Source organism: Hibiscus syriacus, unplaced genomic scaffold, assembly GCF_006381635.1.
Source record: "Hibiscus syriacus cultivar Baekdansim isolate YM2019G1 unplaced genomic scaffold, ASM638163v2 tig00110833_pilon, whole genome shotgun sequence".
NCBI lineage: Eukaryota > Viridiplantae > Streptophyta > Magnoliopsida > Malvales > Malvaceae > Hibiscus > Hibiscus syriacus.
In genome coordinates, this window is record NW_024062884.1 from 1,373,677 (window position 1) to 1,517,855 (window position 144,179).

Consider the following 144,179-nt stretch of genomic DNA (forward strand, 5'->3'; position numbering starts at 1 on the left):
TTGAATAGTCTAGGATGATTAAAGATAATATCCGTTCATAATTTTTCTTAACTATTGACAACACACACACATCATACAGATACAACTGCTTGAACTCAAGACCTCAAGAAAGAAAGAATATTACTTTCTTTAACCAAACTTAATCAGTATTTTAATACATATTTTTGGGTAAATTACGCATTTAACACATAAACTATCAGTTTTTGTTCGTTTTAGTATTTAAGCTTTTAAATTTTTAAAATCATACCTAAAGTTTATTTTTTATTTCATTTTAGTATCCGCTATTAAAAACTTTAGTTTTTGTTTCATTTTAATATCCGTTCAAGACTTAACGTTAAGTTTTGAAAAAATTAAAAGTTTAGGTACTAAAACGAACCAAAACTGATAGTTTAGGTACTAAACACGTTAAGTTTCTAATTGTCGGATACTAAAATGAAACGAAAACTAAAAGTTAGGTATGATTTTGAAAAAAAATGAAAGTTTAGGTACTAAAATGGACCAAAACTGATAGCTTAGGTACTAAATACGTGATTTACCCTATTTGTTTTGGGAAAATTATTATTGGGTGAATATAAAATAGAATTAATGGGGCGGGCGAGGGATGGCCATGTTCATTTAATTGCCATTTGCCATGTGTATATGTATGATACATCCTCCACTTGAAAATTCGCCGAAACCAACCACTGCTATTACTGTTCCATCACTCTCCGGCTGCTGCTGATATCAATATCCACCAATTCTCAAATGCTCCATCCCAATGGTCGAGCCGTGGGCGGCACAGAGCTCAACTGGTGCCGCGAGGTGGTCAGCGGCACCGGGATCGCCGTCTTGGCCATCCATTCTTCTCTCGATCCCAACATGCACATAGCACGTCTCAAAAACGCCCTCCATGACCTCCATACCTCCCATCCGATCCTCGGCTCTCGCCTCCATTACAATCCCACTTCCAACACCTACTCATTCGTAACCACACCGTCCCCTTCCGTTCAGATCAACCGCTTCAGCCATGCTGCCACTTCCCGAATCCTCGAATGCGACCGAAAAATCTCCCCCCTCCATCTCGTTCTCGAACACGAGCTCAACCAAAACGCTTGGACTAGTAGTGCCACTTCGACGAAAACCGACGTGGTTTTCGCCAGCGTTTACGCTTTACCCGGTGCGAATGGTTGCGTGTTGGTGCTCTGCCTACACGCCGCCGCTTGCGACCGGACCACAGCGGTGTCGCTGCTGAGAGAGTTGTTGACGCTGATGGCCGTTGAAGAAGAGGGTCGAATTGAGATTACGGTGAATAAAGGAGAGATGAGTTTGGCCATTGAAGATCTTGTTCGTAGAGGGATGGCAAAGAAAACGATTTGGGCACGGGGAGTCGACATGCTTAGCTACTCTGTTAGTTCTTTACGGCTCACCAACTTGAAGTTCATTGATGCAAAATCTCAAAGATCCATGGTTTTCAGAACCGGACCGGTTAGTGAACCGGTCATGCTATCAGTTCACTTGTTCAACCGGTTGAACCGGTCTGACCGGTCGGAAGAACCGGACGACGTCATAATTATTTAAAAAATTAAATTAAAATACCAAAAATATTTAATAAAAAATAATTTTTTATATCACAAATCATATTCAAAGCAAATCATAACATATATAAGTTAAAAACCATAAAATCAAGTGAAACAAAATGATTTAAATTAACTACAACATAATATTTAAGGTAAAACATATTAAATAATAAATATAATTATATAACTATAATTAAAAAATAAATTTGGAGCTAGAAAATCATAACAAAATGATATTGTTTGGTTTAATTTTTTTTTTAAACAATTCCACATAACTAAGAAACATAGAAGATCATCCCAACTAACTTTTATAAATAATAGAGGTAATTTGGCATTCAAAATCATATAGTCTTTTGGTGAGCATTGAGTGAACTATTCTTTCACTTCAATCAAACTCGAATTTTAGGCTTCAATCGAGCTTCTAAATTTTTTTTTGAGTTCAAGCATTTTCGAGTTCAAATTTCAATATTATATTTCGAGTTCGAGTTGAACTTGATAATTTTTAGCTCGTGAGTTTGAGTAGAGTTGAGCTTACTTTTAAAGTTTTCAAGTTCGAGTCAAGCTCAGCAATACTTGAGTTCGACTTGGCTCGTTTAACAAACGACGTCGTTTGGTTTAATTTTTTAAAAAAACAAAATTACCGGTTTTTTCAGTTTTTTCCGGTTTTTAGCCGATCCGATTTGAATGGTTCAGCGGTTTCGATCGGTTCATTAATAGCGGTTCAATAGGTCTAGATTGAACCGGACTAGACAACAATTTCCGGTTGAATCGACCGGTCCGATCCGTTTTTTAAAACACCGGAGAGATCTACTCAAGTTGTGAGGTTGATTATTAACTCTGGTGACACTGACAAGATCTTGAAGGTAAGTAATAATCATTTCTAGCGTGTAACCAGGGACCGGCATGGATCGGGTTGGATTAAATTTTCGGTCAATCCGATCAACTCAAAAGTTATATACTCTCTACCCTACCTAAATGTAACCCGCCCTTTTGAGATAAAATCTGAACCCGACCCAAAATAATATGTTTATAAAAATAATATTTTTATTCAATAAAATATCAAGATTTAATTGATATATATATATATATATATACATATATAGGGGTCTTATTGTAATTATCCCTAAATATATAACGTAAAAGTCTATTTTTCGGGTCGAGTCAAATATTTGTCACCCCAAACTCAAATCCGACCTGACTTGAACATAATCTTTAAAAAGTCCGACCCAACATGATCCAAACCCGATTTTTTTTAAAAATCAGATGTGATAGAATCAGATCGAGTAGAAACCCTCATGCCCATCCCTGCTTGTAATTAGTAAACATGCCTTGAAATTTGTGACTCATGAACTTAACATTTTTAGGGTTGCAAGGCAAGAGGGATTAAGCTGTGTGGAGCGTTGGCTGCGGCTGGGCTGATGGCGACGCACAGTTCTAAAAGCCGTTCAGATCATCAAAAGAAGAAATATGGTGTTGTAACCCTCACTGATTGCCGTTCAATTCTTGAACCTCCTCTCCTCGATCACCATTTCGGTAAATTTACCTGTTCAGAAGTTTTCTTTAACTTATTTACATCACACACACTTTACAGAAGTAATCAGAGATTCAAATTGTGGTTGCGGTCACATTGTGTTCATCACAATTGTAAACATAACGAGTGTTATTGCAGTCAATGTGGTTATTACGACGGTGTAATAACAGTTTTAGATGACACCTTTACTGTTATATAACGGTCGGTTCCAACAGTAAACCTCTATTTAAATTCTTAAAAACATCAATTCGAACTCAAATCTTCTTAACAAATATCTCGTTCATTAATGAATTTGGCCCTGGATTGAAATGCATATTTATGCCAACTACCATATCCGTTTCCTTTTCTTTGATAGAAACCAGTAAGACAATGCTGGCTGGCTGTACGGTGTAACCTCTTTTGTTTGAAGTAGAAAAAGACTCAACGCCCAACCAAACTTCAATGTTTTAAATTTCAAGCCAAATTAGGGCTATAAACAAGTGAAGTCGAGCTCGAGTCGATTCGAAAACTCTGAAATGAAGTTCGATTCGATTCAAAAATTCGTGAGCCTAAAATTTTCAAGCTCGACTTAAACTCGAAATCATAAATTGAAGCTCATAAAAGCTTAAAAAGGCTCGAAATAAAAAAAAATCTTAAACTTAACTCGATTGAAGCCTCAAACTCAAACTTGGACCTGAACCTTAAATACATGAAAATCTTATATTGTATTTTTTAAAATCAACACATAAATATTAATATTATTAATAATTTATTTAAAAAAAATAAAATCTTAATATATAATATTTTCAAGTTGCTCACAAGTTTTTTGAGTCGAGTATCAAGTAGTTCATTTTGACTTGTTAAGAGCTCGAGTCGAGTCCATTCAAATAGAGTATTTATCGAGTTTTGACCTAATTAATCTCCAGTACCTTACGATATGTCTGTTCTCATATACAGTCATATGCCAAATAAGGTAATGCGTTTTATTTGACACTTGTTTTTAGGGTTTTACCACACAGCTATTCTCAACACGCACACCATTAAAGGAGGCGAGAAGCTTTGGGAACTAGCCAAGAAAACGTACACGACGTTCACAAACTACAAGAGCAGCGGCAGGCACTTGTCAGACATGGCAGACCTTAATTTCTTGATGTGCAGGGCCATGGAAAACCCTAGCTTGACTCCATCATCTTCGCTGAGGACATGTTTGTTGTCGGTGTTCGAGGACACGGTGGTGGATGAGTCGAACGACGAGCAAAACCGAGTCGGCATAGAGGACTACATGGGATGTGCTTCCGGTCATGGCATCGGGTCATCGATCGCCGTCTTCGACACCGTGCGCGACGGAAGACTAGATTGCGTATGCGTTTACCCTTCGCCCTTGCATTCAAGGGAACAAATGCAGGAGCTGGTGGATAAGATGAAGTGCATACTAGTGGATGCAGGGAACAATATGGTTGATGAAACTAATATTTAGGCTAAATTACATATTTGATAACTGAATTTTACTCTCTCATATTTCACTTATTGTACTTTAAATCTTCTCAATTTCCTCACTGAACTTAATATACACTTAATATATTGGGTTTTTTTAGTCACTCGGATATTAAATAGTTAACATCGTTAAAAATGAAAAGTTATATAGATGCAAAATGTCATCATTTTGGTGAAAATTTTATTTTTTTTTAAATAGCGTCAATTTGTAACGTTGTTAACTAGTTAAAGACGGAGTGACCAAAATAGAAGATAGAGTAAAATTCAATGCCCAAAAAAACTCAATTTATTAAATCTAATGAGGAAACTGAAAACCTTTAAAGCTCAGTGAGAAAAATAGAAGAGAGACTAAAATTCTGATGAATTTTGTAATTTACCCTAACATTTATTTACTGACTGTTGGCTTATAAATGCTGTGGCCCAATCTCAATAGCTTTCTTAAAGCCGAGAGCATAAGCAGTTTGGTGTCTTAATTGAGACTCGGCTCCCCATTTATGATGTTACCCGAACCTTAAATTCTCTCTACCCTTCCTTTTCCCAAATATAGAAAATCACTAATAAGTACGAGTAACAAAAAGATGGGTAAACTACTCATTTAGTATCTAAACTATCAGTTTTGATATGTTTTAGTATCTAAACTTTCAATTTTTTTCAAAATCATACTGACATTTAGTTTTCATTTCATTTTAGTAACCCACAGTTAAAAACTTAATGCGTTTAGCACCTAAACTATCAATTTTGGTCCGTTTTAGTACATAAACTTTCAAAAAAAATTAAAACTTTAACTTTAAATTTTGAACAGTTGTATTAAAATGAAACAAAAACTAAAGTTTTTAACAACATGTACTAAAATGAAACAAAAACTAAATTTCAGGTATGATTTTGAAAAAATTAAAAGTTTAATTACTAAAATGGGCCAAAAGAGTAATTTACCCTAAAAACATCAATCTATTTTCGATACTTTACCAATTATTTTCCTTAAAAAGTTAAATTCTGGTATTCGACAGAAAAATCCAAGGTTAAGTTTCGATAGAAAAATCCAAGATTAAGTTGCGACGGATTTTAACTTAAACTATTAACTTGTTTATTCTAAAAAATTACATAATTAATAACAATTTCAGATACAATGAAAATTGTTATACTGTGGCAGATTTTAACTTAAATGTTATCATGTCTACTATAAAAAGTTATTCAATTGATAATAATTTTGATTACACAAAAAAATGTTTCATGAGTTTTTTATGGTAACTTTTTAGGTTGTAACCATAATAATTATATAATTTACATAATTTATTACGGAGAATGTAATATTTTTATTTTAATCTAAAATGTTAGTCAATTTAACTTTATAGAGTTAATTACATCATATGTCCTCAATCTATTATCTTTATTATAAATTGGTCCCTAAACTTTTAAACATTTCAATTTCATCCCCAAAGTATGATCTTTATTCTAAATTGGCCCCTAAACTTTCTAAACATTTAAATTCAATCCTAAAATATATGTATATAATAATCATATCCCTTATAAATGAAATTGATAGACCAAGTTATGATATTATATGCCTGGAAAAAAAACTTAGGTTAAACTATGTTTGAAACGAATTACATATTTGGATGAATTTGGGTTAAAATTGAAGATGTAAAAGTTTAGGGACCAATTTAGAATGATACTCATGGTTTAGAGATGAAGTTAGAATGTTCAAAAGTTTAAGGACTAATTTAGAACGCGAGTCATATTTTTGGGATGAAATTGGAACTTTTAAAAGTTTAAGGACTAATTTAAAATGAGTGTCATATTTTAGGGATATATGATGCAATTAACTCAACTTTATATTAACAAGCTGTATTTTAAATTTCAAAAAATAAAATAAAATAAAAGACAAAAACACTTATTAATATATATATATTGATTAAGCTAAGGTGATTATAAAGTAGTATATGTGCTAAAAATGTCGAATAATACTATTGATATTAAAGTCTCCTTTGGAAGTATATTAAAATTGATTTAGATTTATAATTGGTAAGATCGGATAAAGCATTGTAGTAATGAGATTAAAGTTAGCATGCATGTATTTGTTTAATTGCAAATGTAGTTGTAGTGGCAAGATTATAATAAAAGTTATTTAATAAAGATATTAAATTGAATAAAAAATAAAGATAATAAATTAAAATTAATATATCAAGAAAGGTTTAAAAAGTTTTATTTTTTTATATTATTAATATCAAGGATCTTTAAAAATAAAGTATACTAATTAAAGAGAGTATTTTTTCCGTTTTTATAATATATTTCTACTTTGTTTTTATGACACATTTTCCTTTTGAGTTCGTCTTCTTTTGCTGGCTTTGATCTTGGATTTCAACAACTTCACTCTGATCATAACTTTTGATAATTTTTTATGAGATTGTCGTTTAAACACTCTTATAAATGTTATATTCGAACTCGAAATCTCTTTAGATAGCAATTATTTCTCTAATCACTAAGATCTCGTGATTTGTATTTTGGTTTTCTTTCTCGAAGAATGAATGGTAGAAAAAGCAGAATTGCATCATATGATGAATTTTATGTTACCTAAATTCATGTAAGTAAGGACGAATTCAAGAACTGATGAAGGATTTTATGTTAGAAAAACATATATTTAAATTATATAAAAATTTCAACCTTCATGGGATATGGTCCTTCTGAATATTTCAAATCTGTATATATTCTAAGTATTTTATTTATATTTTTTAATGATAATTTATTTTCGTCCTTTAAATTTTTTATAAATCCACCCCTAATATAAAAATTATGTGTTCATCCATATGTTTAGATTGGTTGATATGAAATATTAAAGTTAGGGGATTGAAAATTAAGGATATTCTTCCATTGTGAACCCTAATTTTATGTTTGTCTTCATTGACAATTAAAAAGAAAACATACCAAACCAAAAGCCAAGACAAAATGTGTATGGACAAAGGAGAAAAGTTGGTGGGAGGTGATTTCAAGTTTTGAGGGTCCATTAATTGAGAAAAATCTGATTAAATTAATCTGAGAAATGACAATTAGGAATGACAATTTCTAATCATAGGAATGGATTTGGGATGAGAGATCCTCGTAGTGATCGTACATAATTTATGCAATTAGGTTGTCCTTTTAACCTAGATCTTAGAATCTTCAGTCAACTAGATAGGACTTTCTTTCACATTACGTCTTTAAATTTCATGGACTTTAGTCTCATTCCTTTAGATGTTTTTCTCAACTTGATCTCAATTTAACCCTTTGGTTAGCGGATCCGTGATGTTATCTTTTGATCTTACAAAATCAATAGAGATAATTTCATTCGAGACAAGTTGTATAATGATATTATGTCGATGACGCATATGTCTCGATTTACCATTATACATGAAATTCTGTGTTCTAGCAATTGCTGTTTGGTTGCCACGATATATGCATATTGTGGGCACAAGTTTCAGCCATTTTGGAATATCCTCAAGAAAGTTATGAACCTATTCAGCTTATTCTCCAGATGTGTCTAGAGCTACAGACTCAAATTCCATTGTGGATCTAGTTATAATCATTTGTCTCGGGGATTTCCAAGACACATATTCTCCTCCTAAAGTGAATACATATCCACTGGTACCTTTGGTATCTTAAACAGCAGATATCCAACTGGCATCAAAATATTCTTCTATGACAACAAGATCTTTGGAATAATGCAGTCCATAATCTCACCTATATCTAAGATATCTCAATATCCTAATTATTACTTTTCAGTGGCTTTCCCCTGGATTGCTCGTGAATCTGCTTAGACTGCTCACAGTGAAAGCGATGTTTGGTCTAGTATATCTCATGATATAAATTATGTTGTCTATGAATCTTGCATATTCCACTTGATGAATGCTTTCACCTTGATTTTTAGGTCACTGTGAACAAGTGTCTATTAGAGTTATGACTATACCAAAATCATCATTGTTAAATTTCTTAAATGACATTTTAATTTGGATGCCTAGAATCGTATCGACCAATCTCATATCATTCATGTCAAATCTTGAATTTAATAATGAGTACGTCATCGATGTACAAACATAAAATGATATATCTAATGTTTGTAGTTTTAACATATACATATTTGTCACACTCATTTATCTTGAAGTCATTTGTCATCATGACACTACCGAACTTCTCATATCATTGTTTTGGTGCTTGTTTAAGTCCATACAAAGACTTCATCAATCTACAGACTTTACTTTCTTGAATTATAACTACATAACCCTCAAGTTGTTCCACGTATATTTCTTCGTCAAGGTCCTCATTTAGGAAAGCTACTTTAACATCCATGTACCTCTAGACTTCACAAAGCGAGAATTGCAAGTCTCATTCTTATGTATGTTATTCTTTATACGGAAGAGCATGTATCAAAGTAGTCAAGGTCTTCCTTTTATCGATATCATTTTATTACCAGTCTAGTCTTGTACTTATCAATTGTTTCATCTGCTTTCATTTTCCTTTTGAAAAATACATTTAGAATTTAGTGGTTTAATCCTCAGAGGAAGATTCATTAATTCCCATGTATGGTGATGGAATATATTTCGTTTTTAATGACTTCCTTCCATAACGTGCCTTCGTATAATATCACTATACGTTTGAGGTTCAACCTCCAACATAAAAGTTAAGAAGTCTGGTCCAAAGGATCTTTCTACCCTTGCTTGTTTTCTCCTTATTTGCTTTATCAAAAAGTTGACAAAAGAAAAGAAAAGTTATTAATTTCTCCGTCTCTTCCTATTTTCATAGTTTTATAACATAAAATGACTTTTGAGCAAATCCAATTGCCACACAACTTTGCCAATTAATGACTTTTTAGTCATATAAATACAATTTTTTCAATTACGTGTTTAGTACTTAAATTATCAGTTTTGATCCGTTTTAATACCTAAACTTTCAATTTTTTTCAAAATCATTGCTAAAGTTTAGTTTTTGTTCCATGTTAGTATCCACCGTTAAAAACTTTAGTTTTTGTTTCATTTTAGTACCCCATTCAAAACTTAACGTTAAGTTTAAAAAGATTGAAAGCTTTGGTGCTAAAACGGGCCAAAACTGATAGCCAACAAGGTAATAAAATGAAATGAAAACTAAAGTTAGGCATGATTTTAATTTTTTTTTTTGAAAGTTTAGGTACTAAAATGGATCAAAACTGATAGTTTAGATACTAAAGCGTAGTTTACCCAAAAATAAAACTATACCGAGACAAAAGCTTAAAGAAATAATAATTTATATAAACAAAACTAGTATTGATTAGTAAGTTTTGATTTTGATGATTTTTCACGGCTTCACAAAGGATCAAAGTGACACAAAACCTTTTCTGGTGACTATGCGTTCGGATCCCCAATTCCACCAAAAACCTCTGACCGGTGCACCACTGGTTGTACTGTATTACAACCGTATATACCCTTATATATACTTGGTAGGCAAAATCCCCCGGAATACATGTATATACGTAGCCGAGGCAAGGCGATACATGTCACGTGGCAACACCAGATTCCGACGCATAACTAAGTCTATCCACCTCATCCCATACTAATTTCGATGTTATTTCATCATATTCGGGTACATATTCCTATGAACATCGAAAAATTGCAGTCAAACAGACATGTTATTCTATGTTAGAAGATGAAAATAGACTATCGATGTAAAATATAAAAAATACTTAAATTATTTAAAAATAATAATTTTTAAAGAGACGACTATATCCACCTACTACTCGATTCATCCCTAATAGTCAATGCCTCATGTGAAAGGGGTTTTCTCTTCTTTTTCTATTCAATCACACTAAATGGAGACATCATTACTTGAGAAGATAATGATTAAAGTACATAAAGTTGGTCTCAAGTAATACAACTTGGGTTTATTCAAACCCTTCAAACACGTAATCCTATTGATTTTCTTACATTTTCACTCTGGATAAATTACGTATTTAATATCTAAACTATCAATTTTGATCTATTTTAGTACTTAAACTTTCAATTTTTCAAAATCATATCTAAAGTTTAGTTTTTATTTCATTTTAATACACATCGCTAAAAACTTAACGCGTTTAATACATAAACTATAAGTTTTGGTCCGTTTTACTACCTAAACTTTTAATTTTTTTTTTCAAAACTTAACATTAAATTTTAGGGTAAACTATGCATTTAGTACATAAACTATCAGTTTTGGCCCGTTTTAGTACCTAAACTTTCAATTCTTTAAAATCATACTTAACGTTTGGTTTTTGTTTCATTTTATACCCGCCATTAAAAACTAAACGTGTTTAGTACCTAAACTATCAATTTTGATCTGTTTTAGTATCTAAACTTTCATTTTTAAAACTTAACGTTTAATTTTTGAACATGGGTATTAAAATTAAACAAAAACTAAACTTTAGGTATGGTTTTGAAAAATTGAAAGTTTAGGTACTAAGGCAAATCAAAATTGATAGTTTAGGTATTAAACACACACTTTACCCTAAATTTTAAACGGATACTAAAATAGAAAAAAAACTAAAGTTTTCAATGACATGATATTAAAATTAAACGAAAACTAAACTTTGTGTATAGTTTTGAAAATTTTGAAAGTTTATGTTCTAAAATAGATCAAAACTGATAGTTTATATACTAAACACATAATTTACCCTTTCGTTTTCTACATGTCATTGATTGTTATATTATATGAAGGAAAGAAGAGGTTACCTCTAGTTGTCTGACCAATAGTTTGGCAGTTTGGGCAGACACGATAATGCGACGCGACGTCGGAGAAACGAAGCCTTCATCCACGGCCTTATCGATGAAACACAACAAGGAGTTGTAATATCCATCGACATTCAGCAGACCTACCTGCAACAAAAACAACATTCACTCTTATATTATTTGGACAGAACATTGTTTCGGACAATAAAAATCTTGGTTTGTCTGGTCGACCTCAGACATGATACCAACACCTTCATTTGACCAACATTTATGTAATAAATATAATAACTTTTTCTCTCGTTCAAATGGAGATCTTCCCATCAATTCAGCAAAAAGCATGAAGCAGGAGCATTATCATATCTTATGTTATCTTTCCATGTGAGCTGTATTCAAACGCCACATGCATTGATTCCCAAGCCCCTTCTTCCTCATCCTTGGAGATTTTATATAAGATATTGATTAATCCAAAAGACCCATCAAAGGGGACAAGATAGAAATACACAAGACAAATCCATGCATGTCAGACCATGAATCTAGGTTGCAGGATTAAAATATTTTAGGGTTTGAAATCCATTTGTTTGTTAAGGGGAGGTAATTGACAAAAAAATATCTTTAACGTTTAATTAAATAATCAATTTGGTCCCTAATCTTTTTTCTAATATTTTATTTTAGAACAAAAAGACTTTTCTCACTAAATGAAAATTATTAGTTAACAAACCCTCATCGTTCTAAAATATGATTTTTTTTCCTAAAATAAAACGTTAGAGCCAAAATACTCAAAAGTATGAACTTTTTTATCCTAAAAGGAAACATTGCGAGTCAAAATACAAAAAAAAGGTAATAAAGGTCAAAATGATTATTTAGTCAAATAAAACGGGAAATGATTCTTACAGGTTTACGATGGATCCCGAGCTGAGCCCATGTGATAACTTCAAGTAGTTCTTCCAGGGTGCCATAGCCACCTGAGATTTAATAACACATTGCTTAAATTCCAGGCCAAGAATTTCCAGTAAATTATCATAAAAAAAACGAGCATCCGATTCATTACCAGGGAGCGCAATAAAGGCATCGGCCTGTCTGGCCATTTCGGCTTTTCTTTGATGCATATCAGATACTGTTTTTACTTCTCCCACTGTTTCACCAGTAATCTGCAACGTCACGTAAATATTTATGTTAAAGGATAAACTTATAAAATTTCAAGAATAACGGAAATAAATACTCGTAGAAAATACGAAGAAAATATCTAAAAAATAAACAAGATGGAGATTTTATTCATTGCTACTGAAATATTTTACCTCTCTAGGCATCAAGGTCTTTGGAATAACACTGCGAAATCCAACAACCAATATCAAACAGAAATCAGCATCATTAATTCCAAAAGAACATTATTAATTTAAGGGCAAATTATATATTTAATACTCAAACTATCAGTTTTGGTCCATTTTAGTATTTAATCTTTCAAAATTTTCAAAATTATATGTAACGTTTAGTTTTTGTCTCGTTTTAGTACCTCGACGTTAAAAACTTAAAGGGTGATTTGCACGTGGCACCTTTTTTTATGGGTAAATTGCATCATTCATCGCTCAACTATCTTTTCGCTCCTATTTTGGTCACTAAAGTTTATTTTTTTTAATTTAATTACTTAATTTTTAAATTACTCCTAATTCAATCACTCTAACTTTCAAATTTATTTATTTATTTTTAATTATATATTAATAAAATAATAAAAAAGTGTCATGTCACAAAAATTATTAATAAAATAAAATAGAGTGATTAAATAGGAGCAATTTGAAAGCGAGTAGTTAAATTAAAAAATTTAGAACTTTAATACCAAAATAGGAGTGAAAAGATAATTGAGTGATGAATGATGTAATTTACCCATAGAAAATACAATGTCCTTTTAATGTGAGATACTAAAATAAAACAAAAATAAATGTAAAAAAATGAAAATTTAGATACAAAAATATATCAAAATTGATAGTTTAGATATTAATCGCGTAATTTACCCTTAATTTAATGTGTGTTTACTTCCATATTATCCAGAAACGCCAGGTTCCTTTCAGCAGTCGTGAAATCTTAAAACAAAGTGTTTCCTTTTAAAACAAAGTGGTTCCTTAATTATTATCATGACGGGGAACATCAATTCTTCACAGGATGGCATTTGATCCCATGATGTCTCTTTGTGGAGAAATGAGAAACCCACTGCCTTTGAAAATTTTGCATGGTTCAAGATGGAAAAATTAATTTAAATATAAAATATACTTATTAAAACCCATATCCGAGTCCCCAAAATGATTATTATTTGGGTTTTGAAACATGAAGGAGAGAGAGAGAGAGAGAGAGAGAGAGAGAGAGAGAGAGAGAGAGAGAGAGAGAGAGAGAGAGAGACATACCCTAGAACATGGCGCCCACCATCATGAACTGCCTGAGAAACAAGACCCATCAATCCCACGCTTCCACCTCCATACACCAAATCAATCCTCCTCTCCACCTTAAAAAAATCACTCAATTTTTCATAAAATTACACCAACTTTGCGGTCTCAGTAATTATGAGATTATTGTTATCGAGCACGACATTATTTATAAGAGTGCATGAAGTTTTAGTATTAAATGATTGAGAATATTTGTGCATGTATGTTTATTACCATATGGGTGAAAAATTTTCGAACATATACTACTTTATATTCACCTGTACTAATAAACTTGAGGGTCATAAAAGCAATTTTCTTGGAATCCCACGAGCAAAAAAACATGGAGATATTGGTGAGAAATGCCAAAGGAAACAAGCTCAAAGGAATCATGATATCAAGGCTAGCACGTCTGTTAAGCAAGAAACTATGATTATTGTTGTAAATTATAGTAATTATTTTTAGGTATAATTATTACTGTATTACCATTTCATTAGGGTTTTTAAACATGAAATTAAAAGCAAAAGGATCACGACCGACGACGATTGGTTCAAATGGTAAGTAGTTTGATATCATTTAAGTAAAGTTTTGAGTTCGATTACTTGTGTGTACAGAAAATCTCTATTGGGAGACTCGATCACCGAAGTCGGGCATGCTACGTGAATCTATTCAAATTGGAAAACCTTGGAATAGGGATGGCCAAAAAAAAGTATCATGCAAGAAGGCTGATCAACGGACAGTAAGGTTACAGCTGTATCTCTCTCTCTCTCTCATGCTAAATATGCATATAAACCCTAAACCTTCTCTTCCTGTACAGCTTATCCATCTCTACAACTATAATCATAAGGTTGTTTCAAACCTTCAACAAAAAATAATTCAGTACTAAAAAAAGATTAAGAAAAAAAAAACTCATTTCTGGGATTGGATCCAAAACAAAATCAACCATCGAGAAGACGCTGTGAGTTTATGAAAAATGGAAGATAACTACACCGAGTTAAAAGATTTCATCATCCATTGAATTATATCTTTATTCCCCAGCAAACCAAACAACAATGAAATCTGAGAAATCAAAATAGTTTTTTCAGGAAAAAAGATGGGAAGCAGATTTGAATTACCAGCTCCTTGCCGAGCTCGACGGCGGCTTCTTGATAACTAGCTTTCTTCCCAGAACTGCTTCCGCAAAACACACAAATCCTTTTGAACCTGGACTTCATCTCTTCCATTTCCTTGTTTTCTTCCCCAGATTCTTGCTTTTCGAAACAACAATGGCGTTTGTTGAAGTAGAAGAAGGTTGAGAAATGAGGACAAGGTGAGTCGCGTACTAGCTGGTGAGGTTTAAATACACAGCGAAAATAAGACGAAAATAAAAGAAAATATGGTTCCACACTTCCACCTCCAAAGGGTTTTTTTTAATTTGAAAATGAAAGTTAGAAACAATTTATTCTTATTTTAATCAAAACAAACACGGGAACTACGCATATCTCGTTTTCACACTGTTATCCACTAGTTTCCATCCACGTGGATTGATGTTGATTGTTAGCCTTCCAATTTTGTCATGTTTTGGCATTTGATTTAGGGTAAACTACGTATTTAGTATATAAACTATCAATTTGTGTATGTTTTAGTACTTAAACTTTTATTTTTTTATACCATATCTAACGTTTAATTTTTGTGTCACTTTAGTACATATCGTTAAAAACTTAACGTGTTTTTTTTACTGGCAAAATTCGACTTCTATTAGAAAAATGATCATACAAGATCACCATATGCCTTGTTAAAAAAAAAGTGCAATACGATGATCAAGGTTACACGAGAAACACGTCAAAGACTTTGTCTTACAGCACTAAGCAAAAGCAATAACCCAATACAAACTTCTAAACACCCATAGTAGCCAACCTTACAGATTAGCATAAACCAGAACACGCTATGCAACTTATAAATTCCCTTTGATATACAAAACACCCCTCCAATTAATCAGACTCAACAATAGTTCAACTTGACTCACCTCGCTTCGTTAGTACCTAAACTATCAGTTTTGACCTGTTTTAGTACCTAAACATTCAATTTTTTTCAAAACTCAACATTAAATTTTGAACGGGTACTAAGATGAAACAAAAAGTTAATTTCAGGTATGATTTTGAAGAAATTGAAAGTTTAGGTATTAAAATTGACCAAAACTGATAGTTTAGATACTAAACACAAAATTTACCCTTAATTTTAATAGACGAATGATAATATGAATTATATTTTGTTAATTAAGTATTAACAACCAATTGATTTAATGAAATGATGTATTAAATCTTTAATTAAGAATTTCAATTTTGGAAAATGAAAAAAATTAGATTAAGTGAATAATCTCTTATTAAATTTTTATAACATTTAATTTGAATTAATCGATCAATAAATCAAATACCGATTATTATTAAAAAAAATTAATGTCAATAACCATAAAACAAATGATTAAAAGCTCTAAATTGATACATCTCCTCTCTTTATACGGAAAAAAGACATTGTTGAAAGTTTAATGGAGATTAAAATTAGATTTGAAATGAGATAATATCTTTCCTTTTGTCTTATTAAATAAATATATATTGCGTTTAATAATTATGAAAAATGAAAACAATAATAAAACAAACTATCACAAGAATCATTAGTTGAAAAGTTCTACCGTATGCCAGTTTTAATTACGGTTAAAAAATGGTGTTATCGATTTTGTTATTTTTTTAACAAAACCGGTAAAAACTACCATAAACATTATTATTTCTACCCAAAACATTATTGAGTTCTTTACCGAGCTTGATAATATATCCGGTAAAGCGCTACCCAAAATATTATTTTTTCTATCGGATATATTATCAAACCTGGTAAAGAGCCCAATAATAACAAAACTGGTAGAAATAATAATATTTTCGATAATTTTTTACCGATTTTATTAAAAAAATAATAATAAAACTAATAATGTATTTATTTAACCGTATATTAAGTTGTCGCACGTTAAACTTTCCACACAATCATCATTTGTTTTAGTTGAGAACTTGTACTTCCATTTACTATTGTTTATGTCTTCACACCAATCATGATATTTGAGCATGTATAAATTAATGAGTTATATCTTTGAACCCATTTTGAATGACAACCTTTATTTAACAATAATTTGCAGTGGGCAGTGGCAAATTTTCCCCATGCATCCAATGGGGATATATGGTTTAGCTTCCATAATTTTTTGTCATAAAAAAAAACAGAATTAGAATACATAAATATTGTACCAAAAAGTACGAATCAAGCTACTTCAGTAGTTAAAAGAATGATGGTTATTTTTTGCGGTCTGGAGTTCGAGCACTAGAGATTGCAGGGTATTTAAACGTTTATTATCAAATAGTTGAGAATCTTTAAAACAGATTATACAAGAAATCGTAAGCACCTAAATATTGATTTCCCTCATATTTATAGTTATCAAATTCCTGTCTAAATTGAATATTTGAATTATCAAATGAATTAAAATCTTTGAATAAATACTACTTTATATTTACCTCGTATTTATTAAAAAATATTAACTCATTTTTCATTTTTTTTGGTTACAAAAAGTTTAGGTCAGGGGTGGCTCCTCAGTCTAAGGACAAAACTACTCAATTGGGATTTACAAAGGAATTTACAGATTGTCTACCAAGAATAACAATAGTGAGCTTCGAACTTATCCTTACAAACTCAATATCGGTTTTAACACTCAAACCAACAACTTTATAAATATATTATACCTTATCATTACATTCAACAATTATAAATAAAACCTCCATTAAAGTTAAAGGTTTTCTCTCTCAAAATTAATTTGATTAATTATTAAACATTGTCCTAAAAAATGTTTTTTTATTACAAAGACATGCATCCCACGCGTAAACCCAACAATGTTGAGACAGAGTCTTCCGGAAGGAAATTCCTTAAAGAGTGTTTAATATAATTCATTAATTAACACACATTACTTTGGTAATTCGATAGAAATATAAATATAACTATGACAACTTAGTAAAATATGATTATATTGTTGTTTATTTCTTCTTAAAATTTAATCTAATTGTATTTCATCTCTTGTTGTATTTGACGTAAATTATAATTGATAATTAAGTCAGATTTTATCGTAATTCTAATGGTTGAAAATTACTGAGTAATTAGGTTTATTTAATAAAGTAAATAATTATTTTAGGCAAGAATTTTTATGGAATAAGAATTATTGGTGACCAAGTATTTGTCTTTGTAAATAGATATTATATCTTAACCTTTAGGGTTACGTGAGAGATAATTATTTTGGAGAAATGTAATCTTTTTTATCTCTACAATTTTTTGGGGTTTATGTTGTAGAGATAATTTTGTAGGGATGTTGGATGAGTGTCGTGGGATATACCGGGTTTTGGGATCTATATCGGGTTTTGAAATACATGTGATATCATGTATTTGTACTCTTCATGTTCTCTACATTTATAGTGGATTGTTGTTCATATCGCTCGGGGAGGTAGGCAGGGCCAAACCACATTAAATCTCCTCTCCTTTACATATTTTATTTTATGTTGATATCGGTTTGGGGTTTTTTTTTCTCCTAAGTTCCTAACAAGTGATATCATAGTTATGGTTCGAGCTTATCCCATGTTTGATATATGTTTTTGCACGTTTATGACTTACATAACGACATGTTAATGAAATGAATGCATGTAGTATTGCATAGTTAATTTCATGACATTGAGCTCGTGAGCTCAGCGTATGGAATGTGTTTCCGTGTGCATGTTAGTAGGGGATCGTTAAGGAGCCTATCACATCAGTACATTCCATACTGAACAATTTGCAGAGTATGTCTTGAGTATACTTTGAGGGCATGTATCGTATATGAACTTGTATTATTCGAGTCATAACTCTTTTGGTTCAAACTTAACTAATGTATTTTGTATGTAATTTGGGAGACTCCCGTATGTTTTGTAAATATAAAGTATGATTTCAATTACGATATGATGAATGTTTTAACGTTATGAACGTTTTGAAAAGAAATTTTTTGAGTTGTCCATTTCGTGGTCCCGTGTGGCATCGTAATCCATTTCAAAGAACAACGATAAAACTAATGAAATTGAGCACCTTCCCATAATCAGCTTCCCTAGACCGGACAGTGTTACTTAGATTGATCACCTTCTCTAGTTAGAATTATTTAATGAAATTGATATAATTAACTGAATTTACTAATAAATAAATAAATAAAAACTAATGATACAACTCAAAGTGTGTTGTTTATAATATAATAAATGGAATATAATATATATATATATATATATATATATATATATATATATATTATCTCTTGAGAGTAAAACGAAAACAAAACGTAATACATATTATACACCAATGATAATAAAATAATTAAAGTTTTTCTAATAAAATTTAAAATAAATATGATACGGTAATAACAACATTATTTTATAAAGACAACTTATATTATTAATTGAAACTATTTTATTTAAATGAAAAAAGGTGATTATTGGATGTGAGCATATATCTTTTACAAATGTATGGCATTCTCAAATCTTTTGAATTTATTTCTAGATAATATTTAGGGTAAATTACGTATTTAGTATCTAAACTATCAGTTTTAGTCCATTTTAGTACCTAAATTTTTAATTTTTTAAAATAATACATAACGTTTAGTTTTCATTTCATTTTAGTATCATGCCGTTAAAAACTTAACGCGTTTAGTACCTAAACTTTTAATTTTTTTCCAAAACTTAACATTAAACTTTGAACGAATATACTAAAATGAAGTAAAAACTAAAGTTTTTAACTGTGGAAATATTAAAATGAAATAAAAATTAAACTTTAAGTATTATTTTGAAAAAATTAAAAATTTAGGTACTAAAATATCTTGATAAAGCAATGAAAAAGAACGTTTGTACTTTTCAAAAAAGGAAAAAGAAAAAGAGGGACAACGTTTGTCAAAATGTAAATCTTTTAAGACCAATTTCAAAGAAAACATTCAAAGCATTTTTCAGATGGGATTAGGGTCAAACAACGACGGCCCTGAAATTGAGGAAAAATTTCCGGTCTTATTCACACTCAGGGCCAAACTCATCAAATAATCATAGATAACGGTATAAATTACACGTATAATAATTAAACTATCAGTTTTGATATATTTTAGTACTTAAACTTTTAATCTTTTCAAACCCATATTTGAAATTTAGTTTTTGTTTCATTTTAGTACTTTACCGTTAAAAACTTTAGTTTTTGTTTCATTTTAGTAACCATGTTCAAAATTTAACGTTAAGTTCTGAAAAAATTAAAAGTTTAGGTACTAATATGGGTCAAAACTAATAGTTTAGGTACTAAACGTATTAAGTTTTTAACCAAGGGTACTAAAATGAAATAAAAACTAAACATTAAGTATGATTTTGAAAAAATTAAAAACTTAAGTACTAAAATGAACCAAAACTGATAGTTTAAATATAATAATGTAATTTACCTTAAATAATAAATGGATATTAATCTTTATATATATTCAAAGAAAATCCAAATCCAAATCGAATTTTAACTTTCACAATTTAGTGGTATTTGAATTTAATTTTAATAACAAATAAATTTATATTCTAAAATAATTATATGAACTTGATTTGTTTTTTTTTTGTACATAAAAGTTTAGGTTAGAGGCGACTCCCATAGTCTAGGGTCAAGGATCAAGGTATACCTAAGATCCAATTGGAATTTACATAGGAATTTACATATTGCCCGTCAAGAGTGACGGTAGTAGGATTCGAACTGGATTTATTTTTTAATATTATGAAGTTGAATTTAAATAGAAATAAAGCTAAAAAAATCATAGTGTCTGACTAAATAGTTATTTTGACTCGTATCATTTTTTGAAGTGTTTTAACCCTGACATTTCATTTTAGGAATAAAAATTATATTTTAGAGTATTAAACGTTTGCTAACTAACATAATTAACAGTTTCCATTAACGGAGTGATCTTTTTATCTCAAAAAAAAGTTATTGGGACTAAAATATTCTTTAAAAAATAAAAATATATAGACCCATTCATATTGAATCCAATCCAACGAGAAAAGTGTGGAGGTGTTAAGCAATGTTGTTTGTTGTATGAATATTTAATCGAATATTAAAAGTATATTTTACCATTATATCATATGTCAATATTTCAATAGTATCATTTAAATTATGTCATCCAAATATTATAAAGGGTAAATTACGAATTCAGTTCACAAACTATCAGTTTTAATCTGTTTTAGTATTTGAGTTTTCAATTTTGAAAATCATACCCAACGTTAATTAGTTTCCATTTAGTATTATTACACCGCCTTTAAAAACTTAACGCGTTTAATATATAAACTATCGGTTTGGTATGTTTTAGTACTTAAACTTTCAATCTTTTCAAAAATTGTCGCTAAATTTTCAACGAGGAAACTAAAATGAAGTAAAAAAAATTAAAATTTTTAACGATTAGATACTAAAATGAAATAAAAATTAAATTTTTTATATAATTTTAAAAAAATAAAAGTTTAAATATCAAAAATGATAATTTATCATGTTATAAAACAACAATTATTTAATCCTAACAATCTTAAAATCTGAAATCAAAAAGTAAGCGACAGTTGATGGGAACTTCAGTCAACGATCCGCACGTTATTTCTTTGTCACAAGCTAAAGCTACTGTTTTGGAGATGACTTATTTCTCTTGCTCTTCGTCGCAGTATGAATTCATTTTGCCGACACAAGTTGTCAAATTCGACACAAGTTGTCATTCTACGACTGTGGAATGAGGAGGGTAGTGCAAAGTATTAAAGAGACAAGACAGCAAGTGCTGGTGTAAGAGCAGAGGACCCACGGCGATGAGAAAGATAAGGTGACACACGTGTGGGACAAGCCGCCGGCAAAATAACTGACGCTGTGAAAATGGGGCGGGATGGTTGTTGTCGGAAACTTATCGATGATGACTTTTTTGTGTCAAAATTCTACAATCTGTTTTAAATATTCTCGAGGCTTTCAATGCTTTATCAAACCCTAAGATGGTTGGATTGACAGTTATTATGCAGTTAGTTTCGATCCTTTAAGTAATGTTGGACGTCTATTTTATAAAATATAATAATAAATAATCAAAATAATAACATAATGAAAATGAATAAGATAAAGAGATTTGGAATGATATCGTAATTAGGGTTATAAATAAAATGAGATAGATTGTGATCTATTCGAGATAGACCATGATCTACTAGAGATCAACTTGGTGAAAGCTCAATAAATACCCGACTCGAATGGACTCGACTTGAGCTCGAGTCGAATTCTTAACAAGCCGAAATGAACTACTTGATATTTGACTCAAAAAACTCGTGAGCATATCAAAAATATAATATATATTAAGATTTTAATTTTTTTTAAAAAAATAAATCATTAATAATATTAACATTTATGTGTTATTTTTTAAATGCAATATAAAGTTTTCATGTATTTAAGGTTCAAATTCGAGTTTGAAGCTTTAATCGAGTTAAGTTTAAGATTTTTTTTCTTTTCAAGCTTTTACGAGTTTCTGTTCATGATTTCGAATTCGAATCGAACTTGAAATTTTTAAGCTCATGAATGTTCGAGTTGAGTTGAGTTCAGCAATACTCGAGCTCGACTCGAATCGGTTACTACCTCACTTTCTCAGCGGCCTGCTTTGATTTGGAATGGGAACAAACAAAAGGTGAAAGCAGCTCTAAAACAGATGACTTTAACTATGACGACGACGTTTTATATACGGTGTTCCAACTTCAAGCTAGACACGACAAAGAGGGATTGTCGTTGAATAAAAATTTGATTCTTTTGGCACTAAATAACGATAAAACAAAATCCAATAGAGAATTTTACGTATCTATCACTTAGTTTTCTTGTTTTGTTGTAATTTTGGTTCTAAAGTTTCGTCTTGACTTATTCAGATCAACTCATGTTGCATATTTAATTTTGGTGGGTGAGTTCTCGAGTAGATTTTCTGTATACACAAGAACTAAAACCCGAGACATTGCTTAATCGATATCAAACTGCTTACCGCTTGGACCAACCCCAATCGGCAAAATTATCTAGTATTCTAATTCAGATTCCCTGCGAATTTTCCGGGATTTGAAATCTCTGGGAATGGATGTTGAATTTAAATTCATGAAAGGCCCAGTTGGCTCAATCAATTTCAAAGGATAAAGGTCCGGTAGCCAGTGGGTACTTCTCTTCTCTAACATTGTTTCCAATCATAGGGATGTTTTCAATCTACTGTTGGATTATTACCATTATTTCGAATAATAACTGTGATTATAAAGTAATATATGTTTAACATTTTTTTAATTTATCGACAACACACTTTGCAGTCGCAAATGCTCAAACTCGGGACTTTTAGAGAGAATAACATTTTATTTTACCAGTGAAGCCACTTGATGAGCTTCTACTATTGGATTAAAATCCACAGTTTAATGGTAGAAGAGATTTTTGGAGGTGACGTAACACCCTAATCTAACTCGACCCAAAATCAGAAGATCAAAGTGAACCACGATGTTACCGAAGTAATTAATCATTTAAAAAAATAACTTAACATAAAACATAAATTTCATATCAAAATTGATAAGTATAATTTAGCTTATACAAGATATAGAGCTCCAACATTATAAATCGAATAATAACAAGTATGACAAAATAAAATTACATACTAAAATATAATGCAAGTTTAATGATTATAAATGTTAATTACATATACTAAAAACATACTCTGAATAAATAATGAGCTGGAATTCTAACTCGACGACGGTGATTCTTAAATCCACACTTAAAAATCTACGAACAAAAATATATTTTACGTTAAACTTACACGCTTAATGCCACACAATAATAATTGTACTACACTATATGCATTTCAAAACATAAACATCCCAACAAGTATAAATAGAGAAGTACATGCAATATAAGTTCATACACACATATAAGCATCAAGATGGGGTATATTGTCACATAGCCTTGACGACACACATCCCTCTAGCCTATCATGAGATACTTTGGTCGAGACTTGTTCACTCTAGAATCAAGAACATTTACCCATTGCATGTCTCCACAAATGCCAAGTACATCGAGTGAGGTTCGAGTCACCGTAGCATTAAGAATATGCACCCGAGTAGCCCATTTCACTTGAATATTTAGACGAAGCGTATGTCACACAACGTTAAATCATGCATCCAACTCGCTTATTTTATCTGTCACAACATAACTCTTGAAAGTTCGAATAACTATCACATAAGATAGTAACTAACGCTATAGTTTTCTAATAAAATAGTCACTATACTGTTAACTTCCGTTAACTATGTGACGGAAGTCTGATCTGGAAGTTAAAGAGTTGACTTGGAACATTCAAACTTTGTAACAAAGATTTTTGCATTTGGTTTTACTGAATGTAAAAGGGTCAAAAGGGTCGGGTCAAAGGTTCCAAATCAGCTACTTAACTGTCATAACAGATCTTCCGTCACACAGTTAATGGAGGTTAACGATCGAGTGACCGTTTTGTTAGAAAATAATAACGTTAGTGACTATTTGTAACTTTTTAAAATAGGAAAAATAAAAATTTACTCAAACATCGATCAATATTTTTATAGTTTATCCTCTAAAAATTTCTATGAGTATCGATATCCTTAATCAAGTATCAGTACCAACCCATTACTTTTCAAAATGTTACTTTAGTGGTTATTTTATATATAAAATAATATTACTTTAGTGGTTATAAAATAAGCTTAAATGCACAATTGTCTGTTAATCTGTCTTTTATATCGAAGTGCAAGTTAAAGTAATTTTTTGAGACGTTCTGTCCTTTAAAGTTTAAACAATTATTTAATTTGCCTCAAACAGTTAACTTCGTTAAATAAACAAAGATAAATTATAAATTTAATCACTCAACTATTCTCATGTTTCTCAAAAAAAATTCAAAATCACTACTAAACTTAACTTTTTATTCATTTTGGTCCATGTTTACTTAATCGATTCATAGAATTGGAAAGCTCTACCACCGGCTTAACGGCGATGCTCACAGGCCGATGGGCGACTATCTTTTTTAAAGGGTTCTCAACATTTGGAATGACATCCTCGTACCCATCAACGACATTTGGAATGACATTCTTGTACCTAAATTATCAGTTTTAGTCTATTTTAGTACTTAAACTTTTAATTTTATCAAAACATAACGTTAAATTTTGAAAGAGAATACTAAAATGGAACAAAAACTAAAGTTTCTAACGATGGGTACTAAAATGAAACAAAAATTAAACTTTATGTATCATTTTGAAAAAAATTAAAAGTTTAGTTACTAAAACAGACCTAAACTAATAGTTTAATGATTATAAATGTTAATTACATATACTAAAAACATACTCTAAATAAATAATGAGCTGAAACTCTAACTCGACGACGGTGATTCTTAAATTCACACTTAAAAATCTACGAACAAAAATATAATGTACGTTAAACTTACACGCTCAATACCACATAATAATTGTACTACACTACATGCATTTCAAAACATAAACATCCCAACAAGTATAAATAAAGAAGCAAGACACACATCCCTCTAACCTATCGTAACATGAGATACTTCGGTCGAGACTTGTTCACTCTAGCATCAAGAACATTTACCCATTGCTTGTCTCCACAAATGCCAAGTACATCGAGTGAGGTTCGAGTCACCGTAGCATTAAGAATATGCACCCGAGTAGCCTATTCCACTTGAATATTTAGACAAGCGTATGTCACACAACATTAAATCATGCATCCAACTCGCTTATTTTATCTGTCACAACATAAGTCCTGAAAGTCCGAATAATTATCACATGAGATAGATCATGAAACACAAATAATTCATGTCTCTTTGTTGTTTTCTAAAGTATCAAACAAAAACCTAAATTTTTATACAATGATTCATCATAATACTTCTTATGCTTAGCAATCATATAATATTCTAGTTATTAAAGCTTATTATTTATTCTCGAGAATTTTAAATTACCTACACTCGAGTCATGTTTATTTAAGAATTCAATATTATCCCTCATCGTCGGTATCAGTATTCATACACAAATATTGGTAACAAATTCAAAGGTATCAATATTTAATTTCTTCGATAATCGATATCAAAATTATGATTTAAAAAAGAGTAAAGTATACATATGATCACTAATGTTTGAGTAAGTTTTGTTTTCTTCACTAAAATTTTAAAAGTTACAAAATAATCAATTAATTATCATCATTATTATTTTTTCATGTAACATGACAACGTTAAGATCACAATTGAAAAAAAAATGTTACTTTAATGGTTATTTTATATATAAAATATTACTTTAGTGGTTATAAAATAAGCTTAAATGCACAATTGTCTGTTAATCTGTCTTTTATATCGAAGTGCAAGTTAAAGTAATTTTTTGAGACATTTTGTCCTTTAAAGTTTAAACTATTATTTAATTTGTCCCAAACAGTTAACTTCGTTAAATAAACAAAGATAAATTATAAATTTAATCACCCAATTATTCTCATGATTCTCAAATTATTTTTTCCAAAATCACCATTAAACTTAACTTTTTATTCATTTTGGTCCATGTTTACTTAATCGATTCATAGAATTGGAAAGCTCTACCACCGGCTTAACGGCGATGCTCACAGGCTGATGGGCGACTATCTTTTTAAAGGGTTCTCAACATTTGGAATGACATCCTCGTACCCATCAACGACATTTGGAATGACATCCTCGTATCTAAACTATCAGTTTTAGTCTGTTTTAGTACCTAAACTTTTAATTTTTTCAAAACATAACGTTAAATTTTGAAAGAGAATACTAAAATGAAACAAAAACTAAAGTTTCTAACGAACGGTACTGTTGAGTTAATCGATCGATGGAAATGGCCAAGAGGGGGTGAATTGGCAATAAAAAATTTTGGTGGAAGCTTTTGCAGAAAATTGAAAATATTTGCACAGCGATTTAGAGTGGTTCGACTTTCTCAACCAAAGTCTACGTCCACTACCTTAGCTATCCACACTAAGGATTTTCCAACAAATTCACTAATTTGTTTTTTCTTTTAAGGACAAAGAGTAACCTTACAACTCCCTCAAGAATTATACCCCAAATTCTTGAGCACACTCTTTTTCAAAGAGAAATACATAAATATGCAAACTTACAAGGAAAACCTCACAAGGTAGATTGTTTGCACAATTCTAGAACAAAGAAAGAACACTCAAGGATAAATACAATAGAGCACAAATGGTGTTCTTGAAAGAACAATGAATATTGAATGAAAAATAGGCTTGAAGTGCTCAAACAATGAGTTTGATGCTTTCTCTTTGATTCTCTCTCAACTCTTGATGACTGTTGTTTCTTGTTATTGATCAATGGCTTCTAAGCTTGTTTAAATACACCTTCAATTGATTCTGAACGTTGGGGATTATTAGTGGAGTTATTGGAGCCGTTTAAGTGTGAAAACAATTAATAAAACAGCTTGGAGCGTGGGGGGAATCGATACCCCCTCATGGGGAATCGGTTCCCTAAGTGTAAAATTCAAATATTTCGACCGTCAAACAGGGGGAATCGGTACCCCCTGGGGGGAATCGGTTCCCTCCGAGCATTCTGTTTTTGTCGGAGCCAAACCATTCAGGGGGAATCGGTACCCCCTTGGGGGGAATCAGTTCCTTCTGGACATTCTGGAATTTTTGGCTTTGAAACGGTTCAAAATACTTTGTAAAATTGTTTTGAAATTATTTTAAGATTAAAACTTAATTTTACACTTGAGTAAGGATTAAAATGACATTTGAAAGATTTGGAGTAATATTTTGATATTCGAATAATTATATCGAATATACTTAGAAAATCTTTTGGAAAATCTTAAAATTCATTTATCTTAATTTGTTATATCGAAATATCAAAATGTTTTCAACAATCTCCCCCTTTTTGATATAACAAAACATTTTAGTAATTTTAAGATTTTGAAATTAAGTTTGAAATTAATCCCCCTTACTTTAACACTTCTCCCCTTTAAAACATTAAAACACTTTAACATTTCTCCCCCTCTTTGTTAAATCAAAAAGACCTTTTAAGAGATTTTAAACAAGTTTTTGAGAAACCACTTAGCCAATTGATTATAAATAAATATAACGTAAGCTGCTAAGAGCACAATCAAGAGAAACGTTAGCCATTAGTTTCATAATCAATATTCATAATCAATGTGACATGGTAAATTGGTCATAATGCAACTAATATGGAAATGATGCAAAAATTAATAAACATTAAGCTCAAAATGAAAGTTAAAAACCAAACCAAAGATATAAGCATGTAAGTTCAAATATCCAATCATCCGAGAAATTCAAACATCCAAAATAAAACAATTCATGAACATCAAAATGTTTCACAATTCAAAGTTCTGAGTTCGGGACGATAAACCTATTGGGACGTTTCCTTATCCTTTTTCCATCCCTTTTTCTTTAAGGAAGTAAGATTGATTTGGTTTTGGAGAGGGATATGAATATCAGGAGAGATCTTAAAACCGAGTTTGATAAACAAATTACTAAGGAGATAACCATAAACCAAGGTTTCTATATTCTTGGAAGGAACAGTGTTTATGGAAACTCACTAAAGATGATCTGTGGTAGATTAATCTTCTTTTTATGTTGGATACAATATATCCACCATATATCTATGTTCCTAAGGGAGGAATACCTACCTCCAGATGGTCTAAACCACCAAGAGATCATATAATGAAGGAATCTATCACAATGAGTTCTTAGGGTACTCTCACTATCCTTAGACTTATAGGGTGAATCCACAGTCTCTTTTTCATTAAACCTGAGTTATCTAGTCCAAAATGGGCAGTGATTGTGCCGGACTCAATAAAAATGAATTGTCCTAAAAGATAGGATCAAATTCCTATAGTTTCAGACCGGCACTCGTTTTGGACACATATCACATTGGAATAGAAAAATGCGGACTAATAGATGATAACCCAAAGGTTTGAGTTTAAACAGTTTATCAAACTTCTAGGATTTAAGAGTAGAAAGATATTGGAAGTCCATATCTTCCATAGTTTGGATCGAAGGGTACGCTCTTCCCAGATTTTGTATGACTCAAAACAAGTATGGTACCTATGGTATAGATCTTGTCCACGACCAGGTACGTTGAAACAAGAGTTCAGAATTGTCATATTTGGATTGGGTGGAGGAATAAGAGGTCGATTTTAACTTGAACGACTAGACAATGTCCTAGGTCGTTTAGGATTTGACATGGTTTAAGGATCGAAATAGAATATGTAACCTGCAAATTTAAACACATGTATGCAATATAAACAAACCCAAAACTCAAATGAGTTCTCAATATTTCAAGGTTCTCTAAACTGAATCCTAAAGGGCAATGTTTTGAAAAAACTATTTGGAAAATAATGTTTGAAAACATAATACGTATAGTTTTTATGAAAACAACATAATTGAATCAAAAACATCAATTAAAACAACAATTTTCGAATTTTTTTATTTCAAAATTTAAAGATAATTTTGAAAAATTGAGTGTTTTTGATGAAATTGGTTGTAAAATCATCATATAACCAATGCCCGATGTAATGTTCATCTTAGAACTAATCAAAACTAGTCCTAAGTTCAAAAATCAATGAAATAGAGGATTTTGAAATATTACCTTGAAATTTTGGATTTTATGAGAATGTGATGTTGTTTGCAAGGATTTAGTTATGTTAGCAGGATCAGAAGTTGAAGAACTATCTAATTCCAACTTGTATTTGATGATTTTGGCAAAAGTGGAGATTTAGAGAGAAAGAGAGGATGAACGACGTTTAAAATAGAAGAGAGGATTTTGAGAGAAAAGGTTTTTATGGGCGTTTAATAACCAGAACCCGTGTGGGGTATCGATTCCTTAAAGGAGGGAATCGTTTCCCATTCAAAAGGGGAATCGGTTCTCCTTCAAGGGGGTATCGATTCCCTCTGTACCAAAAATGCTAAAATTTGATTTTAAACACTCAAAATGCTAAATTAATTTTCTCTAGTGGTATTGGCAACTCATATATTGAAAATTAATCATGTTCAATGCATCAAATTAATCTTTAAATTACATTTGAACATAAAGTTAATTTTCACCAAGAATCATAAACTCCCCTAACTAAAAGCAATGAATGCAATCAAAAATTACTATTATAAGCATTTTTCATTTATTTTTAAAAGTGCTAAACTTATTTTAAGCATTAAGTGAAGATAGGTTAGTTAAACCCAATTCTCTCCTAAGTGTCCAAAAATGTTCCTTGTCTAAAGGCTTTGTAAAGATATCCACTAATTGATGCAAAGTATCAACAAATTCTAGAACTACATATTCCTTAGTGACATGGTCTCTAATGAAGTGATGTTTTATTTCAATGTGCTTAGTTCTAGAGTGTTGGATGGGATTTTTAATGAGACAAATAACACTAGTATTGTCACACGTGATCGGAATGGTACCTACTTCAATTCCATAATCAAAAAGTTGTTGTTTCATCCATAAAACTTGTGCACAGCAATTACCAGCTGAAATGTATTCGGCTTCAGTGGTAGATAATGCAACACAATTTTGTTTCTTTGAAAACCAAGAAATCAGCATATTTCCAAGGAATTGGCAAGTACCGGAGGTGTTTTTCCTATCTAATTTGTATCTTCCATAATCCACATCAGAAAATGCATGCAAGCTAAAACTAGAGTTTCTAGGATACCAAAGTCCTAAACTAGGAGTGTCCTTAAGGTATCTAAAGATTCTCTTAACAGCTAGTAAATGTGATTCCTTAGGGCATGATTGAAATCTAGCACATAAGCAAACACTAAACATAATGTCCGATCTACTTGCAGTTAGATAAAGCAAAGAGCCAATCATTGACCTATATAATTTAACATCCACACATTTACCTTATTCATCTATGTCAAGCTTTGTTGATGAGCTCATTGGAGTATCATAAGGTTTCCCATTTTCCAGTCCAAACTTCTTGAGCATATCTTTAACGTACTTAGCTTGATTGATGAAGATGCCATCTTTTCTTTGCTTGATTTGGAGTCCCAAGAAAAATGAGAGCTCCCCCATCATGCTCATCTCAAATTCACTTTGCATTAGCTTAGAAAATTCTTGGCAAAGAACGTCATTAGTAGAACCAAATATTATATCATCAACATAAATTTGAACTAATAATAAATCTTTACCTTTATGCTTTAAAAACAATGTAGTGTCAACCTTCCCTTTTGAAAAATCTTTTTCAATTAAAAAGTTTGACAATCTTTCATACCAAGCTCTAGGAGCTTGTTTTAAACCATAAAGTGCTTTTGTCAATTTAAGAACATGATTTGGAAATTTTAAATCTTCAAAACCAAGAGGTTGTTCCACATACACTTCTTCCTTTATAAAGTCGTTTAAAAATGCACTTTTAACATCCATTTGATATAATTTAAATTCATGAAAACATGCAAATGCTAATAACATTCTAATTGCTTCCATCCTAGCTACGGGAGCGTATGTTTCATCATAGTTTATGCCCTCTTCTTGAGTATACCCTTGAGCAACAAGTGTAGCCTTGTTTCTCACTATATTACCACTTTCATCAAGCTTATTCCTAAATACCCATCTAGTACCTACAATAGATTTATTACTAGGCCTTTCAACTAAAGTCCATACTTTACTCCTTTCAAATTGATTTAACTCTTATTGCATAGCCATAATCTAATGTTCATCTTTTAATGCTTCTTTAATATTCTTAGGCTCTATGCATGAGATGCATGCCACACAATTACAAATATTTTTAAGAGATGATCGAGTTGTTACCCCTTTGGATGGATCACCTATAATCTCACCATCCTTGACATAGTTGTATTCCCTTGGGTAAGAGACTTCCCTTTCTTTAATGGTTGGATTCTTGAGAGGATCATGAGTTTTCTCATTTTTCGTTTCTTCCTTTGATGATGGTTCTCCAACGTCATGTCTAACGTCATTTGTATTTATAAAACCTACATCATCATTCACACAAGAATCCTTCCTCGGAATGAGATTATCATCGAAAACAACATGTATAGACTCTTCTACAACTAAGGTTCTTTTATTAAATACTCGATAAACTTTAGAATTTAAGGAATAACCCAGAAAAATTCCTTCATCACTTTTAGCATCAAATTTTCCAAGATTGTCTTTACCGTTATTTAAAACAAAACACTTACATCCAAAAGGATGAAAATAACTAATGTTAGACTTTTTATTTTTGAAAAGTTCATATAGAGTTTTCTTTAAAATAGGCCTAATCATTACTCAATTAATAACATAACAAGTGGTATTTGTGGATTCCGCCCAAAAATATTTTGGCAAATTGTTTTCACAAAGCATGGTTCTAGCCATTTCTTCTAAAGTTCGATTTTTCCTCTCAACAACTCCATTTTGTTGAGGGGTTCTAGGTGCTGAAAAATTATGGCTAATACCATTAGAATTACAAAACTCAGAAAATCCAAGATTTTCAAATTCAGTTCCATGATCACTCCTAACAGTAGTTATAGAGTAACCTTTTTTGTTTTGGATTACTTTTGAAAAACGTGATGAATTTTTCTAATGCTTCATCTTTAGTACTTAAGAATAGAACCCAAGTATATCTAGATTAGTCATCTACTAAAACAAATGCATATTATTTTCCACCCAAGCTAGTAGTTCTAGATGACCCAAAAAGATCTAAATGGATCAATTGTAATACTCCACTAGATGATACGTCATTAATGGATTTAAAAGAAATTTGCCTTTGTTTTCCTTTAGCACAAGCATCACAAATTTTATCATTATCAAATTTTAGCTTTGGCAACCCTCTAACTAAATCTCCTTGAATCAATCGTTGCAAAACACTCAAACTAGCATGTCCTAGTCTCCTATGCCATAACCAACTATCATGCTCATCCTTAGCAACTAGGCATAAATTAGTCATATTGATAGAATCTAAATGCACCATGTAAATGTTTCCTATTCTATGACCAAAAAACATAATCAAAGTAGATGCAATGTCAATCAATTTTGCAAACACTTAATTTAAAAATAAGACATTGTATCTTTTGTCAAATTCATCTAATCGGATTATGCTTTAATCCATTCACATACAAAACATTTTGCAATGTTGATTATCGAGATTAAGAGCACATGCATAAAGTTTTTGAAAAATGTTATGCATTAAAACTTTATAATATTTTAAAAAAATCGATATCAATTGTTAAAGAGATATCAATTACATTTTAAAAACAATTTTGACCAAAAATTAATATGATGAACTAGAGTTTATAAAACATTACCAAAAATTATTATGTTCATCATACAATATTTTTCAACATACATGAGATAAAATATAATCATTTAGAATTATTCAACATTTAAAACCTTATGCATGCATAAACTAAATGAGCAACCAAATAAAATAAAAATATTAAGTTTAGAGGTTACCCATTCCTTTTTCATGTGTGGCTAGAGCATCTTGAATATCATCATCTTCATAACCATTCCTCCCACACACCTACAAGAGACATTTAAGTAGATTTTGGTAACCAAATTGCTTTGGATCCTTGAACATTAGTTTCAATGCCTCTTGTTCCTTTTGGAACCCATACTTGTCTAATTTTAAATTGTTTTCCTTTCTTTAAAGGACAAGTATGTTCCTTATGACCATGATAATGACAATGTGAACATATTGTCATTATTGAACTAGATGAATTATTTAAAATAATCTCTTTTTCTTTTGTTAAACATTCAAGTTTAACTTTCAAATCGAAATTTTCTTTTTCAATATTTTCAAATTTCATTTTGAAAGCTCTAAATCCTTCTTCAAGATTTCATTTTGATTTTCAAAATTCATTTTCGTTTCTAGAAGAAGTTTGTTTAATTTGACAATTTCTTTTTCAAAGTTTTCAGATTTTATTTTTGAAAGCTCTAACTCCTTTCTCAACATTTCATTTTGATTTTCCAAGTCTGTTTTAGCTTTCAAAAGAAGATCATTTTTAGCAATAAATTTAGAAATCAATTTATTGTATTTGGAGTTCATGGTCTCAAACTCCAAAAATAATTCATCATAAGCATCTTGTAACTCATTAAAAGATTTTGAATTTAATTTATTTGAGTTAGAAGATACATTTGGCTCTGTGAGAGCTAATAGAGACATCACCTTTATTGGTTATTCTTCTTCCTTGTCTCCATAGATCTCCTCAAGCTTATCTCACATCTCCTTGGCACTTGAACAAGAAGAAACTCCTTTATATATATTAGGATCAATTGCACAACATAACATGTGCATAGCCTTTGTGTTTTGTTGAGCTTTCTTCCGTTCTTGATCACTCCACTTCTTTGCCTTCTTTGTAGGAGAAGAATATCCTTTCTCGATCATCATCCAAGCTTCCATATCAAATGCTTGGATAAATATCATCATGAACTTCATCCAACAACGATAATTTGTTCCATTGAAGTGTGGAGGCACGTCAATTGGTATGGATTCTTCCATAGAGAATGAACCGGAAGTGGACGCCATCTTTTATCGATTTAACTCTTCCCGGATCTACTCAAGAGGAGGTTAAACCTTCAAATGAGTCAAGCTCTGATGCCAATTGTTGAGTTAATCGATCGATGGAAATGGCCAAGAGGGGTGAATTGGCAATAAAAAATTTTAGTGGTAGCTTTTGCAGAAAATTAAAAATATTTGCACATCGATTTAGAGTGGTTCGACTTTCTCAACCAAAGTCTACGTCCACTACCTTAGCTATCCACACTAAGGATTTCCCAACAAATTCACTAATTTGTTCTTTCTTTTAAGGACAAAGAGTAACCTTACAACTCCCTCAAGAATTATACCCCAAATTCTTGAGCACACTCTTTTTCAAAGAGAAATACACAAATTTGCAAACTTACAAGGAAAACCTCACAAGGTAGATTGTTTGCACAATTCTAGAACAAAGAAAGAACACTCAAGGATAAATACAATAGAGCACAAATGTTGTTCTTGAAAGCACAATGAATATTGAATGAAAAATAGGCTTGAAGTGCTCAAACAATGAGTTTGATGCTTTCTCTTTGATTATCTCTCAACTCTTGATGATTGTTGTTTCTTGTTATTGATCAATGGCTTCTAAGCTTGTTTAAATACACCTTCAATTGATTCTGAACGTTGGGGATGATTAGTGGAGTTATTAGAGCCGTTTAAGTGTGAAAACAATAAATAAAACAGCTTGGAGCGTGGGGGGAATCGGTACCCCCTCATGGGGAATCGGTTCCCTAAGTGTAAAATTCAAATATTTTGACCGTTGAACATGGGGAAATCAGTACCCCTGGGGGGAATCGGTTCCCTCCGAGCATTCTGTTTTTCTCGGAGCCAAACCATTCAGGGGGAATCGGTTCCCTCTGGACATTCTGAAATTTTTTGCTTTGAAACGGTTCAAAATACTTTGTAAAATTATTTTAAGATTAAAACTTAATTTTACACTTGAGTAAGGATTATTTTTATATTTTACCCTTAAATTTAAATTGAATTATAAAATAATACTCGTAAACCCAAATAAATAGACGAAGACTGAAGTCAACCAAAACTCTCCTTGGAGGCCTGAACTCTGTTTACGGGAAGTCGCAACCAAAGGAGACAAGTTCCGATCGACCTTCACGGACTTAAAAGCAATCCGATTCTCCGGTTCTGACTAACGAGGAATAAACATGGGGCTTCTTTCCAACAGGTTTTTTTGTCGCCCCAAATAGTCTCAATTTTTTGTTTTATATTTGGGTTTTTTTTTTTATATTATTTGGTGATTGAATGAATTTGCTACCCAGAATCGACAGGAAGAGCCTGAAAACAGGGGATCATATTTATTCGTGGAGGACTGCTTATACTTATGCCCATCACGGTTCTTTACTTACTCCCTTTCCATTTTTATTTTGTTTTGATTGCTTGTAGTTTGTGGGTATGCTCTGAAAATTGTGCCTCTGTTCAAGCATTAGTATCTGGATTAGGGATTTAAATTGCCGTTGCATTTTTGTTTACGTTGTGTTTATCTCGATTGGGTATCTCCGTTGTACAATAATGGTTTCGGACGGCATCGGCCGCTATTCCAATAGTGAACCGCTACTTAAATCCCTGATCTGGATATCTGAATAATTTACCCCATGAGATGGATATGGTTGAATTTCATCTCCACATTTGATGTATAAACATTGTTCTTGGAAAACCCATTTTTACTTAAAACATTGAATCGATGATGAAAGGGTGTAGTCAAGTATCATTGCTTCTTTGTTTTCGAAATTCGTAGAATTTATTGTTGAAAATTGTTTTTTTATTAAGTTAGGATGATTACAAAGTAATATATGTTCTAAATACTCTCGATCATTTGACAATAAACGCTCAATCACCCTGTTGCAATCCCTGGTACTTAAATCCGTGACCTCCAGGAATAACAATCATTCGTTTAACCACTGAGATTGCTATTAGTTAAGCATTAGGACCTTTCTCATTTATAATATCTTTTGATGATTTCTTTAGGCCTTACTCTATAGGCTAGATCATATATCCCAAGTAATAAAGCGTACAATTTCAACTAGGGACATCAATGTGAGCAGGTGCATTTAGTTATCTGGAACTGCATTCCAAATGAATACTGTTGGCTAGATTTATGGTTTCTAGGTTACGGATTTAGTGTTTGCATTCTCTGTCGTCGATGATCGCTTACTGTTGCCGTAGTCAGTTATGTGCTACATGAGCTTCTTTAGAGGACGCCACTATTCTTAATTAGAAGGTTTGCCGTAATTAACCGTAACCAAGTCGAATTATTTGCTTCTTGGTACTTCTAACTTAGATGTTGGGTGCTAATTTTGGCATTATACGATTTTCAACTGAATCGTATCTTTATGATTTTGAACGAGAACAGGCATCTATATTGGAAACAATACAGTCATTCATTTTACAAGACTTGGCAAAGAAGGTACAGGAACTGTGGCGGATCTCTTCTTGGTAAGCTCAGGACCATCTCAATCTCGATTACATTGCCCTATCTGCACTCCACTCGAACAACGCAACGGTGTCGCTTGCTCATGCTTGAACTGCTTCCTTGCCGGTGGCGTTTTGTACCGTTTCGAGTATGCGGTCAACCTGGCACTCTTTATCGCAAAAGCACGAGGGGGAACTTGCACTCTTGCAGTTTCGGATCCAGATTATTTAGTGGTCCACCGTGCACTATATTTGCTCGAATATGGATTCGGGCGCTACAATGTCTTCCAGAGCAACTGTGAGGATTTTGCTATCTATTGCAAGACTGGGCTGCTCGTTGTAGATCGAGCAACAGTCGGGCAAAGCGGTCAAGCGACATCGATTATAGGTGTCCCTCTATCAGCTGCATTGTCGACCCCTTTACGTCTTGTTACTACAAACATTTATGGGATGGCAGCTACAGCGATCGGAATGTACTGTGTAGCTCGGTATGTGGCTGATATCGGCGTGAGGAGGGATGCTGTGAAAATTTCGGTGGAGGATCTCACAACAATACCGGCAACAGGGCTTGCTTCAGGTTATTGACCCACAACTTTCAGCAGCCCCTGCCCGTTAGCACCCAACCATGTTTTTATGTCATTTGAATATGCTTACATTATCTATGCGTCAAACTTTGTAAAACGTATTTTGTCACTTTCGTACTGAGGGCATGCAGATATACTGTTTGTTGTTCGTGTTAGATATTAACTCGAATTCTAATTAGAAATTAAGTTCGATTTTATTATAATTCTATTGATTGCAGACTATTTGATGATTAAGTTTATTTAATTACGAATTTATAGAATAAATATTATTGATAACCAAGTATTTGACTTCTGGTGCGGTGGAGACGAACTGGACCAACATCGCTGAGACTCGAACTGTGGAATAATCACATTTGCAATGTCTTTCAAGAAATCTCTATCGGATATATACCAACATCGTTTCCTTGAAATTTTCAAATTCTCTTATATTTTACATTTTTTTATGTATTTTTTATTGATAATCAGTTTTCACGTACTAACATTTTATATGTACGCTCACCTTTACAATTTTATAAAGATTCTGCTCTTATCATAAAATATTGTGTCCGTTCCTAAATACAATAGAGGTAAAAATGAAAAAAAAATGAATTCAATACTGCGCTTCCGCTTCTTGTTTTAAATTATTCATTTTTTAATCGCTCTCTAAAGTATAAAATCTGTAATTATATAAATTACTTGTATAATTTTTATTATGAAATATAAGTTGTATTAATATTTAATAAATAAATCTATGATTATCGGAGAATATTAATTTTCTTGTTTTTTATTTTATCTTTTATATTTATTTTCTTGAATCTTTTTAATTTTGAATAAGAATCTTTGTCCTTGCGATATGATTTTTCTCTGTTATTGTGGAACGCGTTTTCTATGCTCTTGTGGCACGATCCTCATGATTTTCGGTACGTTTTTTTGCATACTTTTGCGGTCGTTTTGGTTCTCGCACAAAAACTATCACAACATTTATTTTCTAAATGGTTAGTCGATGGTCATGTATAGTCAGATCTCCTCTTTTGGTAAAAGGTTGTTTGTCGATGTAATCAGAATAGTGTAGCGAAGCATTTTGTTAGATTAATTGGTTCGCTCTTCACTCCTTTATCATTTCGTCAAGAGGTCTCATTCGACGGAGACAATGAGTATGTATGAAGGTTATTAGCTTTTGATATTCGTCTTCATTCTCAGTAGAAGGTTTTAATTTTCTTTGTATTTTTAAGTGTATTATTTACTTTCGTATGAGTATTTTTAGCGACTATTGTCTCCAAATTTATCTCTATTTTTTATGCGTTGAAATTTTTATTCCTTCCATTATTAAAAAAATCTAGTTGTCATTATTAAAAAAAACAATTCATTTACACATGTTATATTTTTTTCAATTTATTTAAATATAAAAAACTGTAATAACGACAGTTATATATATATATATATATATGTTAAATACATATTAGAATATAAAAAAGGTTTAATAAAAAAAGTGCCTAAATTATAGGCATTTTTACCCAAAAATCATCCTAACAGTAAATAATTACTTGTTAGGCACAGTTTCTTCAAATATTATCGATCTATTACACTTTCTGATAGGTGGATGGAAGGTGTAGATCAAGAAGTGCGTCTTCCTGGGGGTACGTCTGAGCTGGCACCACGATGGAAAGACGCGACTCATGAAGCTCGTCTTTGCGGGGTTTTCTGACACGGGGGAAGGCGCATATCATGAAGTGCACCTTCCATTATTCCCCTTCAATTATTGCCTCTACCATCCAGCTCTTCCGGCCAATTACCCATCCCCCTCCCCCTATAAATACCTCCTCGAATCCAAATATCAAACCACACTAAAAATACTTTCACATTATTCCTTCTGTCAATTTCCTCTATCAAGCTAAATAGATTTTGTTATAATTTTTAGAATGCAAAATTATTTTTATTACATTATTTTTATTTCATATTTAATTATTTGATCAAATTTTATTGTACTAATTATTTTTTATTACTTTTTGCGGTTGTAAAATGGATGACGGGATCATATCTCGAGACATTTTGTGTCCAACCTGTGACAGGCCAACCACCCACGACCAAAATCCTCATACTTTCGTAACTGGTCGAACACCTAAAAAGGTATAAATGAAAGATTTCATTTTAGGATTTTGAATCCTAAAATCCCTTTGGTTGTAGTAATCGGCCGTTTGATTGGATGCGACGGTCAGTCGTTTTTCGTTTGGTCAATCGTGATAGTCGATCGTGGAAATTGATCGTGACAGTCGGCCTTTGACTGTTTGAGGGGAGGAGGGGGAAGGGAGAGGGGAGGGTTTTTTTTATAAAAAATATTTGATTATTAAAAATTCAAAAATTAAAAAAAATAACGATAGATACCTAAAAGTATAACAGAGAAAACGTTATATACCTATTTTTAACGAAAAATTCTTTAAGAACCAAAACATTTTTCGAGACATAATTTATGCACTTATTTTTATATTAAGCCTATAATGTAATTTATAACTTACTTATTATTATAACTAATTACACTTATTTTTAATTGAAAATTGTTGAAGAAATCAGGCTAAAAACTAAGTAAAATATAGAGTTATAATTAATCGTAAATTCATATTTTTGTTTATAGTTCTAAACTATACCATTTATTAATTTTAGGTGTAAAATAATTTTCGTTAAAGTAAATGTTTAATTTTTTTCGTTATTCTTTTAAGTACCCATGCTATAACGGTCATTAAAAAATTGTCAACCACCGAAAACATGACATATGTTATATTTATAAATTTTTGAAAATTTAAATGATCTTAGGTCGTTAAATAAACCGAACAAACTGATAGCCTACTGATAATTATGATGACCTAGACCTAACATCAGTCATCCTATAGTTGAAGCATTAATATAGTTGAAGCATTTCACTCAAAACTAAGATAAATAATAGAGTAAAGTATACAAAAAGATTTCGATTATAGGACATTATTTTATTAAAAGTTATAAAATGATCTTTTAACTCTATAGTATTGTTTTGTTGAGTCCTTTAATTATTAGAAGTTATAAAATGATTGCTCGATTATTCATTTGTTCCAAATTAATCATTTTTCGTTAAAAAATTGATGATCATTTGAGTTAGATGTTAACACACCGACTGAGATGTGATAAAATTATATTTTGATAATATCTATTAACACCATCGTTACTTTCAGACACAGACTCAACGGCATAACTTTTCAAGCACTGACCCGACGATATAATGTAAACAGAGACTTGATCCATAAAATACAACTCAAACATTTCTAGAATTAGATTTTATTATATCGCAATGAGCATGTTAATCTTTAGTTCAAAAGATCTCTAATTTTTTAACAACAAAGAACGAGTTTAAAACATATAAATAATCAGGTGACTATTTTACAACTTTTAGATGTGAACGAACTCAACAAAGCAGAATCTTTTAGTTAGGGATATTTTATAATTTTTAATAATTGGGGGATTCAACAAAGTAACACTCTATAATCGAATGATCGTTTATATATTACCCTAAATAATAATCAACAATAAATATATATAATTAAAATAAAGGCAAAAAGGCATCAAAGGTCCCTATACCTAAAATAACCAATGTGACCCTCATATTATTTTTTCTCAATGTGACCCTCAAACTCAGAAAATAATTTTAATATGACCCTTTGACCAATTTTTTCATCATTGACTGTTACGATGCTGATGTAGCAGTCCACGGTGGTTGATAACGTGACGGGTGGCATGTTAGATGGGCTAAATTGGTAACTCAAACATGACAGATGGACTGAAGTGTCGGCACCGTGGACTACCACATCAACATCGTGAACTATCACGCCAATACCGTAACGGTCAACGACGAAAAACGTTGGTCAAAAGGGTACATTGGGTTTGTCTTCTGAGTCGGTGGGCCAAATTGAGAGAAAAAATAATACGATGATCACATTGATTTTTTAAAAGTACATGGACTTCTGATGTATTTTTCCCTAAAATAAGAAATGGTTTCTAAAAATAAGAAATGGTTTCTACTAGAATTCAATTTCTTGATTTCGCCAACAATCACAAAATCTTTCCTAAACCAAAATATACAACCGGAGGAAACAAATTTACTACCGAACCAAACCAATTATCCAGAATTTTCAAACACACGCGCCCACACGCACAGACGCGTTTCCGTAGCCAACATTGAAAACTTGAGCAAACAGAAAACAATGTGAGTCGGTTCATGCCTGACTCAGTCGTCACCTTCGTTTCTTCAACTTTCCATGACGTTTCCTCCTCCTCTTTTCAACTCCGTCCTATTTAAACCAATAAACAATTTAAACAAATCTGCATGCCTATTTCATCTTCTCCCTCCCCATTTTGACCACTTCAATCCCCTCTTTTTCGCCATTTCTAGTCGCTTTGATCTTCGATCTTCAATACCCTTTTCTTAAAATCTAATACAATCAAAGATATTCATGTTTATGATTTGATCCTGTTTTTGAAGCATACTGAAGATGAACGATCTGTTCTCAGGCTCTTTCTCTCGCTCTCGAAGCGAAGAAGCTTCCCTTGATCACCACGTAATCGAGATGACGCACGCCTCCTCCTCCGCCTCCGGCGGCGTTGACCTCCACAAGTTCTTCGAAGATGTGGAGTCCATCAATGACGAGCTCAGAGAACTCGATAGGCTGAAGGACGACCTCTCGTCGTCTCACGAGCGGAGCAAGACTTTGCACAACGCGAGAGCCGTGAAAGAGTTGAGAGCAAAGATGGATGCTGATGTGGCCATGGCTTTGGAAAAGGCCAAGGTGATTAAGGCCGGGTTGGAAGAACTTGACCGCTCCAACGCCGCCAGCCGGAGCTTGCCGGGGTTCGGTCCGGGTTCTTCTTCAGACCGGACGAGGACATCGGTTGTGAGCGGCCTGAGGAAGAAATTGAAGGATTCTATGGAAAGTTTTAGTGGATTGAGAGAAAAGATCTCGTCGGAGTATAGGGAAACCGTTCAAAGAAGGTATTTCACGGTCACCGGAGAAAACCCAGACGACAAAACTCTTGATCTTTTGATTTCGACAGGTCAGTTTAATCTTTTTTTCTTTCTTTTTTTTTTAAATTTTTATTAATCATGTTGTATTTAAACCGAGTCGAGTTTAATTAAGTTTAAAGTTAAGTTTAATTCAACTGAAAAATTTGTAAACCTAAAATTATCGTATTTGATTTGTACTCGAAATCAAAAATTAAAATTTAATTTGAGAGTCGATTTTATGATTATAAGTTTAATTTATATCAAACAAAATCAGAATAAGGTTATATACACTTCCTTTATGAGAAGGGATCATTTGAGTCTATCCAAATAGATACTATGTTTACATATAGATCCCAATCTTACGTTGTTACATTCCATTTAAGATTAAGGATATATGTCATCAGGATTTCTTTTTACATATCTCGAGAAAACTTACATTTGTAATCTTAAATATACGAAAATGTTAATATTATTAATAATTAAGTTTAAAAGATTAAAAATCTAATATATTATTTTCTCGAGTTGCTCGAGATATTTAAGTCAGATTTTAAGCAGTTTATTTCATCTCGTTCAAAACTCAAATTAAATTTAACCTCTAGCTAAATCTATTCAAATCGAATATCGATTGAACTTTGATCGAATCAGACTCGGGTTTTTATATATCACAAATGTTGGGAATTTGTGTGTTACATTTGCAGGAGAGAGTGAGAGTTTCCTACAAAAGGCCATTGAAGAACAAGGGAGGGGTAGGGTTTTGGACACCATCAATGAGATTCAAGAACGGCACGACGCCGTCAAAGATTTGGTGAAGAATCTCCAGGAACTGCACCAGTTGTTCTTGGACATGGCGGTGCTGGTTCAGGCTCAGGGCGAGCAGTTGGACGATATAGAGAGCCATGTGAACAGGGCCAATTCATACGTGAGAGGTGGAACCGAGAAGCTTCAAACCGCTAGGAATTACCAGAAAAACACCCGCAAATGGACTTGTTATGCCATCATACTTTTGCTGCTCATCATCTTGTTTGTGGTGCTGTTCACTGTAAGACCATGGGAAGACAACGGCGGCGGCGGCGGCGGTGGAAACAGAAGTCCGACACCAACGACACCTGCTCCACCACCGCCTCCGGCTACAGCTTAATCGTATGTTGAGATGTTAGCTATGCGATTAGAGTAAATTACAAATTTCATCACTAAATTTTACTATCTCTCATATTTTACTCATTGACCTTTAAAAGTTTTTAATTTCCTCATTGAACTTAATACATTATGTTTTTTTATTATTCCGCCTTTAAATAGTTAACAGTGTTAAAATAATACGTTTTGAAAATAAAATTTTCACCAAAATGACGTCGTTTTGTATTTATATAAAAACTCATTTATAATCTCGTTAAAACGACTGAGTAACAAAAAAAACTTATCTATTAAATTCATTGAGGAAATTAAAAAAAATTAAAAGTAAAGTAAATAAAACAAATGATAATAAAATTCAGTTATCAAATTTGTAATTTATCCTTTTTATTATACATTCTTTCTTCCTTGTAACTAGTTCTTTTTTTTCCTACTCTTTGTTGCTGCATATGTACTATTTAATAAATACATATTATCTTTTCCAACGAGTGTTGGTACAAGTAGTTGAAATTCAAAAAATTTAGCTTGTATGGTCAAGTTCACAAATTTTACTGCCGTCACTCTTGTTGGGCAATTTGTAAATTCTTATGTAAATCTCAATTGAGTCTTAGATATACCCTGGTCCTTAACTAGGTGACCCACCCCTGATTTAAACTTTATGTAACAAAAAAAATACATATTTGGAGTGTTTGACATACAATTTTTTGAATAATTTTTAGCTTATTTGAGCATAAATAGTTGATTGATAGTCAAATCCTCTATTTTTAGTGTTTATTAAACATCTTTTTTAAAGAGTTTATTGTGCAAAATAAACTGAAAATGAAAAAGCTGGAAAATCCAACGGTTTGAAAGAGCTGATTGCAAAATAAGATGTTAAATGACATATTTAACCTTATTTTTTTCTATAATTACATTCATACCATAAAATCTAATATAATGAAATAGTATTCATCCTAATATATTTAAGCTGAAATTTTATTTTATTATTCTATTTTTTAGTTGTAGATTCTCAAATATATTTTAGTTAAGAAAATATAGCAAAACATGAAAGCAAAAAAAAAATGTAGCGTTAATATTTTATACAAAGTTAATAGTATGTATCAATCTCACGATGTTAATACTTGTAAATATTAAATTTAAAAAATATTCAAATTTTTTCAAAAATATTCACTTATTTTCTTAAGGAATTTTTAATTCATTGTGAAAAACATTTTATCCGAATAATTTCACCCCAATAAAGACTTAAGTATTATAAAATATATGTACTTAACAACTAAATGTATCATACCCTTATTTGCCATTTTACCCATATTAGCTAAATTTTACCAAACACTTCTATATAAACAGTTAATAAAATCAGTTTCTTAAATCAACTAATTAAATCAATTGGTCAAACCAACTACTGAAATCAACTACCATCTATCATCTATTTAGAATTAATAAATGCAAACTTAAGTTCATTCACTTATTCATAATTACACAATTCAATAAGTAACTTCAATGGTAAAAAGAAAATGTTTCTCCTTTAATGCTACGAGTTCGAACAATTACATCTATAAAATATATATGCGTTATCAATAATATTAAGAAAATTTTGAACACCCATCTTAAAACACGTCAATCAGGCATAAAAAATACACAAATACTCGAATAATTTACATGTAACTCATTTTTAAATAGAATAACATATATTTCAAAACTTAAAAGTAGAGTGAATCATCTCCCCTTGCTCTATAATTTACATGTAACTCATTTTTAAATAGTTATTGACAAAGGGAAAGAAGAAAAAAAATTCATTTCAACTCAAAATCTGCAAGTGAAAGGCAAATATATCTGCATGATCTTCTTGATCCTCCTTTAAATGGTTGTCCCTTGTTCTCATATGTAAAGGGTAAGGGGAGGTAAGATAGTGGCTGCCCCCAACACCAGATTGAGAGCAGCTCCCGTAGAAGACCCTCCAAATTATGAAATGCCGTCCGTGGGACTCGATCTCACGACCTCAAGATTAAGAACCTTGTGCTCTACCAACTAAGCTGCATAGTCATCTCATCTTCTTGATCCTCCTTTAAAACCACATATTTGTTTTTACAAGTCTATCAAACGGTGGCACTCGAAAGCAATTCGCTGCTTTCGAGACTATTTCCGGCATCTCCTTCGGGTTCAGTCGAAGGAGCACGGGGAGTTCTATCCGCAGCCAAATTTAAACATAGAGGTCGGCCTTCAACTTCCTGCAAGTATGATCACAATGGAACATAAATTAAAAGGCTAAACAAACGTCAATCATGATTTGATTCAGTAACTGAGTCTTACCACTCCATTCATGGCGCTTAGAGCGGCCTCGACGGTCTCGGCCGACTCGAAAGAAACGAATCCGAAACCTCGAGATCTTCCGGTATCCCTTTCGTAGATGACCTTAGCACTCAACAAGCCAGGTTGGGTAACAAAAGCCTCCCTGAGACCTTCCGAACTGACTCGCCAACCGAGGTTTCCCGCATAGATCTTGTAAGGGCTGTCGATAAAGCTGGTATAACCTCTACGAATCCTTGGTCCCATTACTTCCCTCTCACCTCCTCTTGGAACCTCCGGGAAGTTCACCTTCACGGTCCGACCTCCGACTTGCTGTTAACAAACAGAAATGAGAACTGTAAACCTAGCTAGCATTCACCAAAACTTTCTGGTGCATGAGCTAAATCTGGAAAAGGAACACAAATGAAAATTTATACAGAAAAATCATTGCACTGGCACTCACTCCCATCCATCCAAAACTAGAACCAGATTGAAAAACACAGAGATTCTGATGAAATAGTGTTCTACATATTGAAAATATGAGAGCTCTTCGATCCTAAACAAAACTACACCGTTCTCGGCATCCAAGTCGAATCAATTCCACCTCATAGAGACTTAAAAATCCAGCAATTATCATATAGTCTTCTCGAATCCAATGTTCGAGGATCGAAGAGTATACTATTTTTTAGTGGTTTCAGGGTTGTCAAGGGTGGAAACCGGAAAGTTTTGTGCGGCGACGACTCGAAGAAGATGAATTATGTAAGATCAAAACCCGAATTCAAACAGCAGTTCCTCTAACAATCAACACCGAGTGGTTGTTTAATCAAGAAATGCAAATAAATTAGTGATAAAAAGCTACTTATGGTCTTTACGTTCATACATTTAACATATTTCACTGGGAATCAAAACATCATATAAATAAATTAAGGTTCAATCAATGGATAATATATAAGTAAAAGAATCAACTTACAGATCCATCAAGCAGCCTAATTGCTTCTTTGGCCTCATCAATGCTCCCCATTGTTACAAAGCCAAATCCCCTGCTCCTATCCGTGACTCGATCATAAACAATCTATTGAACACGATTGTGCAAGAGAAAGCCATAAGATCAAAAAAGAACAAAGAAAATCAAATAGGATTAGGGACGGTTAATGAGTTGAGCAGCTCGAACTCGACTCGGTCAAAACTAGATTAATGTTTGATTCAGGTTGACTCGAGTCGAGTTTGAACTCAACTTGAAACCTTAATAGATTGAGTCGAACACTGCCCAATTTACGATTCACTCGCTCGATAAAACTCGAATGGAATTAGTTAAAAAGAACACAAACCTCGACTTTAGCAACACGACCAGCCTCACTAAAAATCTCAGTTAACTCCGAAGAAGTCATTGAATAAAGCAAATTCCCAACATACAACTTCCCTTCATCACCACCGGTCTCCAAAACCTTTTCTTCAGCTTCCTCTTGCATTTCGGCCTCTGGGTATTGTTCTTCAGTGCTTTGGTCATCCTGGGTAACTTGAACGCCGTCGAAAGAAGCTGAAAAGAAAGGTAAACGTGGAAGAGATAGGGGAAGGGGATTGAGGGTTTGGGTTTTGAGGTTGAAGGGTTTTAAGCGCTTAGAATTGAGAATTGAAGGACGAAAGTGAAAGGGTTTGGTGGTATTGTAGAGTGAAGAAGATGAAGCTGCAACTGTTGCAGCCATGGAAAGTGTGGCAGCTGACATATTTCTGCGGAGCAAAGAGATCGAATGCAGGAATGGATGGCCAATGAAAGTACTGAAAGATAATGGGATATTTTTGAAGGGCGAAGATGGATAAGGTTCTGACAATATTTGGTTTGGTATTTCCATTTAGTTGGTCCAGAATTTGGATTATAGACTTTGTGTTGGGCCATACTGATTACACGAACCGGAAAAAATAAAAGGGTAAACTACGTGTTTAATATCTAAATTATCATTTTTGATATGTTTTAGTACCTAAATTTTCAAAAAAAAAATCAAAAGCATATTTAACGTTTAGTTTTTATTTCATTTAAATATCCCGTCATTAAAAATTTTAGTTTTAGTTTTATTTTAGTATCCCAGTTCAAAATTTAACTTTAACTTTTGAAAAGATTAAAAGTATAGGTACTAAAATAGACAAAAATTAATAGGTTTTGTACTAAACGTATTAAGTTTTTAATGAAGAGTACTAAAATGAAAGAAAAACTAAAATTTAGATATGATATTGAAAAAAATAAAAGTTTAGGTACTAAAACTAACTAAAATTGATAGTTTATGTGCTAAATGCGTAATTTGCCAAAAAATATAAAGAATACAAATGATCCCTTATTATTTTGTTGAGTCCCTCAACTACTAAAAATGATAAAAATTTTGTCTAATTATAGGACACTATTTTGTTAAGTCATCCGTCTATCAAAAGTTACAAAATGATCACTCTACGATTCATATATTTCAAACTCATACTTTTTGTTAAAAAAATTACAACTATATGAGGTGGACACTTATTGATTAAGATACAATAAAATCATATTTTAATAATGCCTAGTGTCACCACTGTTGCTTTTAAGCACTGACTCAATGACATGATATTTCAAGCATTGGCTCGATGACATAATATAAACAAAAAATTGATCCAAAAAACACAACTCAAACAGTTTAGGGATCAAATTTTATTATATCTTAGTCAACATGTTAACATGCAGTTCAAACGGTAGTCAATTTTTTAAAAGAAAAAGACGAGTTTTGGAACATATGAATAATCAAATAATCATTTTATAACTTTTAACAGTCGAAAAACTCAACAAAAATAATACATTATAATTAGAGGAGTCTTTTATAATTTTTATAGTCGAGACTTAACAAAATATTGTACTAGTCATGAGAACATCTGTGTAATTTATCAAGTAAATAAAAATAAGGGTAAAATACATAAATGGTCCTCGACTATAAGGTATTGACTGAGATATGATATAATATGAACCTAGAATCTCAAACAATTATCATATTTCAGTTAGCAGGTTAACGTCCAGATCAAACCACTACCAATTTTTTTAACAAAAAAGTACGAGTTTTGAACACAATGAATAGTCTTGTGACCATTTTTTAATTTTTAATAGTCGAGAGACTTAAGAAATCAACTTCCTATAGTCAGAGGACCATTTTGTAACAATAAACAATAATTTATAGTCGATGGACCATTTGTGTACTTTACCCATAAAATAAAAACAAAAATAAAAGGAAAAGATACCCCCTTCGTTCTCGAAACCGAAAGGAGCACCGGTTTTAATTTTGGTTTAATACCAAAATAAGTGCCCAAACTATACCCAAAATCTCAAATAGGTGTCTAAACTATTTTTTGACCCGTCCAGGTGTTTAACAATACAAACGTTACATATTTAGGTGCCCGAATCGTCAACAACGTTAATTTCTTCCGTTAAGTGACACATAGCACAATATGGTGGATTTAATTTATTTTTTTAGAAAAAATATTATTATATTGTTTAAAAAATCCCAATTTCTATTAAATTATAAAAAAAACTTCAAAATACCTAAAATTCTCAAATCATATCTTTAACCTACCGTCGCCGCCCTTTGTGACCACGACCACCATCGCTGATGTAATCCCTGCCATCCTCCTAGTCATACGTTATCGTAGTTGCCATCAATTGGTCGTCGAGATCGCGTGAGATCGTGATTTTCATCCTATGGTTCGTGGGGTATAAAATGTCGATTTTTCGCCGATCGAATGTTGTTTGATCACGATTCCATGGGGGTTTTAGTTGTCGGGGGAGATGAGATCAAGTGGAGCTTCGTCAACGGTTGACTTGGGTTTAGGGGTTGAAATAAAGGTTTTCAAAGTTTTTAGGATTATTTCAAGATATTTATGTTTTCTTTAAAAATATATATAATTTTATTTTTTTTAATTTTAAATGAAATTTTTAAAATTACCATATTTTTAACATGTGTCACTTAACGAGAGAATTAATGTCATTGATAGCCCGAACACCTAAATGGTAACGTTGGGTACCTATTTGAGATTTTGGGTATAGTTTGGAACTTATTTTGGTATTAAACCTTTAATTTCAAAAAAAAAAGATACCCTTCACCTAACGGTCTCTCGCCACTCGCCAGTCTGGTTCGTCCAATTAACAAATCGTGCCCGTTCATCATTGCTGACAAACACAGATCAACGGCCCAGATCTCTTCCAAACTACTATTCACAACCTTTCTTCCCAAAAGAGACTTCCTGTTCATAACAGAACTCTTCCATCTTCCAAAAACACAGAATAAATCCTAAAAATCTCCGCAAATTTTGAATATAAATACATATAACCCAACTTTAGATTTCTGTAAAAGCGAAACCAGATGGAGATGATGATCCAGTACAACCGGTTTATTGCACCCATCTTGCTCCTCTCGTTGATCCTAGTTCTTCCCTTGGCCGTCGCCAAAGACGTTAGATATTGCGGTCGGTTCCTCTAAACCCTAGCTTCGGTGCGTTTATTTTGAAATTAAAGTGATTTTGATTTCGCTAATCGATGAAAATTCTTTTAGTTTTTATCACAATATCGTGTTTACTTGGAACATAAATGAATTGTGAAATAGATACGCGAGCTGAGTATGATGTAAAGGTTCAAGGTGTTGAGATTTCGCCTAATCCGATCGCCCGGGGAAAGCCTGCTACCTTCAGCATCGCTGCAACAACAGGTAAGAATCAATTTTTTTTTTTCAGTTTCTTTGTTGATTGAAGAGATGTTATTTGATGCTAGAAAGTAGAAACAAGGGGTGGTTATCGAGTGAGTAGATCGAGAGTTGGGCAGTGCCCGACTCGTGCTCGTTAAATTTTTTTTTGTTCGACTCGTTGCTCGTTAAGCTTGTAAAATTTTGTTCGACTCGTTCTCGTTACAAAAACTTGGTGATGAACTCGTTGATCGTTAAACTAACTAGAAATTTTACCTTGTTTTTTAACTAACATATTAAAAACGTTATTGAAAAAATTCAACGATATATAATCAATTCTAAAAATAAGAAAATCTATGTCTATTCACTCTATTCATTGTTGCTTGCAATCACCAAACTACAAAATATTATATAAAAAATAACGAGCTATTCGTGAACTTATCTAGTCGAGTTTGATTTTGTTCGACTCAACTCGTTAAACTCTCGATTCGAGCTAGAGTTTGAGTCGAACTATCCCGAGTCGAGTATTTATCGAGTTTTGGTCGAATTGATTTCGGCAGCTCACGAGCTGATCAACTCATTAAGCACCTCTACTAGAAACCATATAAGTTTGGGGCTTGCAGAATATGGGTATAATTAGGACACGGACCTAAGAATTTTAGGGACAAAAACATAATATCAATAAAAAATATAAGAAAATACTTAAAATTATTTATCTCATGGTATGGCGGTAGGATCCTCCATGCATGGAAGAAGTTTGAGAACTTGTGTATATTTGTGTTAGAGACATTCTGATGATGATGGTGTTTGTCATATGCAACCTAAATCTGTAGTGTTCTTAGCTTTTAATTGAAGGGGCTAGCTTTGTTTGCTATAATGATGTACAGGTGCAGCTATCGATGGGGGGGGGGGGAAATTGGTGATCGTGGTTTCGTATTTTGGATGGCACATTCACAGCGAGACTCACGACCTTTGCGATGAGACATCTTGCCCTGTGTCCACTGGTGATTTTGTGGTTTCTCACTCTCAAGTTTTGCCGGGATATACTCCTCCTGTAAGTCTTAAACTTTAAAGTCCGATTAATTGTTGCTGCCAAGTTGGATTCTTCTTCTTTAATGTTTGCACCAATGTTCTTGCATATCCATAACAGCATAAGAGTTAAAATGGGTTTATTCCAATCTTTCTATCTAGTTTTACTTTGTGGATTAGTAGTTTTTTGGTTGTTGTGTAACTATTGATATTTGATATGTTAATCGAGAGTGATCCTCCTAATCCAGTTTGATTCATTCACCAGCTTCAGGATTCGAACCTATGATATTATTTAAGGGATCTAATGTCTCGTCCCTAAACTAACTTCTTGTCGTTAGGAATTAACAGTTTTAAAGGAAGAGGGAGAACAACTTTTGTTTTCCTTATCTTTATTATAGTAAAAAAGAAAAGAAGAAGAAGAAGAAGAAGAAGAAACAAAGCAAATAAAAGGAAAAAAGAAAGTCAATATGGTTTGTCCTTTCCTTCTCTTTTGATATATTTCATGGAAATTTTGGACAAATACTTCATAATTTCTAGTAAAAACATAGGAAGATAGGTGTTATGTCATGTCATGTAGCTTCCCATTCATTTGCTCAGCTTCTCATTAAGCTTAGAAATAAAGGGTAAACTATGCATTTAGTATCGAAACTATCAGCTTTAGTCTGTTTTAGTACATAAATTTTTTTATTTTTTGTTTCAATTTAGTACCTCACCGTTAAAAACTTAACACATCTAATACCTAAATTATCAATTTTGGTCCATTTTAGTACCTAAACTTTCAAGTTTTTCAAAACTTAACGTTAAATTTTGAAAGGGGTACTAAAATTAAACAAAAACTAAACGCTAGGTATGATTTTGAAAAAATTGAAAGTTTAGGTACTAAAATAAATCAAATTGACAGTTTTGATATTAAATGTATAGTTTACCCGGAAATAAATCCCCATTCTTTCTTTGCTGTTCTCTGTTCAACATAATACAATAAAAGGCTATTTTCTAGATTTTCGTATATGAGACTGTGACTAAAAGGTTCTTCACCATCTTCATATGCATTTGATTTTTCTTCGAATAACTGCTAGTTGAGAAGTCTAAAATTTGCTTCTGTTCATGTGATCGATCACCGAAAAAATCAAACAATTTTAATTTCAAATGACGACCTATAGAACAGCACAGACATAAGATTTTATGTTAGAAGTAAGAACTTATAGAAAATTATATTAGAAAATATCTAAACTATTGTGTGATCGCCCCCGAACACTCTCTCGATCCATTCATGTTATTAAGGCCAATGAGATTATTGAGATGTAATGTGATAAGGGGCTTTTCACCATACTCAACCTCTGAGGCCATCGACAAATTTTAACCTTGTGCAGGGCTCATACTCTCTGAAAATGAAGATGTTGGATGCTAACAAACATGAGTTGACATGCATCGGGTTCGATTTTAGCATCGGGTTCGCATCATCTGTGGCTGATGTTTAAACACCAGAATTTGGAACAAGAACAATGCCTTTAAAGCGAAATCCATGTAAAGTACTCTATATGTTGCATGAATGTTCTTATCATGCATGTCTTACTTCGATTGCTGTCTTTGTTATCATGAAAGTTTAAACTGTTATGTTTAGCTATGGTAAATTGCATTGCCGAACGAAGCGGTTTTCTCATGTTACTTCCTTTGTCCCACTAAATGTGTCTCTTTTTTATACATGTATCACAAGGCTCACATCAAAGGAAAAAGTAATAACTCTTCCAAATAATCCACTCGTCCAAGCCTTGGAAAAGAAGACCAGAACAACAACAGACTTGCTACGACTTTTTTAATGGGATCTGATCTTATTTGGTCAACATGTCTTTTTGAAATACATCCGTCTGTCTCTTATCTTTCCAACGGTTCCAACTCTCGTTCGTTTTTGCAAGTGCTGATTGCCTTGTGCCTTCGAAGCTTCTTCTTCTGGAGTTCTTTCAAGTTTTTGTGAGGAGATTAATCTTCACACTCTAATTTGCCTTTTCATCACGACTAGGAGGGTTGGTTAGAGCCATATTATCGTGTTTGCCTTTTCATTGCGACTAGGAGGGTTCGATAGGACACTTATCCATCTATTTTCCACAAATTCATCCTCACCATCATCATCTTTACCGTTCACCTTCATAAGGGAGCCACCTTTTACTATTCATCCCCTTTGTTCTTCATCGAGTCTAGAGTTTTCTAAGTTTGATTCTTCAACAAGAGCAACGATATTAATCCGCCACCGCTTCCCTATCATTTTTTTTAAATTATCTCATTCATAATATTATATTAAAAAAATAACAAACAACAACACTTATATTTCCTTTTTACCCTTTTATGTCCCTCTTTTTTACCCCTATCAAAACAAATCGATAAATCTATCAATTATCTTTTAGGGAAATTGTCATTTCCCTTTGTCAAATATATCTCCTAAAACTAAGTGCATAGTCAATATAAGCGACAAATTATGGGACGGATGAAGTATATTATTAATCGATGTAGGGACAAAATCAGGATTGAACTTTGAGACGATAAATTGATTAATTTTGAAATAAATAGGATATCTAAAATTGAATAAATAATAAAATTTAATAAAATTACGTTTGATTTCATTAATTTTAAAATTAAAGGGTCTAAAAAGTAATTAAACCAGGAAAGTAATGATCTTCCTTACCAGATAATATTATAAAATCAAATTAAATATTTGAGGATTTTATTGTAATTCATTGTATTGTGGTCAACTTTAGCAAATATGGAAAGAGAAAAGAGTTGAAATCACGAAAATGATAAACATAATATCATATTGGAGTTAATTGTGTTATATGTATTCAGACTATGACTCTCATTTTAAATTGGTCCTTAAACTTTTTAACATTCTATTTTCATCCATAAATTATGATTCTCTTTCTAAATCAGTCCCTAAACTTTTGAATATTATAATTTCATCCCCAAATTCATCCAAATATGTAATTAGTTTCAATCATAGTTTAACCTAAATTTTGTTTTTCTTCAAAAAAAACATATAATAATACAACTTGGACTAACGATTTCATTAATAAAGAATGTGATTTGTACATACGTATAGTTTGGGATGAAATTGGAATTCTCAAAAAAGTTTGGGGATCAATTTAGAAAGAGAGTCAATAGTTTAAAGAAGAAATTGAAATGTTCTAATTTCATCCCAAATTCATCCAAATGTGTAATTAGTTTCAATCATAGTTTAACCTGAATTTTGTTTTTCTTCAAAAAAAAACATATAATAATACAACTTGGACTAATGATTTCATTAATAAAGAATGTGATTTGTATATACATATAGTTTGAGATGAAATTGAAATTCTCAAAAAGTTTAGGTACCAATTTAGAAAGAGAGTCATAGTTTGAAGATGAAATTAAAATGTTCAAAAGTTTGAAGACTGGTTATCATATTGTGATAACCATTTTTGCAAAAATAGGCCAAAGAAGTGAAGTACTAAAATAGCTTATAGACAAAGAAGAAATAAGAAATAGCATTATCAATCTTTGACCAATTAAACCTAATTCCACACATTTTGGGATTATTGGTTATTTTTCTAAATTTATACCTAATAAATTTATTATATTTAAATATTAAATATTTATATTCACGTTTCTTAATCCAATTTATCTAGGCCAATAACATTTAATATTCTAAAAAAATTAATAACATTATTGGTACAGTTGATATATAAGTGTTATTTTTCTTAAATTTTAGTACATGATTAATCATAAATTAAATCCACTTGAATAATTTAGTTTAAATAGAGAGAATGTATATATATTATTTATTTTAAATAAATATTATTTACTTCTTATTTTTATTATTATTATTATTATTAGTATATTAATTAACCTTAAAGAAAAAATTTAGCCGTCGATCTTCATATAGAGTCAACAATCTTATTGGGTAAATTATATGTATAACCACTTAACTATAGTTTCCTTTCACTTTGAGAACCTATTTTACAATTTTATCAATCAGATCATTTAACTATTTTTTTGAATTGTAATGTTTCGCAAGGTTACACTATGACCTTAAATACAGAGGACCATGGATGTCCCTTTTAGAATGATTTAAAGTAGACAAGGGAACAACACTAAACAAAGTGACATTAGGATGTATTGGGACTTCGGTCTTTACAAGAGCATCCGCTATCATGTTTGCTTCCTGGGGAATTCGTTCAAATTGTGTTTCCCGTTGTCGTCGACGTAGACTTCAAATGGTACAAATCAGGTAGTGAGGACACTCAACGCTAACTTCTTCATTTCCAATGAGCTTGATGGTCTCAGGACAGTCAAATTGAACGGTGACTCTATCGAAACCATTCTTCCGAGCAGTATTAAGTCCAGTAAATATACCCTACAGCTCTGCCTGTATAGGTGAGCAGCAACATGAGAAGTGAGTGAAGCCAAGGATCTGCTACCCTGCACATTCGCGAACGTCTCCTCCAACAGAGTTATATAAAGTATCTTTCGAAACTGCTCCGTCAGTGTTAATGCAAACCCATCCTAAAGATGGCCTTCCCCATTATATAGATTGAGCGATGGTTTGTGAGACACCAACTCGTGTGGGAGAAGAAGTTGTGAAATGTCTCGCCCAAGTGAAAATAGATAATTAAGTCACCTGTCTTTAAGTAGGTAGATCAATAGAATTGAAAAATTAATGACCAAAACAAAAATAGATAATAATTAAGCGGTCATACATAGAGTTTACCCATCATAACCCAATTAAAACACGTAAAAGGCTGAAGCATTTGTAACGGAAAAACCTGTCGTCTTTCTTCTCTTCTCATCTCTGTTTTCCATTTTTTTCTTTTCCCTCTTGAAAGGGGAGAGGAGGAAAGGAATATATATATATATATATATATATATATATAAAACATTAAAATGCCATTGTTTCTTCTTTGATTAAAGAAATTAATAAAAGCCTCAAATTCCCATTCTTTTCTTCCTTTCCCTTCCCTTCCCCTCCTTTTCATTTGCCATTTTTCTATGTTTTTCATTTCTTTTTTCTGAATTTTCAGATCATTGCCATGGCCTGTGATTGTGTATTTACATCAGGTTCTTGAAAATTTATTGTTTTTTGTTTAATTGAGATTAAAGGGTATATTAAAAGGTCTTCAAAGATTAATTTCTTGTTATTTTGATGAAATTGTTTGCCATTGGATCCTTGGTTTTGATTGCTTTTTTCCCCCATTGTTGAAGGTGTAGGGAGGGCGGTTTAGATTGGCGAAAGCTCCATACTGATGATATTTTGCAGAAGCCAAACAAACTATAAGGATCAAGGAGAAGAGGAAATGAGGATTTACGTTGTTAAAAATATCGTTTGGTTTTAGATTTGTTGGATGATTGGAGAAGAAGATTAAGGTGCGAGGGAATTGAGAGTCGTTTCAGCTTTTTTTCCAGATGGGAGGTGTTTGTTCGATTTGCGGCGGCGGCCCGCCGAAGAGGAGAAGAAGAACGAAACCGAAGGCGAAAACGCCGAAAATAAAGAAGGCGAAACTGAAGCCGGAGCCGAAGCCGAAGCCGAAGCCACAGGTGCTACTGCCGATGCCAATTCCAGGGAAGCCGCGGTTCAGAAGGATCCCCCTGAAGAGATGAAGATTGTCAAGGATGAGAAAGAACCGGAGAGGAAATCCAAATCCAAACGCAAAAATCGAAAATGACACATAGACAACAATCGATGTCGATGAAAAGGCAACAGTCGTCGATGTCGATGCAAAGGCAACAGTCGTCGATGTCAATGTCGATGCAAAGACAACAATCCAAGGCTTCCCAGAGGCAACAATCCAAGTGTCACCCCCAAAGACTCGAATCCAAACCGTCGGAGATCGCGGTCGCAGCAGCGGCCGCCGTGGTGGCGGGGACGGCCAACAAGGAAGAGCCTAAGGGCGAAGCCGCGAAACCTCGGAAGCCCCATAACGTGAAGAGGCAAGCATGTGCAGGGCTAAAGGTGGAATCTGTTCTACAAACCAAGACAGGTAATTTGAAGGAGTATTATAACTTAGGGAAGAAGTTAGGGCAGGGCCAGTTCGGGACAACTTTCCTTTGTGTGGAGAAAGGTACAGGGAAGGAGTATGCTTGTAAATCTATTGCCAAAAGGAAACTTGTGACACCAGAAGATGTTGATGATGTCAAGAGGGAAATTCAGATCATGCATCACCTGGCCGGCCACCCTAATGTCGTCACCATCAAAGAGGCTTACGAGGATTCCGTGGCAGTCCACGTTGTCATGGAGCTGTGTGCTGGCGGAGAACTCTTCGATAGAATCGTACAGAGGGGGCATTACTCGGAAAGAAAGGCGGCCGGTCTCGCAAGAACTATAGTCGGTGTTGTGGAAGCCTGTCACTCCATGGGAGTAATGCATAGGGATCTCAAGCCTGAAAACTTCCTTTTTGTTAATGAGAAAGAGGATTCACCCCTGCAAGCCATCGATTTCGGATTATCAATATTCTTCAAGCCCGGTACGTTCGGAATTTAGAATTCTTGTAGGTATAGTTTGAATGTGATATTCAGGATTGAATGCATAACACTTTGGTGCATACATAGGAAAAACATATTAGAAACTTCATATATCTAGAGCATTATATTCCGATACCGATGTACGGCTATACATCGGATACAGATCAGTTTTATGCATGGTAAAAACATATTTGATACTTCTTCACAATGTTGTGAAGCTGTATGCGCAATCTGCAATGGTGTTTTTTTCCTGATTAAGGTCTTTAAAAGTTCAGGTGATGTCTTAAGCGATGTGGTTGGAAGCCCGTACTATGTTGCGCCCGAGGTTTTGCGGAAGCATTATGGTCCGGAAGCCGATGTGTGGAGTGCCGGGTGATCGTTTACATTCTCTTAAGCGGTGTGCCTCCTTTCTGGGAGGTCAGAGTTCATCGGTTACCATTTCTGTTTCTAAAAATTTTGCACTTTGGGCACAATTGTTCTATATCTGCTTTTTTATCTGTATACAGAAACCGAACAAGAGATATTCGAAGAGGTTTTGCACGGTGAACTCGACTTCACGTCTGATCCTTGGCCTAACATCTCCGAAAGCGCGAAAGATTTAGTGAAGAAAATGCTCATCGGGGACGTGAATAAACGGATAACTGTGCACGAAGTACTGCGTAAGTCTCGTTTACTAGCAGCAAGCTAGGATGAGTATTAGAGGACTTGTATGCAGAAACATGGTTGAGGCTTGTTTTAATTCTCGGTCGATGTTCGGTTTTCGATCGTCATTGCTCACTGTTGCCATGGCATAGCATGATAAGACTTGGTTTAACTAGATGACTTCTCTTTGGTGTTTCATTATGGAATTTCAGGAACTTGCTGATGATTTCATTTTGGTTCCTTTCAGGCCATCCTTGGGTACAGGTCGATGGCTTGGCTCCGGACAAGCCGCTCGATTCGGTGGTCTTGAGCCGTATGAAGCAATTTTCGGCAATGACAAGCTAAAGAAAATGGCCTTAAAGGTAAGCTTGTGCCTCTGAAACAACTTTGGTCCATAAAATTTTGATCTTAGACACTTGGCTACCTTTCATTTTACCTTTCAGGTCATTGCACAGAGACTCTCTGAAGAGGAAATAGCTGGTCTGAAGGAAATGTTCAAGATGATAGACGCAGATAACAGTGGTCAAATCACATATGATGAGCTCAAAGTTGGGTTGAAGAAATTTGGTGCCGATCTCGATGAGTCCGAATTCCATGCTCTAATGAAGGCCGTAAGTCCGATTTCGGTTATCGAGATCATATGATGTACTACATACTCCAAACTAACCTACTCCGATCCTTTCTGTTTGCTCGGGAATCGCAGGCAGACGTGAACAACAACGGCACGATCGACTACGAAGAATTCGTGGCCGCGACACTGCATCTGAACAAGATCGAAAGGGAAGACAATCTCATGGCCGCCTTCTCGTATTTCGACAAAGACGGCAGCGGCTACATCACTCAAGACGAGCTGCAGAAGGCTTGTCAAGAGTTTGGTATCGAGGAGATCCACCTGGACGAAACGATCGGAGAAGTCGACACCGATAACGTAAGCCTAGATGTATGCATGCTCATGCAAGACAACCTTGGACTGATTTTGTCGTGGTTTTTGCAGGATGGCCGGATAGATTACAATGAATTTGTGGCGATGATGCAGAAGGGAACCCTGAATCTGGCAAAATGACACTCCTCACCAATGGGGTCAGAGTAGAGGCATTGGCACCTAGTTGACGAAATACAATCGTTTAGGGGCCTCTATTTAGTGGTTTTATTTTTATTTTTTTCGTTTTGCTGCCCCAAAAAACTTCAAAGTTTGAGGACTCATCATTCATTTCATTAATTCATCAGGGACCCAATCTATTTGAGTTCCCTTGATGGTCCTTAAAATGTTTGTACAGATTTTTGAAACCCCTGCTGCATTGACTCCTTTTCTTGTTCATCCATTGTTAAACTACAAATATACTAAGAAAAGCATCGATAAATGTTAACACCCACGACTCGATTTAATCCTATAATACAAAATATGACTTTATTATGGTAAATCACACAAATGGTCCCCTGATTATATGGTATTGTTTTATTAAGTCTCTCAATTATTAAAAGTTATAAAATAGTCCTCTGACTATGTAGTGTCGCTTTGTTGGGTCCCTCGATTATTAAAAGTTACAAATGGTCACCTGACTATTCATTAGCTTGCAAACTCGTCCTTTTCGGTTGAAAACGGATGGTATTCTTAGTTGAACGTTAAAATATTCACTATGATATGATAAAATCTGATCATAGAATCCCAAACGATCATCATATCTCAATCATTGTGGCAACGTCTAGCTTAAACAACTGTCAGTTTTCAACGAAAAAAGGACGAGTTTTAAACATAATGAATAGTCGGGTGACTATTTTGTAATTTTTAATAGTCAATGACTTAACAAAGTAAACATTCCATAATCGGGTGACTATTTTGTAATTTTTAATAGTAGAAGGATTTAATAAAGTAGTACCCTATAGTAGGGAGATCAATTGTGTATTTTACTCTTTTAATATTAAAAAAATGAAATGACAACTTGAAATGATACTAATGTTAGTTAAGCTGTCGAGAAGTGGAAACCAGGTCGCAGATATGCTAGCGAAGATGGGCGACAGGTCCTCCTATACTTGTACTAAGTTCGAAGAGCCCCCGGAGAGGTGGTGCAGCTGCTGTATGAAGATCAGCAGAATAGTTAAGCCGTCTATATCTTACGCAAAGCTCTTCCTTGTGTTCTTTGCCGTGCTTTACCAGGGTTATGTCGCCGGACGAAAACCAGGGACAACGCTCAAGCCCTGCTTTTTCACGAGCCTCGATCTCCGTCGTTCACCTCTTATGGCCGTCGTGTTCTTCCAATCACGATCTCTGAACAACGAATTCAAAAACACGTTTGAATTTGTATACGTTGTTTTCGTTGTTCAGTATTGTAATTTGAAGAACATATTCATCGGCATAAAAGGAAAATCATTCATGTACTAGGAGATGTTCATTTGAATCATTTCCCTTCCAAGACATCGTTTTCGAGATTCCAAGAATCACAAAGAGCAATTTAAATTACGTTTTCGGTTGCACTGTGTTTATCGCGACTGTGATAATAGTAGGTGTTATTTGATCATTGTAAGCATCGCATTAGTGCAATAATCCAACGGCGGCAACTGCTGGCGCAATACAACCGTTCCAGCAGTACCGACAGCAACAACGACACCCCTCGGAACAAGACCAACGGCAAGTTCGGGGAGCTCTGTGGTGGTACGACCGCCGACGTTACGGCGGTTTGCAGCTGTTTCCCATGCGGGGTGGGCCGTGGGCAACCTGGTGGTTCTAGCAGTATACAAGGTGCCCGCGGGGCTGTGCCGCAAGGCTCTCCGGAAGAAACAGCCACAGCTGAAAAAGCTGCACAAAAAAGGGGTGCTTCAACCCCACTTCCGAGTCAATGATCACGACTCGCTTCGTCTACATGATTATTCCCAAGACGCCGATCATCCGTCGGGAGAAACAGACAAAGCTGCGATTGAGCTGGAAAATGAAATGTGGGATAAGTTTTATGGCACTGGGATTTGGAGAAGCCCCTCTCAACACGAAGGAGAAGCACTCTAACACAAAATCAAAAGGGGTTTCCAGCTGTTCTCTTTGCTTCTACTCTCTTTCCAGCACATATATTCCATGGTTCTTTTAAGCGAATGTATTTCTCTTTTGTTTGAGAGAAATGGAGTGGTGGGATTTTCTGTTCTTTGTTATCAATGGTGAAATCCAAATGGAATTCGCCTGGATCTTGTGGAATGCATGTAATGGAATGTACGTAATATGTTAAGATTTGGATTGTCGCCTTCAAATCTTCGTGTTCAAACCCTTGAATTGAAAAAATTATTAGATCAACCCAACGTGGTTCGTAGTCCTAATCAATAATATTTTTCCATCTCATTTTTTTCAAGGTGAATGTTCACCTTTTTACTACATGTAAATAAAGAGCGGACATTTATCCAGAAGTTATTTTAAAATCGATGGACGTGATTCACTGAGATCATAGATGACGTGATGAGCCGAGACCATGGAATAATTTTTCATGAGTTGTGTTAAGGTTGTCTCGAATCATGAGTTTTTCGTTTAACTTGGTAGTCATAATGTCTTGCTAGAGACCACTTATCACTTGTAGGATGAGATGTGATTTTATCTACTGCTAACGTTAATTGAACATATATGGTCGTACATTAAGAATGAATAAAAATGATTGTGGTTATTACTCTTAATAATAACTTGAGATAGTCAAATTATTTTAAATTATATTTTAAAAGAGTTATTTATTATTCGAATTAAGAAGTTAAATTCATATTCTTTTGACATAATATTATATTTATTATTGTTTCTTTATTTGATTTAAATTGTTATATAATTTAAAAGGGGTTTTAAATTAATAATAATTAAATTAATTAATTAAAAATTGAGGATTTAGTCTAACCCTAACCCTAATCAAATCATATATGTTATATGCACGAGGTAAAGTCAATCACTTTTACAATCGTCCAAAACCTAAACCACAAAGAATGTTTCATGAAAAACACATTAAAACTAATATTCTATAATCATTTGTCGTTCGTTTGCGTATGAATACTTGTAGAGGGTGATCGTCTTTTAAAAAGATGGCACATTTAAAAATCGAAAGAAAATTAGAGACAACATAGAAGGTTTTTTCGAATCAAAAAATAAAATAATTTCACAATTTAGTATGATATGCATAAGATCCTATGATTAATCAAGATTATTTAAATTTTCGTTGCGTTTTTTGGTGCTCGATTTTCAATAATAGGATACTCTACCCTAGCCGTATAGGACACTCACCTATTTCGTTAAGAAGAAAACGGATTTGATTTCGGCATTGCTCTATGATGTGAACCAACTCAAATTTTGCATATCAAAAATTCATATAAATAATAAGTAAAAATATTGACCCAATCGGTTCCATTGTTCTAACAATGGTAAAATTGAACCAAGAGGTCCCTTTTTCTTAAAAAAAAGGGGGGGGGGGGAACTTGCGATGCACGCCACCAACTTGATGCAAAAATATGGGTTGGAATAAGCTTTGACCCCTCTGCCATGGGCTATTAATTATAAATTAAATATAAATTATTTAAAATAAAAGGTAAATTATATTAGTGATCACCTAACTATTGTCCGTTTTCATTTTAACTAATATTTTTGAAATTTTGTCAATCAGTTTTCGTGATTATTTAAATGAATTCATTTAAGTCATTTGCTGTTAATATTTAACGGAGAATGTAATGTGGTAGTTAAAATATTTGGTAAAATTACACATTTGATCACTGTTACTTATATATTCTATTAGCTTGGTCCTAATCTTAATAAATTAAAATAAATTTAACCCTCAAATCTTTAATTTTAAAAGTTGTGACATATTCTATATTTATAACAAAACAAAATTTTTACTAAAAATTTCATTTATGGTTCTCATAAGCATCCCGTCAATGGTACCATAACCTCTTTTGATTTTAAGAAAAATATAGTCGATTAACCCATGCATATAATATTCACTACACAAAATTTTTTAACCTACTACTATTTATAAATGACATTATACTAGAAAAATGTGATATTGTTTAACATGTAAAACTAAGAAATTTTTATCCAGTAAAATTCTAACAGAAAAAGGTGACACATATTTCTTTCACGTTTGCCACAATCTTCCTTTAAAATTTTAAAAATCCACCTCCTATCATAAAATTTCATGTCCATTTTTGATAAAAGTTTATACTAATAAGATTCTCGGTGGACTTAGCATGGAAAATTTTGCATTAAGAGATTAATCTATATCAAAAAGGCGATAAATTTAGTTTGCTTTAAATTTAATATCATAAATTATTGCTTGAGTTATTCAATTTTTTTAGAAAAAAAGTTTTGTTATAAAAATTTTTTTTTTGTTATAAATATAGAATATGCCATAACTTTTATAATTAAAATAAAAAGTTAAATTTTGGGTCATTATAAATGGTACCATTTGATTTGATGGTTAAATTTATTTAATTTATTAAAATTAGGATCAAATTGATAGAACATATAAGTAACAGTGACCAAATGTGTAATTATACCAAATGTTTTAACTTCCACATCAGCTTCTCCGTTAAATATTAACGGCAAATGGTTTAATTGAATGCATGTAAATAGTTGAGTAACATGATTGGCAAAATTTCAAAAATATTGGTAAAAATGAAAAGACGCAATAGTCAGGTGGTCATTGATTTAGTTTACCCTTTATTTTAAATAATTTATCTTTAATTTTTTTAATTAATTTATAATTATACTTTAAGTTATCTAAAATTTAAATTTTTATAAATTAAATTAATAGTCTTCGTCGTTAGTGGTGCTCCTCACTACTCATCGAGCATAGAAGAATCATACTTTTAATTAAAGTGTTTGGTATTACACTAATTATAAGTTGTTTGAACCATCCGAAAATATTATACATTCCACATTTCCACACAACTTTTAAAAGTCATCATGTATTTCAAACGAATTTCAATAAGGATCCTAACGAACACTTTAATTAAAAAGATTTTGTGTTTATTTATTAAACGAACGAACATGAATAAGATATTGTGTTCGTTTAATTAAATGAATGAACACGAACAGATTACTCATTCGTTCATTTATGTTCGTGAACATTCAATAATATGTTTGTTCGTTTATGTTCGTTTACTTTCGTTCGTTTATGTTCGTTCATTTAGGTTTAGGCCAATCTTTCTAGACACATTTAAAATATTAAGGTAAAATAGTTTTTAATCTTATACCCATTAATATTTTAAATTTTAATTAATTTTAAATAAAAAAACTTAAAACAATTAAATATAATATAATCTTAAAATTGTTAAGGAAGAAGAAAAAGTCTATTTTCAAATCTTAATCTTATTGCTCATGCCTCACGCTATTTGATCTTTGTCCATTGTTGTCTAGCGCTCTTCATTAAATCACGAAGACGACCCGGTCGGAGCCTCAAAGTAAATTTTTTTCAAGATTTCGAGATCTTGTTGTAAAATAAATTTATTTTTGTTCGTTTGTTTTTTTCATTTATGTTCGTTTACGTGATTATTGTTGTTGTGGTTTATGTTCATTTATGTTAGTTTACGTTCATTTATGTTCATTTACATTCGTTCTCTTGTGTTCGTTTACGTTTGTTTATTGTGTCCGTTTATGTTCGTTCATTTGTGTTTGTTTATCATTTAAATAAACGAACACGAACAAGCTACATTTCTTAATGAACGAACACAAACAATAAATTTTTATTTTGTTTATGTTCGTGTTCTTTCATTTGTTCAGTTAAAGTTAAACGAACAAACATGAACATACCATCGTTCTTGTTTGCTCGGTTCATTTATAAACATAATGAAAAATATATATTTTATTAAAATTCTACATGTCCATGTAACGAGTTTTAAAATACTATAATAAATATTATAAATCCCAAAATATACTTAAAAATATTATATTTTGCTAATTAATTATTTTGCATGTATTATTTATCTGATTTTACCTTTTATATTGCCAATTTTGTTTAGAGCATTATTAAAAAAATTACCAAAAAGGTGAAAAGAAAAGGTAAAAAAAATACTAGGGCAAACCACATGTTCAGTACTTAAATAATTACATTTATTTTGTTTTAGTATCAAACTTATAATTTTTTAAAATTATACCTAATATTTACTTTTTATTTCATTTTAGTACCTAATATTAATTTTTTATTTCATTTTAATATCCAAAATTAACTTTTTACTTCAATTTAGTACCTAAATTTTTAACGTCATTATACTGAAATAAAGCAAAAAGTAAACGTTAAATATAAATTTTGAAAAGAATGAAAATTTAGATACTAAAACAGAACAAAAGTGATAGTTTAGATACTAAATTTGTAATTTACCCAACTATTATACTACCATTAACAACCGGTTTGCGTGCCCACAGTTTTCTGACGTTCACTTCAGAAGATTTCCATCACGAAAATATAAAGTTTCCTCTTTTATCTAAAGAATTTTCAGTCTCGTCACAGTCCACAGAAAAAAGGGGCAAAAGAAAGGAAATGGGCGTGGTAATCATCGACGGTGAGAGCGTTTGTGACAGACGAGGAGCAGTTCAAGAAGAGCGTGGATGAGCGTTTCGCCGCTCTGGACCTCAACAATGACGGCGTCCTCTCCAGATCTGAGCTCCGCAAGGATTGGGATCTTGCCCTATCCAGATGGTTCTAGAGGATGATGACCGAAGTTTCCTCAAGAAAGCTGCTGATCTTGAAGCTGCTAAGCTCGACTCCAACCTCGCTCCACCGTCTTGATTGACGTGTCAGGTCTGTAACTTTTAATTTATGTTTCTGTTTGGATAATTTCATGCTACTTTAGCCTCTTTGTTCTCATATCCATCGAGTATATATAAATAATAGATAATATACAATGTTGATATGACAGTTTGTGACAGTACACGATGCACGATGGTGTTGTAGATGAGTTCAATTGGATTTTTGACTGAATTCAGGCGCATAATTGATTTTTTTATAAAGCTTGAGAATTTATTCAATCTTTTAGATATTATTTAAATTTAAAATATTAAATATAAACAATTATTAAGATATTTAATACATTAAATGTAAAAATAAAATAATTAAAAAAATCAGTTTAAGGATCACTAAAAAATTCAGAGATTACATTGATTTTGTTTTTATTTTTCAAAATTCATTTTCTGATATTTCAACCAAATGTTTACTTCAAAATTTCTGAGAGTAAAAATGAAAATAGTCGGTATTTCATATAACTAAACGGACCCTTATATTCCTATTTGGATTTCGAAATAAACATGTAAGTTTCGAAACTTACATCTTAGTCTCGAAATCGAAGGTGGATTTTGAAACCCACATGTCCATTTTCAGAAGAAAAAAGTGAAAATAAGTCCTTTAAATGCCATGTATTGCAATATAATCCCTGTGTTTAACGTATTTTGATCATTTTTCACAATGTGATCTCTTAAATTCAGAGTGATTGAACATCCAAATAGCTGAATATTTAGCCAAACTATATTCAATTTTTTTTTATACCGAATTTTTTTTTTGTTAAAAGTATCTAATATTTTCTCGTTATACTTTTAGATGCCTATAATTAAAATATATATATTACATTCATATTATATATATATATATATATTTAAATAATATTTTAATTTTAAATAAATAAATTAATATAAACGCAACACGTACCACTTAACCTTTTTCTTAACGGTAGACATCTAAAAATATAACAAAAAAAAATTATACATTTTTTAATAAAAAAATCTTGAAGCACCAAAAGTCAATTTTAGATATAATTTAAGAACTTATTTTTGTATTAAACCAAATATTTACAACATTACAACTCAAGTTTCACCAATTAACAACCTGAACAACTAAGATGGCATTATAAAACATTCAAGGGCCGGAAATGAGACGAGACAGATTACGAGCTACTCAAGATCAACTCGATCAAAGCTCGATAAATATTCGGATCGAATGAACTCGATATGAGCTAGAACTCGATTCGAGTTCTTAACGAGCCGAAACAAAGTACTTAATATTCGACTCGAAAAGCTCGTGAACAACTCGAAAATATAATATATTAAGATTTTATTTTTAAAAAAAAATTATTAATAATATTAACATTTATGTATAAATTTTTTTTAAAATACAATAAGATTTTTATGTATTTAAAGTTTAAGTTCGAGTTTGAATTTGAAGCTTCAATCGAGTTGAGTTTAAGAATATTTTTCTTCATTTCAAGCCTTTTTGAACTGCTCACGAGCTTCAATTCGAAATTTCGAGTTCGATTCGAGTTTGAAAATTTTAACTCGCGAGTTTTCGAGTCGAACTTCATTTTAGAGTTTTCGAGCCGAGTCAAGCTCGAGTAATAGTCGAGCTCAGCACTACTCGAGCTCGACTCGGCTCGTTTACACCCCTAATTCCAAGACTTTAATAGTCTGAATTCTACATAATTTCAGTCACGCCAAGAATATAGAAAAATGTCAAAAACCTTGTAACAAATTTTTATATACATAAAATAGATAACATGAAAAAGCCCAGACACGCCACAAATACTCAAATTACCAGGACGCATTGTTAACTCGAAGTTTGAACTGAAACGGCAGGCCCAGAAATATTTTTTAGGGTAGACACACATTAATAACACAATTTTTGCTCGTGGGCAAACACAAATGAAATTTCAAGATGGGAACACCAATAAAATGAATAAATAACCGGAAAAAAATTTGGATTTCAGGGTGATCAAGTCTTCTTGCATCCGCTGCTGAACTGAAGAAATAAAACTGATAAAACTGACATTATAAAGGAACTCACTTACAGGGTATTCCACCCCAGCTGCCCTTTTTCAACTCAAATGACAACAATTGGCAGCTCAACACCTGAATTACTTCCATATATAATATATTAGGCTTCTGATGGGACAAAACATAATTATTTAACATTTCTATCTCCGATACGATGAACCACAAGAACAAAAAGGAAAACAGAAATAAAAATAAATAAATATACATAACCAATACATTCTGATATTATCAGTCTTTCATCAGCTATGCAATCACTTCGACAGAATATCCAAGAGTAAGATAGATTAAACACTATCGTCATAGCTAGCATACATGTTTTTGGTGATCGCCATCATTTAAAAACTGACACGTAATAATAAGTGGCAGGTAGTAGATGCAACGGAAATCTGCAAAGGATCCGCACCTACCTGAAGTCAGGGGAGGGAAGAGAGGAAGAACACCCGAATTCTTGAATCAGTTATGGCATGTAGCTGCTTCAGAGGAAGTAATCCGGTGTTCTACGCGTGACATCAGGTTCTCCCCTCCTTGGTGCTGGCTCAAACTGCAGGAAGACTAACTTAATGATTTTACAAACACGCCTAATGATTTTATTGGTATACAAAAGTGCATGCATGGAGTGGAAAAGATTAAAGAGAGAAGAAAAAAAAAAAAACAGGGGTATAGATGAGAGAAGAAGACCTGGATGAATGTATGATTCTTGCAATCATCAACTTCCAAGATAGAAGCCATGTTTCCACAACGATAACAATAATTAGGCGCACTAAATATAGTAACCACCTTTTGTTCCTGTTCCAAGGAAATAATTGTGGATTCAAAGACCCGAAACAATTCATACAGAGCATACAAGCAAAAAATAATTGAACTTTGAGAAAAATGATTACATGTGCCCAGTTAAATCCATCCATAACCAGCTGATGAGCTCTAGCAATCAAATTCAAGCTGTTTGTGTGATTGAATTGTTCAGATATATCCTGCAGAAAAATGCAACATTTTGACATTAAAGAACAAAAATTAAAGGTAAGGAAACCACAAAAACGTCAGAGAACAATCATTCTGCATATTAGTTACCTGACCAAAAGTATATCCAGCACCACGTGGAGAAATACCCCAACCACATCTATCATCTGGTCAGACCACAATAAATCACACATGGGCCCTTCATGAGGAACCTCTTGAACACGGTCAAAGTTCCTTATATTATCCAGGGTTTCAATTGAAGGGACAATCCGCCATGCAGACAAAATATTTCTGACTCCACCTAGAATGAAGATATCGGCATTACATCAGCGAAGGGAAGTATCAAACCATTTTATCTACCATCATTTCCACGGCCATACAACTCTAAAAACAGGGACTAAACAAATATAGCAATAAATTTGGTTATCTTGAGTTGACATTAATCGTTAAACAAATAATCTTCTAGTGCACTGAAAGCCATATTTATTAAAAGTTTCAGCTGTCTTTAATCTAGCTTAAACATAATTACAAGAAAAAGTCAATTGCTTCAGACATTCTAGAAAAATCGATGGTACCTTTTGAAGGTTAGTAACCAAGAAATTTTTAATTTCTTAGAATTGTCCGAATATGCATTACTGTGAGATGGTAGAAAGCATAAATCCAAACATTTTCTAGCCCAATAACCATAAAATTCAAATAGGGGTAAATTTTAAATTAAAAATAAAACACTAAAACAACAATACAATGTATGGAGGACAACACTAGTAGTAGACTGCAAAGCACAAATAAAATAGAAGCCCACCAAAACGTAAATACCAGATTAACACCAAGTCTAAAGCTAACATGTGTGTCCTTAGTTTCTTTCCTTGAACCCGTAGTGCAATTACTTAAATAAAAATTAGCATGCACCTTGTACTAGTTCTACTCACCAAAGCAGTCAATGGAAAATAGTCAAAAAGGTCTGTAAAAATCTTCCAAACGTTAGCATTGCCATACCTGCAAGTAAATCACCAGAAAGTGTATTATCATTGATTTGCATAAGGAAATAGCAACTACTTTGCTTCCACATAACTGTAATTTATCTGAGGAGTATACCTCCAGATACTGAAATCTAGTACATCATATTGATTAAAAATACAATAGCACTTTTTTTCCTATATGGAAAAAAGAGAAACATAAAAATATCATTGAAAAGAATAAGAAGACATTTAGTACATCTAGAACATGGATGGCTCATAGTACTAAAGCCTTTTAAATGATGTTGAGTATTGAACTTACTTCCGAAGACATTCATCATAAAACCCATAAACTTGAGTGATCTGCCAAAAGAAAAGAAATGACTCAAGAATTACCTTGACATTCACAATGATAAATGATCAAGATTCAAGAATTCATATCAAAATCTATAAATTAAGACCCAGACATGGAAATTGCAGAATATAACACCATAAAATGCCAAAATTTTGCACGTGAGCACCTATTTGGCAAGAAGGGAAGGCTCGGAAAAAGGGGCAAATTTCATACCTGGCGGCTTTCATGGTTTCCTCTGAGAATGGTAATCCGCTGTGGATAACGAACTTTTAAAGATACCAGCAGCTGAAAGAACAAAAAACAGTAACATTCAAATGAAAAGTATGAATGACTTAAGTTTGCTATTGATCTCTTGTTTATCTCTACTTACAAACATTATGCTAACAAATCCAGAACTGTCTTTGAAGAACATGGTATATTCATGTTTGCCGGTGGGGGTGGGGGGGGGGGGCAAGCTTGAAAAAATTGATTTAAAGTTTGCTCTCTCTCTCTCCCCCTCCCTCCCTCCCTCTTTCTTTCTTTCTTATTTCCTTTTTTAATAAGACTTTCTTAATTCTCTTTTTCTTTTTTTCTTTAATCAAAATTTCTTATTTCTCTTTTTCAATTAAGCTTCATTGAAGTGGTGAATTGTGATGTTTTATCAACTTTTAAACTCCTATTTTTATATTAAAAACTGGTTCCTCACTGAAACATACATGTAACTTAAAAAAAACTTGAATACCATTATGCCCACCTTCTTCTAAAGGATCATTTATTTTATTAATTATAAATCCACTAGTCATCAAAACTTAAAACTTCAACAACGAAAGCTCAAACTCAGACAAATATTTTGTTTTAAAATTATTATTCTCTTTGAGTGCGCCTACCATCCTTGACAACATTGAGTAGGCAACATCATTTGACTACAGTTCTAGCATGCAGTATATTGTAATTGAAGTGGAAATAATGATAACTTGCTACAAAAATGCTCCCCGACACGTTCCTCCTGAACTACATTGAATTTGAAGTGCTTCAAGATAGAGACCAAAAGTGGCACATCGGAGATCATGCCGTAACTATAGATCCAAAACTCTTATCCAAACAAAAATATAAAGAGCTCACCATCTATTTAACCAGAATTATTTGCCCCAACTTAAATCTTCAAAAAGGAGAAGGCTTCTCAAATTCATAGAGTCAAAGTCTTTTGAGATCAAACCAAGCCAGGTGTTATCTACAGGTGATTATAGGAGTTTGAGTTCAAGTTCCATATAAAGAGCTAGCACTCAGAACCCTTGGAATTTTTATCTACATATGTTATTTCTGCCTCTAGACCATACTTAAACAGAAACTTAAAGAAAAATTTCATGACAAGGGTAGAAAATGGAATTAAACGTACATACCGTGACAGTTTCGACAGAATAGTATCCACGATCAACATAATCTCCCATAAACAAGTAATTTGTATCTGGACACTGTCAATCGGATGAGGAGAAAAGCATATAATAAATTGAAAACACCCTAAGAACACATGAATGATGCTGATACAGCACTTTCTAATGGCTAAAAGAGGTAAAAGATCAAGTAGAAAAATTATATCAAAATAGACCCCTTACGCAAGAAAGTGCTGGAGAGTGGACCGGAAAAGCTCACGTCTTATGCATTTAAAAGAGAATAAATTAAAAATATCCGCACTGAACATTTGATAAATTAATACACCTCTAGAGAGCTCCAATCTTCAAAACATTGAGATCTCAACTGATTATTTTACACATTCCCTTGGCTGAAACAAAACTGAATACAAAATAGAAAAGTCACATTCAGAACAAATACCTTCCCTCCAATTCGAAAAAGTTCAGCAAGATCATGGAATTGTCCATGAATATCACCACAAATTGTCACAGGACTTCTCACAGGCTGTAATTCAAAAGAAACCAAATCAATGTTTTCCCAGTTCGAGGAGTAATGTCATCATCTCCAAAATTCACTGATAGATAAATAAGTATAGATCAAGAAGCCTGAAACATGAGCAAGACTAAGATAATAAACCTGGACATTGCTTTCTTTCATTAGTATTTCCTTTGCCTTGTCGCATAATGCTCTGACCTACACAAGAGAATATGAAACAAATGCAGTTACTTAAAGGTAAATTCAGGAAGACAAAACAAGGAAGAGCCAGTGGCGGAACCAAAGCATGAGCAGAAGGGGCTCCCCCCCCCCAAAAAAAAACATAAAACAATTTTTAAATTAGGTCCTGTAAGTTTAAATATTAGACAAATTAACCCTTGAGCCCCCCAAAATTTGAGTTTAAACACTTAATAGGCCATTGTACTTTTTTTTTTGATAAAAGAAAGGCCTCAATAGAGACCCCCTTCATGTCCTACATGTTATATAAGTAACATGAAGGACATAGGAAGGAGGACTAGAGTACCTCTGAATCATAACGTACAACCAATTCCTAGTTTTAGACTGCTTGACATAAGATTTAAAAACAAATAATGCTCGTTTTGTACTTGGGAAGTGCTGCCATTGACCCAAATCAGAACAACGCAATTAAGACGGAAAGAATTAAACACTAGTAGCAACAGCAGTTGAAAACCTAAAAACACAACAATTTTCGAGCAAATACCCCGAGTTATTTCGAAATTACATACACCAACAAAACAAAATCATTTTTTCCTGCTTTTAAGAAGGGGAAAACGGATGCATTTTTTATCCTTTAACACAATTTAAACAACAAAACGAATCAGCACTAAATATTGCAATAATAATACATTCGCAAATAAAAAAAACTATATCATTGAATTGATTCCTCGTAAATTTAGGTAGTTCGTTGAAAAATGAACAGATCGCGAAAAGATAAGGTACCTGCTGTTCGGAAAGTGGCTTACACTGCATCAGCTGCGAGATCTGCTCATCGAGATCGGTGGTCGAGTCTGTTGGTGACGAATTAGCGCCCATCTTCAATTTTCAGTTGGAAATATGGAGCCGTTATCCAGATTAGGGCTAACCCTAACCGTAGTTTGGATTTAGATTATTTTTTTTTGGGAGGTTCTAATTTCTCCTTCTTTTTTTTTTCTTTTTCACTACACTCCAATTTCTTGGGTCTATCACGAAGACGAAATGAAAACGGAGGGCGTGAGAAGTGGGACAGCGATTGAAGCGTGTACGGCTTGACTGGTATAAAGCTACGTCACACAACTTAACTGTTAGGGTAACTGTACGTGTAGTATCCAAATTAGTATCTCACCTCTCATTTTTTCTTTTAAACGTAAGTAATATTTAGTTTTCATTGCATTTTATTAATCGTCGTTTAAAATTTAACACGTTTAGTATTTAAATTATTAGTATCTCACCTTTCATTTTTTCTTTTAACACGTTCAAATTAGTATTTTTTTAATTATCTTGGTGTTTAATATTACGAACGTTATCACTTTAGGAGCCCGAGCCGCTAACAACGTTAACTTCTTCTGTTAACTGACACATGTCACAATCTAGTAATTTTGAAATTTATTTTTTAAATAAATATTAAAAATATTATTACATTTATAAAAAAACCATAATTTCTCTTAAATGATAAAAAAGCACCAAAATCCCCAAATCCTAACCCTAACCCACAACCATCGCCCTTTTCGACCACCAACATTTCTGCCGACGTAATCCCTCGTAGTCTTAAGTCGACATAGTTGTCGTCGATTAGTCGTCGAAATCGCGTGGGATCACGATTTTTAGTCACGATTTCATAGGGGTGTTGGTTGCCAGGGGTGGTGAGGTCGGATGAAGTTTCATTGACGGCAAATGACAGTGGTCAACATGGATTTAGGGGTTGAAGTGAAGGTTTTCAAAGTTTGGGGTTATTTCAAAATTTATATGTTTTTTTTTTAAATATATTTTTAATTTTTAAATAAATTTTTTAAAATTACCGGATTGTGACACATTTCACTTAACGGAAGAAATTAACGCCGTTGACAGTCCAAGCACTTAAAGTGGCAATGTTTGTAACGTTGGACACCGTAATCATTCAAAAATAGTTTAAACATCTATTCGTGAAAATCGCTATAGTTTGGACACTTATTCTATAATTAATCCTTCTATTTTTCTATCAACAATTTATTTTATATAATCCTAGCAATACATTTTTATTTTACAATTTTATTAAAAAATTAAGTACTCGTTAAAAATAATTATTGTGTCTAATAAGATGCTTTTACTCAATATTCTAATAAAACTAAAAGTGTTTGAAGTTATTTAAATTTTAAAACAAAAATAATCTCTGAATTTTTCATATCCATTTGAACTTTTGAATCAAAAAAATTAAATTAATCAAGTATTCAAATTGAATCGTTTATTTGATAAATTTTAAATTATCATATATTTTAGATTTTTTGTTGTATTTTCGTTGATAATTTATTTTCATTTATTTTATAATTTTATAAATTTATCATCTCTTAAAATTTTAAATTCATCTCTCTTAGTATAAAATATTACGTCAATCTCTAAATATTTAAACAAGACAATAACTAATAATATGCATGTACAATCCTTCTCATCTAATGCTTCTATTTTTTTGGTCACTTTCCGGGACGGAGCTATATAGGAAGTGGGAGGAGCTCTTGTCCCTCCCAAAATTTTTGGTTTAATAACATTTTAGTGTATTAATTTAAATTTAAGCAATATTAGATTTTTACCTTCTCTAAATTTTTAGATTAAATACATAATAAGTCCTTATTGATTTGAAATTAAGTATCTTACCCCTCTTAAAATTTAATCATGGCTCCGTCCTTGATCAATTAATATTTTTATTTTATTATTACAAAGGGTAGCTATTAAAATATGGTAGCGTTGGGTAATTACTTATGGTGTAATTACTTATGGGATAATAAATATATGACCCATATATGCCTTAAAAATTGATTATTGGTGCTCTAACAAACTAATATGAGAGCTCAAGCCAAATTTGATTTGATTTTTACCCTCCATCGACCAACTTGGAGTGGCACACAATCTTGGACCACCTAAATCATGTTGATTGTCTAATCAAAAAAAAAATATTTACCAACATTTAATTAACCTTTTACGCGAATCAAGTGACATGCGTAATAAAAAAATTATTATATTTCTTTGAGGATTCGAGTTTAAGGTTCGAGAATGCCATGATGTGAGCGTTCAATGTAAGAGATTGAAAATTATCTTTAAACATATAATATCTTTTACTTACCTCAAATTAATTAAGAAAAAATTAACTTTTAGATGACATCCTAATTTTTTGTTAAATGCCAAGAGATTGAAAATTAATCTTTGAATATATATTCTCTTTTACTTACATATTGAAAATTGTTGTTATTCCTTAAGAATTCGGATTCAAGCGCCGAGAATATCAGGGATGTAAACATTCAATATCAAAAGATTAAAAATTATCTTTGAATATACATTATATTTTATTTACCTCATATTAATAAATAAAAAAATGCCATCCAACTCAGTTGGTAGAGCACAAGGCTCTTAACCTTGGGGATGTGAGATCGAGTTCCACGGAATGCATTTCATAATTAGGAGGTCTCTTACGGAAGCTGCCCTCAACCTGGCGTTGGGGACAACCTACTATCCTACCTCCCCTTACCCAATTACATATGAGAATAAAGGTTAGTTAATTTTTTTTATTAATAAATAAAAAAATTTACCTTTGAATAGAAAAAATTTACCTCATATGCTATTATTTTTCACCTCTAAACTCAGGTCGAGTCAAATTTAGGTTATATTTAACGGAAAATCCGACCTCAATTGATCCATGCCCACCCCTATTTCTTACGTGTCAAACGAATTATAAGTTATTTTCTGAGGTTTGACTTTTGAATTTTTATTCAAACAATATTGTTTTAATTTCTTATTATTACAGAATTGAAGAAGAAAGGAATGAATAAAGAGAGAAAAGTACGGCATGCATTTTCTTCTTGGCGAGGGAAAATATTGTCCTATGTGAATCTAGAAAAAAACAGCCGAGTAAAATAATTCGCAGGTTCCGACACGTGTAATACCGCGAAAACTGGGCCCCACCACTTGCCCCCTCTTACTTACCTCAATCTCACGCGACGCTAGTGATCGTGTCTTATTAAGAAAAAAGTGTAAACCACGTATTAGCAACCTACTTGTCACTTTGGTTTTTTTTTCTTCTTCAAAATCATATTTAATATTACATTTTAATTTCATTCTTGTTACCTACAGTTAGGAATGAAAATTTAACCCGAAGCGGGTTGCGACCTCACCCGATCCGATAGTATTGATTTTTTAAAAAAAGTTTCAAGTTTGGGTCGGGTCAAATTTTTTAAGGGAGTAAAATTGAGTCGGATTTGGGTAGATGATGAAAAAACTCTGAATCAACTCGACCCGATGATAATAAAGTAATTTCCTTAAAAAATATTATTTTTAATTAAGTCTTTATTTTATACCGGGTCGGATCAGATTTATACTCTAAAAATTTAGGCAGAGTCATAGTTGGATGAATGATGCATATTTTCGAGTCAGGTCGTGAAAAAAATCGACCCAAGCTGAACCATTGCCATCCCTACCCACCACCGTTAAAAATAAACAAAATTACTGATATGGTAATTTTTTTTTTATTTTTTCAAATGATAATATAGTATTATCTTAAGATGACACACTAATATTAAAATTAATTTTTTAATGGTGGCGACCAAGACGTAACTTTAGATATAACTTTTGAAAAAAATAATAGCTGAGTGACTAAAACGAACCAAAGTGATAGTTTGGTGACTAAATAAGTAATTTATATTAAGAAAATTAAAAAAATATCAATCGAAAGCGAAAATTACACATCAGATCATTCACCACCCAGTTATTATTTCATCCAAGCCATTGGGCTTTGATGAATGGCATCGCTTCCAAGGAAAGCAAAAAAGGCTGTTCTTCCTATTAAAATTCTTGAGTGAAAAGGAATACTAAAAATTGCTTTTGCTCTCTTGTACGGGTGAATGAGTGATGATGATGATGTTTTTCTTGTATCCCTATTGTTTTTTTGGTACATAGAAGGGCACTTAATGCCTTCTTTTTTCTCTCAATTCTCTTCTCTAACTGCTAGATCTATATAATTTAATCCACAATGCTTCTCTGATTCCTCAAAGGTAAGCTTTCTTACAGCCATTTTGTTTGGATTGATGAGTTAACTTTTTTTTTGAGGAAAAAATATATTTTATTTAATGTTTTTTTACTTTTCCTTTTTGTGTTAGATGATTGAGTAATTTGAGGATATGAGAGGAAGTTGATTTTATTTTCTTCTCCAGTTGTAAAAAAGTCAACTGAATTTGTCTACGAAATTGACTTCAGAAGTTGATTTTTGTTTACTTTAACGATTTGGTTACTTTAGGAAACTTGAGAACGTGGAAATTGCTTTAAATTTCATTTTCTGTTAATCAATTTTGTGACAATGTAACTATTTCCGTAATTAATTTCTATCTTTTTAGCTCCATTTTTATTTTATTTTTCTAATTTCGAGTTGCTTTTTTTGTGTTTCTAGTTCGTAGAAGCGAGAATTCCTTGGTGAGGTGAAAATGTCGTCGAGAAGAGGATCAAAACTGAAGAAATTTGGTTCAAGCAACTCAAAAGCTATAAATTCAACTTCATCTTCAACAACTTCATCATCTAAACAATTTCTGGAAACATCAATCGATTGCCAGAGCTCACCGGCATCTTCATCAGCTCGAAGCAAGCCGCAGTATATTTACTCTGAGAATTTGCATGTGGATGCCGACCAATCCAAGGAAAATGTCACCGTCACCGTTAGGTTCCGTCCTCTTAGGTATATTATTTTTATTTTTTGACTTGATTTGAGTATTTTGTTTGTTTAATTTTTCGATGAAGGCTTTGATTGCATTTGTGGATGTAGTCCGAGGGAAATTCGTCTAGGCGAGGAGATTGCTTGGTATGCGGATGGGGAGACTATTGTTAGAAATGAACATAATCCATCCATAGCATATGCGTATGGTTAGTTTTATATTTTCTCAAGAAAAATGTAATATTTTTCTTTAAAAATTTGAATAGCTAATTTAAATCATGCTTCTTTATGTATTTGATTGAAGGTACCTTTAATTTTACTCATATTTATGTTTTGTATACACCAACTAATGAAAATGTTACAATAAATATATTATGAAGTAATTCCAGTGCCAAAGAGCTTGGAAATATTGAAGATAGTTTTTAGGTTGTTTGTATTTTGTAACCCTTAATTTCTTTTGTTCCTTAGGGTTAAGCCAGCTTTTGAGGATTCTAATTCTTATGTTTCTTATTAAATATTTCTCTTCTTGATGTTTAACATTCGCTTGACATTTTTCTTGTTGAGCATGTTTCTGCCGTCATTTTTCATGTGCAGCAACTTTTTAAGTTCCGATTTGGGTTGTGTCTGTGTGAAATACACTGTGGTACTTGATGAAATTTGCGAACTATTCACTATTTATGTTCTATAGAAATTTAATAACAATAATGCTTTTCTCTGTCATTTTTATTTTAGGCATTTGAAATAGTCTATATTATCTAGTTCACCTTTATCTTTCCAACTTTCTTAAGCATTCTAGATCTCACTTAATTGATTTGTTATTACTTATGCTTCTAGATCGAGTTTTTGGCCCAACAACTACTACACGCCATGTTTATGATGTTGCTGCTCAGCATGTTGTCAGTGGTTCCATGGAAGGCATCAATGGTATGTTGTGAAGACCTATTCTTTAGATAAAATTGGCACTTACATCATTCGATAAAATGCAGTAAACTTGTTTTCTTATTGACATTTTTACATTTCTAGACAACGAAAAAGGAATTCATTACTTTTTAATAGTCAATGGTGGGCAAAAAGAAAGTTAAGAAACTAGTTGATAAGGATTGAGATTATTGTTAAGGATACTTTGAGATTAAATAGTTTGGCTTTTTACATTCAACATTGGCTGATGGATTTATGAATGCGTGAATGTATTTATCCACAAGAAGTTGCATCAGACAAGGCTGTTACTGCCTTTGTGACCTGTGTAATGTTCATTTTATGTAAAGGATATATAATAAAATTTGTTGAAATTGCCAAGGCTTGTTGCTAAGAGCAAGGATTAATCTTGTGTATTTGCTTATAAGTTAGATTGAGTGGGTTCAAGTAAGTTAGATTGAGTTGGTGATTGCTATTTAGTGTGTTCATTGAACTGGATTGAGATCTAATTGATAGTCCCTTTTCAGGACTCCACATCATAATCACTTTGTAGAAAGGCCATTTTATTCTAGGAAAACTCAGCTTAGATTTCTGGAATGATTTGTTACTGAGGTATCCTGTTCTTCCTTGGTAACTATTGTTTCAGGCAAGAAGCTACCTTGCCTTCTCTGAATAGTGCTCGGTAGCCTTCTCTGAATAGTGCTCACAGTTTTGCATCAGAAATTGTGGGTTGATATTGAAAGTTATGGCGTTGTATTTGTATTTTCTCAAAACTTGTTCTTCTACCTTACAGTGTTAAATTCTGTTCACAGGCACCATATTTGCTTATGGAGTGACAAGTAGTGGGAAGACTCATACGATGCATGTAAGAAGCAAGCTGCTACTTCTTTTCCTTTTCTTTGTTTGTATGTGGTGCATTGTAGGAGGGTGTTTCCTAATTTAATTTCATCTATAGCTGTCATTCAATTTGTGTTATGGAGACCAAATGTTTGATTTTTCCCCCCATTACGTATTGGTGAAGAATGAGTTTCTTAATTACTCTAAGCTTGTCAGATTGGGAGGTCGAGAGTTGGGTTAATGATTATTTGCTCTTATAAGTTGGTGCAACAAGCATTGGAATTGTTTGCTCTATTGAATCTATGCAACTGTGCATCTTCTTTTCGATGTGCTCTGAAGTATCTTTAGCTTTTTTAACTAAAGCAATGATATCTCGGTCTTTGTCCATCAATTTCTTATACATTTGATTTGCTTCTAGATTTGTGCCTAGCTACTGCTTATTTCTAACTCTGCAAAATTCATTTTTGGAGACGTTGTTACATGGTTCATTCTGAAGTGTTGCGGGCTTGTTATTCAAAGTTATAAGTTAGCACATCAAGTATCAAAATCACTCCGTGCTTCAAGTCAAATCTATTTAATTTTTGTGTTTTCTTCTTGAACAAGCTTCGAAGTAGCCGAATTTTTGAACTAAAGCATCAATTTCCTCCTCTTTGTCCACTTTATAAACTTTATTTCCTTCCACATTTGAGCCTAGCTACTTTTAGTTCTATCTTTGCAAATTCTATTTCAGAGAACCTAGTTCATTTTGAACTGCTAATCAAAAACATTGTATGTCAGCTTTGAGGGTACATATATAACATATATTGCTTTTAGCAAGGACAACAATTACGTGATAATAAGGGATATGGTTGATCATCATGTCTATCAAATATATAGGCAAATGGAAATTCATGATCGAACCTCTTGCTTTCTTTTAAACAAAAATTGAGCAATTTCCATATGCTACAAATATAATAGTGGTATGATTTGGTCTAGAATTAGGGTTCCATGTAACCTACACTTTTCTTAAAATACGAGTAATAGTAGTATGCTAATTTGATCTTGATTGCTGAAATGGCAGGGCAATCAGAGGTCCCCTGGAATTATACCATTGGCGGTGAAAGATGCCTTTAGCATTATTCAGGAGGTGCTTATATGAGATGTTGACTTATGCACTTTTTTATTGTTTTACTTTTTTATGGATAATAATGAGCCCCTTACCTGTAGACACCGAACCGGGAGTTTCTTCTTCGTGTTTCTTACCTGGAGATCTATAATGAGGTGACCTTCCTATTTCCCATTTAGTTTTAGCATATTCTTCTTACTTGACAGCCTTCATTTTTGCTAGAAAACATATGATATCATTATTCTTGAAGGATTTTATCATTTCAGGTTGTTAATGACTTGCTAAATCCAGCTGGACAAAACTTGAGAATTAGAGAAGATCCTCAGGTACTTGTTTGTCAGTTATGCTGTTGATTTTTTTATCCTTGTTATTTATAACCTTCCTACTTTGGAAATGATGTATGCTATTTTCCATTGCCTTTTTCCCTCTTCTATGGTTAGATAATTCTTTAATATCAGCATATGTTGATTTTAGTGAATGTGTAAATTTGTTAATTGGAGGTTCATGTTTAGCTTTTGGCATGAACATCATGTTTACCATCCAAATAAAGCCAACAATAGTATATGAGCCTATGTTCATATATTTTAGAATGATATGTAGCCGGTACACATCTATAAAGTTCTTTAGTGGTTCTTTGTCATGGCTAGGAATCTGTGCACCAAGGAATGTATATAAAGCATGTTTTGAATCTGAACAACAAAGCCAGAGAACATGACTCAGATACCACATGTATAACTAAATACGTATTAGCATATCTCTGGCCATGGTTATTCGTGAAAATGGCATTGCTCCAATCTCACAGAGAAAACTCTCTCATTTGATGGTACACAGGTATATGTACAGCGTAGATTAGGACTCATTCCTTGTAACTAGGTTAAGTTAAATGCTACCATGAAAGAAAATGGTAAGTTATCTTTTAACTCTATTACAGTAATTGAGCTTGAATATATTTATGAGATAATATTAGGTTCAAAATTATTAAAAAGGTTAAGCATTTATTTTGGCTTAATAACATATAAGTCGAAATATTTTCAGTGATTGGCATAGGCAGTTTAGTTTTTATCATTGGTATGCCTTGTGTTTCATATTTGTTCAAAAGTGTCTTATTTATTGTTCACTTGGTTTATGGATGTAGGGAACCTTTGTTGAAGGAATAAAGGAAGAAGTTGTACTATCACCTGCTCATGCCCTTTCTCTTATAGCGGCCGGGGAAGGTAAAGCATGCTGACATGATTTGCAGTAACGAGATGAGTTAACCAAATTTTAATTGAAATATTTTGTAGAGAGCTTCTATAAACCGAGCTTCAAATCGTTATGTTATCAAAACTATCACTATCAATTTATATTTCAGTTGAATAAATGATTAAATAGTTTGCAGACAAAAAAGAGGGTGTTCATGCATATGAATTTGTTGGTGCAGATACATGCTTCTGTGTGGGCTATCCTCTTTGTTGCATGCCTTGTCAATATTTCGAACTAGTGATGGTTTCCTTCTGATAGCAGGAATGATTTTTTTTTAATGTTATGTGACTAGGTTTCTTTCTTTTTAAACAGAACACAGACATGTAGGGTCAACAAACTTCAACTTACTCAGCAGCAGGAGCCATACAATATTTACACTGGTATATGCACTATTGCTTTGCTTCTTGTAGAAGATCCCCATTCCCCCATTTTTAGTTTTACCACATGAACCTAAAAATATGTTCACTGATGCTAAGAATTTGTGTGAGGTAATGCTGATTCCCTGTTTTGATATATGGATTTTCTGTTACGTGTCAAATATTTATTCATGTTCTGTTCTGATTTTGGATGGCCCATTTGATTGGTTGATGGTTATCTACATGTCCTCAAATTGACTGCCACATCTGATTGTTTCCTTCAACCAACTTGTCTAGACAATAGAGAGCAGTCCATGTGGTGAAAATAGTGAAGGTGAAGCAGTAAATCTCTCACAGCTGGTAAATTCTACAAACTGTCTTGGACTAGGTTTTTTTAATGTTTGTAGTTCCTTGTTTTAATTTGGTCATTGGTGTGTTATTTATATATGCTTATCATCTTCCTTGTTTTTGAAGGAGCTAATGCTTTTAGTTTCGACTGTTGATGAAAATGTTTCAACATTTCCATATTTTCATGTTTTACATATACATGCAGAACCTCATTGATCTGGCTGGTTCAGAGAGCTCAAAGGCTGAAACAACTGGCGTCAGACGGAAAGAGGGATCTTATATCAACAAAAGTTTGCTAACACTAGGAACTGTGAGTCGAAATTTGCCATTTTTGTTTGACACATAATGGAAATTTAACTTGTTTTTGGTTTGCAATTATGTTCATTAGTTAGTTCATCGCTGGAGTGTGAGTGAGAACATTATGTCTGGGTATACTCTAGGTTGATTTAAATTCCGTGGTAACATTAACAAGTGCTTGGAGAGAACAGCATATAGCATTTACTAACTCCCTATTTAGTATTTATTCCCACCTCTGTAAAATATTCTTTAAATTGAAAGGGAGACACCAAAAGCTTTTCCCCTAATTTATAATTTAGCTGTTAATTGATTTTAGTGTAATGTGTTGCATGATCTAAATTTTCTTCTTTAAAAATATTCTTGCTGAGTTATTAGTTTTTTAAATTGTAAAGACAAGTCTGCAGTAACCACATCTTTCAACCCAATACACAGATAAAATCATGCCTCAGGATCAGCCGTCGAGTACTTATCATTTTGTTTTCTGGTGTTTTATGACCAGTAAATTAAATACCAAGAGAAAATGCTAAATGACCGGGCTAAGTCTCTGTTGATTGTTATACGGTTCTGAATTTTTACTTGGATAAGGGTGGCTTTGAGGTGTATAACATTTTAAGGTATGCTAATTGCATAAAATATTTAGATAACATGATAATACTCCATTCTTATAACTGTAAGTTTCTGTGAAAAAGAGTTTCTCTTTTATTCATTTGAATACTGTGAGAAAACAGCCTGGTTAATATAGGCTGTGTTTACAACAGTAGCGTCCTATTAAATTAGTCTCATTACTTTCTGGAGTAGGGACATAACATAGTCTGATAGGCAGCTCTGTAAGAATCCAAGCCCCATTACTTTCTGGGGCCTTAATCTCTTCTTCAACAACCTTTTCCATATTGGGTTTTTCAATGCTTTCTGGACTGGCTTGGGAATCTGTAGGCTGTCAAGTGACAGCGAATGCTCTATACGATGGCAGTAATTTCCCATAGACTATATATTTCTCAATAGGATGACTGTGGTCTTTCATAACATATTTGTCGGGACTATTATTAATGTCTTTTCTATCGGATAAACCTTGCTTATAACATGGCTTCTTCATTTTTGTAGGTTATATCTAAACTGACAGATGGGAAAGCCACTCATATACCATATAGGGATTCTAAGCTGACCAGGCTGCTTCAGTCTTCCTTAAGTGGTCATGGGCGTGTATCTGTAAGCATCATTGGTACCTTTCTCGAAAAGCACTGTTCATATGTATAGGTCAACAAAAAGATGATAGAAAAAGTTTAAATGTGGCGTCATATTCTTCTCTTAAAAAGTAATGTCTCATTTTATTAGTTCTATTTTCTGTCTACAATTTCAGCTCATTTGCACTGTCACTCCATCATCAAGTAACACAGAAGAGACGCACAATACACTGAAGTTCGCTCACCGTACTAAACACATTGAAATCCAAGCGGCACAAAACAAGGTATGCTTTTATTTTAGATTTGTAATACTTTTTTGTTGTTTGCAGGTGCATTTGTGTCTGTTCATTGTAGGTGAATAACACGCTAGACACGCAAACATGTATATGCGTGCACATGCTAATGCACAAATATAATTATTTAAATATTAATTTCTTCAGTTTTTTAAGTTACTTTGTCAAAATGCAGATTATTGATGAGAAATCACTTATCAAAAAATACCAAAATGAGATACGCTCCTTGAAGGAAGAGTTAGAACAATTGAAGCGAGGTATCGTAACAATTCCCCAACTAACAGATATCAGTGAAGATGATATTGTACTCTTAAAGCAGAAGGTACATTTGTTCTGCTTTGACTACAGTAGCTGAAGTTTTCAATGTTTAATTGTATTTTGATCTAATTGTGAATCTAGCCTACTGGGAAATGTTGCTACCTTATAAATTCCATTTATAGATCTTGATATCTTTATCAGCTTTCTGACTAGGTGATTTCAACTCATAGAGAGGTAGGCTATTAGACAGAAGTGCTGACTACTTGTGGTAGAATGTGTTTAAACATATTTTGGTTGTACTGTGTCTGTTTAACAGATTCCGTATATTATTTTCTGGGATGGAGTATGTGGGTTTTGAAGTAAGTTTGGCCAATAATAATACAATTTGTTCTGCTCATTAATGTGGATGATTCTGTCTTGTAAAATATTATCCAATGCTTGGAAGCTGTTGACCATTTACTTCCAAGTAGTATCCTTCATGTGGATAGGATTTTCTATCGAGTAATTCATCCAATGATCCATCTTTTGGTTTAACCTATTTATGTTTTTCCTTTTAAGCAGTTCGTGATACACAAAGTAGTTTGACCCATTAGCTGGGAACCCGCTCTGTATGCATAGTTTTGGACCCTTGGTAACTTATGGCAAGTAGTAACCATATAGAATGTACTGAACCAAATTACCTTATTTTCTCAGAAACAAATTGCAGGTATTGGCAGAGTAAATTAAAGGTTCTCTACACTGCATTGTTTTTCTTCAGCAGGCTTTCCTACAATTTGTGGTTATTCTATTAACTCAGCCTCTATAGTTCTTGAAACTTTTGGTGACGTTAGAGTAGAGACATGTTTAGAAGAAAGTACTAATTCTATGTGCTTGTGGGAGAAAGAGAGAATAATATCCTAAAGAATGTAAAAAATTCTTTTCTATTGCCAACCCTCCTATCCTCTCAGTCTTTGGATACTGCACACAAAGATGATAATTTTTGTTTGGATGCTTACGAGTAATCTTAGGGGAAAGAAACCTTTGAGACAATCGTCTCTAACAAATTCAGCAAGGGTGCTATCTTTTGGAAACCTGTCCTGTTAATTTAGATTGAATTATATTAGATTTCAACTCAAAAGCAGTTACATGGTATATTCTTGACATGTATGGTGTAGCTAAGGACATCCTTGGTATCGTTTTGAAATGCTTCTCCCCTGTATTGCTTTTTCATTTTTTTGTAATTTTTACGGTTTTTCATTTTCATGTCTCACTTTAGTCACAGGGTATCGGGATAATTGAGTTGATGCAAATAGTTTTTGAATTATAGCTTCTAATTTTATCTCAAAGGGGAAAAGAGAGATGAATCACATCTTGACTTTGACAACAACTTTGTTCTGATCTTAAAGCTAGAAGATGGTCAAGTCAAGCTGCAATCAAGGTTGGAGCAAGAAGAAGAAGCGAAGGCAGCTTTATTGAGCAGAATACAGCGATTGACAAAATTGATTCTTGTTTCCACAAAAGCTTCACAATCATCAAGATTTCCCCAGCGCCCTGGTCCAAGGAGGAGACATTCATTTGGAGAAGAAGAGGTATCATTGTTGATCTTATTATTTCATATTTGCTGTTCTGTTATCCTGGCCCGGAGTTGTTTTTACACAATAAGAATTCCACTTTGTTTGACTGGATTTTCTCTAATTATAGTTATGCTTATGCTCAGCTCGCATATCTACCACATAGAAGGCGAGACTTGATCCTGGATGATGAGAATGTTGAGTTGTATGTTTCCCTCGAAGAGAATGCTGGAGATGATACGCTTAAAGAGGAGAAAACCGCCCGAAAGCATGGCTTGCTAAACTGGCTTAAGCTCCGAGTACGTTTGTTCTGGACTTTTAGCTCTCTATGTTTCCCTGTAGTCTATGTTTATTATTATTTTTATCAAGAATATTACTTTTGGGGTGGGTCTCGATTAAACAGCTAAAATGGACCAGTGGATGAAATTTCTTTCACCATCTGATCTTACATTTGTTTCAGCTACTCAACACGCCAAAGCAAATAAACTGAAAGTCTTACGTTTGTAATGGTAACTGTTGGCTTTCTATTCATTATTTTGGAGTGGTTGTTCACCTATCCATCATAGGTGAATTGCTATAATTGCCATGGCCGTCAAGAAGTGATGTGAGAGCCTAGAATTATATACTTAATGAATATTATTATAAAATAGATGAGCTGTATTTTTTATTAGTTTTCTGAAACTACAAAATGTTTATTAATTAGAGGTTTAAGTACGAGGTTTCCTCAAAATGATAGCTTAACCAAAATAAAAAACCCAAATTTGACAATCCAGTTCTTATATATGCGCTACATTTTTTTGTTCATATTCTCTTTCCTCGTCTTTGTAGAGTTAATAGCTTTTCACTTCTCTATTGTTGGAGTTTGAGAGACCAATCCATCCATTAATTACCGCTCTAGAATAATAATTACCATATCTTTCCCTGAATCCTAAAAATCAACATTGTCAATTCGGTATGGTATTGCATTGGAAGAAAACAGATACAGGAAACTTAGTCTAGATTCTATGTAGTAAATGCATTTTCAGTCTAAATTCTATGTAGTAAAGTCATTTTCTTTTATCCCAAAATTGGCAAAGAAATAAGCCCATGCAAGCATAGACACCAAGCTAGCTGGTGTCAGTTACACTAATACAATTTATTGAAGCATACTGAGATCTTATCCTCCTTAGTGGCTTAAATTATTTTATGATTCTTGTCCAGAAACGTGATAATGGTACGGGGACATTGACGAGTGTCAGCGACAAGTCAAGTGGCATTAAATCTAATAGTACACCTTCTACTCCTCAAGCAGGAAGCAACAACTTCAATGCAGAATCTAGGCTTTCCCAATCCATAGTTACAGCAAGTTCTCCAGCCATGGATATCCTATTGGATGCTAGACATGGTAGAGAAGATCCGGAGGACAATTCCCTTGGACCAGAGACACCTTTGGTATGCATATATTGTTTCTTTATTTTCTTATGCAAATGTTTCCCCCCTTTTTTTCATTTTAGGTTCTACAGAATATCTTGAAGTGTATTAGTTTTTAATTTATCTCCTTCGTGCTCCAGTTTCATTTGACATTTCAAATGTATAATTGCAGGAATGTCGTGTAACTACTATTTAGAATCTTTGTGCCTTATTCATTTATTTTTCAACTTTAGAATCGTACTGTTCATGGTTCAGTAAGTAGAATTTAATGCCTTATTTGTTCCAGGCTAGCATCAAAACAATTGATCAGATCGATCTACTAAGGGAGCAGCAGAAGATTTTGTCTGGAGAGGTAGCACTTCATTCAAGCGCCCTAAAGCGATTGTCTGAGGAAGCAGCAAGAAACCCCCAGAATGAACAACAGATTATGGTAAAATTCTGGCTTGATATCATCCTTTTTATTTTCTTTATACTCTCCTAAAAACTGAGTTTTGCTATCCTTTTTGAATTTAAGGTTGAGATGAAAAAGCTGAGTGATGAAATAAGGAGAAAGAATGAACAAATCGTTTTACTAGAAAAGCAAATTGCTGAATCCATCTTGGTTTCCCCCGACAAGATGGAGAAATCGGAAATATCTCAAGTAAGTTCAGCTTGCATTATTGGTTCTGTATGCCATTTGTCTCTCCTGCAACTCCATCTTTACACTTTTATTTTCCTTTGAATGTTACAGTCCATTGCTGAATTGATGGCGCAATTAAATGAGAAATCCTTTGAACTTGAGGTAATCGATTTTCTGTATCTATTCAACAAAAAATGTATTAAAAAGGGAAATTTCTGTTTCCATGTATGATGCCATTACCAAATCTGTGGACATGGTCCGTTTACCACGAGTTCCTTCACAGGTATAGGAGTCTTTAAATTGAACTGCAGTGACGTAGTAAAAGGAAGCCAAGAATGCTATAAAATCTTTCCCCAGCCTTTTACCAGTTTTCCCTTTATTGTCTGTTTCTTTTATGAGCATCCTATCATGAAGTTATTGTTTCCAGGTTAAAGCTGCAGACAACCGAATAATCCAAGAGCAGCTGAACCTGAAGGTAGATATATTTTTCATTTGTTCATGCCTCAAAAACTTCATCCTCTGAGAGCCTGTTCTGACTCGAACATTTTTATCAGATTTGTGCATGCGAAGGATTGCAAGAAACAGTTACCTCCTTAAAGCAGCAGCTCTCTGATGCACTAGAATTGCAAAATGTCAGTCCTATAGCCCCTGATTCTCAACAATCCGGAGAAATGAAAGGCCTGCTGATGGAAAAGGAAGTCGCAGCATCAAAAAAGGATAATGATGGAGATTTGCTCATCAAAGCACAGGTGCTTCTAATATCTTAATACTTGATGTTTTCATTGCTCCTATGGTGCCTTAATTTAAGGCCAACTCATGCAATGTTAAACCGCTCCCACTCGTCCCTGTCCTCTAGCCCTTTCTTGTAATTGCAATAATTCTGGATATGAATTTCTTAGTTTATATTTGTTCGAGTCGCCAAAATGAAAACCAGAGGTAATCCCATAGTTCATTGGGAAATCTAGTACGACTTTATATTTGTGAAGACAGATTCGCACTTGTCCCCGTGCTCTACCCCTTTCCGATCAATGCGATATTTCCGGATATTAATTTCTTAGATTACATTTCTCTGTGTAGCCAAAATGAAAACTGGAGATACTCTCATAGCTCATTGGGACTTCCGTCACAACTTTATATTTGTGAAGACTGTTAGAAGCTAGTTAATTATGATTATCAAAGTCCGAGTCTCATATGTATGTCGTTTGGGATAACGCCAGCTATCTCGAATATACAAGTTCATATCGTACCGTGTATTGCCTTATTTTTTTTCTTCCAGATGACACATTACAGTGATATTAGCATGTATGCTTTGCTTAATATAACTTCATTAGGTGCTAACCTTCTAATGATTTCGCTTTCACGAATGTCGATTTTAAATCTAAATTCCTGGCTTTGCTTGATCAGGTGGTTGAAATTGAAGAACTGAAGCAGAAAGTTGTGGAACTAACGGAGTCGAAAGAGCAGTTGGAACTGCGAAACCAGAAACTGGCAGAGGAGAGTTCATATGCTAAAGGGCTAGCCTCAGCTGCTGCTGTGGAACTAAAGGCATTGTCAGACGAAGTCACTAAACTAATGAATCAAAACGAGAGACTAGCTTCTGAACTGGAAGCAGCCAAGAACTCCCCGACACAACGTCGAACAAGTACAGTGCGGAACAATAGCCGAAGGGAGAGCCTGACCAAACGAAATGACCAACTTGGATCACCCTCGGATCTAAAGAAGGAATTGGCCATGAGTAAAGAACGAGAGCTTTCGTATGAAGCTGCTCTTATGGAGAGGGATCAACGAGAGGTTGAGCTTCAAAGAAAAGTCGAAGAATCGAAGCAACGAGAAGCTTATCTCGAAAATGAACTCGCAAACATGTGGATGCTTGTTGCCAAATTGAAGAAATCCAACGGAGTGGATACTGTTGTTACGGGATCGTCGTAAGAGAAACATGAGGTAAGTCTAGGAACGATGGTCGATGTGGTTCGAAATAAGTCGGGATTTGGTTAGGGATGGCTCGGGAGAGCATCGTCCAGAGAATGTTGTTGTGCATTACAAACGGGGGTGCATTGTGTATTCCACGAGTTTTACTTCAATCTTTGTTCGAATTTATTTGAGTTCCCATTGGTTAGGGCATTGTATATGAAACGCTTCCCCTGTGCATTATTATTAGTAGTTTGAAGGCAATGAAGCTCTCAACCTTTAGTTTTGTTTTCCATCAGTTAATTTGATTTAATTTGGTTAAATTTGTTCAAATTATATATATATATATAAGGGTAAATTACAAATTTGGTAATTGAATTTTACTGTATTTTAAATCGTTTCAATTTCTTTATTGAACTTAATAAATTAGGTTTTTTGGTCACTCGTCCTTTAAATAGTTAACGGCGTTAAAATTAGATGTTATATAGATGCAAAACGACGTTATTTTGGTGAAAATTTTATTTTTTTAAAACGGCGTCGTTTTAACTTTGTTAATTATCTAACGGCGGAGTGATCAAAATAGGAGAGAGAGAGAGAGAGAGAAAGAGAATAAAGTTCAGTGATTAAAAAAATTCAAACTATTAAGTTTAGTGAAAAAATTGAAATTTTTAAAGTTTAGTGCACAAAATAGAGAGAGAGAAAAAAATAGTGACGAAATTTGTAATTTACCCTTAATTATAATGGTTCACATATTTTCGAACATCTTAAAAATTGTAAATATTACTAGGTATATGAAAACCGTACGCTTCTTCTATATATGTTTTCTAAAGTGACAAATAAAAGCATATATTCATTGGTTGCTTCCTCCCTGGTAGGGGTGGGAATAGACCAGGCCGACCTCCAGGGGCTTGGGTCTGGCCTATATAAAGCCTGACCTGGTCTATTTAACTAAACAGGTCAGACCCAAGCCTTTTTAAAAACCTATTTAACTAAACAGGTCAGGTTTAGGCCTATTAAAAAGCCTTATAAGCTTGATAGGCTAGCCTATTTAGAGTGATTACTTTGTAAAATATATTAAGTTAGAGTGATTTAATAGGGATTTTACTCTAAAATTAATAGTTAAACTGAAAATATTAAATGTTTATTGTTAAACAGGCTTTTAAACAGGTCAGGCTTTTAAACAGACCCAGGTCAAGCCTAAATAAAAGCCTTTGACAGGCTACAGGCCAGGCCCAGGCCAATACAAATCAGTGTAGGCCAGGCCCAGGCCTATTAAAGCCTGGCCTATTCCCACCCCTACTCCCTGGTAATAAAGTATATCGCATAATTTTACGAACCAATTTATCTCAGTGATAAAAAAAGAATTATTGTTATTACTAAAGGTCATGAGTTCAAGTACCACTAACTATAACAGGATGATTGAGTGTTCTTTGTCAAATGATTAAGAGTATATTTAGAACATATACTACTCGTAATTACCTTAGCTTAATAAAAAAAGTATATCGTATAATAAAAAATTATATATATTATTATATGTAAATAACGTGACTCATGTCTTTATAATCCCTAGGAGTGTTCATTCGGTTAAAATGATGGTCGACCGAACCGAATTACCATTAACTGAACTTTTTTTTAACCATTAATCGAACCGATTTTTTTTTTGAAAATTTTTAAAATTTTATAATTTATATAAAAAATTGAACATTTTTAAAATCAAAAAACAGTTTACAATTAATTTAAATAATATATAATTATAAAATAAAAATTTTATGAATTTTTTAATTAATTAATATTGATTTAGTTTTAAAAGTTATTGGATCTTAGATTATTAATTGGGTTTTAAATAGTTTGGACTGAGACCATATGTTATATATAATATATTTAATATTTAAAATTTAATTTTGGTTAATTCAGTTAATTAACCGATTTCGAATCGAATTAACCGTTAACTGAATTCTAAAAATTTTATTAACTGTTCCTCAACCGAACTAATTCGGTGACCAACTGAATTAACCAAACTAATTCGATTCGATCGATTAATTTGGTTAAAATCAAAAAGTGAACACCTCTAATAATTCCTATACTTACAGTAGATTTTTTTTCCATTTCTTAATATAAATCTAATCACATTAGAAATTATTTTATAAAAAAATTCAACCGACAAGTATTCATCCATGCATTGGGGAAGTCTCACGTGCGGTAGTATAATATACTGCTAAGGAAAGATATTATCGGTTTTGTTATTATTTTTTTAATAAAATCGGTAAAAAATTACCGAAAATATTATAATTTCTACCGGAAATGTTATTATTCGGCGCTTTACCGGGTTTAGTAATATATCCGGTAGAAAAATTAATGTTTTAGGTAGCGCTTTACCGGATATATTATCAAGCTTGGTAAAGCGTTCAATAATGTTTTAGGTAGAAATAATAATGTTTTAGGTAATAACACTAAATATCGAATTATGAATCTCATTAAAAACTTTCCTAATTCTAAATGAAAGAAAAGAGTACAACATAATCGGATAAAAAACTAGCTTATCATATTGTATGTGTCTTGTTATATTATTAAATTAATTATAGTTAGGACAGTCAACTCAACTCTCATACAAGATCCTGACGGTTCATTCATCTGACCGTAGACTAAAGTCACTTTTGATTATTAGAACAAAAGAAATTTTAAACAAATACTACATATAAAAACTACACTACTTATGTGTTTATGTTTACACGATAAAACCTACACTAATTTGAAACACAATTAACATTATATTATAAGAAAAATTACATCATTTCTCACTGAACTATACATTCTCTTCTATTTTACTTATTGTATTTTTAATTTTTTTTAATTTACTCACTAAATTTTCGAAGTGCTCATGTTTTAATCACTTCAAATTATTTTATTATTATTTTGGTATGACATGACATTTTTATTATTATTTAATATTGAATAATTGAAAATATAAAATAAAAACAGAAGGTGGTCGGATGCTACTATCGACCACCGTCGTCCGTCGTAGATGGTGGTCTTTTTGTCTCAAATTTTATGGGTTGGTTTGTCTCGATCCCCTGATTCATTCATTTAAATAGAGAGTTCATTCGGACTCACGGTGTCTAGGTGAATCAACTCATGAAATTTGAGACCGAACGACCACAATCTACGACGATCGACAACGGCTGGTAGTGCCGTCCAACCACGTTATATTTTTATTTTATATTTTATATTAAATAATAAAAAAAAAATACAACGTAATACGAAAATAATAATAAAATAATTCAGAATGGTCAAAATAGGAGCAACTTAAAAGTTCATTGAGTAAATTAAAAGAAACTAAAAGTACAATGAATAAAATAGGAGATAGAGTATAGTTCAGTGAAGAATGATGTAAATTACCTCATATTGTATTACAAAATTAACAACTTAGGTGTGAGGTAGAAGAAAGAAGTTGAAAATGTTTAATTTTTTCCTTATATATAATTTTAGTTTATTTATTTATTTTTGTATATTGAACAGATTTTCATTTATGATGCCCTTAAGCATCCTTCCTTTTTCTTCCTCAATGCCTCAAAGTCTCAAAGTCAAGTCCTCCTCCTCCTTTGCATTGCTTTCATCAGCACCACCATCTTCCCTTCCTTCATGCCCAAACAAGTTCAACGCCATCCCCTTCCTATTACCGGCCTTGCGCGAATTTCCGATTTCTCGACGCGAAACCTCGTCCTGGGATTCAAATTGCGGTTGCGGTTGTGGATCAAGTGACAGTCTGCACCATAGGACCACCATTGCTACCCGCCGGAGAGTAACTATTCAGTATCGCGATCACCGGTTCCGCGGGCGGAATAGTTACCACTGGAGGAGACTGCTTCTTGAATGCGAGGCGTCGCTCGTTGTATAGCCGTTGCTTCTCGTTTCTTTCCTTCTTGTGAGCGTTTTGATGGTCTCCTAAGGCGTGCCAAGAAGTGAATCTTCTCGGACACCGAGTGCACGCGAAAGGATGAGTGATCTCCGGGGAAGTTCCGCCCGAATCCATGGTTTTCGACATTGTTGAGAGTGGAAAGAGGACGGTGCGAGGGGAGAAGTATGGAACTTGTTTGAAGATTAATACTATAACTGTAAAGAAGGGATACCCTGAAGCTTTGTCCAAGTTGCATGAATTTTAATAAAGGCGTCACACACGTCAAATTTATTCATGGGTCGGCCAGCTTTATTTTTACCCTAAATTTTTTTATTTATTTAATATCAAAACCAAATGTAAAATTAGGGTTATGATCCACCTACGCTAGGTAAAACGAATAAGTTTTATATCAACTTATAACCATAAGATCTAAATAAATAAATGGCTTGGATTTAATTAAAATTTACAACTCATAAATAAATATTTCTTTAACTTACAGTAAAATAATATTTTTTAAGATTAGAGTTTAAGATTTAAGTTTTAAGGTTTGGAGCTTGAGGTTTGGGTTTAGGGTTTTGAAGTTTAGGGTTTAGGATATAAAATTAGGGTTAAAGAAGAGATTGTTTTACTGTAGGTTGAAATATATTTTTATATTATAATTTAGTTAAATCTAATAGCTATAAAATATTATAAAACTTATTAGTTTTACGTAATGTAAGCGGATCATGCCTCAAGATTATATGTTAATATATTCACGTTTTATAATATTTTTAATAGTATAAACTAATTACAAGGTAATATCTTTCCTTTTAACACCGCATAATATATTCATATAATCAAAATTTAAATGAAAATTAACACTAGGATAGTCGATCAAATTTTTAGTTACACTCTCAATACACAAGGACTCGAACTCGGGACATTACTTAAGCGATATCAATTAAGTTGCTTATCACTTAAACCGATCCCTGTCGGTTGAGCATTGAAGCTAATTAATGTATATCAATAATAAACTTTCTTTTTCTAACATTGAATTACTTATAATTCCTTAAGTCACCCACATAACTATTTTTATGTAGATTTCAATAAATAATTTTCAAGAAGTTTCCTTGTTTGAGAAAAACAATGAAAATTTTGAGAAAAATAATTTTCAGTTGGTAGAGTGCAAGGCTGTTAACTTTGTGGTCGTGAGATCGAGTCTCACTGAGGGCAATTCATAACGGAGGTCTTCTACGGAAGTTGCTCTCAACCTGTTGTTGGGGGCAGCCTACTACCCTACCTCCCCTTACCTCATTACATATGGGAATAGGGTCAGCTAATTTTAATAAAGGAAATTTTAGTAATCTAAATTCCTTATTTTAATCCCATATAAAGAGATAAAAGCATTATAAACTTATTTCAAGTTCGTATGCCAAATTCACGAGATAATATTTGTTCAATTATTTTGTAGTCTATCGATAACGTATACGTATAAAGGGAAAAATTTTAAAAGTATATTTATTGGTGCGAACCAAGCGTGTTCGGTGATAAAAGAATTGTTGTTATTCTTGAGGTCTCGAGTTCAAGCATCAAGAATGTTAGGGTTTGAGCGTTCAATGTTAAACGATTAAGAGTTATCTTTGAACATATATTGACTTGTACTTAACCCAAATTAATAAAAATAAGATCCATTAATTGACTGAGTGATAAGGATGCTCATATTATCCGTCCGGTGTGAGTTTAAATCCAAACGTTTACCTTAAAAATGTAAAACCTCGATCGGTAAGTGGAATCTAAACATGTTAATATTCGATCTGAAGCAAACCATTCAAGAAACTGAAACAAAATGACCAAAAAAATCCAAATGAATCCCAAGAAAACATAATCTAAACATTCTTCCTTCTCCGTTTGCTGCTTGTTCTGTTGTTGCATGCAGCCTGCCGGGAACGACCCTCGGTGTGTTGCATTCGGTGAAAGCTTCAATTGTTGTACAAGGCTTGGGAATCTGGGTTCTCTCCTCTGCGTACAAGCCACTGGCCTCTAAAACTGGCTGATAAACTGGAACATGACCGGGGTTAAACGGTGGAGCAGCTAAATGCTGCGGAGTTCCATATGGCATGCATAAATGTGAGTTTCCGTTTAGACCATAGCCAAGAGGGCCAGTATAAAGATAAGGGTTTGGAGGAGGGAAAGGCATTAAACCATTAGATGGAGGTGCTGGCCAAGAACCAGGATTCTGATGGTAGTAACCCATGGTTGAAGGAGCTTGAAACACTGGAAACTTTACGTGTTGGCTATGCACTGATGCAAACATGCCTTGATGCTGAGAACCCATAAAGGCAGTTGGTTTTCCATTATCAGAATTTTCGGCAGTTTTCTTAGGCGGATTTCCGGGAGCTTTGTTCCCAGTACCATCCGGTGGATGTCCAAACAATGCCTTCCTTGACTTCCTGCTTTTTATCCATTCCTCTCACCTGAAACTCAGAGAAGCCATTTTGAATGCAGATTGAAGTGTCTCTCCTATCTGATGCTGACGAAGATTCAAAATTTCCATGATGTGAAGAGGAGGTATTGCTATCTCCTTCACTAATGCATGAACAGAAGTTATCAGAATTAGAAGTTCTACTAATCGTAGAATGAGGAATACCATTCAAGGTAGGGTTTCTGTTGCGAAAAATTCCAACTTCCTCACACCCAGAATTAAGTGAAGAACATTGATTGTGTTTCCACGTGACAGTCATTATTTGTTGCATGGTTGGAGCTTCTTGAACTATTAACCTTGCTACGCTCATGATCAATTTCACCCAAATTTGCACTAGCTTCACTTGAACACGCCTTACTGGAAGAATTAACAAAGTTGCAGCAGATTCTGTCTTGTTCACAGATTTGGGCTCTTGACCAACTCTAGTTGCAGACATATGTGGCTCAATCTTGGCTCTGTATTCATTGTGTTGGCTGCAGCTGCAGGAGTAAAAGCCATATCTATCACTCCAGCCATTGGAACACCGGAATTTCTCGGTATACTTAACACTACCATTCCGACCATTGGACTTTGCGTTGCTTATCCTTAATTGCCTATTTAATCCATTGAAGTTCCTTGAAGAAGCCTCAAAGTTTTCACTTTGATGTCGTGGCTCAGATCTATTAACAGGAGAACTTTCTGAAACAACAGCAAACTGACATCGATCAGACCGTTTAGTGGAGGGATCGAGCTGACCATCCTTGTGAAATTTCAATCTCCGACGAGAAAATTTTGATTGTTCCATTAAAAAGGTGCCATTCCCATCTTTTATCTTTGTACCTTCTCCATCAGAACTATCAAAAGAGTGATTCTGCAAACTTGAAGTGGAATTCCCATCTAAAAACTGGTCTGCTTGAACATCTGGAGAACCAGGTCCAGACACTATAATATCACCTGTCTCACTCGCAGAATCTCTGCAAGCAATAGCAACCCCGACAGTTGAAGAATCTTCCTTCGCCATATCAGGACAAACAGGAGTTATACTTCCAGCAGATTTCTTTTCTCTCTCTCTCTCTTTTCCTTTCAGTCTCTCCTTCCTCCTAAGCTTTTTCTCACGTTCTTTCGTTCTTTTCCTCTCCTTGCGTTCTTCTTCTTCACGCTTTTCCTTCTCTTCTTCCTCAAGAAGCTTCATCTGTAGAAATCACGTAGTGACAATGATATTTATCAAGACTGTCTTAGAAACGAGTCAACACTCTTCCCTTTTCTTTCTATCGCAGCAAACAGATAAATTCGAGATAACTTGTCTTAAAAACGAGTTACAATCCAAGACTGTCGTCAGGGATGGGTCAAAACATGTGAATTCTTATATCTTGACTGTAATACAACCATGGACTTAAGGCCTCTCGAGAAAGGGTAATGGCTTCTCCTCCAGGCGTGCCTCCTTGATAAAACGACAACGTGCTCGAATCTACATCGTACGTCGTTGTGCTACCATGCTCCATTGTTGGTACATTCATGGCGACGGCTAGACAAGCTACAACACCAGTCGCACTGTTCAACGTAAACCATGTTTTTTTCTTGATGTCTTTTGATCAATTAGGCTCCATCAATCAAGCTATTGAACTTGTCGCACTCTTGCTTTTTCACCAAGTAGACATCAAGCATGATATCATGGAGGTGGTAAAATATTATTTTATTACTTATTTTAAATTATTTTTATATTAAATAGTAATAAAAAAAATTCAAAAATAGAAACAATTCAAAAATTCAGTAAGTAAATAAGAAAAATTGAAAGACGGTGAGTAATATAGGGGAGAGTAAATTTCAACGAGGAATGGTGTATTTATCCTATTTTAAATTTGTACTTAAACTTTTAAATATTCTAAATTTATCCTTAAACTATGACTATCATTTGAAGTTGGTCCTTAAACTTTTAAACATTCAGAATCCATCCTCAAACTATGACACTCATTCTAAATTAGTCCCCAAACTTTTAAACATTCCAATAACTTCCCCCTAAATAATTCAAAAATTTGGGAATAAAATTAGAATACTCAAAAGTTTGGAGATCAACGTAGAACGAGGGTCATAGATTAAGGATGGACTTAGAATATTTAAAATTTTACAGATTAATTTAAAATGAGTCATAGTTTAGGGATGAAATCATAATGTTCAAAAGTTTGGGGACTAATTTAGTATGAGAGTCATAGCTTGAGTGCATATAATGTAATTAACTCTTTAATTGATTAAAAATGATTTGATGTTATTATCTCACTTAATTTATGATAAAAAAAAACAGAGGAAATAAAAACCTTTTGAATTAGAAAACGAAGAAAAATGAAGGAAGCTCCATTTGTGTGTGTGTTTTTGTTTTGCCGCACATATAAAATTAAATAAAAACCCTTAAACCAGATTTTCCTTTCCCAGAATCTCGTACTTGAAGAGAAGAAAGAAAAGGAAATTCACACTTTCAGAAATGGAAGAAGAAGATCAACGCAAAGTCACAGATCTAGTAATGGAGCTTGTTCGTCGCTTACTCTCTCAACAAAACCCCCAAAACCCAACGCCCAACCATCCTCATTTCTCTCAATCTCTTCGCTACGCTTTCCGCATTCTATCCAGCCGTTTAACCCCTTCCGTTTTCCCCGATTCCGACGCCATCGCCGAATCCATCAAGCGCCGTCTCGCCACTCAAGGTAAGTCTTCCGACGCCCTTACTTTCGCTGATCTATATACCAAGTTCGCTTCCAAAAATGGTCCGGGCAGCGTTAATAACAAATGGGCCGTTCTTTATTTGCTTAAAATCATATCCGAGGATCGAAAAAATGCTGTCAATGGGATGGATTCTTCTGTTTTCTTGCCTAATTTGGGTTTAAATGATGATGAAACGGGAAATGATTCAAGGGTTTTCAACGGTAAAGAGAATAGAGATAAGGGTTTGAAAAATGGGGTTTTGTTGGTTTCAAAAGGCCCTGAAAATCTACGTGAAATTTCGTTTAGGGAGTTTGAAAATTTGGTTAAGGATGAGAATGATGTGACTGAAGAGGTTTTGGTTAGAGATGTGTTGTATGCCTGTCAAGGGATCGATGGGAAGTATGTGAAATTTTATAGTAATTTGGATGGTTACGCTTATCATATTTAGTTAAGGTACCTAGAGCTACTCGAACTATTGTTCGGAAGCTTTGTGAACTAGGGTGGTTGTTTAGGAAAGTTAAAGGGTATATTTCTGAGAATATGAACAGTTTTCCTGCTGAAGATGTGGGGACTGTGGGCCAGGCATTTTGTGCTGCTTTGCAGGATGAGTTATCCGAGTATTATAAGTTATTGGCCGTGCTAGAGGCTCAGTCAATGAACCCGATTCCATTGGTTTCAGAGAAAGCAAGTCCAGGTAATTATTTGTCCTTGAGGAGATTGTCGGTTTGGTTTTCTGAGCCAATGGTGAAAATGAGATTAATGGCAGTGTTGGTTGATAAGTGTAAAGCTTTGAGGGGTGGGGCTATGGCTGGTGCTATTCATCTGCATGCACAGCATGGTGATCCTATAGTTCATGACTTTATGAGGCGATTGCTTAGGAGGGTTTGCTCTCCGCTTTTTGAAATGGTGAGGAGTTGGGTCTTGGAAGGGGTATTGGAGGATATTTTTGCTGAGTTCTTTATTGTGGGGCAACCAGTAAAAGCTGAATCCCTTTGGAGAGAAGGTTACCGGCTGCATGCTGGAATGCTGCCTTTGTTCATTTCACAGTCTATTGCTCAATGTATACAGAGGACTGGGAAGTCTATTAATTTTCTTCGTTTCTGTTGTGATGACCGTGGTTGGGCTGATGCAGCAACTGAGGCTGTAGCTGCGGCTGGAGTGACAACAAGAAGAGGGGCTCTTGGATATGGGGAAACTGATGCACTTGAATCTCTAGTCATAGAAGCAGCTGAGAGAATTGATAAGCATTTGTTGGATGTTATATACAAGAGGTACAAGTTCAAAGAACACTGTCTTGCAATCAAGCGATATCTGCTGCTTGGACAGGGTGATTTTGTTCAGTACCTCATGGATATTGTTGGACCAGAGCTTTCAGAGCCTGCTAATACTATTAGTTCCTTTAAGTTGGCTGGATTACTGGAAAGTGCTATTCGGTCATCCAATGCTCAATATGATGATCCTGACATACTAGATCGATTGAGGGTTAAGATGATGCCACATGGCACTGGTGACCGTGGATGGGATGTATTCTCATTGGAATATGATGCTAGGGTTCCACTAGATACGGTGTTTACTGAATCTGTCATGACGAGGTATTTAAGAATTTTTAATTTTCTGTGGAAGCTTAGACGGGTGGAGCATGCAGTCATTGGTGCTTGGAAGACAATGAAACCCAATTGTATTACTTCACATGTATACACAAAGCTGCAGCGAGCCGTAAAAATGCAATTTCTTTCAACATTGAGGCGATGCCAGGTTCTTTGGGATGAGATGAATCATTTTGTTACAAACTTGCAGTACTACATCATGTTTGAAGTCTTGGAGGTGTCGTGGTCCAATTTTTCCAATGAAATGGAAGTAGCCAAAGATCTTGATGATCTACTTGCAGCACATGAGAAGTACCTCCACTCGATTGTAGAAAAATCACTCTTAGTTGAAAGATCCCAAACCCTTTACAAGTCACTGTTTGTCCTTTTTGACCTTATAATGCAATTTAGAAGCCATGCAGACCGGTTATATGAAGGAATTCATGAGTTACAAGCAAGGTATGTACTGACATTATGTTATTTGCATGTATTTTGTTAAATGTTGTGTTCTGTTAAGATGTTCCCTCACGGTTGCTTTTTACGTTGTATAGAACTGTGGAATCCTCTTCAAACTCTCAAGACAAAAACAAACCAAGGAAAACCAAGGATAAGTCTCCAGAACCAGGGTCTTGGGTTAGTGAAGGCAGGAAAGCTCTAACTCAACGTGCTAGTGAATTCCTTCAAAATATGGGGCAAGATCTAGGTGCATTAGCTACAGAGTATAAATCATTGCTTGAGGGTTTCTTAGCTCTGTTGCCTGTTCAGCAACATATAGATTTGAAATTCCTACTCTTTCGGTTAGATTTCACAGAATTTTATACTCGACAGCATGCTAACGTATAAAAGTCATCTATATGTGTGTTTAAGGAATTTCTACTCATATTTGAGATGTCGTGCTTCAGTTCACTAATGTCTTTTTTCACTATGCTGCCACTTGAATGAACAATCTCCTGATGACCTGGTGAACATCTAGTCTGACCAATTCGCATAACATCACTTGATTTAGGTGAGATGAGTTGTATTTCACTTAAATGTTCCTTTTTACCACAGGTATCTGACACATTATCTTAAATTTCAGATGTTATGCTTTCGGATGGCATGTTTGGCACGTTGCAGTTGACTTGAAGGTATTCTTATGATTTTGTTTGTGGTATTGAATGTAGTAGTGTACAAGTTTTGGATCTGATAGTCCAATGTTGTTGGTGTTCTCTGACAGCTCTTACAACTGATGTGTCCAAAGGTTGTATATATGTATCATATTTTTCTATTTGTTAATCAATGAGCAAGTCATGCTGCATGTTTGATTTTCATCTCTTTATGTTGACTTAACTATTCCTTGTGCTATACCTTTGGGCACTTTATTATGGCTTTTATTCGATTTTTTATGCAAAAGCCTTGTCTTTTGTATTGGTTGTAAGTTTAGCCCGCAATGCAGTGTGGTGACTGTTTCTCTATGCATGTGAACATGGAAGATTTACCATTTCCCATAATTTTCTACGGCTCTATGCATGCGAACAAGGAAGATTTACTCTCTTTTTTTCATACCAGTGTTTAAAAAGTTGCGCTTGAGGTGCGCCTAGGCACAAGGCGATGAGCCCAAAGCGCTTAATTGAGTCTAGGCGAGGCGACTTCAATAAGCCTTTCCATTTATCAACATACCCAACACATGGAAGTAGAACATGGAGGAAGCAAACATTCCCAAAATAGGACAGAAAATACCCAACACATGAAAGTAGAACAGAACTAAGATGGTGGCCAAGGAATATGAAACACTATCTAGGGCATACATTACCATTAAAATCCGAAATAGGAAGATAGTGGTTTTGTTTTTAACCAGAAAGCTTACAAAACCACTTATCTTAGGCACTATTATTTTCTCTTACATTATATTATCCCTAAGATAAGGAATTTTGTTTATATGGGTCTATTATTATATTTTTAAATAAATAAATAATATGTAAATTTATGAAGTATTAATTTAATGTGGAGATGATATGAAGTAAATTTGACAGAGGAAGATGATTACATATGATTATCATATAGCTAACTTTGTCTATTTATAGTGTATATGCTTCCAATTGCATGATAAAATGTGATATATGTTTTTTGATTGGACTGTTAAGGGTAATTAATGAAGTTGGGAGTTTTTGTTGAACTATTATATGATTTGATGGTCTATTTTAGTAAGTTATATATGCATATTAATAAATAAATCTTTAACTTCAAAAAGTGTCTCATTTTAATAAGGTGTACGCCTCATGCCTGTGCCTGTGCTCTGCTTCTAGGTTATAGGACCCTTGTTGTCTTAGGGTGCCTTGCACCATTTTTTACATTGTTAGACCATAAACCTACTTGAAAATGAACTTCTAATATGTGACATTTCTCATTGCCATTACTAGAGTGATTGTTTTCATTTCATTTTTTTTTTTGCATGAAATAGGGGTTAGTAAGTACTATAATTTTGTGATCAGATTTTATCATGTTGGTATCATATTAATAGAGATAAACATATGCTTCTTTTCATTATTTGAAGATATGTTTTCAATGAAGTTTTGGATTATTCGTATAATGCTCGAGTTCTCAGACATGGTAATATATATATTGATTGATATATATTAGGGTTAAGGTTCACTTAAACAATGTAAAACATGTTTAGTTTTATGCAGATTTAAGATTATTGAATTAGTAAAGATAAAAAGTTGAGATTAAATTATTATTTTTCTTCGGTTAATATATTCTTATTTCTTAACGTTAATTTCAACTGTTTATTTTCTCCCCATAAGATTGTTTTAAGTTTATTATTGTTAGGGTAAATTATAGCATTGATTATTTTTGTTTAAGCTTTGTATAATTTTTTTTACTGAATTTGAAAAGTATAATATTTAATCATTTTCTTTTTTATTTAATTAAAATGTGGACATTGAGGAGTAATTGGGGTTAGATCTTTAACGAGTTAATGACATGATACAAGAAATATATATAATTAAAAATAATAATACAAAATTAGTCACTAATGTTTGAGTACATTTTCTTTTTTCTCATAGAAGTTTAAAAAGTAACAAATTGATCACTAAAACATTAAATATTTTTTTAAATAATGATTTTATTTCAATTTACTCTAAAATCATTCTAATTTTAATTTTTTTTCTAATCATCCCATCACCTCCTTTATATTCGCGCGAACCAAACCTCATGTAACACCAACCCAAGGCGATTTGGTTACACAATGAAATAGTTGCCTTGATTAACTCTTATGGTTGGGTTGAGTTTCGGTCAATCCAACCCGACAAAATTTTTTTACATCTTTCATCTAATTGGATTCGACCCGACCTGAATATCACCTTTAAAAAAATAACTAAAAACTCAATTTGATCGGATTTGAACCTGTTAAATTTAGATCTCATATCTATCCCTATTATCGTTATTTTATATGACGTGACATATCTCACATTATTACTTTAGTTAACGTGAGATATTTCACGTTAAAAATTAAACACGTGTAAAAATACCTTTAAAATGCTATTAAACTTTTAAGTTTTTCCAATAGTGATATAAAAAAAATGGGAACCCTAAAATAGAGGACTTCCTCGTTTCATTTAGGAGAAGTGTTGTTCTAGATCCTTCCACCACCAAAATAGCTTACAATATCCATACCCACATTCTAGACTTTTCCACCTCCACGAACCTTCCAGGCAGACCTTCTCGTTTTATATTCCTCCCCTTGGATCATCGCCTCCTTATTGTCTCTCAACCTCTACGAAACGCTCATCTCAATTTATTCTTTTGTTCCCATCAATGGCGAAGTACGGCGAAGGCGACAAGAGATGGATCGTGGAGGAGAGAGCCGACGGTGCCAACGTCCACAACTGGCACTGGGCAGAAACCGATTGCCTCCCCTGGTCCAAAACTTTCTTCACCAAATCGCTCTCCGATCTCCGCATCCTCACCGGCGAGGGCAACCTCTACATCAGGACCAAGAACGTCGACAAGGTCGACGGCGAAGCTTATGTCAATATTCGCAAGGGTAAGATCATTCCCGGATACGAGATCAGTTTGAGTTTGTCTTGGGAAGGCGAAGCCAAAGATGGGGAAGGGAAGACCTTGTTGACAGCCGAAGGTAATGTTGAGATTCCGTATATTGCCGATGAGAACGCCGACGAGGATCCGGAAGTTAGGGTTACGGTTAAAGAAGAAGGGTCCATTGGTAAAACGTTGAAGGAAGCGATGTTGGCTAAAGGGAAGCCTTTGGTTTTGGAGAAAGTGAGGGATTATGTTAAGGCTATGGCGAGAGGTGGACCTGTTAAAGATGAATTGGAAGCTAAGAAATTGGCTCCAAAAAGTAATAGTAGTAGTAACAGTAGTTCGGGTGTGGTGTCTAAGGAGAAAGTTGGGGTGGAGAAGGAAGCGAAAAAGGAAGCGAAGAAGGAAGGGAAGAAAGGGTTTAAGACGATTACGATGTCGGAGAAGTTTAATTGTAGAGCTAAGGATATGTTTGAGATTTTGATGGATGAGAATAGATGGAAAGGGTTTACTCAGAGTAATGCTAGGATAAGCAAAGAAGTTGGCGGCCAATTCAGTATTTTTGATGGATCGGTTACTGGTGTTAACTTGGAGTTGCAAGAAGGGAAGTTGATTGCTCAGAGATGGAGATTTGGGAGTTGGCCGGACGGTGTTGATTCTACGGTATGCTCAATGGGATTTAGATTGCAGTTGGGGCCATGTTTTCGGCTGTGTTATGTTTATTGCAATTGTGTGTTGTGTTTATTGCAATTGTGACAATAATGGGCTGTCGCAGTTGCCGCAATAGCGGTCGCTGGTAGCACCTTTACCGCTATTGGAGATTTAAATAGCCGTCTGAGATTGCAATATAGTGGAAGCGGTGCTGCCCGTGACTGTTTTGTATGACTGCAATGCCCGCAATCGTGACAAATGAGACAGTAACTGCAATTTGAATCCCTGGCTTCTGTTTTTTAAATCTTTGCTCAATGGTTTCCACTTTTGACCGTATATTAAGTTTTTTGGAATACATTGGGGGTTTAACGATGCCTTTTCTTTTATGGGTTGTTGTTGTTGTTGTTGCAGGTAAGACTTGTTTTCGATGAGCCTGAGCCTGGGGTTACTATAATCAAACTCACGCATTCAGATGTTCCTGAGGAGGATAGGTTGGTTTTTATTTGTTTTATAGTCTGTTAAGGCTAATTTGTTATAGTTAGAATAGGGCTATTGATCTCGTTTCTGTGTTGATTTGTGATGCAGATATGGGAATGCAACTGTGGTGGAGAACACCGAGAGAGGATGGAGGGACCTTATTTTCAATAAGATACGAGCAGTATTTGGTTTCGGAATATGATTTATTTTATCCCTAAAGCAGGAAATGTTCTTTTTTCTCGGTTTAGAATCAATAGACCTTTATGAAATATTCTTTCAGCTATTATTAATATGACTGTGCAAGTTCTATCTTGGTGTACTGGTTCATTTTTTTAAAAGTTGAAACTTGTACCAAGTGTCATTGCTGTCTTGTTTGCCAATATCCAAACTATATCTTTGAACTAATGATAATGATGAAAATGTTGCCTTGATTTATATAACTTGTGTACGTGTTGTAGTTATGATCTTACGTAGAGCGAAGATTGTATTGAGTTTCTAGTTTATTTCTCTGCCATTTTTGCGTATTGACCTTGATGATACTGAAGAAAAAAGGTTAAATTGAATTGGTGTCTTTCTTCTGTCTGAAGCATGCGTGCTTTCTGCAATTGGTCTTTAAGAATGATTGAGCCCTCAAGGGAAAAGTTAAGTTTGTGGTTTGCTTCATTATGTTGTCCATGTTTTCACGAGAGGAGAAGAGATTTGTTGCAATTTTATCTGCATGGTTTGAATCGTGGTTGATTTGCTGCTACTGATTGCAATTTGGTTTCAAGCTAATAATATTCCGGTTATGTATGTCTCGGATAATCCATTGCTGTGGAAGGATTTCAATTGGCTTACATAATATATGGTACTTGGACCATGATCTTGTTATTCTCTGAGGTTGATTCATTAGAGAATTTTAGTGGGAGCATGATCTGGTTTCTGTTGTTGAAGTGGGCATGATAATCTAATCTAGCATGTCGATATGGCATTTTTTGTGGTATTAAACAAATTTCTAGTTCACTTTGGAATATGTATTGCTCAAAGGGAGGCACTTTGATTTTGTGCCAACAGTGTTGGCCCTCGAAAGGACATGAGGAAGCCTCTTTGGCCTTATACTCAAATGGAGTGTCCAATCACTGGGTTAGTAGATGAGTAATAAGGTTCCACTTAATGGGGGTTCGTTTTGGTTGTGTAAGTGTTGATACTCAATTTGTAGCATGTATTTGGTGGTGGTTTTGGCCTATGTACACATCCCCTTTGCTAATGTCTTATAATAGTAGTTAGAGAGAGGAGTTTCATGTAGTAGGATTAAGATGTTTAGTAGCCAGATGTTCATGTCGAAATCCAATATCTTTCATGTAGTAGGATTATGATCTTAAAATCTAAAAAGTCGACAACATATTAACATTCAGTTTAGATTGTCATTAATTTTTATTAAAAAAGATGAGTTTGGGACATAACGAATAGTCGAATGATCATTTGTAACTTTCAAATAAAGTAATATTCTATAATTGAGAGATTATTTTATAACTTTCAATAATCGTAAAACTTAACAAAACAATTTTTCATGGATTATTTGTGTACATTTTAGTTTTCTCAAGAAACATACTTCATATCCTCTTCTTTGAATATCAGCAGGGTTTAAGTTTGCATATGAGCTGGCAAGGACGAAATGTTTCACTTAGAAAAGCTTGCAAATTGATATGCTTATGGGGATTCCTAAAATGGGGCTTCAATTTTTTGTGATTCCTGGTCCTATATTTATCATTACCTTAATTCTCCGTTTCATCTATTTACTATTTAATAGTATATATTTAGAAACAAATTTAAACAGCATCGTTGTTATTATTAGAGGTTCGAGTCTGACTATTGTTTACAAGATATTTGAGTGTTTATTGTTAAATAATTAAAAATAACTTAAAATAAATTTACTTTATAATCGTCTACGACATCCTAAATAAGTCTAGAATTAATCAGTTGGACCACATAGAGCAAAGGCCGGACACTCGTTTTACTATTTTCTACCGTTCACTTTTAAGAGAAATTTTTTGGGTAAAGTATACAAATGGTCACCCGATTATATAAAGTTATAAAATGATCCTCTGACTATAGGGTATTGCTTTGTTGAGTCCCTCAACTGTTACAAGTTACAAAATGGTCATCTGACTATTCATTATGTTCCAAACTCGTCCTTTTTTCGTTAAAAATTTGACGGCAGTCTGAGCCGGACGTTAACATGCTAATTGAAATACGATAAAAACTGACCTCATAATCTCAAATGACTACCATATCTCAATCGGCATATTAACGTTTAACTCAGATGAATGTTAATTTTTTAACGAAAAAGGACGAGTTAGGAACATAATGAATAGTCTGGTGATTATTTTGTAACTATTAATAGTCGAGGAATTCAACAAAGCAATACCCTATAGTAGAAGGATTATTTTATAACTTTTAATAGTCGAGTGACTTAATAGATCGGCATGCTATAGTCGGGAAATCATTTGTATACTTTACCAAAATTTTTAAAGAGATCCTCTTTACGTTAAAGTAAATAATAAATATAATCACGCACGATAGATAAAATAATTTCTTAAAAATTTATATAGATTCAATTTCATTACCCAAACCATTATAGATTACAATAAGGCCACCTTTCTTCCAAAATTTTCTTCCTTCTTCTCCCCCAGTCAACACAAAATCTAAAAACTCAAATCTCGTGCCTTCAAATCATCGTTGACACAATTTTTTTTTAAAATCCAAGTCAAAAAATAAAATAAAAATCCACCAACCTTTGAAATATTTACAAAATTTGAATTAAAAATATCACAATCAATGGCTTTCATGCATTTGTAGGGGAGAGAAATGGGTATTCTCCGGTTTGACGTCGGTGGTATTGCTGCTACCGGAGGCGGCGGCGACACGCTCACATGAAGGACACATGGTGAGGGTGGTGGCCGGTAACTGCGTGTAAAATGGTTGACTCGATTTCAGGGCTCTTAATTCCTGCAGTTCCTTTTGTAATCTTCTATTTTCTTCTGCTAATGTCTCGCAACATCGCTTTAGATACTCACAATCTACCTCTGTTTTCTTCAGTTTGGTCCTGTATAAATTTTAAGGCATAATATCAAATTTAGTCCACAATGTTTATCGAAATGATCATGTTGAATTTTGTTTTGAGAATTTTGACCCTCAATGTTTAATTTTTAACACGAAAAGGCCTCTAATATTTGATGACCTTTTATTTAAATTTTTTTTTTATCTCATCATTTCATTTTAGGATAAAAGTCCCATATTTTAGACCGTTAATCATTCCATACCTTTATGCCTCAAAATGAAATGTTTAAGAGTCAAAATGCTTCAAAAAAAAGAATAGAAACTTAAATAACTATTTTGATAAGTATTAGGGGCTAAGTTTAACATTATACCATTTTTTTGATTAAAAAATTATTCGAAGAAAATATTTGGTTTAGGTTAAATTATACCTTGACCACTTAACTTTTTAGTCCTATTACTTTTACCACTGATATTTTAATTTTATATATCAAACCACCTAGCTATTTAATTGTAGTCAATCAAGCCACTAGTCGTTAACATTTAACTGTCACATCAACATTTCCGTCGACTGTTAACAGCTAGTGGCTTGATTGACTATAATTAAATAGCTAAGTGGTTTAATTGACAAAATAAAAAGATTTGTGGTAAAAATAAAAGGAGTAAATAGTTAAGTGATCAATGAAATAATTTACCCTTTATTTTATTAAAATGAAAAGTACCTTGCTCTTTGTTCTGAAACCATAGTTCAATGAGATAAAAAATAAAGTTATTAAACTCTAGGTATTGTTTTAAAAAAATTGGAGGTTTAAGAACTAAAACAGATTAAAATTAATAATTTAGATACTGAAAGTATAATTTACCCAAAAAGTTGCAAGAAGAAAATATTTATTTTGTTAAAAGGAAATGTACCTTGCTCTTCTGTTCTGAAACCAGACTTCAATTTGGCGGGGACGAAGATTTAATTGCTTTGCCAGTGCAAGTTTTTTGCTTCTGGATCAATGTTTTAAAAAGGAAATATAAATGTTAAATAGAGAGGTTAAAGAAGGGTAAACTAAGTATTTAGTACCTAAATTATCAGTTTTTATCTGCTTTCAATTTTTCAAAACCACACCTAACATTTAGTTTTCATTTTATTTTTAGTAACCCGTACCTAAATTATCAATTTTGGTCCGTTTTAGTAACTAAGGTTTTAAATTTTGTTTTTGAAAGCTTAAATTTAAATTTTGAACGGGATACTAAAACGAAATTAAAACCTAAAGTTTTTAAAGGCATGGTTTTAAAATGAAACAAAAACTAAACTTTAAGTATGATTTTAAAAAATTAAAAGTCTAGTTATTAAAACGAACCAAAATTGATAGTTTCAAACCGACAAAGAAATAATTAAGGTTGGATTCTTATATGTTTTGGCTTACAGGGTTGAGTGTGCTGTGCTCTTTGAAGCTTTCTTCAAGAAAAGCGGATTGTTCTTTGGAAAGCCTGAGTTTCTTCCGAGTTGACACGTTCTCGTCATTATCACTGCCTCTCCTGTTCACTCTTTGATCAGTTTCAATCATTTCCGGTTCCAGCTCTCTCTTGCTTCTCCTGCTCATCCCAAAAGCCATCTGAAATGAAGACACCGCGCCGTTGGGCTCCTCCGTCGCCGCTAACCACCCTCTTCCAGGGCGGAGCTGGGGCCGAGGAGCCGGAGAGAAAGGTAGAAGATCGAGCTGACGAGGCGGATCTGAAGAAACCCTTTTCTCATTTCCTCCGTCCACGGCATCCCCTTGACGGAGGAGCCCCATGCAAAACCCTAGGTCCTTGATTGATAATTTCTGGGTTTCGCCGATAAAAGAGAATGGCTTTGGGGGATCGCCCAAGCTCAAAGCTAACTCCATCAAAGAAGAAGGGTTTGATTTGAAGAGGAAACAAAACCCTATCCGATCTCCTTTAATGGAAACACACGTGAATCTATATAAATATACACGAGACGATACACAAGAAAGGAGGAGAAAGAGAGTTTTTCAAACCAATAAATGCAGCGTAGGATCTTTTATTGCAGGGTAAAGTACACAAATGAGTCCCCTGACTATTGAGTATTACTTTAATAAGTCCTTTGACTATTAAAAGTTACAAAATGGTCACTTTGATTATTCTTCAAGTTCCAAACTCGTCTTTTTTTGTTAAAAAATTAGTGGTTATCTAACTGGACGTTAGCATGATGACTGAGATATGATAGCCGTTTGAGATTATGTGATCAGATTTTATCATATCACGTCAGCAAGTTAACATTCAAACTTAGAATACTGCCAATTTTTTAATAGAAAATGATGAGTTTGGAATATAATGAATAGTTGGGTGATCATTTTGTAATTTTTAATAGTCGAGGGACTCAACAAAGCAATACTTTATAGTTAGAGGACCATTCTGTAACTTTTAATAGTCGATGAGCTTAACAAAGCGATACCCTATAGTCGAGGGACCATTTGTGTACTTTACCCTTTATTTTATATAGGCTAAACTACTCAAATGACCACTTAATCGTGGGATTAGTGTTGATATGATCATCGTACATAATTACAAATGACCATTTGTGTATCTGCTTATTGGTACAAGACAAACGGTGTAGTCAATGCGGACCATAGGCTCGTTGTTAGTCAATAACAGTCACATCAACTACGTCGTTTGTTTTGTAACGCCAGATGGTTACACTGAAATCACTTAAATAATTATTTGACTGTATTGTCAAATTTTAAAATATAGTGATCGAATCGACACCAACCCTATACTTGGGTGGTCATCTGAGTTGTTTTCTCACAAGAGAAGAAGCATAAAGCAAATCTTTGTTTAAATTATTTTTCAAACGGATCCTTAAGCAAATCTTGACGTTTTAAATTAAGAGTGTATCTACATCATTAAATACTTTAATGGGAAGAATTTGCTAATGAATGCGGCTATAATTTCATGATGCTTTGCATTTATTGTGTTCTCACCAAACAATTAGGGCTTGAAAATCATCATTATTACCATCCCACCATGAGAAGAATGATTTTTCATCCAACGACACTTTGGACCCATTTACTAGGCCCCATTTGCCAAACCTTTCTCTTTTGACTAAAATTTATCGACTCCCGACGTTTGTATAAATATTCACTTTGCTCCCTATTCTTTTTTTTGATCACTTTATCCCCTAAAGTTTCATTTTTTTTAAATAGATATTGTTGGATGGAAATTATTGGTTGACTAAGTTTCAATACATGTTGTTGGATGATCAATTGTTGAAATGACCTATGTCATGTCATCATTTTGGATGATGTGATACATGTCACATCATCATTCTGAGTGACATGCCACGTCATCTTTTTGTGTGACATTGCACATACAACATCATCAATTAATCACATGTGAAAATGTCTTATCAATAACATGTGTCGATCGTTACTCCACTAACGGTTTTCATCCAATAAGGTCTGTCTTGACCAAAAATTAAAACGTTGGGAGGTAAAATGATCAAAAAAATAGAGGGGCAAAGTGACATATGTGCAAATGTTGGGGGCAATTGTGTCATTATGCCAATTTATTAATATAATGTTTTTTTATTAGTCTGGGCCGGGGAGAATACAAGGTAATGTTTGTTCGAAAGACTTTCAATCGTTTGATGATAAATGTTCATGCATTCCTACAGACGTCGTGTTCAAACTCAAAATTCCAAAAGATAACAACAATCTCTTAATCAATGAGATCCTTTTGTCGGTGCTTATTAATATGATATTGATTACCAATCGATTATATGAGGAAAATAATGATTGAATTGTGTTGAGTAACCGAACATAATTATGTAACATTAGGACTGTTTGTTTTCAAATGATTACCATTTAGTCCATGATTTGCTGTGCAGTGAATTCAACAAAGATTACAAGTTGAAATGGAACGTGTCAGCAATGGGACGTTGTTGACTCACCAATTAAAACAATGCACCTTTCCTTGGTGGCTATCAGCACTATATATATATATATATTTATGTTAGTCTGTTGTGATAAGGCATTCAAATAGCGGTATCCCGATTGCGGTGCCGATACCATTATCGTAGAAAATAGCGGTGTGAAAGTAGGATCACACCAATAACGGTAGATCGCGACAGTAATTTAACGAATAGCAGTCAACCGCGGCAATCACGATAAACGTAATGCGACCGAAAATGCGACCGCAACTGCAATTCAGGTATATTATTAAAAAAAACAAGGCAAATGTGGAATAGCAGTTGAGTAATTTCTTAGTTAGATTAGAGATTTGCAATAAGATTTTGACCAAAATTTGCTTTTTATTTATGTTCATTCCCAGCAGACAAGGAGACCATCTTTTACTATTTCAAACAAAGTTAGTACTAGTAATATATTGGTAAACTATATATTTAGTATCTAATTTATCAATTTTAGTCCGTTCTAGTACTTAAACTTTTAATTTTTTCAAAATCATACTTAATGTTTAGTTTTCATTTCATTTTAGTATCCGTCGTTAAAATCTTACGCGTTTAGTACCCAAACTATTAGTTTTGGTCCATTTTAGTACCTAAACTTTCAATATTTTCAAAATTTAACGTTAAATTTTGAACGTAGTACTACAATAAAACAAAAACTAAAGTTTTTTAACGGTGGGTATACTAAAATGAAACAAAAACTAACATTTAGGTATAATTTTGAAAAAAATTAAAGTTTAGGTACTAAAACGGATACAAATTGATAGTTTAAGTACTAAACGCATAATTTACCCTAATATATTTGTACAAACACTAATGATTAATCGTTTATTTTCATGCCCAAATAATGAATTACAAATACATCACATTTCTAAAAATGACAGCTAATTTTCTATTTATAAATTTTGTATGAATTTATTGATGATATGTTTTAATATGATGTACTAATATTGTACAAACCGAGACGAATACATGATTTTATGTTATAAGAAATTAACTTTTAAAATTTTAGAAAGTAGCAAACTCATAAAATTCCAGGGACGAAAATAAAATTATCAATATAAAATATAAAAAAATATGATAATTTAAATTTTTTAAGAGACAACTTAGCCTAACCGTCTCTCTCAATCCATCTTTATATACGGATCAAATATAAATATCATATTTATTATATAATTTATTTGAACTTCATATATTTATAATCCACACTGTTTAAATTTTAATATATATATATAATTAGTTTCATATATAACCACATTTTATTGTTAAAACTATTTTATTTTTCCTTTGAAGAGAAAAGGAACATAATTTTGTGTCCAATAAACCCCAAAAATGAGTGTAACATGTGGGTGAGAATTTAAAAGTGATGGGTGATTTCAAGTAATTAAAAGGGTAAATTATGCGTTTAATACTTAAATTATAATTTTTGATTAATTTTAGTATCTAAACTTTTAATTTTTCCAAATCATACTTAAAGTTTAGTTTTTTATTTCATTTTAGTACCCCACCGTTAAAAACTATAGTTTTTATTTCATTTTTGTACCCCATTCAAAATTTAACGTCAAGTTTTGAAAAAATTGAAAGTTTATGTACTAAAACAGACCAAAACTAATAGTTTAGATACTAAACGCGTAAGTTTTTAACGACGGGTACTAAAATAAAATGAAAACTAAATGTTAGGTATTATTTTGATAAAATTAAATATTTAGGTACTAAAATGGATTAAAACTGATAGTTTAAGTATTAAATGCATAATTTACCCTAATTAAAATGGGGATGAAGAGTAGGTGGGACTGGGATATGTCATGCTTTAGGGATGTTTGCAATTATTGAAGTCATGCAGGCTTTAATGATACGTTGGATGGAGAGCAGAAAGTGTGTGATATGATATGACTCAATTATATGGTTTGTAGATAACCGTGGAATAGATACAGTAACCCTTACAAAACTACATAAAAGAGCAATCATCAAAGATTACATAAATTATCGAATTATATATATAAAAAAGCATATTATATGTTAGGGTAAAGTATACAAATGGTTCTCTGACTATACAATACTATTATATTTAGTCATTTGACAATTAAAAGTTATAAAATGGTTTTTTGGCTATATAAAATTGTTTTTATTAAGTCCTTTGACTATTAAAAGTTACGAAGTGGTCACCTGACTATTCATTATGTTCTAAACTCCTCTTTTTCTGTTAAAAATAGACGGTATTTTGAGCTGAACGTTAACATGTTGACCATGATATGATAAAATCTGAACCTATGATCTCACATGACTATCATATCCCAGTCATCATGTTGACATCCAGCTTAAACAACCGCCAATTTTTTTAACGAAAAAGAATGAGTTTGGAACATAATGAATAGTTGGGTGACGATTTTCTAACTTTTAACAGTCAATGGACTTAACAAAACAACATTCTATAGTCAGAGTACCATTTCAATCTTTTAATAGTCAAATGACTTAATAAAACAGTACCCTATAGTCAGGGGACCATTTATGTACTTTACCCTACATATTATTTAAGTTATTTTACTTGTGAATTCATTGAGTGACTTTCGTGGTAAAAATGAATATTGTTTTCTTTAAAAGGACCCAAATATAAATAATTATGTCAGTAGGGACTTATGATAATTTCAGACTGATTAATAAAAAATATTTGCTTTGCTATTAGGGTTTTCATTTCCAAAATACTCTAGTCGTTTTTCTAAAGACAAGTGGGACTCGAATCGGTCAATTTTATGTATCTCAAAATTGGAGATGGATTGAAGAAGTTTGTGTCTTAGAGGTAAAAGCGAAATGCTATTTTTAGAAGTTTCGAGTTCGAACAATCGTATTTGTAGAATATATGTATATTGTCAATAATTAATAAATCACCTCATACTGTTAAAAAATTGGATTCAAACATTCTAGTTTTTTATAGAAGCCGTTAATTTTATTCAAACTAGATAGTTTCCCAATCACAATGAAGATTTACAATCATAATCGTAAATTAAACATATAATTAGAATATTTTCCTATAATAATTGGAATAAAACTAGCAACTCAAGATCACATAAGGACCATACAAAGAAAGATTAAAACCTAACCAAGAAACTCGAACAAAGATAAATACAAATAGATATGATCGCATCGGCAAACGAACCAAAAAAAAGAATCAAGCTACTGAAAGACCACCAACAAACTGCAAATCAGACTTGAGCGACGTGAAAGCTATCCACGAATAGATAACGGGTATCCGAATCCAATATTAGGGTCAAAAGCAAGGAAGATCAACAATATAACAAATAAGCATCATCGTGATCAGTCGCAAATATATCAAGTCAACCCTACCTAATGCTCAAAATAATAATGTGGTGAAGCTAATAGATGAGGTGTTTAGTTATGTAACATTACAACCCTACCTAAGTTAGATTTTGAAACATTGTAAGCCCCACTAACACATAACTAAGTTCACTTCTTTTAAGATAAAATCAAATGATAAAAAAAAAAATATATATATATATATATATATATATATATATATATATATATATATATATAGAGAGACTTTGATCTCATTAAGTTAATTGGTATTAAATTAATAGAAAAATATTAAAACAACAAAAAATAACATGTTTTTTATAATCAATTTCCATGGTTTTGTATAGAGATGATCATTTTTTTCGTATTTGACGGGTTTTGATCTGACCAATCTTGATTCTTAAATTTAAAAATTTATGTTCGAATCGAATTAGATCATGTCAAATTTTTTAAAGTAAACAAAATCAGATCCGACCTGATATACTTTAATATTTAGGTATAATTGTATATATATCAATTAGGTCAGATGTGAGTTTTAAACTAAAATACTGGGTCAAATTCCGGATTGAATGATATCCTCCTAAAGTCAAGTCAAATGCTGGTGAAAAACTTCCATTTTTAGATCGGATTCAAGTAAATAAAAATTTAATTCGATCCGACCCATTGTTATCCCTAATTTTACAAGCATGATTGCAGGTGATGAGAGGAATTTAATGATAGGGGTTATTTCATGATTTTAGGCAGATAATGAGAGCAAAAGGAAAAGCCAAAGGCAGCTCAGCCTGGGTACATGCATGCAAATTGCAAGCCCCATCAAGGAAGTCTGCATGTTTCTTCCTAGACATAATGATTGAGCACTCTTCCCATACTTTCTTATTTAACTATCATAATCATAACCAGGAATGTATCGAGTGGGACAGGTGAGGACAATTATCATCGACTAAAAATTTCAAATTATCATATATTTTAAAATTTTAATGTATTTTTTTTATTAAAAATCAATTTTCGCTTCTCTGAAATTTTCATAAATTTAAGTTTACCCCCATGAAATTTTAAAAATTCAAATTCGTCTTTTAATATAAAATCATGCATCTATCCCTTATAATAACCCTCCATCATTATCATCATCATCGACATCATTTCTTATGTCCCATTTATCTTCATGGGATGCTGCTTGATGCTGAAAAAGTTTGGGACAACATTATACCCTAAAAATCCTTCATTTGTAGTAAGAGAATGATTATCATCATGCATTGACTATCAATAATTTATCCTTTTATTGCTTAATCAAATCCTTGCTTTGATTTATTTTTTCTTCTACTTTTTCCCCAAAGTTTGACAACTGAAATCTCCTAGATAGTTCATTATTTTTCTGAGTTAATTGCATTGTACAACCTTAAATTATGACCCTAATTTTAAATTAGCCCTTCAACTTTTAAACATTCTAATTTCACCCCTAAACCATGATCCTCATTCTAAATAAGTATCCAAACTTTTGAACATTCTAATTTTATCCCTAAACTATGACTCTCATTCTAAATTAGCCCTCAAACTTTTGAACATTCCAATAACTTCCCCCTAAATCATTCAAAAGTTTGGGGATAAAATTAAAGCATTCAAAAGTTTGCAGGGAATGAGGGTCATAATTTGAGGATGCATTTACAATGTTTAAAAGTTTAAGGACTAATTTAGAATGAGGGTCATAGTTTGAGTATAAATTCATAATGTTTAAAAGTTTATGGACTAATTTATAATAAAAGTCATAGTTTGAGGACATATAATACAATTATCTCTATTGTTTAGTATTTTATCTCTTATGTTTCATTTTAGGATAAAAAAGTTCATATTTTAGAGTATTAAGCATTAGTTGACTAAAGATTTCCATCATCTACATAGGAAACTTGTCACCCAAAATGAAAGGGTAAAAGCTGAAAATGCTCCAAAAGAAGTATAACAGGGACCAAAATGATTATTTAATCAAAGATAAATAATACTTTTTAATATTTTGCATAAAAGGATCAATATTTTCATTTTAAACGTTTACTTCTCCATCTTTAGATCATGATTGATTTATTTATTATGTTCATCTTCATGCTAGTCTATATGTTCTTTATCATCATCATCACTCATCATCATCACTTATCATCATCACTTATCATCATCTTGGCTGCAATGACCTTTTGATCTTTTGTGACCAAAAAGCCGTTTAAATTCCCAGGAATATATTATAAGTACATGTATTCATTTTTAAGAGCTTGTAGTAGAAATGAAATTAAATTTTGGATTAAATACCTCATTCATACGTGAATTATATTAAATTATCAGTTTCATACCTAATGTTTAAAAATTATTGATTTTATACATGATGTTTTCTGTCGTTAACGGATTCATCCAATTTTATCACGAAAAATGATGTAAAACCCTGTGATCATAATAAAATGACACTAGGTACTTTAAAAAATTATTTTCTATTTTTTTAAATTTAAAAAAAATAAAACTCATTTTTAATTTCTTTTTTTCATCGACCAACCTCTAAATCTTTTTCTTCCTTCACCGTCTCTGCAATGCTTCCTCCTCACGTCCCTCTTCCTCGGGAATCTGAAGAACAAGAGCTCGAACTTGGAATTGACGAAAAATATGATGAAGAAGAAAACAGACTCGATTATCAGATTCTTCAACTCACGTCCCTCAGTTCTCGACCCACCCAGTCAAGGCGAATTCTCCCTCCAAAAGAACAGTCGTTCTTCTTGGCACCTAGCACCGGATATTCAATCCTTACAGGATTCGAAATCTGATTCTGAATCTGAGCATGATGAAGAAGATATACTCAGGTTCTACTCGTGAAAACTCAACGGAACTACCGACGACATTGTGGGAGAAGTTATACGCATTGCGAGATACTTGTCAAAGAATTCGACACTGGGTGGGTTATTGGGAGTATATATCAAGGGAAACTGAGTGAAAAAGAGAGCTTGGAAGTGTTGTCGGTGATGGGCAACAAAGGTCTTGTTTTCGGTTGCTTGTATTTTTTTGAATGGATGAGTTTGCAGAAGCCGTCTCTCGTCGCTCCCCGAGCTTGTTCGATCTTCTTCCTGGTGTTGGGAGGTCGGGAATGGGTGACAAATTGATGGTTTTGTTCAGGAATTTGTCGCATACTAAGGGTTTCAGAGATGTTCATGTTTACAATACTGTCATTTCTGGGCTTTTAAGCTCAAAAAGATAAAAAAAAATGTGAGCTTTAGATGAATCGAAAAGGAGTACCGCAAAGGATTCATGGGAGTTCTGGGAGAGAATGAATCGAAGAGGAGTTATGGATTGTTAAAGTTCTGGGGTGAAAAAATTTATATTTAACCATGTGTCATTATGCTAATGGTCACATGGAGTCACGTTATCTTCCGTGACGTAAAAAGGTAAAATCGTTATAAAATCGAGAATTTTTAAATTATATGTATGAATTCGAGAATTTAATATAATTTATGTATGAATGAGGTATTTAACCCTTAATTTTTTTGTTTGGGATAACATCACATTTGATACATATACATAAAAAAAATTCCGATAACTTGTATTTTGATAGAACATCTAATATGTACTTTTAAAATACTCAGAACAATACCTCTCTATATATATATATTGAATAATTTGGGGTGATTATAAGATAATATCAATTCATAATCTTTTTTAACCATTGACATTGCACACACGTTACAAGCGTAACTGTTCGAACCTAGAACCTCGAGGGAAAACAACACTATATATATATTGGTTGCCCTCTAGTTCCAAGATTTTGTCTTGACTAATCTGGACCGATTCGGGTCGCACACCTGATTTTGGTGGCTGAGTCTCTCAGCAAGGATTTTCTACATACACAAGGACTCGATCCTAAGACTTTACTTAAGCGATATCAACCTACTTACCACTTGAATCAATCCGTTTACACCTATATATTTTTTTAAATGTCTAATATAATACCTAAAATATCATTTCATGTACATGAACTATTATTTCACGTACATGGGTTAACATGATTAGTAAGTGTCTTGTCGATTAATAAAAATTAACTCACACAATTATCGTATACATTATGGTAGTTCAAGTACCATATTATATTTTTTTCTGAAGTACAAGTATTAGTGTTGTACCACATTAAATATTTTGCTGATATACATGTACCACCTTAGACATATTAAAAGTATATTAATTATATTAGATATTGTAGTTTTTAAATTAAAGAAAAATAATATGGTCATTTGACCAATGAAAAGCAACATTGTCTATTATAATGTCGATATGGTGGTTCACAATATTAATATGATAGTTCACAGTTGATGATGAAATAACAAAGAAATCAATTAAGAAATTCTAGGTATTCGTTAATTGTTTTAGGAAGTTTGAGGTTTATTTAATTAGAACAAAAATTATTTAAATTTAATAATATAAAAATACTATCATAATATTTGAAAAATAAATATAAAATACTATAAAAAATTAAAGTATTAAAAAACTAAAAATCTATTAAAAATTAAAAAAATAATAATATATAGAATAATAAATTCTAAGTTATTAAAAAACCCAACAACCAGTTGGTCTAGTGAGATGAGGCACTAGGTCTCTTAAGCAAGGTCAAGAGTTCGAATCCTGACATTTGTGAATGGACCAAATTGGGTTGGGAGGGTCGCCCTCGCCTCTACAATATCCGATCTGGATTAGTCGGTCAATAGATCGGATATCAGTGATTAATTCAAAAAAATTAAATAAAAATAAAAATATATTATAGATTTTGAGCACTTTTCTAGTTTAGAAACTAAAAAAAATCACACGAATTTTTAAAAAAATATATATTTACACGATACATGTCAAAGAAACATATTCATACGAATACAAATACAAATCATATTAGTACGAACAAGGGACTTGTCTTCTACTTATCAATGAGGGATAGAAGAAAAGGCTCTATATAAACCCTTTCATAAGTTTTGTTCCACTCAATGTGGGATTCACATCCTATTACATTATCAACATTCCGCTACTAATGCATAATTTTTTTTATTAAATCGGAACAATGTTATTAACAATGAATGTGATTAGTATATACCTATAGTTTGGGATGAAATTGAAATGTTCAAAAGTTTGAGGACTAAATTTAGAATGACAATCATAGTTTAGGGATGAAGTTGAAATGTTTAAAAGTTTAGGGACCAATTTAAAATCAAGGTCATACTTTGTGGACATGTGATGCAATTAACTCATATGTAAATGGTCCTCTTGATTTGGTAATTTGGGTATCATTAACAATAAATTGGTACAAGAAATTTGGGAATGCTACAGTACATTACTTTTTCGGAGATGTTGGAAGTCCTGCGGCAACGATGCTCTACGAACTACTAGAGCTACAGACATGCCAATGGAAAACATCCGAAGGCTGAGCTTACAAAGCTCAATAGTATAATCACTAATCTAGAGCAGCATAAGAATTTCATAAACTAAAGCATGCTAGAGACATAGTACTAAGCAATAGGTACAAGCAATATTCCAATCAGTGCTACCTACGTAAGGTCCTTCAGTTCTATCTATCGAATCTACATCTCATGATTCCCTTAGTCTTCGCTAAGGGCTTTGCCATGAGTATACAAGTATTAAGTCTCTAACCTCATTATCATCACCATGCCAAACACAATGACATTACCCAGTATTACAGAGATTTCGATACTCACTCAACAATAGGTAAGAATCGTGGTGTAGCTCGGGGTCATATAGCATCACGGAACTCACACCTTTGTTTGCTTAATAGAGGTACCTTGGGTAGACCTGGCTCACATAGCATCAGCATCTCCCAAGTATCTCAGGCGAGGTCTGAGGCACATATCATTGACACCTCCCAATACCTTAGGCTAGGTTTGGGTCACACAGCATCGACACCTTGCATGGCTAGTCTACTCCTCTTGAATACTTGGAACGTGTTTGGGTCACATAGCATCAGTACCACATTCAACTAGCGACTAAAGTGCATCTTGCACTGACTTGGATATACCCGGATATTCTATGCACACTAGACGATTGTCCTACTGCTAAAGTAACTCGGGTGTCCTCATCATTTCCTAAGCTACACACAATGACATGAGTCTTATAGAATCTTACCTCATAAGACTCTTATGGTTATCACACAATTATTATTATATTGTTACTATTATAAGTCTTTCTCTAAAGCTAACGTCTTAACACACATTAGTCGATGCCCCTATAAGGCAATCAAAGTAACTAAGTTACTCGTTATCGATCTTGCTAAATCCAAGTGAGGCCATTTCCTCTCACCTGAATTATCTCACTTGTCCTCTCACCTAGGACGTAAAGGAAATGTTAATTGGCACTTAAAGGGTATTTTAGTCATCTTTGACTTTAGAGAGATCTCTAAGCATTTCATGATTTTCTTCCTCTTATGCTTGTTGTTCACTGACTGAATAACTAGTTAGCCCCAATACCTGACACGGGTTCATTACTGGGTAACAACACTTCTAACGCTCTTATCGTACTTCTCCCAAAACCCTTGAAGTAGTGGAACGACTTATCCATTCCCAGTTCACTGACGTTCTCGAAGCCCCATACTTTTTGTCAGTATTGAATCTGACATATTCATCGTACCACTTATCGGATATCTCTTGTAACGATCTTCGATCCCAACTATACGTATACGTCCTTGATTGAAGATATTTTGGTATATTATGCTTAATATGGTTACACCCGATGTAACCTACTCCTACGAGTGTTTTTAGGTATGTTTGGTCATTTATGTCCCTCACAGACTAAGTCTTACTATTAAGGATAGTCCTTAGATCTTAAACGGGTCAAAAGAACATTCAACAACGCTTAGAACCTTTAATGAATGCAAATCCATCTTTTTCCATCGAGTAAAACAAAAGAATGGATTGATTCTTTTGAAAAGAGATCGATATTTTCTCCCAAGGGACCAGTCCTTTTAAAAAGTGATCGATCCTTTACTGGACAGAAACTTTGGCATCGATCCATTTGGTCGAGGGATCGATTCTTTTTCTGAGAATGACTTGCTTAAACTCGGAATCACTCAAAAATCACCCTAAACAACATGGGTTGGTTTCTAAACTTATTCAAAAGCTTTAGTAAGTTATTGAGGTCTTAAGGCATCATTTAAACATATTATTAACACCTAAAACGTGATTTGGTTGAGAAATCAAAGATGAACCCTAAAATGCTCAAATCATCAAATTTTAGCAAAAACCATAGATCTATAAAACCTTAATACTCCAAAGGATTAGAAATACACTACCTTGATCTTATAAACATGAAATGAAGCTCCTTTAGCTACCAAGCACTCTTCTTTTTTACTTGGTTGATTTTCCACCATTTTTCCCTCAAACCAACAAAGATACAAGGATATTCTTACATCATGATGTTATAAGAAGTAAGAGGGACGAATTTGAGACTTAATAAAATTAAGAAAATGAAATCTTACCACCACTTGAGGTTATGGAAGCTTGGAGAGGGAAGGATAAGAGAAAAGAAGATAATGAAGAGTTGTGTGGGAGGAACCCACGTCCAAAACATAATAAAACCCTAAAATCAACTTCCATTTCACTCAAGGGTCTAATTGCACTTTTGGTCCTTTGCATTTTATCCCATATTCAAAAATCCCCTTTTTATGACTAATTAGGCCCAAATCCAATCCTAATTAAGCCCAACGACTTAAATTGAAATTACCACGGGGTTCAATTACCTCTTGGTAAAACCGAGACTACTAGCCCATAATTTAGGGTGCTACATTGATCTTTAATCATTTTTAATGGCTATGAAAGTATTGTTTTGGGTAAAGAGGGTTTAGTAAATAGTAATGCAACTATTAAAGGGTTGTTTTTAGGGAGTTAAATATTTATATTTAGGAAATGGTTAGAGTATATAGTCGATAATTGATAATTTTTTCGCTCTATCATTCATATAAAAGAGATAATCCCTTTAATTAGATATAAAATTGATGGTTTTAATATTTTTTTTGAAAAAAATTTCTATCAAAGAGAGCATCATAAGCGAGTTCTACTTCTTTACTTCGGATGTACGAGGTTTGGAAGACTATGTTAACCTATTGATTGAGATATGATAAAATCTGATCCTTGAATCATTTGATTGTATTTTGTGGATTGATTTTTTTTTACATTATGTTGTTGAGCCAATACTTGAAATATTATATCGTCAAACTAGGTGATTATTTTTGTAACTTTTAATATTCTGAGAACTCAACAAAGCAGCGTCCCATGATCGGAAGACCATTTTGTAACTTTTAATAGTTGAAAGACTAAAAAAATAACACCTTATAATCATGGGACTATTTGTATATTTTACCTTGATATCTATGATAAAGTCATTTCTTTAACAATTTGGATCTACTAATAGTATTATAAAAATATAAATGTATAAACTCATGCTAAAATAGAGTAATGAGATTAAACATGAAATTTGGGTAAACGCCGGGGAGTGAAACCAAATTATACCCACATACATAAATTAGAGGAAGATGAAGAGAGGCGACCCACCAATCTCATCTAAGAAGTATAAACGATAAAACTACCCACTCCAATCATTTCGTTTTCTTCCTCCATTTCCACCCTGGCTTCCCCCTCCGTATCCTCCACCGTCTACCTCCTCAACCGGTCACCCCCGTGCTCCCCACGGTCACCCCACCTTTTTAAGTGGTGCCACAAATACAAAGTTGGAGAGAACCAAAATACCTAATAATATTATTATGAGGGTAAATTATATATTTAGTCACCTAACTACTACTTATTTTAGTTTTTGTTTTGGTCATTTGTATCCATCAAGTTGACTCGGTGGTTAAAAGAAGTGTTATTCTTCTTTGAAGTCTTGGGATCGAACAATTACGTCTACAGGGTGTATGTTACCAATGGTTAAGAAAGATTTTGAACAGATACTACATTGTATACACTTCAGATTACTCAAAACAAGTTTCGTTTTGGTCACTCAATTGTTTTTTTATTAAGCTAAGGTGATTAAAATGTAATATCTGCTCTAGGTACTCTTAACCATTTGACGATGAACGCTCAGTTACCCTTGCAGTTGTTGGTGCTCTAACTCATAATCTTTAAGAACAACGACAATTTCTTTAACCATTGAGGTAATTTGTCGTCCGAAACTATTGATATGACATTATCTTATGGTGATACGTCATTATGATATTATCACCATTAACTTTTTAACCACGATTGACCAAAACATAACGTTAGTGATGGTTTTCAAAAAAAAGTTTAGTGACCAAAATGAAATTAAAGTGATACTTGGATGATTAAATAAGGAATTTACCCTCGTTATTATTAAGTATATAAATATTTTATTTTTTAATTTTGATATTCCCTTCTCTCTTTTATTTCTCTCCCGGTAGAAATCTGGCTTTTTTCCCCTTGCCTTCAAAACATCATTTCTTACTTTGCTTTGGTTGTTCTTCAGGGTTTCTTTTTCTTTTTAGATTTTCTGGGGTGAGAAAAATCTTATCTTGCATCGATGAGGATCCGGAAAAGACAGGTTCCGCTGCCTTTCTCGTCCATTTCACCTGTACCTCTTTCATCAGATCCCATCTTCAACCGCCCTCCGGTGGCGGTGGTGCAACTCCCTCTACGGCAGCAACAACCACCTCCTTCGCCCTGCTTTCATCCTCACGACCCTTCTGAATCTGATCATCCAAATCACCCGATCCGACAACCACTACCAACCCAAGCCTTTGCTTCATCTTCTTTCCATGGACAACAACTCATGAAGACCAAACAAGATTACTTGGTTAGTTCAATGATTCAATCCCAATAAAAGATATATATATATATATATATATATATATATATATATATATATATTTTTCCAGGAGTGCACTTGTGTTAGAATGTGATAGAGAAAAGTACATCTTGCTTGAAATTCTTTCTTTTTAACTTTGATTGATTTGCCTCCATGGAAGTTGCATCAGATAAAATTTATATACTAGTTTTTGCAGGTCTTAAAGCCTGGAGGAGGAGGGGGTAGAGAAGAGAAAAATAGTGATACCGGGTAAGAAATGAAGGGTCTTGATCCAAGCTTTGGCCAGCCACCATACCTTCCTATCTAATCTAATCTTTTCCCTTTTTTCTCTCTTTCTTTTTCATCTTCAATTTTGGTTAACTAATATATATATATATATATATATATATATATATATATCCATGCGGTGCACGTTAGCATGAAGATGCTGGTCCCCGTCTCAGCTCTCAACCAATAATATATACATCTTGTTCTATATTTTGCACTTATTTCATTCATTTAAAAAAAAAACTCATATTTGTGGCTGTGGATCTTCTGGGTTTGATTTATTTTCTAGGAAAGGAGAAGGACTAGGAAGAGGGGTTCTTTCACACTCGGGTTCTTCCCATCCTCAAGGTAAGAATCTTTCCTTCGTGTAGAACTACCGTCAAAGAGGTGGTGTAGTATTTGAGGGTGGTTGCTCTTTGTTGTTGTTTTGATTGCACTTAAAATAAAGCTGTTGGGGACATTGATGGCGACGACGATGGTGATATGTTAATAGCAAAAGATGCATACAATAAGAGTGATGCCGGGAAGATGAAGACTAAGGTAAACAAGAAACTTGTGCAGCAGCCAAGCAACGATGAAGAAGCGAGCAAAGACGATGGAAGCGGCGGCTCTGCGAAAAAGAGAGGTCGAGGCGGCGGCGCACTCGTGGAAGGATCGAGGTGCAGTCGAGTTAACGGAAGGGGATGGAGATGTTGCCAACAAACACTCGTTGGTTACTCTCTATGCGAGCATCATTTGGGTAAAGGTAGGCTTAGGAGCATCACTAGCGTTCGAGACAGAGCCAAGGAGGAGCGACTGGCTAAATATGCTGATCATCGGGCTCCGGTACCGTCAAATTCGTCCCAACAGTTAGTAAAGCAAACAAAGAAGAGAGCGGTGAAGCTTGGGATGGTGAAAGCCCGATCGATGAGCAGTCTGCTGGGCCAAATCGACAATGCCATCGCAGTAGCTGATGATAATAACCAGTAGTGTAGTAAGTGCCACTTCAAAAAAAAAAAGTAGTGTAGTAAGTGTGTAATATTTCAATTTTTACTATAATATAGACAGGTGCAACTGTTCCCACATCGTTTTTGTTTATATTCTTATGATTGATTGATGGAATCGAAATAAAATTTAGACATTTATTTAAGAAGATCGATATAGTTTAAATATTATTTTTTAATTAAACCCTAATTTTACTAGGTTTTTTTCCTGCATAATTAATTGTGTTTTAATAAGAGTTACAAATATACAGTATAATTATCATCAAGTAATTGCATAGAATAAATTAAATTCAAGGCTTAATTATAATATAAGTGTCTAAATTATATTGTTTTTCTTAAATAGATGTCCAAACTTTTTCTGAATGATCTAGGTGTCTAATGTTACAAATATTATCATTTTAGGTGTTCGACCAGTAACGGTTGTTATATTATGTTGTTAAAAGAAACGTGTATCTTTATAAAATTTTAATTTTTTATTTAAACTAAAAATATTATTAATCTATAAAAAAAATTCTAAAATTACAAAAAAAATCTAAATCCCTAAAATCATCTCCAAATCTCTAACCCTAACCCTAATTTCTCTCTTTCCGACCACGACCATCGATGTCGACGTTGCCTTGCTGTTTCCATTATCAGTCTTCCTTGCCCATGTTGTCATGGTTGTTGTCGAAGTCATCGGGTGGATTCAATTTTACGATTTTGGTATTATTTTTGTCGGGTTTAAATCGTCGATTAGGGGTTCTTTGGGTGGAAGTGTCATCAGTGGTGGTTCGGTCAGGTGGAAGTTCGTCGACGGCAACAGCGGCAAACGGGAGTGGCCGGCTTGGGTATAGGGATTGGAATAAAGGTTTTTAAAGTTTGAGTTTTTTAAGATTTTCAAAAGTTTTGGGGTTTTTTAAATAAAATTATATTTTTAAGTGTTTTTAATAATAAATTTTCAAAAATTACCAGCACATAACACGTGTCACTTAACGGGTGGAATATAATGGCTGATACAGCTCGGGCACCTAAAATAATAACATTTGTAACATTAGGCACCTAGATGATTCAAAAAAAAAATTACACACCTATTTGAGAAAAAGGGTATAGTTTGGACACTTGTTTTTATAATTAATCCTAAATTCAAATAATAAAATGTGATTAAGATATTATATGTATTGAAGGTGGCCCTTTATGCACATGCTTTGGTTTTGTTTTTTCAGATAGTATGAGTCATGAGTTACAGCGTGGATAGGCAGATGAGATCCACATGAATATTGCACATGACATATAATGCCTTAATGAAATTACAACACTTCTCATGCAAAACAATCATTTTTATGGATGTTCTGATTTATATGAAAATTGATTTTTTTTTAAAATTTGTTTACGTAACATTTGTTTTAATTTATTTAACATTTTATCTAAGATTGAACCACGTTAAATTTCATCTTTTTTGTTACTTTTACGCCAATAAATTTATAACAAGTGATATCATGATCTATGGTTTGCTTTGTAGAGTTCTAAAGAAATTTATTATTATGGATTTTATTAACGATATTGGAGACACGCAAAAATTTTGCTATAATGAATTTTTAACTGCATAAGGAGTAATTATCAATCGATTAAAGTGGTGATTCAATGAAAATTACGTAATAATTGGAGTTCTTGAATACTTAACAACGATGCTTCCTCGAATATTTGGCTTACATAAGAATTGAAGTTGTTGGAGACTTAAAGATCAATGTCCAGATGGAATTTATGTCGAGAGCGATATTATTACATATTGACCCAAACTCTAACTTATAATTAAGTTAAATTTTGTTATCATTCATGTGGTTAAAGAATAATTAGTGATTAAGTTTATTTAGGTAATGATTCAAATGGAGTACGAATTCTTGACGACTAAGTTTGTTTTATCTATAAATATAGGGCATGTCTTTGACCTTTAGAATTATATAAGATAATTATATTAAAATATATGTAATCTTTTTATGATCATTAGAACTTTTGGAGGGGTAACTTGATACAAATAACATACTTTAGGGACAATTGTATATTTAAGCCTAAAAATCCATCTAATTTCATCCCCAAATTCATCCAAATATGTAATTAGTTTCAACCATAGTTTAACCTAATTTTTTTTCAAACATACAATAATATAACTTGGCCTAACGATTTTATTAACAATGGATGTGATTAGTATATACGTATGGTTTGGGAAGAAATTGAAATGTTTGAAAGTTTGCGGACTAATTTAGAATGATAGTCATAGTTTAGTTTAGTGATAAAATTAAAATGTTTGAAAGTTTAAGGACTAGTTTAGAATGATAGTCATGGTTTAGGGATAAATTGGAACATTTAAAAGTCTAGGGACCAATTTAAAATGAGCGTCATACTTTGAGGACACGTCATGCAATAAATTTATTTAAATAATGATTAAAATAATAAAACGTATAAAAATAAGTGTTAAATGTAGGTAGGGAACCAACGAGGTTGATTTAAGTGGTAAATAACTTGATTTCGCTTAAGCAATGTCTCGAGTTCTAGTCTGTGTATTCAAAAAATCTTCGCTAGAAGACTCACCCACCAAAATTAGGTATGCTACATAGTCGGAGCGAAACCTTGAAATTTAGAGGTGAAAAAAATATAGGTAGAGAAATTCCTTGTGAAAATTTTAGGTGATGGGGGAAATCCAAAATTTTAGCGAAAGTCGGTCAAATAAGGATAAATTGTCATCCCTAGAGTATAAATCCAATATATATATATTTTTCATTCGACTCTAATTTGATCTAAATTTTAGAGTATAAGTTCTACTTGATTTGACTTGACCCGATATAAATAAATATTTAATTAAAAAAGTAATATATTTTTTTAAAGAAAATTACATTATTATTATCGGATCGAGTCTAGTATGGTCAAAGTTTTTCTACACTCCGTCCGAACTTGACCTGACCCGACCTCGTCCCTTAAAAAATCTGACCCAACCCGAACCCGAACTCTATTTTTTTAAAAAAAATCTAATCAAATCAAATATGTTCTAATCGAAATCGTCAGATTCAGTTTAAATCGTCATCCTGGCAACAGTCGGTCAAATGATGGGCAGACATGACCATTCCCCCTTGAAAATTTTTAAAGATTTCTCTTTTACCACTTTTTACAAAGTTACTCCTCCAATCCCATCCCTCAATTTCTGCTACAATCCACATTTCGTGACAAATGGGAGTTCAATTGAACTACCCAACAATCCTAAAATCCAGCGCCATAATTCTCAATCAGCCGTTGAAATGGACGGATCTTAGATTATGCTTTGTTGTTGCTATCTCAGATTTGATCTTCTCTCTGGGTTTGATTCCCTTCCGGGTATGGTTGCGTTCATATCTTTTGATAACCTAGTTCAGATCTTCGTATTTATAGACGTTGCTTTGCTTGATTGATGATCCCTGGATTTATACAACGACCTATATTTCGATAGCGGATTGTTATTTAAATTCCCGATTGAGATTCTTGATATGATCATCATGGATGTGCATTTCTGCTTGATTGGAGTTTCTGGATTCTTGGTTTTCTTTATTCTGAGTGTTGATGCTGTGTATATGTGGGTTTATCAAGCATTCTTATCCTTTTCTTGCACCATTTTGATTGTGGCCGAATCATTTACCAGATCATTGATTTTGGAATTTGAGAAATTTTGTTTTTGGTAAGATAATCATGCAAGGGAAGTCGATGTAAATCTCTTATATGTTGCCATTTGCCTTTTTTGTTCATTGTAGAAAAGACAATCTAATTTAATGTCAAGAATTAGAGGATTTCGATTGAATGCAATCTAAAATTAATTTTTCATAATATTTTTTTATTGGTAATTGAAAATGTTATATTCTTCCTAATATTTTCGGTTCAACAAAAAATGATAGAAAAAAGTTTTTGTTAGAATTTAAAAAAAAAATAACATTTTAGATTACAATAAGCCGAAAATGTTATAAATTTTATATTATTCAGTTAGGTTTGCCATGTATCGATTTTGGATTAAATTGAATGATCCATTGTTATGAAATGTCACATTAATTAGTTGCAGAAGCAAAACTGTCAATCATCTTATGGTGCTGTGGCTTTTACAGAAATTGAATAAGAACAAAGTTATGTAAAGCTACATGAAACCAAAAATTTCACATTGATGACTGCCATGAATAATTTTACATTCCAGGCGTAGGTTCTCGAATTCGAAGCGTCTTTCGTTTGGGCAGTGATCCTCTTACAAGACTTTAGCAACTTTCTATCCAGCAAGGACCAGATGCAAAAAACCACACAAAAAGAAGTGCAAAAAAGATAGACTAGTTATTGCGATTCGGTTCTTACCAACTTCAACAGTGTTCGCTGCAGACTGCATACTCATAGCTGGTCCATCGGTTAACGACGAGAGTATGTTTGTTCTCCATCTGAAAATCAATGACAAACAAAACAATGAGACATGGTTTACTTTGCATGCACAAGAAGAGCAATGGCATAACTAGAAAGCAAAAGATTTCGTGCATTCCGACTAGGTCATCATACAGTCTACGAATTCTGGATCAAAACCAAGCTGTGCATGTCCAGGCTTACATTCTTCATTCAATTACATGCGGAAGAAATGCAATAGATCACTAGATGATTAACAGGAAAAAAATGTGTAATAAGATGAGTCGTAGTACAGAGTATCTGCAGCATACAGAAGAAATGCAATAGATCATTATGTCTACATATATTGGTTACCACTTTCACCATCAGATGCATCGGCAAGCCTCGCAATAGCATCAATGAGTGCTTGTTCATGTTCCTGCGTTACATAAGATGGTTAAGTTTTGTAGTTCCAAGCAATGGAAGGAAAAATATTTCAAGTTACTTACTTTCAGCATCTTCTTTGCCTTCTCAAGCTCATGAGGATCGGGATGAGTAGCGTGGAAGACCTTCTCCACCTGTTAAGGAGTCGAATCAAATTAGAAAACAACATATATGTTACAGTATCAGTTGAGCTGGTTCTTCATAATTACCTCCTTTACTAAAGCTTCCGTGTTTAACAACTCGACATCATCATAAAGTTTCTTTGTAATACCATTCTGTGACGGAAAATATTCTTTTCTGTATAGGCCCTTCACTGAACCTATGTCTCTTCCAGATACTGGAGCAGAAGCACCGTGACTGAAGGATTTCTTAGCTCCATGGAAACCATGGCGCCCTCGATAAAATATGCCTACGTCCTCGCCGTCCCATCTGATGTCATTCGGAGATATCTGTAAAATCATTAGGAGTTCAATCTTGTTCCCAATAAAATGTATGTGGAAAACTATCCGTGCTATGATGAAGCAGTAGAACCATTACCAGCTTTAAATAATCAAAATCACCTCTTCTTAAATGATGCCAAATTAAAACAAATACCAATGCACTTCAAATCTTTAAATAATAAACAATAAGAAGATCACTATCATAAATCTGCCTTTTTGGTCTTCCTGGTATACCTTAGATTAAAAAATATGGTAAATCAAGAGAGTGAAAGAATGTGATATGAAAAGCACCAAGGAAACATAGCTGCATAAAGGAGAATCAGGCATTGATGCCTGCAGGAATCGCAACAGAAATATAAAAATCGTACACGAAATCACTAAACAAATGCACGGTCAAGATGGCTAGAAAAATAACACCGGGACCATTTCAATCTTTGGGTTCTCTTTGATTGACCGTGTCAATCTTATATTTGCTTGCTTTCAGAAATACCTTTTTATTACAAGGTCAATAGAGTATAACTTCATAAGGATTCAAATCTCTTCCCCCAGACCAACAAACTTCAGCTCAAAGAATACTTGGTCTTTATTTAAGTTTAGCAACAGTATTGGTAATACTTATCGTACTACACAAAATAGAATCAAGAGCAATACATATAGTATCTATATAAACTAGCAAAGTCATATTCGTCTACGCACTCTAAATTTTCTGCTGCAAAAAGTAATGACTAGCACACATAAGTGACAAACTTCATAATAAAAAATCATCTTCTTTACCTCTTTGAGATCAACCCATTCCCAAGTCTCATTTTCCGTATTTATATCATAAACCAGAGCATGTCGACCCTGTAAAATAATGATAACATATACCAACGATGCTTTAGCAACAACACAATTAATAGAAACAGTTCTATAAGGCCTTTTACAACTGCTACAATATAATAAACTGTATTGCATAAAGAACAACCTTTTTGAATTTTCCTAAGATACTGTGAATTGAAGGAAAAAAATAATGTTGATACTTCATCCTAGCTCAAAATATTAACAGATTGCAGATAGGTTAGCAAAACAGAGACAGATAATATAGTTGCAACATTGAGAAATAAAAAGGCACCGTATAAATCTTTTGATTTGCATGTCAACAAAAGGTGCATATAGATTAGCTAAACTAAGACAAACAAAATAGTTGCAACATTGGGAGATGATAAGTCAACAAAATATTTTGATTTACAAATCATGTAATGGCATAAACAGGTAGACAAGGTGCAGCTCTGACTAAATCTTAGGTTTCATGCATATGCTTTTATAGTTCCGTGTTTTTTAAATTTTCATCGTCAACTAAAAGCTCCAGCTTAATATAAGTCTCAGCGAGAAACAGAAGATGTTTTCATATATATTGAACATACCTCAGAGAGATTGTAATCAGTGATTACAGCCTCATAGAAATGGTTGTCTTCAGGCCATCTTGTCCAAACTTTCCTTCCAATTAAGGGATCAAAAGTTGCTCCTTCACCATGCTCATTGGCTGAAAGGCCAGCAACAGCACCACGGTGATTGAATTGCCTATTTCCAGCAGAAACTGCAGTGGGGTAATGCATAGGCCTTGCCATGGATAAGCCAGGCAATGACTGACCTTGCAGGGGAAAACTTTGAGTGAATCAAATTCATATTTGCATTTCTAACATGAAAAGAAGATCACTGCTTCATGCATTTGGTCCCTGTTCCTAAAGCAGCTTCGCTAGCTAGCATACAGAGAAGAAAGCTTAATACAAAGAACTACTAGGAATGACCAATGAGAGTTCTAAACCAGAAATAGTAAGAGATATACCGACTGAGATGTCTTCTGTTTCTTGCGAGATGCCGAAACAGTTGAACTAGGTAAAACATTGTGGAAAGAATGAGATGCACTAAGTCTTGCAGGTTGACTCCCACCAGCTTGTCTCCAGTCACTGCTAGCAACGCCCGTTCATAACTCGTTAAACAGAATAAGATATGATACAGCCATTGAATCTGTACCCACTAAATTCAGGCTAATTTGTGAAGCATTCGAACCTTATCCTTCTGATGATATCATCAGAGTTAACCTTGGTCAGAAGCTCTCTATGCTCATCATCCGACAACCTCAGTTCTTTCCTAAGTTCAGTTATCAGGCCTTCCTTTTCCTAAAGATACCAGCATATGCCACAGGACGCACATCAATCACATGAATAGATAAGAAATCCTACGAAAACCAGTAAGTGCAGAAAAAGAGAAGTAAATACCCAAGAAATGGCATCGGATTGAGCTTTAAAAGCACGCAGAACAGCACAATATGCCTCTTGCTCAAGTAGATGTATTTGGGTCTCCTTGTCAGAATGCATCCTAGAATATGAAGCAGAACCTACGATAGATCTTCCATTTCCAGCAATATTACCCCTTATTGAAACTCCAGTTTGATGGGATGGAGGTAGATCATCATCGGTGCCTGTAGTCATTTCAGATAAAGACATGCATGATTATGCTGCATACACATCCAGGGTCAATAACTTGTCTTTAAATGATCTAGTTTGTAAAGTTTAAAAGAACGATCATAAGGAAGTACGATCTAACAAATACAGGTAAAAAAGTCAGAAATTATCGGATCCAGAATGATTCCTCTTGCATACTATCGTAAAAGAAAATCAATATATCCATAGAAACTAGGGTTGAGTAAAACTCGACTCAGCTCTATCGAATGCTCACCCCTAATAGAAACCCCCAACATTTACTAGGTTGGCATGTCAAGTTAAGGGGACTATACAAAATATGGTCAAATTAGAAGGCAATGTGAATCTAATTGTGGTGACTATAGCTGGTCTTGAAGGGAACCAGATCCAAAGCTAACCATGCAAAACCTAGTGGGTAATTCAAACAATCAACATGGAAAATCTATCAGTACGGCTACCATGAACCAAGGATGAACCAAGGGGTGCTGGTGGTTATTTGAAATTCCCTTGTTATTTAGTTAGTTTCTTTGTATTTGCTACTGATAATCTAATTTCACACCCCCTAAATTTCTAATATAAGTTGCCGCTTGCATTATTCTAACAACAACATAGGGTAACTAAAAACTCTAGCATATTGTGTACGAATAATTGAGTGATGAAAAGGAAAAAAACAATCAAAAGTTTTCATATCATCAATTTCTATATCTATGAATCCCAATTAGAATTCAAATAAAACCTAAAAGCTGGAAACAAACAATGCCCATAAAGTAAAAGCACGCGACGGCATTTCCCTGATAGAATTGAACAAGAGGTCAATGGCCCCAATTAAACCCTCATTTCTCATAATTACATCCACCCATACCCCAAAACCCAAATGCAACCACTACCCAATTTTCGAATTCGAAATATGAGAGAGAGAGAGAGAGAGAGAGAGAAGGAGAAGAAACCTAGAAACGCCAACATTGTTCAATACAACAATATGGCATTAATACATCCAACATACCACTACTATCGCAAACTTCATAGTCCATACCGAGAAAATATATAGAAAAAGAAACGAAGCAGCAAAAGATGTCTCGTTCGTTGAAGGAAAGAACCACCCCGAAAAACAAACCCTAAATCAGAGAAGAAGCTGCTGAAGGATGCAATCCAATGCAAATGGAAGTTGAAGTAGAGAGAATCAGAGAAAGTAGGAAGGCTCTTTTGTTTATGATTTCGGAAAGAGATTTGATTGGGACTTTATAGAGAGAGAGGAGGGAGGGATTTTTGGACTTGAAAATTAACACTTCTCACGGCCTTTCGAAGGAAAACAAAAGGTAAATTCTGCTTTAGTACTTAAATTAACAATTTTTATTTATTTTAGTATTTAAATTTTTAATATTTTTAAAAATTATGCTTAAGTTTAGTTTTTATTTCATTTTAGTATCTTATCGTTAAAAAATTTAGTTTAGTTTTATTTTAGTACCCGTTAAAAAATTTAACGTTATTTTTTAAAAAACTGAAAAGTTTAGGTACTAAAATGGACCCAAACTGATAATTTAAATACTAAATATGTTAAATTTTTAATGGCAGTTACTAAATTGAAATAAAAACTAAACGTTACATACAGTTTTTAAAAAAAATTAGATACTAAAATAAATCAAAATTGATAGTTTAAATATTAAATGCATAGTTTACCCAAGAATATTTTTGCTTTGCTGGTTATGGTCGTATTTTATGTTCGATTCCCCCCCCCCAACCCATAATTCCGGTCCAGTTCGGACATGTCTCAGGTCCAAAATCTTCGTATTAGTGATTCAGTTTTGTCTTTGAGGGGTTTTATTACTGGTTTAGACCTTTTGGGCTTAATGTCTTCATCTATTTTGGACCCTAACAATGTTTTTATAAAAGTTCTAATACTTGAATCTAATATATTTTGGGATGTAGATACCAAGTGACCTTAGCGGTAAAAGAATTATTATTATTCCTCGAGATCTAAGGTTCGAGCACTAAGAATGTTAGGGGTGTGAGTGATCAATGTCAAATGGTTGAGAGTTATCTTTGAATAAATATTACTGTCGTTAAAAAATTAACAGAATTATTGATGTGATATTTTTTTGGGTCGAGGCGAAATTTTTAAGGGGTGAGGCTGGGTTGGGTCGGTTCGGTGGAGGGTCAAAAACTTTGACCCAACCCAACCCAAGGATAATAATGTAATTTTCTTAAAAAATTATTATTATTATTTTAATTAAATCCTTATTTTATACATGTCAGATCGGGTTGGGTCGGATGTATACCCTAAACAATCGAGTCTAGTGGAGGATATATATTTTCAAGTCGATTTGGATGAAGGATATAAATATTTCGAGTCAAATCGAATTCGAGTAAAGGATATATATTTTTAGGTCGGGATGGGTTGACGAAAACCCTACCCGTTTCCATCTCTAATCATTACTGCACGTTGGTTTGTCATCTTCTACCATGTTTATCTTCACAACCCAAAAAGTACAATATTTATTATTGGGTAAACTACTCATTTGGTACTAAACTATTTATTTTTGGCCAGTTTTAGTACCTAAATTTTTAATTTTTTTAAAAAATCATACCTAATGTTTGATTTAAGTACCTTCGTTAAAAAATTAACGTAAAGTTTTGAAGAAAAAATAAAATTTAAACGGACCAAAATTGATAGTTTGTACTAAACGAGTTAAATTTTTAAACACATAGTACTAAAATGAAACAAAAACTAAACAATATGTATGTTTTTGAAAAAATTGAAAGTTTATGTACTAAAACAGATCAAAACTGATAATTTAAATACTAAACACATAGTTTACCCTTTATTGTTCATGTGGTATCGATACAGCAAGAACAATATCGACACTGCTTACCCAGAAAAACTGTTTTGTGTTCAAATTCAAGTTTTATGGACTTTGAATTATTTTTGAAAACTTTGAATAAATTCAATTAAGTCCATAAATATTTTTCTCTTAGAATTGTTATATCAAAATAGGTTCAATGAAATTATAATTAATAAAGGAGTAGTCTCTTATTTTTCAAAAAGTAGAGACTATATATATATTTAGAATAAGAAGAAACATAACCAAAAATGGGCCATCATAGGCTTTCTTTTCTCTTCTGAAAAAAGCTTTGAATTTTTTAATTAATATTTTATATAAAGTTTAACGGTAAAATTAAAAATTGACTGCTTTTAACTAACACGTCACGTCATCAATTAACTGATAATAACGACGCGACGACCAAAATATAGTAATTGATAACATAATTGACAAAAACTTAATAAAATAATAACGTAAGTGAACAGATATTAAGTTTTTTTAAATGTAGCATGCAAAATGTACACATATAAAAGAAAGATAAATGGTCAATTTAATAGTTTACCCTTTTATTTAATATTAAATTTTTTTTTGTGGGATTTGAACATATTTTTAAATTTTTTATGTTACAATTTTCGGAAATCAGATTTTCTCGAACTCATGGTAATGAACTCAGTTCGATATTGTATAGCCTTCCTAGTACAATGCAGATACTCCAACAACGCAGCTTGAGCCTCTTTCAAGGTGGTATGGGATATCGCCCGTGAAATAGCGGTTTCGCTGTCATCTGAGTTATCTGCTACACCCACAATAACGCCAGTCACGGCCGCAATAGCACCCGCGACAGCCACAATCACGATAAAATCGAAATGACCAGAAACGCGATCGTGACCGCGATCTGAAACCCTAGTTCAGACAAATGCTTGTAATTCATTTTCTTCAGGTTAGAGTGATGTTGTTTTGTCTGGTAAGAACCCCACTATCAACAAGTCCCATTTTGAAAATTTATTTTCTGTTAATTGTATGGTTCTTTTACTAGCATTTAGATGGATCGAGGGAGGCGATCGTTCCCTAAAAATTTCAAATTCCTATGGATTTTAGATATTTTCTATTGAAAATTTATTTTCGTCATCCTAAATTTTATATTTGCATCCCCTAACATGTGTACTATTCCCCATTACTCTCTTCTTGTTGTTTTGATTGATCATTTGTTATTTATTTGGCCAGTTTTGAAGGATGATATTGATGATGATGACATGAAGAAGAAAGAAGGCGGTGAAGATGTAAAAGAAAACATAGATTTGGTCTAGAAAGAAATTTGTATTACAACAAAAACCTTGTCGATAGGAGCGTTCACTCCTCGATTTTAACTGAATTAACCAAATAAACTGAATTAGTTAGATTAAATGGTCGGCCATTGATATTAATTCGATAAAAAATGATTAATTTTTTCACATTCAGTTTGAAATCAGTTAATTAATTGAATTAAGCGAAAATATTAAATATTTAATGTATTATATATATATTGAATAATATGAGGTGGTTATAAGATATTATTATTTGTTCATAATATTTCTTAGCTATTAATAACAATCAGCTGTTCTAATCCAAGACCATGTAATTACTAAGGCCACTCAATGAGTAATATATTATATATATTAAATATATATATTAAGCTCAAACTCATTAAGAATTAAGACTAAAATATTTTATAGGGTAAAGAACGCAAATGGTCCCTGGATCATAGAACATTATTTTATTAAGTCTTTTGACTATTAAAAGTTATAAAACGATCATTCAACTATTTTGTTGAGCCCCTCAACTATTAAAAGTTATAAAATGGTTACTTGCCTATTGATTATATCCAGACTTGTCCTTTTACGTTAAAAAATTGAAGGTTGTTTAAGTTGGACATTAACATGATAAATAGGATATGATAGTAGTTTAAGATTTTGTGATCGAATTTTATTATATCACAGTCAACAAGTTAACGTTCAGCTTAGAATATCGTCCATTTTTAACGAAAAATGACGAGCTTTTAACGAAAAAGGACGAGCTTAGAACATAATGAATAGTCGGGTGATCATTTTGTAACTTTTAATATTAGAGGGACTCAACAAAGCAACACTCTACAGTCGAAAGATCATTTTGTAACTTTTAATAGTCGAGTTAATAAAGCAATACCCTAATAGGAGGAGTTTCACATTCACCGTCATTTTTATGGGAATAATTAGGCTATGGGTCTATAACCGATTCATTCCTTCTAGTTTGGATGAGGAGTCATATCTGGTGAGGGAATAACCATTGATTAGTGTCAATTTTCTCTATCTCCATGATAATAAGATAGCAAAAGAAGTAAGGGTGAGGTGTTTTTATTAGATTTCATCCATTATCTTGGTCTCGGTTAAGAGGTTTTATAGTGGTCTTTTACTATTAGTATTTGGTATAAGGTTATAATGATTACTCATAGGTCGATACACTAGATGGATACAACCAAATAGCGGTGGATTTGATTTTAATAAATTACGTGAGCCTGTCAAAAGTCATATCAATAGATCGTGTCTAGAGGTGCTCTTATGGGATCTTATCCACAAAGAAATTATTTATCCGAAAACTTTGAGGTGCGAGGATGAATATAACACACGGAGGATGCTTTATAGAGGTACAACAAAATTTTTCTTGTTTCATGGTTACTAAAAAAATATTATTTATAAAATTATGTACAGTTTAAATTTTTATTTAAAATTTAAAATTCAGATGCCGACGAAAGTGACGAACGAGAAGTGATGGAGGAGACTTTGATCGAATTCGAATATTGATAGTTAAGATTTTTTTAAGAATATGGAAAATTGAATAAAAAGTATAATAACTAAATTAATATTTTATCTAAAATTTACGAGTTCAATTAAAAAATAATAATGTTACTAGAATATCATATCATTAAACTAATGTAATTCAATATATCAAAATATAATGAATTGATAATATAAATGATCAAAACATTTTAAAAAACTAATCATCAAAGTAAGATATACTAAAAATTAGGAATGTTTAGTACATAAGTTTTTAAGTTTTTTAAAATCATACATAAATTTTAGCTTTTGTTTCATTTTAGTACCAGTTCAAAATCCAACGTTAAATTTTGAAAAAAACTGAACATTTAGGTAAAACATACCAAAGTCAATAGTTTAGATATTAAGTGTGTTACATTAAAATACTATTAAAACTAATCATTAAGTATGATTTTAAAAAAAATTAAAAGTTTAAGTGCTAAAACAAATTAAAACTTATAATTTAGTATTAAATGCGTAGTTTACCTTAAAATACTATTAATCGAATAGGGGACAACATGAAAAATCGAGTGGCGAGATTTAAACTTTAATCTTTAAGACTGGAAACCCAAAATTTAACCACAAAAAGTTCCCAACTCACCTGATTCATCCTCACCAATCTCTCTCTCTCTCTCTCTCTATATATATATATATATCGCCATTTTCCCCCTTCAAAGTTGAAAATCGTAACGAAAATTCAAGAAAAAAGAGTTGACGGTCAACATACCAAAATGCTGCAACTGTTTTTCGCGGTGGCTTTCTCGGCGGTGCCGTTGACCCTTTACGTGCCGCCGATTCGAAGCCTAAATCTATTCGTGGAGACGATCGAAGGTGTGCTCCGGCAGACAATCATGTACACGCTAAGGGCTCATCCTCGTATTCGCCTCGAATTTTCTCGGATCTTCCACTCCATTTTTCACTAGTTTGGGTAGATCCCTTTTTCTTTTTAATCTCCCCCTGTACATATTGCCTTTTTCTGGGTTTTTCCTTTTTGTTGCGAAATTGTGATGTACTCACGAATATGTGAACATGTTGTGATTATTTACGATCTATAAAATTGGATTCCTCTTAAAAACTCCAAATTATCTGATAAATCTGTTCCCCACTTTTTCTTTTCGTATTTTTGTTTGAGGCAAACTACACGTTTATTATCTAAATTATTTGTTGTCTAAATTTTCAATATTTTTAAAACATACCTAAAGCTGAATTATTTTTATTTTATTTTAATTGTTCAATATCAATTTTGATTGTTTTAATAAATATAATTTAAAAAAAATTAAATTTAAGTATTAAAATAGATTAAAGTTTGATCTTCCATATTTAAAATGTAAATTATTTTTATGATATTATTAAATCAAGCGAGTTTATTGAACCAACAACATATTTTAACAATAAAGATTTTGCCAACTTATTTTTTGAAGTCTCGCATATAACAATAAGCACAATGCTCACAGGGGTGTTTTGTTCGCGGGAAATATCATTATCAAAGAGAATAATCTTTTTGGAATTGTATTCTCATGTTTAGTTCACAAAAAAGATTATTATCGTGTAATATCTTATTACCAATAATAGTATTTTTAGCTTAAAATGGTGGGAACGTCATTACCTCCATATTTTTAGATAATGAGCAATTCACATCACTTTAGACACAAATGTCCTTTGAAATAATAATTTTTTTCATATGAATCATTATTAATTCTTATTCTTCATGTTATACTCAAAATTATAAAATTAATAATAATAATATTATACAAAGAGTTTAATTTAGTAATATATTAATAAAATTGAGTAGTTAAAACTATTTTATATTTTTAATATTTAGTATATTAATTATTTTATAATTTTATGAGATAAAAATATTATTATTATAAAAAATATAATTATTTAAAACAATATTTAATTTTGATTTATTACAAATAGATCTTATATATTAAAAAATAATATATTTGTCCACTTAAGATGAAAATATTATTTTTTACATTATATTATATATTATATAAATAAATATTATTGATATACTAATTACATGTTAAATTTATTTATTTTTCTTTAAATTTAGATAGTGTAATAAACAATTTTTTTTTATAAATTTGCATCAAAATATTTGTTTTGAAAAGTCATTCATTCAAATATTTATAATTTAATATTAAAGTTTTACTTGTTAAAAAATATATATATCACAAGGATAATTTGGTAAAATATGTATCTAAATAATCTTATATTCCTCCAACCAAAATCTTACATTTTTTCTAAGCAAACCAAATAGGGTAATACAACATTCTCAGAGTAATGTTACATTCTGATAATTTTATTCCCAACGATAATATTATATTTTGTGAACTAAACACACCCTTATAGATAAAAGTAAACACATGGAAGATATTAAGAACAATTCTAAGCAATAAATCATTTATATTAAGAGCAATTCTAAGTAATATGGAAGTAAACACATAGAAGATATTAAGAGCAATTCTCAGGAGAGTCTTCAACGTTTGTTATTTAATGTTAATTTTATCTGACATGATTAGGGTTGTAAATGAGACGAGACAAATCACGAGCTATTTGAGATCGACTTGATCAAGGTTCGATAAATACTCGAATCGAATGGACTCGAGTTCTCAACGAGCTGAAACGAGCTACTTGATATTCGACTCGAAAAGCTCTTGAGCAGCTCAAAAATATAATATATTAAGATTTTATTTTTTTAAATAAATTATTAATAATATTAATATTTATGTATTGTTTTTTAAAAACACAATAAGATTTTCATGTATTTAAGGTTCAAGTTCGAGTTTGAGGTTTCAATTGAGTTAAGTTTAAGAATTTTTTTTCTTCATTTCGAGCCTTTTTGTGCTGCTCAGGAGCTTCAGTTTAGGATTTTAAGTTCGAGTCTAGCTTGAAAATTTTAAGTTCGTGAATTTTCGATCGAGTCGAGTTCCATTTCATAATTTTCGAATCGAGTCGAACTCGACTCGGCTCGTTTACACCCCTTAGACATTAAACGTTAACTCCGTTGACCCTTCTCTTCTTCTAATTCCTCCATGACCCGCAAAACACCACTAGAAAGCA

General features: G+C 33.0%; 13 protein-coding genes, 1 long non-coding RNA gene and 3 pseudogenes across 17 annotated transcripts; 11 read left to right on the plus strand and 6 right to left on the minus strand.

Moving 5' to 3' along the window:
- Positions 1-744: 744 nt before the first annotated feature.
- On the plus strand, positions 745-4,543 carry LOC120143148. The gene is made up of 4 exons (XM_039157541.1): positions 745-1,446; positions 2,360-2,419; positions 2,921-3,089; positions 4,071-4,543. The coding sequence occupies exons 1-4, from the start codon at positions 745-747 to the stop codon at positions 4,541-4,543; spliced, it is 1,404 nt and encodes a 467-aa protein (XP_039013472.1).
- Positions 4,544-9,846: 5,303 nt separating this feature from the next.
- On the minus strand, positions 9,847-14,966 carry LOC120143022 (cytokinin riboside 5'-monophosphate phosphoribohydrolase LOG7-like). The gene is made up of 7 exons (XM_039157448.1): positions 14,788-14,966; positions 13,658-13,755; positions 12,560-12,590; positions 12,313-12,412; positions 12,156-12,226; positions 11,268-11,411; positions 9,847-10,156 (listed from the first exon to the last, which is right to left on the minus strand). The coding sequence occupies exons 1-7, from the start codon at positions 14,893-14,895 to the stop codon at positions 10,061-10,063; spliced, it is 648 nt and encodes a 215-aa protein (XP_039013379.1). The 5' UTR covers positions 14,896-14,966; the 3' UTR covers positions 9,847-10,060.
- Positions 14,967-35,276: 20,310 nt separating this feature from the next.
- On the plus strand, positions 35,277-37,459 carry LOC120143065. Its single transcript, XM_039157488.1, has 3 exons — positions 35,277-35,428; positions 35,523-35,596; positions 36,614-37,459. The coding sequence occupies exons 1-3, from the start codon at positions 35,409-35,411 to the stop codon at positions 37,255-37,257; spliced, it is 738 nt and encodes a 245-aa protein (XP_039013419.1). The 5' UTR covers positions 35,277-35,408; the 3' UTR covers positions 37,258-37,459.
- Positions 37,460-38,660: 1,201 nt separating this feature from the next.
- LOC120142996 (putative phosphatidylglycerol/phosphatidylinositol transfer protein DDB_G0282179) lies at positions 38,661-52,952 on the plus strand. 2 transcript variants are annotated; one of them, XM_039157428.1, is made up of 5 exons: positions 38,661-38,685; positions 50,008-50,142; positions 50,280-50,381; positions 51,242-51,408; positions 52,754-52,952. In XM_039157428.1, the coding sequence occupies exons 2-5, from the start codon at positions 50,040-50,042 to the stop codon at positions 52,859-52,861; spliced, it is 480 nt and encodes a 159-aa protein (XP_039013359.1). In that variant the 5' UTR covers positions 38,661-38,685; positions 50,008-50,039; the 3' UTR covers positions 52,862-52,952. The 2 variants fall into 2 exon arrangements, with proteins under 2 accessions (XP_039013359.1, XP_039013358.1); XM_039157427.1 differs by having other exon boundaries at positions 38,661-38,680; positions 50,001-50,142.
- Positions 41,573-43,602, plus strand: LOC120142993 (syntaxin-121-like). The gene is made up of 2 exons (XM_039157425.1): positions 41,573-42,308; positions 42,957-43,602. The coding sequence occupies exons 1-2, from the start codon at positions 41,750-41,752 to the stop codon at positions 43,394-43,396; spliced, it is 999 nt and encodes a 332-aa protein (XP_039013356.1). The 5' UTR covers positions 41,573-41,749; the 3' UTR covers positions 43,397-43,602.
- LOC120142995 (RNA-binding protein CP33, chloroplastic-like) lies at positions 45,056-47,453 on the minus strand. Its single transcript, XM_039157426.1, has 5 exons — positions 47,001-47,453; positions 46,643-46,744; positions 45,697-46,005; positions 45,450-45,614; positions 45,056-45,241 (listed from the first exon to the last, which is right to left on the minus strand). The coding sequence occupies exons 1-4, from the start codon at positions 47,394-47,396 to the stop codon at positions 45,483-45,485; spliced, it is 939 nt and encodes a 312-aa protein (XP_039013357.1). The 5' UTR covers positions 47,397-47,453; the 3' UTR covers positions 45,056-45,241; positions 45,450-45,482.
- A 3,982-nt stretch (positions 52,953-56,934) lies between the features above and the next one.
- Positions 56,935-59,686, plus strand: LOC120143019 (annotated as a pseudogene).
- A 6,199-nt stretch (positions 59,687-65,885) lies between these two features.
- Positions 65,886-66,431, plus strand: LOC120143071 (annotated as a pseudogene).
- A 2,018-nt stretch (positions 66,432-68,449) lies between these two features.
- Positions 68,450-73,629, minus strand: LOC120143017 (annotated as a pseudogene).
- Positions 70,155-70,389, plus strand: LOC120143018. Its single transcript, XR_005517906.1, has 2 exons — positions 70,155-70,230; positions 70,330-70,389. It is a non-coding gene; the product is annotated as an uncharacterized LOC120143018 (long non-coding RNA).
- Positions 73,630-77,552: 3,923 nt separating the features above from the next.
- LOC120142960 (kinesin-like protein KIN-7K, chloroplastic) lies at positions 77,553-90,916 on the plus strand. 2 transcript variants are annotated; one of them, XM_039157394.1, is made up of 24 exons: positions 77,553-77,654; positions 78,047-78,328; positions 78,416-78,513; positions 79,139-79,228; positions 80,032-80,084; positions 81,117-81,182; positions 81,263-81,316; positions 81,428-81,487; positions 82,297-82,375; positions 82,716-82,783; positions 83,057-83,119; positions 83,313-83,417; positions 84,506-84,610; positions 84,762-84,869; positions 85,054-85,200; positions 86,522-86,704; positions 86,833-86,985; positions 87,887-88,117; positions 88,383-88,526; positions 88,611-88,736; positions 88,827-88,877; positions 89,143-89,190; positions 89,270-89,464; positions 90,120-90,916. In XM_039157394.1, exons 2-24 carry the CDS (start codon positions 78,081-78,083, stop codon positions 90,642-90,644), a joined length of 3,000 nt encoding a protein of 999 aa, XP_039013325.1. In that variant the 5' UTR covers positions 77,553-77,654; positions 78,047-78,080; the 3' UTR covers positions 90,645-90,916. The 2 variants fall into 2 exon arrangements, 1 of the variants encoding a protein (XP_039013325.1); XR_005517903.1 differs by lacking the exons at positions 89,270-89,464; positions 90,120-90,916 and having other exon boundaries at positions 77,555-77,654; positions 88,827-89,033; positions 89,143-89,172.
- Positions 90,917-94,190: 3,274 nt separating this feature from the next.
- LOC120143149 lies at positions 94,191-94,665 on the minus strand. Its single transcript, XM_039157542.1, has 2 exons — positions 94,393-94,665; positions 94,191-94,343 (listed from the first exon to the last, which is right to left on the minus strand). The coding sequence occupies exons 1-2, from the start codon at positions 94,663-94,665 to the stop codon at positions 94,191-94,193; spliced, it is 426 nt and encodes a 141-aa protein (XP_039013473.1).
- Positions 94,666-99,354: 4,689 nt separating this feature from the next.
- Positions 99,355-102,645, plus strand: LOC120143080 (gamma-tubulin complex component 3-like). The gene is given in 4 exon segments (XM_039157499.1): positions 99,355-100,092; positions 100,095-101,697; positions 101,790-102,244; positions 102,317-102,645. Coding segments are annotated over 3 exon segments (2,553 nt in total). The 5' UTR covers positions 99,355-99,434; the 3' UTR covers positions 102,082-102,244; positions 102,317-102,645.
- Positions 102,646-104,934: 2,289 nt separating this feature from the next.
- On the plus strand, positions 104,935-106,606 carry LOC120143081 (activator of 90 kDa heat shock protein ATPase homolog). The gene is made up of 3 exons (XM_039157500.1): positions 104,935-105,921; positions 106,321-106,400; positions 106,495-106,606. The coding sequence occupies exons 1-3, from the start codon at positions 105,034-105,036 to the stop codon at positions 106,586-106,588; spliced, it is 1,062 nt and encodes a 353-aa protein (XP_039013431.1). The 5' UTR covers positions 104,935-105,033; the 3' UTR covers positions 106,589-106,606.
- A 2,594-nt stretch (positions 106,607-109,200) lies between these two features.
- On the minus strand, positions 109,201-111,351 carry LOC120143150 (homeobox-leucine zipper protein HAT14-like). Its single transcript, XM_039157543.1, has 4 exons — positions 110,838-111,351; positions 110,668-110,678; positions 110,335-110,415; positions 109,201-109,471 (listed from the first exon to the last, which is right to left on the minus strand). The coding sequence occupies exons 1-4, from the start codon at positions 111,297-111,299 to the stop codon at positions 109,201-109,203; spliced, it is 825 nt and encodes a 274-aa protein (XP_039013474.1). The 5' UTR covers positions 111,300-111,351.
- Positions 111,352-126,152: 14,801 nt separating this feature from the next.
- Positions 126,153-127,788, plus strand: LOC120143064. Its single transcript, XM_039157487.1, has 4 exons — positions 126,153-126,502; positions 126,711-126,763; positions 127,071-127,129; positions 127,230-127,788. The coding sequence occupies exons 1-4, from the start codon at positions 126,230-126,232 to the stop codon at positions 127,748-127,750; spliced, it is 906 nt and encodes a 301-aa protein (XP_039013418.1). The 5' UTR covers positions 126,153-126,229; the 3' UTR covers positions 127,751-127,788.
- Positions 127,789-131,872: 4,084 nt separating this feature from the next.
- Positions 131,873-136,681, minus strand: LOC120143063 (protein EMSY-LIKE 1-like). Of its 2 annotated transcripts, none has more exons than XM_039157486.1 (10): positions 136,497-136,681; positions 135,260-135,462; positions 135,051-135,160; positions 134,827-134,947; positions 134,405-134,626; positions 133,776-133,844; positions 132,771-133,010; positions 132,627-132,695; positions 132,493-132,556; positions 131,873-132,179 (listed from the first exon to the last, which is right to left on the minus strand). In XM_039157486.1, the coding sequence occupies exons 2-10, from the start codon at positions 135,356-135,358 to the stop codon at positions 132,151-132,153; spliced, it is 1,023 nt and encodes a 340-aa protein (XP_039013417.1). In that variant the 5' UTR covers positions 135,359-135,462; positions 136,497-136,681; the 3' UTR covers positions 131,873-132,150. The 2 variants fall into 2 exon arrangements, with proteins under 2 accessions (XP_039013417.1, XP_039013416.1); XM_039157485.1 differs by having other exon boundaries at positions 136,467-136,681.
- Between the last annotated feature and the right edge of the window lie 7,498 nt (positions 136,682-144,179).

Coding starts and splice junctions, on each gene's coding strand:
- LOC120142960 (XM_039157394.1), top strand. CDS start 78,081: ATGTCGTCGAGAAGAGGATCAAAACTGAAGAAATTTGGTTCAAGCAAC. Junction 82,376..82,715: donor TCTTATAGCGGCCGGGGAAG/GTAAAGCATGCT, acceptor CTTTTTAAACAG/AACACAGACATGTAGGGTCA. Junction 89,191..89,269: donor AAGAGCAGCTGAACCTGAAG/GTAGATATATTT, acceptor CATTTTTATCAG/ATTTGTGCATGCGAAGGATT.
- LOC120142993 (XM_039157425.1), top strand. CDS start 41,750: ATGAACGATCTGTTCTCAGGCTCTTTCTCTCGCTCTCGAAGCGAAGAA. Junction 42,309..42,956: donor TGATCTTTTGATTTCGACAG/GTCAGTTTAATC, acceptor TTACATTTGCAG/GAGAGAGTGAGAGTTTCCTA.
- LOC120143149 (XM_039157542.1), bottom strand. CDS start 94,665: ATGTCGAAAACCATGGATTCGGGCGGAACTTCCCCGGAGATCACTCAT. Junction 94,344..94,392: donor GTAGCAATGGTGGTCCTATG/GTGCAGACTGTC, acceptor TTTGAATCCCAG/GACGAGGTTTCGCGTCGAGA.
- LOC120143150 (XM_039157543.1), bottom strand. CDS start 111,299: ATGGAGTTAGCTTTGAGCTTGGGCGATCCCCCAAAGCCATTCTCTTTT. Junction 109,472..110,334: donor TTTCAGAACAGAAGAGCAAG/GTACATTTCCTT, acceptor AAATTTATACAG/GACCAAACTGAAGAAAACAG.
- LOC120142995 (XM_039157426.1), bottom strand. CDS start 47,396: ATGTCAGCTGCCACACTTTCCATGGCTGCAACAGTTGCAGCTTCATCT. Junction 46,745..47,000: donor GTCGTGTTGCTAAAGTCGAG/GTTTGTGTTCTT, acceptor CGTGTTCAATAG/ATTGTTTATGATCGAGTCAC. Junction 46,006..46,642: donor TTAGGCTGCTTGATGGATCT/GTAAGTTGATTC, acceptor GTTTGTTAACAG/CAAGTCGGAGGTCGGACCGT.
- LOC120143064 (XM_039157487.1), top strand. CDS start 126,230: ATGAGGATCCGGAAAAGACAGGTTCCGCTGCCTTTCTCGTCCATTTCA. Junction 126,503..126,710: donor AGACCAAACAAGATTACTTG/GTTAGTTCAATG, acceptor TAGTTTTTGCAG/GTCTTAAAGCCTGGAGGAGG. Junction 127,130..127,229: donor GGGTTCTTCCCATCCTCAAG/GTAAGAATCTTT, acceptor CTTAAAATAAAG/CTGTTGGGGACATTGATGGC.
- LOC120143148 (XM_039157541.1), top strand. CDS start 745: ATGCTCCATCCCAATGGTCGAGCCGTGGGCGGCACAGAGCTCAACTGG. Junction 2,420..2,920: donor ACACTGACAAGATCTTGAAG/GTAAGTAATAAT, acceptor TAACATTTTTAG/GGTTGCAAGGCAAGAGGGAT. Junction 3,090..4,070: donor TCTCCTCGATCACCATTTCG/GTAAATTTACCT, acceptor ACTTGTTTTTAG/GGTTTTACCACACAGCTATT.
- LOC120143065 (XM_039157488.1), top strand. CDS start 35,409: ATGGGGCTTCTTTCCAACAG. Junction 35,429..35,522: donor ATGGGGCTTCTTTCCAACAG/GTTTTTTTGTCG, acceptor TTTGCTACCCAG/AATCGACAGGAAGAGCCTGA. Junction 35,597..36,613: donor TTATACTTATGCCCATCACG/GTTCTTTACTTA, acceptor GAACGAGAACAG/GCATCTATATTGGAAACAAT.
- LOC120143081 (XM_039157500.1), top strand. CDS start 105,034: ATGGCGAAGTACGGCGAAGGCGACAAGAGATGGATCGTGGAGGAGAGA. Junction 105,922..106,320: donor CGGACGGTGTTGATTCTACG/GTATGCTCAATG, acceptor TTGTTGTTGCAG/GTAAGACTTGTTTTCGATGA. Junction 106,401..106,494: donor GATGTTCCTGAGGAGGATAG/GTTGGTTTTTAT, acceptor TTTGTGATGCAG/ATATGGGAATGCAACTGTGG.
- LOC120143063 (XM_039157485.1), bottom strand. CDS start 136,494: ATGGACTATGAAGTTTGCGATAGTAGTG. Junction 134,627..134,826: donor AACAGAAGACATCTCAGTCG/GTATATCTCTTA, acceptor CTGCAAGGTCAG/TCATTGCCTGGCTTATCCAT. Junction 132,696..132,770: donor CGGAAGCTTTAGTAAAGGAG/GTAATTATGAAG, acceptor ACTCCTTAACAG/GTGGAGAAGGTCTTCCACGC.
- LOC120142996 (XM_039157428.1), top strand. CDS start 50,040: ATGGAGATGATGATCCAGTACAACCGGTTTATTGCACCCATCTTGCTC. Junction 50,143..50,279: donor CAAAGACGTTAGATATTGCG/GTCGGTTCCTCT, acceptor ATTGTGAAATAG/ATACGCGAGCTGAGTATGAT. Junction 51,409..52,753: donor TGCCGGGATATACTCCTCCT/GTAAGTCTTAAA, acceptor AACCTTGTGCAG/GGCTCATACTCTCTGAAAAT.
- LOC120143022 (XM_039157448.1), bottom strand. CDS start 14,895: ATGGAAGAGATGAAGTCCAGGTTCAAAAGGATTTGTGTGTTTTGCGGA. Junction 12,591..13,657: donor GGTGGGCGCCATGTTCTAGG/GTATGTCTCTCT, acceptor TGGATTTCGCAG/TGTTATTCCAAAGACCTTGA. Junction 10,157..11,267: donor TATTGGTCAGACAACTAGAG/GTAACCTCTTCT, acceptor CGATGTTCATAG/GAATATGTACCCGAATATGA.